Source organism: Argopecten irradians, chromosome 13, assembly GCF_041381155.1.
Source record: "Argopecten irradians isolate NY chromosome 13, Ai_NY, whole genome shotgun sequence".
Classification (NCBI taxonomy): domain Eukaryota; kingdom Metazoa; phylum Mollusca; class Bivalvia; order Pectinida; family Pectinidae; genus Argopecten; species Argopecten irradians.
Window position 1 is genome coordinate 25,119,419 of NC_091146.1, and position 121,896 is coordinate 25,241,314.

General features: G+C 33.5%; 2 protein-coding genes and 1 long non-coding RNA gene across 9 annotated transcripts; all 3 read right to left on the minus strand.

The window, feature by feature from the left end:
• Window positions 1-5,501: 5,501 nt before the first annotated feature.
• On the minus strand, window positions 5,502-22,299 carry LOC138306740 (uncharacterized). The gene is made up of 5 exons (XR_011205903.1): window positions 22,092-22,299; window positions 21,191-21,277; window positions 19,453-19,536; window positions 11,860-11,943; window positions 5,502-5,828 (listed from the first exon to the last, which is right to left on the minus strand). It is a non-coding gene; the product is annotated as an uncharacterized lncRNA (long non-coding RNA).
• Window positions 22,300-32,883: 10,584 nt separating this feature from the next.
• On the minus strand, window positions 32,884-40,471 carry LOC138305747 (ankyrin repeat and SOCS box protein 3-like). The gene is made up of 7 exons (XM_069246023.1): window positions 40,466-40,471; window positions 39,757-39,840; window positions 38,958-39,041; window positions 36,861-36,935; window positions 35,055-35,141; window positions 33,545-33,628; window positions 32,884-32,904 (listed from the first exon to the last, which is right to left on the minus strand). The coding sequence occupies exons 1-7, from the start codon at window positions 40,469-40,471 to the stop codon at window positions 32,884-32,886; spliced, it is 441 nt and encodes a 146-aa protein (XP_069102124.1).
• LOC138306722 (ankyrin repeat and SAM domain-containing protein 6-like) lies at window positions 35,099-115,796 on the minus strand. 7 transcript variants are annotated; one of them, XM_069247185.1, is made up of 12 exons: window positions 101,478-101,643; window positions 90,933-91,019; window positions 76,696-76,779; window positions 69,100-69,183; window positions 58,652-58,735; window positions 57,340-57,423; window positions 56,136-56,219; window positions 55,474-55,557; window positions 53,608-53,691; window positions 52,322-52,404; window positions 38,958-39,041; window positions 35,099-35,141 (listed from the first exon to the last, which is right to left on the minus strand). In XM_069247185.1, exons 1-10 carry the CDS (start codon window positions 101,478-101,480, stop codon window positions 52,357-52,359), a joined length of 726 nt encoding a protein of 241 aa, XP_069103286.1. In that variant the 5' UTR covers window positions 101,481-101,643; the 3' UTR covers window positions 35,099-35,141; window positions 38,958-39,041; window positions 52,322-52,356. The 7 variants fall into 7 exon arrangements, with proteins under 7 accessions (XP_069103286.1, XP_069103285.1, XP_069103284.1 ...); XM_069247184.1 differs by lacking the exons at window positions 35,099-35,141; window positions 38,958-39,041; window positions 101,478-101,643 and adding exons at window positions 39,785-39,840; window positions 49,153-49,236; window positions 115,641-115,796; XM_069247183.1 differs by lacking the exons at window positions 35,099-35,141; window positions 38,958-39,041 and adding exons at window positions 39,785-39,840; window positions 49,153-49,236 and having other exon boundaries at window positions 101,478-101,641.
• Between the last annotated feature and the right edge of the window lie 6,100 nt (window positions 115,797-121,896).

The window sequence follows — 121,896 nt, forward strand, 5'->3', positions numbered from 1 at the left end:
ATACCATATCTCGGGTGTCATATACCATTCGGTTGATGGTGTGTTACACTATACCAATCTCGGTGTCACTATACACCATTCGGGGTTGATGGTGTTACTAGCTGTAGACTTAAATACCATATCTCGGTGTCACTATACCATTCGGGTTGATGGTGTTACTAGCTGTAGACTTAAATACCATATCTCGGTGTCACTATACCATTCGGGTTGATGGTGTTACTAGCTGTAGACTTAAATACCATATCTCGGTGTCACTATACCATTCGGGTTGATGGTGGTGTTACTAGCTGTAGACTTAAATACCATATCTCGTGTCACTATACCATTCGGGTTGATGGTGTTACTAGCTGTAGACTTAAATACCATATCTCGGTGTCACTATACCATTCGGGTTGATGGTGTTACTAGCTGTAGTAATACATAGCTGTAGACTTAACTGTACCATATCTCGGTGTCACTATACCTATTCGGGTTGATGGGGTTACTAGCTGTAGACTTAAATACCATATCTCGGTGTCACTATATGGTTCGGACTTTGATGGTGTGGTTACTAGCTGTAGACTTAAATACCATATCTCGGTGTCACTATACCATTCGGGTTGATGGTGTTACTAGCTGTAGACTTAAATACCATATCTCGGTGTCACTATACCATTCGGGTTGATGGTAGCTGTAGACTTAAATACCATAACTCGTGTCACTATACCCATTCGGGTTGATGGTGTTACTAGCTGTAGACTTAAATACCATATCTGTGTCACTATATCATTCGGTGTTACACTATAAATACCATTCGGGATGATGGTGATGTTACTAGCTGTAGACTTAAATTATCTCGGTGTCATACCATTCGGGTTGATGGTGTTACTAGCTGTAGACTTAAATACCATATCTCGGTGTCACTATAACCATTCGGGTCATGGTGATGGTATATATACTGCAGTATTACTTCTTAAATATATTAGTAATTTAGTCGTGTAGATTCATTTGATGTGTTAAAGCTGTTCTTTTGATATCCGATATCAAAATTTAAAACTCATCGAAGTGACTTTATACCTATATGTTCCATTGCATCCTCAACCAATATCTGGAGTTACTATCAAACACCGTTAGATTAAATCATTACCCATCATGCTTTGCTTTTCCAGCGCCTCTGTGACGGCGACTGACAGTGAATGGGGGGACACTTAAATACCCCTCCACGTGGCCTTGATGGGGAACAGAGATGGAGTACAGGATCCGGTATAATATTGTCATTTACCACAGGTTGAAAAAAAAACTATCAAAAGTCTCGGTGATTCTTAAATTCGGGTTGTATGGTTATTAATGGCGCGAAATACGTTCTTAGTATATAGTTCGTGTATTATCCTTATGGTCTAAAGACTTGTTTTTAGAATCATTAAAAAACATCAGTTTTGATGAATTAAGCCTGTGTATTATTCAAGTATGGAGTTACTAACCACAGACAAAACATGTGAAATGGCTTATCAATGATTTAACTGTCAAATTCTTGTTTATATGTCCAGATGATAGAACTTGTTTTATAGAATATGTATCTTTAAAAACCAAATAAAGCCGTGCATTCAATCATTTTCGGTGATCCATAAAGAGCCACGACATGAAGAATACTAACAACAGGACTGCCCTCCGTACTCTAAAGTCTTCAATCTCTCCGTAAGGAGTTCAAATTGTTCGATGTCTCCTTTTTTCACAATCTCAACAACGGACTCCGATATCTGAAAATGATGTTAAAAACATTATAAAAACAAACATGGTTATGAGGCAATCCGTAAAAATAGTATTGTACAATGACGTTTTCTGTATTTTATATAAACACACTTACCGCATTAAAGCAAATTTTTAATGTGTCATTACTCGCATAGTTCTATGTTTTATATTTATAGTTTTTTAATTTTTTATCCTTTTGCCTTCAAACAGAGAAGTCGAAGTGTAACCGTCATGTACCTGTACATATTGATTAATTCAGATTAAGTAATAGTCTGTCATCAGATAAAAAACAAACATAAAAAGGGGAATTTGCTCATTACAGTAAAACACGTTTCTACATGGTTTATAAAAGTAAATGTTCCTATTCGTCAATATTTATATAATATATCTGTTTTACGTGTATAACGAACTGTGCTTATAAAGAAGTACATAAATGCGATTCTCTCGATGTAAAGAGGTTCGTCATAGTCGTGTTGTACTACATACACATTTATCATGCCATATCCCTCATCCATGTGATAGCATACTGTATTTTGAAACCATAACAGATAATCTGTGATGTCGGTCCCCAGAGGTGAGTGACAGTCGCCTTATGCATATGTTAAAATGTACCATGCTTATCCTTATGATGTTTGAGTGTTTTTACACCGTTATCTGCTTGAGTCCCACAAGGAAGAGTGTTAGGGCCTCTTTTGTTTTTAATATATATTAATGATATAGTTGACAATTTAGATAGTGTATCACGTCTATTTGCGTGATGACACTTATTTGATGTATTCTTCATCCTCTGTTCACGATATTGAATTAAATCTTAATATATATTTAGATAAATTAAACAGATTGTCTCTAGATTGGCTCACTAAATTTAATCTTCAAAAAACGGACGTTTTACTAGTATCCAACTCTGAAAACCTGCATCCCTTGCAACTTTCTTTTGGTGATGAAATTTTAAGATGCGTTGACAGTCATAGGCACTTAGGTGTGACATTTAGTGCAGATGCTAAATGGTCGTTTACACATTTCAGAAATTCAAAAATCGTGTATGAAAAAACTTTCGGCATTACGTTAGTTAAATTTTTTACTCAATAGGAAAACTTTATTAAGGATATATAAAGCATTTGTGTTGCCTGTGTTAGAATATGCGTGTGAAGTATGGGATGGCTGCTCTCTGGGAGATGTTAACAAACTCGAACAAGTGCAGCTTGAGGCGGCAAGAATCATAACGGGTATGCCATCCTTCTCAAGTAAAGACTCACTCTATTTCGAAACAAATCGTGTACCTCTAGTAAAAAGAAGAAAAAAAAACTTATTCTAATGTATAAACTCCATAATAACCTAACCCCATCTTATCTGACCAATATCCTTCCTCCTAAAGTTGAAGCGATCCGCCTACAACATGAGAAATAGAGAAAACTATGTTATTCCGAAAGTTCGTTTGTCATGTTCAATTGAATCTTTCTCGACATCTTCTATTAGATTATGGAATGATTTGCCTAGCAATGTCAGAGAGCAGCCATCCGTTCGTACCTTCAAAACTTTGATACAATCTGATGTAAATTCTTTACCCGTTTATTATTTTACTTGGAAAAGGAAGATTAATATTTTACATACAAGATTGCGACATTCGTGTAGCAGTCTGAACTATGATTTGTACAGAGTAAATATAATTAACGACCCATCATGCGCATGTGGTAATCAATGTGAAAATGCAACTCATTATTTTTTTATTGTAGTCTTTATACTAGGCAAAGGGATGTTTTATTCCGTAATGTTTCACAATATGGTAATATTTCAATTAATATTTTGCTTTATGGTGCTCCACACTTGTCCAACATGGAAAACCAAATTATATTTCAATGGGTACAAACCTTTATTAAAGATAGTGCTAGATTTTAGGTCAAGTCTGTAACAACAAACTCATTTTGATTTTTTTTTCTATTTCTTCTTCAATATTTTCTGTATATATACATAATTATATGATTGTATGCTGTCAAAGTATTGTATATACATGTATTATGGAGAAGGCATTATTAAGTTGTGATAGCTTGTGCCTAATCCATTATTGTATTTTTGACAATAAAATATGTTTGAATCGAAAAAACAGATTATCTGTGATATTGTTTTATATGGATGGTTAGTAAATTACGTGACATAATGTTGGATTCTGATTGGCTACACATATAGGTACTATTTGCAATAGTGCCCGGTCAAGCGGACAGTATTGAAGTGGCGCGAAATTGAAAGTGAATGTATTGTGACGTCACCATTACATGGCGTCATTATAACGTTACGCTTCGACCAAGACGTCAAGATGGTTGTGTGCGGGGATGGAAGCAAATGTTGCTTTTCCACATAAGACAGTTTACTCATGCTCTATATCATTTTACTTTTAATCTCCATATAGAAAGACATATTTCTGCAACAATTCATATATTGTTTTTTTAATCTAACAACGTGGTGTGGAAATGAAGATCGCGTTGCGATGTGTCGCTTGACGTGCTTCTGTTACGATGACGTGAAAACGGGTCTCATGTGAGGGTGATGTACTAATCCCATTATGGCCTATTTTAGAGGGCACTATTGCCTCATAGTATTGTTTCGTGATAGGATAGGGCTTCGTCTCGGGCACTATTCCGTCCCTCGACAATACTATTATGCAATAGTACCCTCTCAACCAGGCCATGATAGATCGATATTACCCTCTCACAGCATTTAACACGACGCTAATCAGTAGACAACGCTATTGTTTCCTATAAATATATCAAGTAGGCGTACTATAACTCGTCGTAGAGTCTAACATCATATTGTTTATCACTATTTAACCAATCATCACTAGTTATGTAATATTCTGACTGACTTTTTGTTAACCGAATATCGGCCCGATACATACAATGACACCGAATGACCAAATACAAACGATTTATATCTACCTTTAACGTTCGTGTATAGCGATGCTGCTTGACTGATGTGTTACCATAAACGGCAAGGTCTTAAATCTCTACACAAATATTATACTATTGATGATTGATAAATTGATCCAGGGTGTACAAACTCTTAGAATTTGTCTGTGTAATATAATTGTTGCATGTCTTGTTCTTAAACGATTCTATTACGTCACTGGATATATACTCTATTTATTTTTTATTAAGATGTCATCTTATGATATTCTCGTCACACAGTTTGAAAAGATAAATACATTTTAAATGGGCACCAATGACTTGCATTGTTAAAAATGAAGTAGGAATAACAAGAAAAGTAGTATTACCTGTGTTGATATCAAGTTGTCCAGAATTGGCAGACTGACTATGGACCGGTGTCTGTGTTTCATCTTGTTTTATTGGCAATGTAGTCTGAGCTGGTTTATCCTAAAATAAAACCAGGTGTTAGATACACAATCCGATAGCTAAGTAGGTTATCATAATATAATTAGATAATTATAATTTGGATAACATCATAGAGTCAGAGAAAGTATGATAAATCCACTAGGCAAATTTTAGGAGTCTCATGAAAAAAAAAACGATGTTCCTTAGCCCATGTTACCCATAAAACCTTGAATGGAGGTCAGGGTCACTCATTTCAACTAATTTGGTAGCGTGACATCACATTTTTCATGCCAAACAATTTTGTGTTTATACCTCCTAGTTATTGGCAAAAAAATACATATCGGGCCCGGTGACTCTGATTGAATGTCAAGATAATGACTGACCAACTTGGTAGCCCATTATCCGATAATGTTTATATGCCCAATATCAGAGTCGTATATGCCTCTGAATAGTTGACAAGCAAGTGTTGAAAGTTTTTGGTTGATTTGACGTCTCTGACCTTGAATGGAAGTTCAGTTAACTGTAGCTAGCGCCCAAAATGCCGCGTATGTTTATATCCGCCTGACGCCGAAGCTAATTAGCCAATTAAAACTCTAACAAAATTTAGCTCCAGAGATTCCAAAATAGATATCGATCAAAACAATGAATAAATGGTAAATATATGTATATGTAGGAAAGTGTTTGGATACTAGCCTCATTTTGTTCTGCCATTTTGTCACGAAGTAGCTTTACTAGTGTTGTGTGTCCTCCTATTTCTGCTGCCTTCACGGGATTTCCCTAGAACGAACAAGATATGATGGTAGACATGACTTGATATACCCCATGAAAATAAAATTGCAAAAAATATGACTGCTATATTTATTTTAAGTTATAATAAAATCTCAAAATGAACACGTATTATAAAACTAAAAAAAAAACATTCATTAAACAATATTTTACTATTTTCATGGTAAGCGGACTACAATTAATATTAATTTTTCCTTCAAAAAAAACACACTCTGTAAGTTAACATTCGTTGGGGATATGATGACTATACGTTGATGAAATTTTACTAAAATTAGAGGTATTCTAGCTTTTATGCCATATGTATGTTAAGAGAGAAATACACATTCAGAAATTACCTTACAATTACTGATCACACAGTGAAATAAAATAATAGAACACAACCTGGCTTGACGATCTTACTGTGTCTACTCATTTCACCGCATTGTAAATATGGATATAATGAGTTTGGGCAATACCGTCACACGACATTTTCAGCTCTTACTTATACTTATTGTTGTAAGTATTGTGATTCTCAAAATGTTGGTAATTTTGTAGGGCCAAACAAACTATTAAAAAAGCTTATCTTGACTCTTGAATATGAAATATTTGGCACACAGAACTTTAAAATCTCAAAATTCATTGAAATTGAAACTAACATATAAAGATCCAAGGAAAAAAATACATGCGCAATCATGACAACGAAATGGTAGTACTCATGGATATAAATAGCAACATGTCGAGACGCTAACCTTATTTAGGACTGAAGTAGTTTCACATATATATTGGTAAAATATGATTCTACCGAAATAACTTTAACTATATGCCGTGAGGTATAATATTCTACTACTCAGGCAATTTCACCTACAATTGATGTATTTTTTTCATTCTCAACTTCAGGTCAATTTCAGACCAAATACAGGGAAAAATCGTATGTGAATTCAGTTCAAAATCCTCATATAAAATTTTAAGGACAATTCCATCAGCATTATTTTTTCATGTGACATTCAGTTCAATTTCAGGTAAAACAAAAACCTTCAGGCAAATTTCACATGGAAAAATCAATATAAAAATGAGATAATATTTTAATCGTAAAACAATTACAAAATACCAATCTTAAGATAAAAATGACCTGCAAAAATAAAGTTTCATTAATGAGATTTATTAGCTGAACCGATTTTCAATACTATATTGAATTTAACAATATCTTAGAAACATTCCTCTATCAGTGAACACAATTTTTAATCAAATACATACCAATTTTGCTTTTACTAGATATCTGCATGGAACATGTAGACCTAAGATATGTATCTTACAAGCTTTAGTTGAAACTAAGATGAAGGAACAGGTAAAATAGAGACATGATGTAGTATAAAACTCAATATGTTAAACACATAGGGTATACTTTTTGTATTTGTCATTTGTTGTATAGAGTATTTTTATCCAAATAAGTCTGTCAGATTGATAAGAGAAGAATGGTCAGTGCATTAAGCAATGTCTCCAACATAGCCTTTACGATCTAGACTATAGATACTTGAATTCCAATAGATCTATAAGACATGATTATTTCTAATCACACACATGGATATTCATTACATGTACAGTATGTTTGAACATGTGTCTAGTTCATTATCTAATTATATACAATAATTATATGTGGCAATTTAATTACCAAGAAAATCATAAATACATATAAAAATGTACTTGCTTAGGCCTACACAACAACCCTGTGCTAGACGTCACCACTCGACTCGCTTACGGCATATACATTATGCCTATAGAACATAATATGTTTTTTTATTTCGGAAATATAACTCACTTTAAACTAATAATACGTAAAACGAGATAGCAAGGTTGGTCAAAATGTATCTCTTATTTAAGCTGCATTAAGATATATAAATCGCGCTATATTTGACTTTGAATTAAAAACTTATTCATATTGGCGTAATTCTTTTCCGTGATTTATTTGTTTTGGCAGTTACGCTCTGACCTGAAGTGCTCAGCGATCGTGCTTGACAGACGATGCATGCATTTGACGTTTATAACATCTGTAGGGAAGGTTGTACATGAAATAATTCTTTTAACATACATTATAGTTTATACATTTCATTTTGCAGTTATTCGAAACAATCCGGTAACCATACTGCAGTGTATATTCAGAAATGATGCCTAACGGATCAGCTTAGACATTCGTTATCACAATTTGGCCTAGTTGTAGATACATCACTAATATTCGCCGGTATCGTGACCGCTTTCAGTATTCGTAACAATTGGTTCGATCGATTGTGCAAGTAATTATTTGAAGTTGATAAAGACCTGTGGGGACTTTGTCAACGTTTGTCTGAAATATAAAATGAGTTGTTTTAAATAACAAGATCCGTTTTCTATTCATAAACAAACAACTTCAGACATAATACAGTACGCTGGTAATTATGTTTACTATGTATTCTTTGTTATTTAACATATTTAAAACCTTATTTCCATAAATCAATTGTCAACATAAAAAAAACTTCAAAGTTGAGAGTATAAAAGCTATTGTGGTTACCTAGCTAGTGCATATTCTGAAATAAGAAAATATTCTTACGATGCAATGTATCCGCGTTGTGAGCGATTATACCTAAACAACGTATGATAACGCTGCCATTTCTTCTTTGGCTACCATTTAAATAAAAAAAATATGTTTGCCAATACATATGGCACGGATATTTAAGATAATTTATATATGATACAAACATAATTCTTTGTCAGTAGATACGATCATGTTATGGTGGAATGCAAAATGACTTTAGGAATAGCAATTATTTTTTTTCTCTTACATACTGCATTATGGTCAAACCAGTCAAACCGACTGAAACTGTATAATCGAAAACGGCTAGTGTGCATATCAAAACAATATCTTGCTTGTCATCATATAATTGTGATGGCGATATTTGTATTTAATTATTCAACAAAAATAATTTAAAGTCTGTAATTAAATGTGTTTCATTGGCTTGAATGATGTTAAATTGTTGGCCCTGACAATATTTTAATATTTAGTTATGTTAGAATTATTTTATTGGTATATGATATTGGAATACGTTTGATATGTAATAAATAATAAATGTGACACTGATTTAATTTTTTTATATTTTAATCATTATGCAGACATCCTTTATTTTGTAAGACAGTGTATTTATTTCCTATGATGGATAATGTACAAAAAGTTCGATGCATATGCAAACGCTCTACAGGTAAAATTGACCTGAAATTGACCTGAACATATCTCCATGTGAATGTCAGATCAAAGTCCTCATATAAATTTAGGTCAATTCCCGGTCAATTTCATATGAATTTCAAGTTAATTTTAGGTCAATGTTTTGACATGAAATGTGTTTTTTGCTCTTAACTTTTTTTTGTAAATGAAAGTAGAATAGTTCCATACATAACTTATATAGAAAAAAGTAAATGAATATGATCTGATGTATGTATGCAAATCTCAGTTCCTTAATAATTGAATCCAAAATTGGTAATAGCTAAAGTTAATAAAATATTGTGTGATCAATTTGTAAAGTTTATGAAAATGTATCAAAGTTCTGTTGAAAAAAAAATAGTATATAATTTGTCCTCTTTTTACATTGTATTTGTTAAATGTTGTTAATAAATTTATAAACTGTACAGAGATATATGTACAGAGATATATGTACAGAGATATATGACTGAAAATGATGCATGCCGTTGCTCAACAAATTGGTACAGTATTTGCTGTTAATCATAACTGCTGAAATAGTTTCAAAGAAGACCACTCGAAAAATAAACCAAACATCTGATTGCAAAAAAAAAACAATATGTGAAACTTCAGAAATCAAATGGAGGGAACGTGTACCTAGACGGATAGATCTATCACGGCTACAGGAACTCCATCCGAGAATAACTCCACACAAATTATGGTTGTTGTGTCAAGAAATCCAAATTATTTGTTGAGAAGTTTAATTTCTGGTAAAGTTAGAAACCCTTCCTATCACCCGCTGTATTTGTGACTCTAAAAAAAAGGAATTTGGATGACATTCTGAAAACATCTATTTATAGATTGCCGTGTTTATTTCAATGAAAGAGACGATTTACAAACAACTATAGTTAATCTACTTCCGGTCATACAGAGTGTGATATTTCTTAATGACGATGATGATCTAGTGTTTCTGCTTGGAGGGAGACATAAATTCAATAGAAGTCAATTTGGACCATTGGAAATATATTATGGTTGAATCAGCAAAGATAGTATGTAAAATGAAGCCAACATCGTTGCATTGGTTGCAACGGCTGTATTTTTAGAACGATACAAAACACAATCTTTAAATTCGTTATTCCTCAATAATTGAGTTTTTATATTGTTAAATCTTTTAACTTAATAATTGTGCATATGTTTCAAGATCTCATTTTTTGAGTTGTACAAGAATTCAATCTTCAAGTGTTGGAGGAAATACAGATATCCATTCATTCGTCCATTCGTTCCCGATTCGGACATTATGGCTCCAATATATCGTGTATGTGGTCAAATAAACAAATTCCAATAAAATCAAGTATGCTGTCAATAAGGTAACTTTAAGTGATACTATCTCAAAAAACGAGCACACAGACATATATTGTTTTCTTCTATTTTCTTCTATGGTATCAACTCATATCCCCAAATATTTTTATGAGAAAAGTTTCATGCAAGAAAATTTTGACTTCTTTAGGTATACATCGTTAAGTGAGTAAAACATACACATCGATGCAACAAATTTTATGATTGTCCTATACATGTTGACGACATTGTGCTGTAGCAGAAATCACGCTAAATTGTGATTTCACTTGTAACTTACCAAAGAGGAAAACATGTTACATTCTATACAGCAGCAAATGGTAATCCCTATTATATAAAATAACAATGATTTATCACATAATCCGCCTGATATCCAGTGATTTCTCCCGTGTAATATTTTTTTGCGTATAGCACTAATGTAATATGACCTGAAGCGATTTCCATTGGCTAGAAATTCATTGTGACGTCAGACAGAAACAATATAATGACGTCAGGAAAATGACGTGACGTCAGGATTACGAGAACGACGTGACAAAATGGAGGCCTTTCTCGGATATTCGGAATACATTTTTACGTGAAACTCTTTGTTATGTAGGTACATTGCATTTGTAGTTATGTGATTAAACTATCTTAAATCTGTGTTCAGTGCATATGATATTTCATGAAACTCGTCTCGAAGTTTTAACTTTTGCTCGCCAAGGCTCGCAAAAATAAAAACTTCTTAGACTCATTTCATAAAATATGATGTGAAATGAACACTCATATAAAATCCAATATATAATGAATGTAAAATATTAATTACTGTCTGTTACAGCAAATTCTATTGTATATAATATATTTTTTCCTGGAAACTGGATCTTCAGTATACTTCTGTATGACCACATACATCTAAAGTGGTAAAAATATACACAGTATCGCATTATATTTCCATTTGCTCGGGACTGACATTATATAACCTTACCAACCAAAACGGGAATTTATGAGATCATAATTCGCCTATAACTCCCGTTGGTGTAGTGATATGTTTAACATGTATTGTGACGTACGACATACTTGCATGCTATCTGAATGAAAAACCGCAACTGTTCTACGTAATTTGCAACAATATTTGTTGTAATGATTTTAAAATGTTTAATATCCTAAAGATGGAGAATATTGATAAAAACTTTGGAAAAGTTCCTGAAGATTTTATATTTATTTTAATGGTTTTTTTTTACCGCGAATGACGTCGAGAGTTCTTATGACGTCGGAGGTACTTATGACGTCACAAGAAGAGGCTCCAAAGACAGGGGCAGCGGGGAATTTGATTTGGTCATAGCGATAACAGTTTGCATTACAGATTGGCTTTAAAATAACAGAAAACGGAAATATTAGCATTAAATTGCATTTTGGGGGAACTTATGGTCCTATAATTAAAATGATAATGTCCGATGATAGCAATAAAGCAGTCATGCACATGTATATATACGAACGTGTTTAGATTCTAACCTTATTTACGTCCGCTCCATTATCAAGAAGAAGTCTCACTATGTCTGTATATCCTCCATTTGCAGCTACCTCCAGGGGATTCTCCTGAAAAAAATAAATATAACAAATGTAAAATAGTATTTACTCTCATTTATTTTTTTTATATAAACTGAAACTTTCTTATAATTTCTATTTATGTTAACTGCCAATAATATTGCAAACATTGTAACTAATTGACAAATTTAGAAACAGATATACCAATCACATATATAAAACACATAAAAAGTAAAAAATATATATATATATCGATAATATTACTGTTTCATGGATGTTGACGCACTTGTGCTTTAGTTTGTGGACAAATCATGCTAAAAATATAACACCAGAGAGCAGGAAATTGAAGTTATATTTCCTAGGGAAGCAGATTTTAATTTCTATCCATATAATTATTGCTTATATTTAAGCAAAATGTTATCTCCGTTAAAAACGTTTTTTCTTCACCAGATCAAAATTATTTTAAGGAATTAGAGTTGATATATTCATCTGATGTCGAGGTAAATGCTGACATTTTATAGCATGCTGTATTTAACGGGTATACAAGTGCACAAAATAAGACTCATTGACAAATGTATAATCAGATATATTAACCACATGTGTTTGACAAATTACATCCAAAGTGGCAAATATATACACATCTAATTATCGATATTACGATTGTTCTACAAATGTTAATGTAATCGTGGTCTACAATGTGGACATATCATAGTAAATTTGTTACTTCACGTATAGCACAAGGAATTGTTAAATGTAGCTTTTAATATACTACAGTAAGTTTAAAGCCCTATTAAATATCTATCAAAAGAGAAAATAATGTACGAGAAAATGTGCTGGATTCACTAACAACCATCCCCTGGATATTGTATTTTTTAGACTCGTGTTAATTTCAATGGTCAAATAGTGAACATTTTTGTTTTTATTCTAAATGTCCTATTTACTTAAAGTTGTATTTCTGGTAATTTTCATTGTAACGATATGTCGTTTTAATATTTGATATTTGAACATGGACATGTAACTTAATGATTAAGCTCCCCCAAAACCATATGTCAGCCTGTAAGAGAGCCGAAATCTAGGAATCATATATTCCTGGTTTTGAATAAAAACGCCTTCAATCACCGCCATGTTCAGTACCTTCGGGTTTTGTCGGAATTCCGAATCGTATCACGTGACTGACGTCCACACGTCCTGCACGTGGTGATCAAGGTAACTAGCGTAAGCGCACATGTGTTTGTTTACGTTTTCCTTCTGGCTAATATGAGCAAATCATGCTGGTACATGTATATATATGTCCACAAAGCGAGTATTTGAACCATCCAATTCATCCAATTCACGCATTGACGTATTTCAATATTGTGTGTATCAAATATTGTAATGAGCGAGAATTAATGTATTTGTAAATCCAGTTTGCTGAGGTCGACCACATGCTTTGTTTATGAAAAAATTGTTGACATTTTCTATTGGTTTTACAACTCTCGTGTTACTTCGAGATTGTCGCGACGACGTTCGGAAGAGTTCGGAATGATTCGGCATCTTTCGAGCCTATTTTTCACGTGTACACGTTAATTTTTTTTTTACATTTTTAATTAAAAATACTTCTATTGCTGTAACTTTATAAAAAGTGGTAAAATTAGAAAGTTTTAAACTCAGACAGACGGCGAAAAATATGTATAACACTTAAACAGTTTTCATGACGACATAAGAGCGAAAGTGATAGACCATACAACTTTAAGTATTAGAAATGAAATGATAATGTTTTGCAGTGTTTACCTGAGTAATTGGATATGCAATTTTTCAGTTAAAAAGCCCTAGATGTAATTTCAAAGATGTAGGCCAAAATAACCTAGTTGTGTTTAAGCAGTAGAATGTAACAGTGTCGGATGTTCTGAATAGTATCTTATATCAGTCTGACATAAATGTATCTACATGCAACAATAGCGTGAAGGCTTAGTATAAGTTGACCAAATTGTGGCCGATCCTACAATATATTGTATATATTTGTATACAAATCAATTATGTTAAAAAAACAATGCAAAATTATTTTACCTTTCACAGAATTGCTATAAAATCTTCCAATGTTATTCTTTCTTTAGTTATTTGTTTTTCTACCTTCATCAGGAAAATCAATTTTGCTTGTTACGAGCATTTTCATTGGCTTAAAATTCACTTTATAAGCCTATAAAGGGACAACAAATGCGTCGCCGTTTGTAAACTTACTTTTGGTTGGCTGAAATGACGGCGTAGTGATTCCATAGACAAAATGAATTTTCAATATTGAAGAGATTATATTTAGTTAAATTGAATTATAGGGATTAATTTGAAAATATTTTTATATTACGGAGATATAATACAAAATATGAGTGTACTCTCATCATAAACCGCTTCGCGGCTTATTTAGAGTAACTCAGATTTTCGTGTTATATCTCCACAACATAAAAAATCTATTCAAGTTAACCTTAAGTAATATTATTAAAGTAAACTTTCAGCGATTTCAATACAACTCTATGCGGTCCGGCGGTATTTGATAATTTAATGAACATCAACTTGTAGTTCTTTTTAAAAAAAATGATCATCATTAATCACTGAAATGAATAATAAACGAATAATGAATGTCAGCATGTAGAAGCAGGTTTAATTTCAATAGATTTGTAGTAAACGAAAAAAAAAAATAGCGAATTAATAAAGTACAGCACATAACCACCAGATAAACGTACAACTTCCCAATAGTTAGACGTTTCAGAACTGTTCTCTCATATTGTTATACATGTTATTGACCATAGTGTCAATATTTGGGAGAATATTACTAGCACTCCGGCCATCTTTACTGAGGAGGTGTTAATACTAAATGCATTAGCAACAGTAACTAATGAAAACAAAAATGAACCAAGAGAAAGTTATATTCTAATTCAAATTGAGTTATTTTCATGTAATACCTAGTATTGTTAAAATCAGTTTGGAATTAATCGGCTGAAAATGTATCCGTTCAGATCATTGTAAATATATATATAAAGAGAGTGTGTCAAGCAGTGCAAATCAACTGCGGATTCTGTATAATATCACGGCAACAGACGTCATCAGAATCTTCGAGTTCCCATAATGTATAGCATCGTACAACATTGTTTTAGACTCCACAGCAGTAGTTTTGAGGTCAAGCGGCGATCACAACATATCATGAAGTCCCTCGATTATTGATGACACTGAGAAGTGATGACGTGGCACTGAGAAATAAGTAGTTCATCATGTCAGCCAATCGGAATACATACACAGTTTATACAACGTGTGGTAAGAAACTTGCTAATCAATAGCTGTATTATTTAGTTGATATCATGAAAGCTGAATAACACCGGCCTATTGTGCTATTTAATCATTTCATGTTTAGATATTCATGTTTTGGATATGAAACGTTGCACCATACAACATTGAGATTAAATTGTGAAATTGCTTTAATTTGTAACGCTGCTGCAAGAGCTGTGTATGGTTGGAACTTAAACTTCTGTGACGTTTGTTTCGCTGGATTGGAGCGAGTGAATTTTCTATTTCACGGTGAAAGGCTAAACTATTTGAACATCTTTTTTTGCTGTGTTTCGGATATTGAACTGTAATTTATGATAGATTGTACATTTTTGTGTCCACTTATTTGTATTATGTCAGTTGGGGTACATTATTGGCTTCGCGCAGTTTTTGGAAGAGGTGCTTTTTCGCGCAGTGACTAGTACGTTTATTGTCCTTGTCTAAGTTTCCTTTCTTTGCCATGTTTTCATTAACAATCCAAGTTTTTTTGTCTCCAATTCTTTATTTAATAAAACATTTGTCAGTTTTAGTGTTACTCAGCGGAAGTGTCCCTGTGCCAATGTATAACGTTCATCGTTGTTGTTATTGTAATCCATGGGACGTTGCGCTGCATAAAGTTTATAAATACTGATGGGATCACAAGCAGATTAGTTCGTTGAAAACAATTTTGGCGATACTTGTCTGACGTCGCATTAATTTTCCCTGGTGTGAGTTTTCGTTTGTCGTTCATTTAACTCGAGGTATTCTGTACCATCTGAGGTAGTCTTTAATTCCATGTCCCCTGTTTCAAATCATAGTGTTCTTGTACTCCCCACAAACCGAAATGTAAGGAATTGTTTAACCAAACTGTGTTTATTGAGTGGATGGTCCAAGTAATTTTTTCCATAAACAATTTGTAATTATGTGTTTTGTTTTGTTTCCCTTTCCTTTTTAAATACCTTTTGTTTTGTCTTGAGGGTATCTCTTGTCATGGAAAACTTACTGTAACTATGGACGAGTTCGGCAATCCAAGTGTGGTAAGGAATGATACCAAGACTGTTATACAATATATATTATATATATTTTACAAATCATACATGAATATTTTGGTTTTTCCTTAAGCAAAACTAGATACACTTCTTATTACACTAATTACACATATGATACAATATCATACAGATGTACCTATAAAAGTAAATTGTATATTCTACTTATGATAAACCCATAGAGTCTAAGATACGATCACTGGAGTTGTCGTGGTCTGTAATCCACGGTCTGTCTGCCAGCTGCTACCTTGTGGTTCCATCGCTGTTACCTACATGCTGTAACACAGTTACAGATCAAAGTCAGCAGTCAAAGTTCATGACACGTCGTATCAGCATGTAATAATGCAAAAGTGTTCACATAGAACAAAGACCAACATCCGGCTCACGCAGAACATACTGACGTCGCCCACACAGGGCCGCCAATAAAAGCCTCGATGCAGCCCTTAATGAAAACTTTACAACCAAATACTCTTAGCTGAAGTGGTAGTAGTGCCATAATAAATCCACCATCTTCAGAGTTTTAAGATAAAATATACGTATGTCATATTTACTATTTATAACACTAAGTTTGATAATAAAATTAATAAATTATACTATTTTCCAATGAATGTTTATCTAAGTTCAAGTTACAAAATGACGGTGCATTCCGCCTTAATGGTTGGCGCATTCCGCACCGTCACGACCACACGATTATATAACGTGGCATTGTAAATGTCTAATAGTAGTATATAACTGACTAACTTACTTAATATAAACTAGTTACATTCATTAAATAGTTTAAATGTTCCCACGAACTAATATACTATATACTAGCATGTGCATTCGGGCGTATGTAAACAACACGCCCCATTGCAATACACTACACAGGTGAGTTATTTTTGGGATACTTGGCTTAATTAGTCATTTGTTAGACTCATAGATAGCAATACACATGCATGTGGTGTAATGGTTATCTAGCTGTCGCTACACAGTTATAGCTAATAACGAACCCGTGAGCGGATTACTAAATTCCGTATTTACAAAGCGTGAATCAATACAAACTGTAAAATGATTGATATATACAGTAAAACTCGAACCCGGATTCCTCGAATATCCCCTATTCGTCGAACTGGTCGTACGGTCCCGACCGTCTCTCTATTTAATCTATGTAACAAAACCTCAGATAGCTCGAACAGCTATTCGTCGAATAGCCTTTATTCTTCGAATAAAAACATGTCCCCGTTTTTTCAAATACAAAGTATATACCCATGAATTCGTCGAACAGGTGATCGGCCCTTGAGACTTTTTTTGTTACACCTGACTGCACTGACCGACATAGATAATTGCTCACGATCTTGTGTTTATACGTTTGGCGTGTCAAGCCTGTAGGTAATTAGGGGATTAACGGTGTCATTATTACCTACCTACTCGATCACAAGTCGCTGTTTGATGCTAACTTTATTTAAATATTTCAGAAAAGGCATTAAGTTATCGATGTTTCTCTCGTAATAATCTTCGTTGTAAATACGAAAATAGTGTAGTTGTTGATCCGTGTTAATAGAAAGTACGCATCGTGAAATGACAAAAGAGGCGGAAGATATTGCTGATGTCCGCCTAATTATAAAAGTTTTTTTTTTTATAGTTTCTTTGTTGGTTTCATTCGACAGGCTAGCACAATGTGATATCCCGAAAGATGTAAACGATATTAAACGATAGATTCAAAGTACATTTTATCAGTGCGTTCCGTACCTTTTCCCTTACATTGTACTTTGTAACTTTACTCGTAAACACTTATAATCTGACGTTACGCTTTACTAAATAGACATCTATATATATATCATTTCTTATGTCCGTAAATATGCTGGTTAATAACTTTATTGTGAGTATGTATTTTGTAAATGTTTGAAATGATTTGTGATAATTGAATAGCAGAAAATGTATGGATTGTACATTAACCTAGATGACGATCGCTTACTCAGATGTGAATGACATTTGATTTAGGGCTTTCTCGTTAGCTTTTTCAAACGCTAAATTTCTGTTATAATTTTTTCCAACTTGATATTTCTGTCAATAAAACACTTAAATAAAGAAATCCAAAATGCTGAAAGATAGGGTAATTAAAATGCCATTGCGTTGCATTGCTTGTCATAGTTAGAGACCGGACATTTTGACTGTCGATCGTGACAACCTCGGATGAGTCGAATACCCTGTATTTCCTCGAACTATTGACCAGGTCCCCTGCTGTTCGAGTTATAGGGATTTTACCGTATATATGACTGTAACAGTCACCATTCATTATTTTGTGACCATATTTCTGTCTTTTAAGTTTCCGATCTATACTAGAAATCACGGGGGTTTTGGACTGTAATGTTTCAGTGTTTTCATAATTTTCAGAAATCTCAACGTTTGCACAGGATGACAAAACATCATATAATATAAATCAATATTCAAATAAAATATTCCTGTATCATCCATATCTTCTGATGATGAAGATCGTTGGAACATTTTGAGAATGCTGTTTACACGCAGACGATGTTGGCAAACGTGAAGGTCGATGTTCATGCACATGATCAAGTTCAGGTCAACGTAAAAGTAGTTCCGTTATATCACGTGAATCGTACTGACGGATAAAGGATTTCGTATTGACGGATAAAGCACACGATTATTAGAAAGTGGTTATCGGTATGTGGGACAGTTACAGGATAAACTATTAAAGCCGTTTGCAACCATTAAATGAAAACGAATTTAATTTGCACAGAGATAACTTAGGTTCAGTTTGATTGTGTATGGCGTTCAAGGAATCCAACTTTTTCTTGGTTCATGGTAATTAGAGAGATTAGAGAGACCAATTAGTAAAACTGATGGAAAATAGAAAAAGAATATCACAGTGACCTAGCTAACACTTTGTTCTCATATGAATTTCAAAGTCAAAATACTTTATGTTTTGAATAGCATACCTATTCAGCTAACCCTTAGGTATATATATGCAAAACACAAATTTGCCGTTAAAGGACCGAAGGTGATATCCCCTAGTTATTTGATAAACCACAACAAAAGAAAATTTCCGTTTAAAAAGTTCTCTCTTCAACTAATCAATTTAAGTTAGGAGTCTGTATACTCATTTGATGTCGAGGTAAAACTCTGAAACCCTTTAACCTTCTGCTATTAACGTTTAAAAGATAATATCCTACAACAAAATAGTTGAATCAACATAGATATTGAGTCGTACACTTGATGATATACGAAAACGAGTTGGAACTCTAACCTTATTTACGTCTGCTCCATGATCAAGAAGTAGTTTCACCATGTCGGTTTTTCTTCTGGCTTCTTCTGCCTCCACGAAATTCCACTGGAAACAATCACGATACAATAAACGAAAATATGATTCATTATCAATCAAAAGTTATGCTTTGTCTTAGATACTGTGATTTTCATATATCTGTAACTTATGTCACTTAATAAAATCATTGTAAGCAATATGATTGATTGCCATTTAAACATATGAACAATGTTAACATAAATGTTTTCCAGCATGCTAAACATTACATTACGTACACCCAAGGAAAACGGACTCAAGTTCAAGTTCCACAGCGTTTTTTTATCCCAAACAATTGTTTATCAAAAACAACTCCAAATACACACGTAGAAATAGATAAAAAAACAACAAATAACATATACAGTAAATATTGGCGTACTTTGGCTTGTTGACATATCGCACTATAATTTTAATTTCACTCATAACATAAGAAATGAAATTCTTCGACAGAGCAAATACTTTCACCATAAGATAACTAATAATTTTAAAATGTACAACAGTCTACTTCATATTGCATATGGGAAATATTATACACATGCACTATATTACAAATAAGATTTGTGTTAAACAGGTGGGAAAAACAAAGAAGTTAGGACTAGGTGAGGTCAATTTCGCTAAAGGTTAACCATTTAAACCGTTTGTTTTTCTATTTGCACCCCTATGTCTCGAGTAATATATTGTTGTACCTTGTGATACTTTTATTGAATTAGTGTTGTTTCATTATGTAAACATCTGGTTTAACAAATATAACTGTTTAATAAACAATACCGTTATCAATAATGGTATCAATTTCTGTTTGACTTATAAAAGCAAGTATCGTTATTTAAGTAAAATGTATACTTGAACACATGTCTGGACATACATAGTTGTCTAATAAATTATTTATCCTGATTTGTTTCACATACACCAGATTTTGCATATTGCAAGGTTCCTAACTCCTCCGCCTCCTTCCCCTCCTCATTTATCTCCCATCCCCTAACTCACTGTATCTCCCTCTTTTTATCCTTCATTTACTTTTAAAATGTATATGTTTGTTATCTTCAGTAAGGACGATTGTATAAAAGATAACTAAGATAATAGAATTTAAAAAGATTTCGTTGTATGAATGTCTTTGTAATTGTTGATTTAATGTCTAAATATCATGTATGTTGAGAAAAAAAAGGTCTTAGTGCCATATATATGACTTTATTTTCTTTCTACGGTGAAATGTAAAACAAAATGTCAAATGCTCTGAATATCAGTTGATATCCATCTGACTCTAAGGTATCTACATGCAACGATGTTCTGATTATCACGAAATAGCAGTAAAATGATTCAAAGTGATACTCTCTTTAGTTATGTAATATGTCGCAGCAATACATAATTCCCATTTCTCTCCCTTCACCAGATCAAAATAATTTTTTGAATAAACACTTAGTGATTTCAAAACAACTATTTGTATTCCGGTAAGATCTAGTAAGCTTATGAACACTAACTGGTATCTTATTTTAAGATTAAACACCCTTAATTGGCTAAAGGTGTTTAATCATGCGTGATTATTTATGATTTTTTTCTCGATACCAACGATACATGTGCAACTAAAATAATTGGTAATGTTTAAAAAAAATTGTAGTTATACTAAAAATACCCGTTAATTCGAATATGTCTTACACTCGAGTATTTATTAGGAACGTGTTGAGACACTAACTGTATATTCATCTTCTCTTCGGAGTCTTTCCTTTCTGTACTCGTTGCTGCCCCAATCTCCTCTTACAGCTGCTACCAAGGTATTCCCCTAGAAACAAAAGTAATATCATAAATGGAAATTGTGATTTTTAGAAAAAATGAATTTTAGAACTTTGTGCTATTTCGTCCGCCATCATGTTTTGGTTTTGATGATGTATATATTGTAGAAAATTAAAAAAAAAATAGTTGAAACCTAGATAAATAAATTTGCTATTTAAATTTTTTATGAAACAACTATGAATGTTTTCAATATTCAGCAGCCATCTTGGAATAATATTGCAGCTATTGATGGCCATGTTTTTCGCCATCTTGAAATTAAAAACAAATAGTGCAACTGGATATTCTATATATACCTGTATCTAATAAAACAAAATTGTAAACATTTTGTATTTTCATTCGACGTCAATGTTAAAGAAACGATTACAACTTTGGCCATGACAATCTGAGACGTATTTCTGAATAACATAATTTGAAAATATCGACTCCGGGATGCGAGGTCCACACCCAAATGTATCTTTATATTTATATCTATGGACATGCCAATATATAATATTCATTAGAGTAAAATAAATCGAAGAATATTGAGCAGAAATAAAACTGGTATTGCAAAAAGTGTGATTGAATACCAAATGTGCAATCAGATAATAATGTATGCCGTATATGTCGCATAATTTCCTGTATCGGGAAAATTTGATCAGCCAAATATTAAGAAATGGTGGAAACATATATATTCTTAAGCCATATCGTGCAAAAAATAAAACCGCAAAAAAATGATTTTCTCGTTTTTAGATCATATCGCGAAAAGTTTGACCCGCGAAAATAACCGTGCTACACAGTATATATGAACGTGTTGAGATACTCACGTTATTTACATCTGCCCCTTTATCAAGAAGTAGACTCACTATGTCTGTATATCCACTGTTTGCAGCTACCTCCAAGATATCCCCCTAGAAAACACATGATATAATAAATGCAAAAGATTATTACTCCCATTTAAAACTATTTTTATTAGACACTGGAACTTCCATATTACGGATTGTTCTATAAATGTTGACGTAACTGTGCTCAAGTACGTTGATAAATCACGTAAAAATGTAAGTTTACTTATAACATCTTAAAGCATGATATTTTAATGCCTATTAAGTATTTATCAAATGATAGAATAATGGTGGTTAAATGTGTGACGTAGTCTTTTTTACAACAAAACAATAAATGTTTGATACAAATTATATATCAATAATTAACGTATAATCCCAAAATGCACATATAGAATAATATAGCGATACAATATAATGCTCTACAGTGAAAAAACAATTTAATCAAGATAATCAAGATTGAGACAGACACTTGGGCATATATAATAACAACTCTAACCTTATTTAAGTCTGCTCCATTGTCAAGAAGTAGTCTCATCATGGCTGTTTTGTTTCTTGCTTCTTCTGCCTCCCGTTCTTTATACTAGAAAAGATCACGACATGATAAAATGAAAGACGATTCACTGCGACTTAAATAATTGTCACTTGATAATAATATTACAAACTGTTTTTGTCTTGGTTTTTCTTCCTTCAAGATATTATAGTAGGAAATATCAGAATGAAAAATATGGAAATATGATTTACAATAACTTCCATATAACTGTCACTTCATAATAATGTTACAGACAGTGTGACTGATTGTCAAATGTGTAATAAGATATATGTATTTGGTGAAATAAATCGTAAGTGAATAAAATATGCACATGGATTATTAACAAAATGGTAAGAATTTAATTCATAGTTACATCGATAGAACAATTACACTCGATATAAATTAACTAACAATTATAACGTTCCGGGTGGGGTTTGTTACCAAGATATACTCGAGTCCTTGTTATGAATCACTAACTACACTACAGCAGCCAATATATACAAATATTAATGGTTACTACCAGTAACATTATCCAAAGCTCTACGTACAACACATGAAATGATGACAGAGTACCTCTCTGAACTACAATACACTATCTGAAGGGAGACAACCCCTATACACAATCGGAGCGCAACATCCGCAGTGCAGATGAATATGTACACAAAACAAACCACCAGACAGCAGCAGTTATACACTACAACAACTGCCTGTCGCCAAACGTATACTCCGACACACAACACTGTGTATTTTCTGATCACTGTGACTAAGGTTTAGAGCCTGCTGGTTACGATCGTGTCACCAACACTAACTTTCTACTGTAACCAGGCCTACTCACGACCTGCTTGTGTCGCGAGTGTTCATGACTACTAACTAGTGATCGTGAGACGATGTCGTGAGTAACGGATCAAACGTAACTACCGACTACCGTGGTACGACTATCTACCACTAAGCTAAAGCTCGGGCCTGCTGGTTGTTACACCAACTAGGTATCTCAAGACCTATATGTCATTTGTCGTGATACTATGTCGCGAGCACCTCGCGACCAATAGTCGACACCACAAACTAGCCACAGCTGAGAGATATGCTAGGAATGATCCACTGGGTATGACACTGACCAAGGTAAGGCTTCTGCAGCCACATCTCTCTCTAAGTGTCGATACCTTCTGGAGAGTGTGACTCGATGTTAACCGGTCGACGACAAGAACAAAGAGTGAGAATTTTCTCAGCTCGCTTCATTTTATAGTACACGAGGAAGGAGCGCCCTTAGCGGCAAACACAGAAACTAAATTTACAAAGAGTCATTGAAACGCTTACAAGATAAACTACACGATAAAGCGTCTGCCTGACATTTACAGTAATAAAACAGACAGGTTACACATGTGAAACAGCGGTAAGACCTATTTTCGCCACACAATCTGAAAATGCACATGCAGAAATGTTAAATAAAGGGAAAGAGCGATAACGGAGTTATCGTTTTTGAACGAAATGTTTACACGCCTAATTTTACCTACCAACACGCTTATAACTGCGATTTGGGTAAAAAAGAAACGGTAGGGACGAATTTGCTGATTTTTTTATGCTGATAAATCTTGATCGTGATCTATCTTTTGACAAACTCTTTATAATTACGAAAACTCATTCGAGGGGGAATTTTTTGGTGAAATATGCAAAAATCAACATTTCCATCGCTAGTTTATGTGTAATTCATCCTAGCGAACAAACGTTCCAAGTTGACAAACTGAAATTCTATGCATTAAAAGCTAACGTCATTCTCAACAAAACGCTATTTTTTGGTTTTTGAAAATAATATGATTAACGACCACAAGGCGGTCTTAGAAATTGGTGGTTTTCGCAGGTTCCTAGTAAGGACTGAAAAGATTTCGGGACTTGTGGGCCGCCTTTCTTCAAAGCTATTCTGACCGATTATATCGACGAGTGGGCCATTCACAAATGGATCGTATTTATGAAAATCTGTTCATTGTATAATATAATTACTTAAATTTATATAAAAAAAACAATTTTATAAGTCTTGCAATGGTATCCAAATATTTGTTGAGGAGTGTGTGTGTATTGTGGAAATGTATGCTGTTTTGGGCGTTCATTCGCAAAAAGGAATACTATACGAATAGCGCCACATGGTAGAAAGAATGACCACGGTAATGTTTTGTCACATGTGTGATGTTTTGTCACTTGTGTGTCCGGTTTGAACCGGTTCGGATTGATGTGTATTGAGTAGGTTGAATGTTGAGCTGCCTTCGCTATAAAATACATGCAGGCAGTATATAGTTGTTCATTTTACATTTCATAGACATAGTTTTTGTAAGCCTGCAGAGTCGGACTGTAAACACGCGACTCAGTGACTGTCAACAGAACCAATCGTTCTTAATTTTTACTTAAAACTGAAAGTTGTACTGACTCCGAGACAGATGCCGTTTGAATATACCTAACTGTCAATATATTGCTTGATTGTACGGTTATTAACATAAAGGCATGACACAACAATACTTGTTTTTGACAGGTCCTACAGAACTGTTTATATGTACAACTGCAGTCTACAAATAGCACCGAGCTTCACTTATGTCAACTTTTGCACTTGTAAAGTCGAGTCCAATACAAGGCGTAATGCATTAGACTAAGTGCAGAAGTTAACAATTTGAAGACTTTGGATTATATTACTGATTGGATCAAGACATTTTGATTTCTATGACCATACCATGTATTGATGGCATGATTTTAGAAGGGTCCTTATTATCATTATTGATAATAAACAATTATGTGTAAAACAGAACAGGCATGATTTTCAGAATTTTAAATAGGTAAACAGACCAGGTCTGGCTTCGAGTTATTCACACGATTTTAATCCAATGTGGGACAGTAAGTTGTTAGCTAATTCTGGTCCATGTGTTTTTTTCTCTGTGTACTCTGGTTTGCATTGAACATTTAAACTTAGCACTTCCAAATGTGTAAAATGGAAGATGTACAGTAACCGGCCGGATAAAAAGTTACAAACATTGACTAAACCTTTAACAAAGACAAGTCTTAGGTTCTACGTGTAATGTCGCATGTAGAGATATATATTGTTTTTACATGTATACCAATATATGTCAAATATAAAATGTACACATAATATATATATCCGTTTATACATAGCATACAGTTACGAAAGTTAAAAGGAAAATTTACATCTACATATCAGATCTGATAATATATCGGTACATGTGTAAAAGAAAAAAACCCACTCCCATTATGAGAAATGTCGATAACGAATATACACGGCTACTGAAGAAATTTTATTTTCTTCCTAAACATGAAAAATAAACACAGGTATTTTGAAGAGAAAAATTCATCAATATAAGATATCAACAAGAGGCCCAGACGGCCTGTATCGCTCACCTGGTTTGTAATGCCAAGTAATGTTCTGAATACAGGTTCATTGTTTCTTTTCTGAAGGAATTTTAATATTAACCTCTAAATCCCCTATTGGGCCCCACCCCTCCTGCCCCCAGGGGGTCAGAGCCAAAATTTATACAAGTTCTGTTCCCCTTCCCCGAAGGATGTTTATGGCCTTTGGTCACAATCCAAGCAAAATTCTAGGACAAGTAACGATTTATAGGATTTACCTCTATTTCCCCTATTGAGCCCCACCCGTTCAGCCCCCTGGGGGCCAGAGCCAAAATTTATACAAGTTCTGTTCCCCTTCTCCCAAGGACGTTTGTGGCCAAATTTGGTTACAATCCATGCAGAACTCTATGACAAGTAGCGATTTAAAGGATTTACCTCTATTTCCCCTATTGGGTGCCCCCCCCCTCTCCTGCCCCCCCGGAGGGTCAGAGCCAAAATTTATGCAAGTTCTGTTCTCCTACCCCCAAGGATGTTTATGGCCAAATTTGGTTACATTCCATGCAGAACTCTAGGACAAGTACCGATTTATAGGATTTACCTATAATTCCCCTATTGGGCCCCGCCCCTCCTGCCCCCCCGAGACCAGAGCCAAAATTTATACAAACTCAGTTCTTATTCTCCCAAGGTTATTTCTGGCCCAAATTTGGTTACATTCCATGCAGAACTATATGACTAGTAGCGATTTAAAGGATTTACCTCTATTTCCCCTATTAGGGCGCCCAACCCCTCCAGCCCCCGAGGGGCCAGAGCCAAAATTTATACAAGTTCTGTTCCCCTTCCGCCAAGGATGTTTGTGGCCAAATTTGGTTACATTCCATGTAGAACTCTATGACTAGTAGCGATTTAAAGGATTTACCTCTATTTCCCCTATTGGGCCCCGCCCCTCCTGCCTCCGGGGGACCAGAGCCAAAATTTATACAAGTTCTGTTCCCCTTCCCACAAGGATGTTTGTGGCCAAATTTTGTTACATTCCATTCAGAACTCTATGACTAGTAGCGATTTAAAGGATTTACCTCTATTTCCCCTATTGGGCCCCGCCCCTCCTGCCCCCGGGGGACCAGAGCCAAAATTTATACAAGTTCTGTTCCCCTTCCCCAAGGATGTTTGTGGCCAAATTTGGTTACATTCCATTCAGAACTCTATGACTAGTAGCGATTTAAAGGATTTATCTCTATTTCCCCTATTGGGCCCTGCCCCTCTTGCCCCTGGGGGATCAGAGCCAAAATTTATACCAGTTCTGTTTCCCTTCCCCCAAGGATGTTTGTGACTAATTTTGGTTACAATCCATGCAGAACTCTAGGACAAGTAGCGTTTTAAAGGATTTACCTCTATTTCCCCTATTTGGCCCCGCCCCTCCTGCCCCTTGGGGGTTAGAGCCAAAATTTATAATAGTTCTGTTTCCCCTCCCCCAAGGATGTTTGTGGCTAAATTTGGTTACAATCCATGCAGAACTCTATGACTAGTAGCGATTTAAAGGAAATGTTGACGGACGGACGGACGACGGACGACGGACGCCGCGCCATGACATAAGCTCACCGGCTCTTCTGATTCTAGAACCTGAACTAGCCTTTCATAAAATTATTGCACAAACTCACATAGTTAGCCATGTATAGCCTAAAAACAAATGATGAAACATAAATTATTTACATAGCAGTATCTATAAAGTCACAAGTAGATCACCGATACAATTTGGAGTTATCTCCCATCCTGACAAATTTTATAGAATGTCCATGTACTTGTATATCCCTTCACTGATTGAAAATGTTTTACAAGAATTATATGTAATTTGTTACATATATGAAATATAATACATATGAAACTCTTTGAAATCTGCAAGTTTGACATGAATGACATGATTTCATCATAACAGTATTTTACAGTTTTTACTGTAGTTTTACTGAATTTAAAAATAGGCTTAAAATGCTGTAGCATTACACAAGTCAAACATTCTTCAAAGACAAGTACTGCAAACGCAATTCTAACAAGGGGTGGAAAACAGCTTAATTGCTCAATTTCATGGTAAGTATGCAAGGTAAATGTTAAATATTTCAGCCGAAATTCAATTGTTTGTTTTATTCGAAAAATTCACTTTTGCGATAATAACTTATTTGGTATCCACTAGCATGAATTCTGTTTATTTCAACTTGATTCATTAATCAATTGCCTGATATACACGGAAACGTATAGCAATTACGTTATTTTGTGATGTTTTTCTGAAAAAAAACAACATTTTTTAACTTTCTTGTTTTCTCAACAGTATGTATTTGTAAGAGATTCGTTCAGGCCAAATTATGAATTATATATTGTTATCAGTTTCTTATCTATACAAATGATTCTTTTTGATGAAATGTTGCTACCGGTGACTTTAAAATGGCAATTTATGAAAACGCATATTTCCAGGGTAAGAATTTAAAACTTGTGATGTATTATGCATGATATTTCCACTTATTTGATATCATGTCATTATTAATATATCAGAATCATTTTATATTTTGACAGAACAACAGTGTAAGTACGTAGGATTTGTGCTGATAATTATAAGGAATGTCATTGAGTATTTATTGCATTATATATACTGCCGATACATACGCATACTGATGGTGTTCTCTGATAACTATATGTATATGATATACTAGGATCAAGGATCAAGGGCTACTAAGTTTGTTCAAATGAATAACCCTGACCTTTATTCAAGGCCACAGGATTCAAATCGGCTAAAATCTTTCAGCAACTTTTTATCAAAATCTTAGAAGCCTAGACATCTGATATTAATCGGGTCATACATAGATACATTGATTTTCTTGTATGTATTAGGTAGGCCAAAAACGTCTGTTTAGGGAAACCCAACCGACCCTAATATTTTACCCTCAACCTTATTTTTTTCCACTTTCCACAAAAAAACAATTAAAAGTCGGGCTTTCGATCTCAGACTCCGATAACAGCCATTAGAGTGAAAGACACACAAAAAAAAAAAAAAATAAAGAAATAAAATCCCGACCTACCGACCCTATATTTTTGCCAATACAACCCTTAAGCGATCTATTTTTGTTGGCCTTATAAGTATACACTATGCAAGGTATAGCAAGTCTAATCGCCTTTTTACGTCGTTATACGTCGTCTGTCATGTGTTCGTAAACAATTTACATTATGACTTTTTCTCCAAAACTTCAGAAGTAAATTCAATGAAATTTTGTACAAAACTTTAAGCAATAAGGCCTGTCAACATTGTGAATTAAATGACCCCCACTCCTCAGGGGGCTGCTGGAGGGGCCAAAAGGGATAAAAATGACTCAAATTTCAAAAATACTCTTCATAGATTGAAAGGTTCCAAGGCCTTCCACAACAGTTGTGAATTTCATGGCCCAGGGGTCTCAGATTTTCCCCTAGGGAGGGGGTCAAATTAACTATAGTTTATATAAAAACAAAATACATTTATGAGCTTTATTTGCTCATTTTTCATAGGAAATAAGTCAAACTTGGTTATAACTATTAGCCTGAGATAGCAGTTTAAAATCATAAACATGTTGGGCATGGCTGACCTCCTGGGGAGCAGAGAGGCGGGTCAAAAAGAGTCAAAATGGCTAAAATTTCAAAAATCTTGGTCTCAATTTGCAGATGTGGTAGAATCATATACTATTCACAATTTGAAACTTCCCAAGTACAAAAATTGTAAATTTCATGGCCCGAGATCTCAGATTTTCCCCTGGGGAGGCTGTCAAATTTACTATATATTTTAGATAGCTACAAAACGCTTTTATAAGCCTTAGTTGCTCAATTTCCATAGAAAATGAGTCACACTTGGTTAGAATTATTACCAGTTTAACATTATATCCATATATGTCCTAGTTGATAACCAGGGGCCAAAGGGGCGGGGCCAAAAAACCTCAAAATGGTTGAAATTTCAAAAGTAATCTTCTGAACTTGCATATGTAGTAGAATCAAATACTCTTCATATATTGGAAGGTCTCAAGGCCCTCTACAACAAGTGTTAATTTCAAGACCCTTGGGAGGGGGTCAAATTTACTATAGTTTTAAATATTAGGGATAATACATTTATTTGCTTAATTGTCAGAAATGAGTCAATCTTGGCTAAAATTATTTGCCTGAGATAGTATTTTAACATCACATCCATATGATTATACAAGTCCCTGGCTGACTCCTTGAGGCCAGGGGGTGGAACCAAAAAGGATCAAAATGGCTAAAATTTAAAAACAAATAATCTTCTGAATTGAAAGATATGATGGAACCAAATACTCTTCATATATTTGTGGCCCTGGGGTCTCAGATGTTTCCCTGTGGAGGGGGTCAAATTTACTTTAGTTTATATAGGGAAAATATATTTATGAATATCGTTTGCTCAGTTTTCAAAGGAAATTTTACAGATGTAATAAAAAAGGTTAAAAGGTCAAATTGATATAATCATTGAATGATTTCCTGAGCCTGATGAGCATTTGTATAGTGTGTATATGTCTTAAGTTAAAGCCCAGGGGCCTCTTGTCTTCATTCAGATCTACTTCAATTCACTTCAAACTCTGATATGGTTTCTTAACAAAATGATATAGCTCAAAGAGTTATCTCCCTTTCGCAAGTCTCTTCATTTAATCTGCGACACTCCTTCAGGCGTCGCCCCAGTAGTAAAATCAAACAATTAACAAGCTGGACACTGTATACTATTCTCGATATCCAACTTTTTCGCTGCTCATTATTATTTCAGAAGTTAAATGGTGAACACGTATATCTCTATTATTTAAGTCCTAATGACTTAAATTTGGGATAAGAAATGACATGTTTGCATTTTTTGTCTAAATAAATGTGTGTGTGAAACTTAAGAAAACATAAATATCGAGAAAGTAGATCAGAGTAACGTAGCTGTGTTTTGGCTATTTTAGCAATATCATGTGAAAGTTATCTACATGCATCAATATTTTGCCTTTCACACAGCGACTGTATAATGATCCAAAGTGATATTCTCTTTAGTTATTTGTGATGACGCAGAAATGTATAATCTCCATTTATCTTTTTTTCTCCCTTAACCAGTTCAATATGTTCAAAATAAACCATCAAAGATTTCGATACAATTTTTTGCATTCCGCCGATATTTAGTAAGCTTATGCGCATAAACTTACAGTTTAATTTAAGATTCGAAAATATACTTGTAGTTTCAAATAGTATAGTTATACAGCAAATGTCCTTGAATTTAACTAGACCGATGTTTACATATAGAAAATAAAAAGTAATAGTGTTCGATCAACACAATGGATATTTCATACACATGTATATATATATGAACGTGTTGAGATACTAACGCTTTCTACATGAAATCTTGTTCCTAAATGTAGTTCCTCTATTTCTCTACGTCTTCTTGGAACTGCCTCCAATGGATTCCCCTGGAACCGAACACGGTTTCACAAATGAAATATATGATTTACGCATGGTAGGTAATGCTGTACTGCAAAAAAAAAAAAAAAAAAAAAAAAAAAAAAAAACATTTTCCCCATTGACAATGATTCAATACACTAAACATTTACTTTTTAATTGCTCGGAAGGTCTGGACCAGCCTGCAAATGTCTAACACGATAATCTTTGTTAAGTGTAGCCAAATGAACAAATATACAAATGAATGGGTTGCATTGATATTGTTTGGAAAAATTATCTTGTTGCACCATTTTCTCATGCATTACACTTCAAAAAATAGTATGGTTATGTTTGTCATAACAAATAATGGATGTCTGCATGTGGGAGCAGTTTTCAATCCCAAAATATATAAAATAAATACGGAAATTGTCCAATGGATTACCGAACTACTGCACATAGCCACCAGATAGATATATGTTTCCCAACATTGAGACGTTTTATAACTACTCTTACAAGTTGGTATGCATGTTATTGACCACGGAGTCTTTCTCTCTATTGATTTGATCCCATGTATTATCTTACTGGGAGGAAGTTAATACTGTTCATATTTTTTGAACACTCCTGTGTTCTACGATACCCGACAACAACGGTAACTTATGGAAGCGAAAGTGAAACTAGAAAACGTTATATTCAGAAGTGAAGTTTATTGATTGTTTGTTATACCTGTTACTGTTGATTTTTTTACATTAATCGGCGGAGAAATTGTATCTATCCATGTAGTCAAAATGTTCCGGAATTAAGATTTTCGTTTGTTTCCATTTTTTCACACATGAGTCCATACAGTAGAGGAAAACGGAAGAAAAAGCATAGGTCCATGTGCTTGTTTTTTACGAAATTGTCAATCAAAATTCCCCATATAACAATTTATTGGATTTTATGTGAATTGTGCCCTTTTGACAATACACGCCATAACTAAAAGCCTTCTTTTCCTAATGGATTGTGTCATACAACGTTATGTATACGTTTTTTGCAGTATTCATTTCCCTCCGAATAGCAAAAATCCACGGTTTTTGGTCATTTGTTTCCCATATTTAATCCTTTTATAGAAAAATCCTGGTATTGAATTTTTGAAAATAGTTTGCATATCAATGAGGAAAAGGTTACTCTTTCAAAAGTAGTCAGAAACAAATGAGGGGTTATCTGCTTAATACATTTGCCCCTTTCTAATATTTGTTAATAATTGATAGTGAGACACAAAGGTGCTCAAATCAACCAAAAATGTTAAACAATGTGATAAATGTGTATCATTTACAACATCAAATGCTTCATATTTTAATTGCAATAAACGTAGTAATATTTAAGCAAACGATATTGTATATGCTATTCTAGACATCTAAATGTTTCTGTGCTCGTGATTATTTCAGATGTAAAATGATAAAAAAATATGTTTTTTACATTAAAGTCCTAAATAACCAAATATTAAAGGTGAAACTATTGTTTCGCAGGGTTTGCCTGTTAAGAAAAAAGTTATAAATTTCAGTTCCGTAAACATAGGTCATAGTGACAGTGGTCAAGTATGCTTTTGTTCTATTTTGATATTAGAATGTAAAAGAAATCGGAAATAATGAATAACATATGATATCCAGCTGACTCTATGATTCATAGCTAATTGCTCAACTCATGTCAAGGTTTTGACCGAATGTAATAGCCTATTGATGCTTTTGGAAAAAATAAAACACTACAATCCCTTAATGAAAAAAAATTATACTGTAAAACGAGTGACATTTCCATCTTTGCACTACGTCCTGAATTTTGAAACAAACACGTAATGATTTTAATACGGCTGTTGTTTGTCTTTTGATATTTAGTTAGCTAATGAACTAAGCTGGGGTTTCTTAAGATTTATCATCATAAACTGGTAAAACGGTATTATTATGATTATGTTTTTTATGCCAACGATACAAGTGTAACAAATGCAATTTTAATAAATTTCTAATGTTTGTACTTCTTTTTAATTTTCAAATGTATAATGTTTATGTCCCTAAAATAGACCTAATTGAAGGCTTACCTATATATTTTACTTAATAAACCGTTTAAGACAACGAATAAGTCTTAAATATTTCCGTCTAAACAAACGTATTTACACACTCACTTTATTTACGTCTGCTCCTTTTTCAAGAAGTAGTGTCACGATCTCTTTGCATCCTCGTTCTGCTGCTGCCTCTAGGGGATTTCCCTAGAAATAGCATGATATAAAACAATGAAAAATATGATTTTCTGTCAGTTAAATGTTTGTTTTTTCTTTGAAAATGGAACTCCAACTCGGTTATTACTAAAGCCTGAGGATCCTTCATTTCGTTTCGTATTATGCGGGTTTCGCACAATAAACGCAGAAATTAAATAAAGTGAGACTTTAGACATGGATATAATATAATAGCGTTCATTCATTGAATGCGGATTATAATGTATACATATAATTAGAGTACATGTGTCGACACATGGTAGTTATCGATTATCAAAACTTACCTTGGTCATTATTCGCCGTTTCTGGTTTTGGCACTTCGTATATATAGAACAAAAAAAGTACCCAGTGGACCCAGAAAATGTTACGTATTACCCGGGTTTAGTATTAACCAATTCTGACTTTATTTGTAATAAATTCAAGGATATTGAGTTAACTTTCCAAGTTCATTCGTATAAAACGAGGTTTTGTACTATCCGAGTTTGTATTAAAGGAGTATGATACACCCATCTAATATAGTTATAATATACACATCGATGTATCGACATTCTGATTTTTTCTACTCTAACATATGTTGACGTAATCGTGTTCTAGCAAGTGAACATATAATACTTATTTTGTTTCTTCATGTATAGCATATGAACGAGTTACAGTAGATTTTCGTCATACAACACAGAGCTTTAATCCCTATCATTTTTATCAAAAGACAACATTATGTTTTGGGAAATATCAAGCCATGTTTATAAGCAAAAAGAGAGAGAAATCAATAACGAATACAGAGTGGATAGGCTCACTAGAAGTTGCAATCTCACAATAAAAAACAAGAAAATAAAAGTGTACAATAAATCTGCTGGATATTGTATGTGCTGTTCTGGACATCTGACTTTCTCTGATATTTTTACTGAGTCTGACTGTCAGAAATAGCAGTGTGAATTTCGGTTTAGAAGCACATGAAATATAAAAAGTAGGTCACCGTGACCTATGTATGCTTAAGTTCTGTTTGAAAATTAAAATGTAAAAAAAATGTCGAATGTTCTGAATTGTAAAATGTATCCAGCTGATCCTAAGTTATTTACATTCAGAACTTTGTTTATCTAAGAGTTATTGTACAATTATTCAAGATACATCGACGTATTAATATATATTTGTTAAGATTCAAAGGTATTTTCTCTTGTTATATCGAATTAAAGACTGAATATTATAGTCTATTGATAAACATATAATAAACCGGTTAAATACCAACAATAGAGATGTAACTTATATAATTGTAAAAGCTTTATAACAGTTGTAAAGTAATTCTGCTAATGTCATTGAATTCGACCTGATTTGCAATTGACCCATAGAGATTAAAACGATATTAATAAAAATAATCAATAAGTCGTATACGTGTGCATATATAGAAACGTGTTTAGACACTAACTTTATTTACGTCTGCTCCTTTCTCAAGAAGTAGTGCCACGATATCTTTGTGTCCTCCCCATATTACGGCCTCCTCCACGAGATTTCCCTGAAAACGAACATGATGAGAAATGGAAATTATGATTCACTTTTAATAAGTAGATTATTTTTACTCAGAAACAGGAAGTCCAATAAGATTGTTAGTTATGTTGCTTAATTATAATATTGCAAACAATCAACACCAATCTACTGGATACCGTATACGCTATTCTGGATTACACACTATTTCAGATATTTCTGACTAAAATTTACACTGTGTCTATTTAAGTTCAGAAATCATTTGAATAATTACAAATAGGTCACAGTAACAAATGTATTCTTCTGTTTTATTTAATTGAGATAAAAACATGACGAGTGTTCTGAATAACATAAGATATTCAGCTATTCATATATCTATATGCAAAATGTTTTGCAGATGGGTGTCATCCAAATTGATAATCTCTTCAGTTAGTTGTTATGCTGCATCACGTTAAAATTCTCGATTGCATTTTTCTCTCTTCACTAGATAAATATTTTTTAAGGTTCATCTTATGTCGAGGATTTGGTTAAAAGGTACAGCCCTTTAAAACACACTATACAAATTTACTGAATAGAATTAAAAAATGCTGTATACAGTTACATGCTTAGTACTGAAAAAAGTGAAACAATGATACAATGGGTGGCATTTCCACCTTTGCACTACCTTTAAACAAACGCTTAGTGATTCAATACAACTCAATTTAATTTTGCGATATCTTGTAAGCTCATGAACATAACCTGGCAGTTAACAGTTAAAAAATAAAATTATCTGCTTTCGATACCAACGATACAGATATAACTAACATATTTTATAATGTTGGTAATTTTGTAGTTTCAAAAAGCATTGCGCTAATGTCTCTGAATTCGACCAGATCCAAATGTACCTAAAGAAATTCCAAGATAATCAATTAAATGATAAAAATGTATTATTCTGCAACTATCCCAGATACTGACCGTTAACTATTGCCGGATAAAATTGTGCTTTGTCCGTCAATACGATATGTTTTATCCGTCAATACGATGACGTAAATTTGTTCCGCGTACTGTTTCTAACTTGACCCAAAACTTTAACCTTCTGGTGAATGAAACGTCATTCAGTCCCGCTAAAATGCGAGGTCACATTCACGGGAATGACGTCATTTTTACTATATTGAAAAGTTCGTATGGTGGCGTCGTCTTTTTCTTGGCTCATGGCAAAGTTTTGTATTGTAAAGTAATTTTTGTGATGAGTAATTATTGTTTTTCGAGTATTTTCATATATTTTGTTTTAGTGATATTACACATTGAATAGAATCACTGTTACTGTTTGCGAATCCGCTTATATATTTCTCACGAAAGTGAAAAGGAGTACACACCCATTAGGTTTAGTGAATGAATCAACGAAGCGTCTCGCATCAAGCGAAACCAAGTAAATAACTGTAAATTTGCTATCGTTTTGAATGTTATAAGGGTTGCAGGATAAACAGAATACACGCTTAGTATCTTACAACACAAGTATTATTTTGGTGTTCGACTCGGAAAGTATCGCACCAAATTAAACATTGTATTGTAATATGCTTACCGTGTACTATTTATTTATTTGTTTTCGATACCAACGATAGAGATATAACTAACACACTTTTAACAAATTGAAATGTACTATAGAGATTCCAAAACAATAAATTAATTAATGGCAAAAGAAGACAACGAATAAGTCTTGCAAATTCCATGTACATCTATAGAAATGTGCATAGACACTAATTGTATTTACGTCTGCTCCTTTTTCAAGAAGTATTGTCACGATGTCTTTGCGTCTTCTTATTGCTGCTTCCCTCACGGCATTTCCCTAGAAACGAATATGATGCATTAAACTGAAATAGGATCTACAATTATTTAAATAATTTTCATTTTATTAAAATCTGGAGTCCCCATATAAGTGTGATGTATATCACTAAAACAATTAAAGAAAACAATGTGACATACATCCACTATATGAACCACATGTGTTTGATACAATCATCTGCAACGGTTAAAATTAACACATCGATTGTTAAATAATGTTGACGTTTTCGTTTAATACAAGAAGCGGGTAAATCTAGTTCATCGTTATACCTCAGGAAATCTCGAAATGGCAAATGTAGAATTCAAAAACATACAATCAATGCCAATCTACTTCCTATTGTATATGTTATTCTTCACATGCATTTTTTTGCAATGTCTGACTGTACGAAATGGAATTGTGAACTTTAGTTAAGAAAGCGATTAAATATAAAAACTAGGTCACCGTGACCTAACTGAGCATTTGTTCTATTTCAACATTAAAATGTAAAAAAAAAAAATGCCGAATATCCTAAATAACATAAGATACCCAGCTGATACTAATGTATCTACTTGCTATCTAAATTACGTTTTTCTTTCTTCGTCATATAATTGTGTCTAATTAGGACTCAATCTATTGTCTCATCTTATGTCAAGGTAAAGACTGAATACAATAGTCTGTTGATGTTTTGATAGAAATAAATACTTTACACGTGGTTTACTTAAAAACAAAATGTGAAAATATATAAAAACAATTTCGACAATTCTACTTTTGCACTATTTTATGACTTATTAAGAAAACAATTAGCGATTTCAATGCAACTTGTTTTTGCTCGGCAATATATAGTAAGCATATAAGCTTGAAATGGTGCTTTTAAAGGTTAATTATAATAAACGAGTTAAATGATAGAGCTGTAACTAACATGCTTTCACTATCTTGATAACTTTGCACTATTTCGTTTTAAGGAATTTTAAGTATTTCTGCTAATGTCACTGAATTCGGCCAGATTTTAAAACTATCAGCTGAGAGTAATAAAACAACTTATTTATTTCCGATCAACATAATGAATAAGTTGAGTAATATGTTTAGACACTAACTTTATTTACGTCAGCTCCTTTCTCAAGAGTGGCTAGCACTATTAATTATCCAAATGGATAGACTCTTAATCTAAGATAGGATTAACAGCTTTTTGCTCATCTGATGTCGAAGTTTTGACTGAATGATATAGTCTTTGGATTTTGTTGCTAAAAGTAAAAACACCCTATGCATGGTTTACTGAAAGAAGGATTGTGAAAGAAGTATACGAAAAAGACAATTTCATCTATGCACGTAGTCTATCAGCTGAATTCTTAAACAAACATGTACTAATTTCAATAAATCTCTCTTTTGTCCGACGATATATCGAAGACACATTAACATAAACTTGTACTTTAAAAAAAAACATAATAAACGGTTGAAGGTGTTTCAACATAATTCATGATTTGTTTCGATGCCGGTGATACAGGTGTAACTAACACAATTATAATACCTTTATAGTGTTGGTACTTGTCTTATTTGAAGTAGTTTAAAAAGGTATTGAGCTAATGTCTCGACCAGATTAAAATGTACCTTTAGAAATATAACAAAAATAATAAATGGCATATCAAGACATTTTATTAAATAAACGTTTTTTAGACACTAACTTTATAAAAACATATAAAAACAATTTCGACAATTCTACTTTTGCACTATTTTATGACTTGTTAAGAAAACAATTAGCGATTTCAATGCAACTTGTTTTTGCTCGGCGATATATAGTAAGCATATAAGCTTGAAATGGTGCTTTTAAAGGTTAATTATAATAAACGAGTTAAAACGATAGAGCTGTAACTAACATGCTTTCAATATCTTGATAACTTTGCACTATTTCGTTTTAAGGAATTTTAAGTAATTCTGCTAATGTCACTGAATTCGGCCAGATTTTAAAACTATCAGCTGAGAGTAATAAAACAAATTATTTATTTCCGATCAACATAATGAATAAGTTGAGTATTATGTTTAGACACTAACTTTATTTACGTCAGCTCCTTTCTCAAGTACCAGTGTCAAGATGTCTTTGTCTCCTCTCCGAGCCGCTGCCTCCACGACATGTCCCTAGAAACGGACATGATAAATATTATTCACTGTCATGTAGATATATTTTTTAGAAACTAAAGCTCGTTGTGATATATGTTTCTAAAAATAATATTGCAAACAATGTGACTGGCTAAAAATAGACACATTAAAGTATCTACGTTACGCTTGTTCAGTGATTTATGTCTCTATATAATATTAATCAGCAAAATGTCCATTTAACATCCAAGTATACCACATTTACTATATGTAAAATGTTATACCACGAGACGTTTGAGGTGAGTTTGTCGGATTATTACCAAAAGTTGAAACTTCAATTAATATCCACATCGACAGAGCAGACAAGCTCATTAAAACGTACCCTACAACCTCAAAATGCAAATGTAGAAATAAAAACATTGAGTAAATGTCAAACTGCTGGATATTGTAATACTATATGTTATTCTGGACATCCGCCATTAATATTTTCGCAGTGTTTGACTGTAAAAAATGAAAATGTGAATTTCAGTTCAGAACAGTCGTGAAGTAGCTATGTTTTTGTTCTTTCTAGCATTAACTTAAAAAAAATATATACAAAATATTTTGCTTATCACAGAGCTTATCTTATTTGAAGTAGTTTAAAAAGGTATTGAGCTAATGTCTCGACCAGATTAAAATGTATTTTTAGAAATATAACAAAAAATAATAAATGGCATATCAAGACATTGTATTAAATAAACGTATTTTAGACACTAACTTTATCTAGGTTTGCTCCTTTCTCAAGAAGTAGTGTTACCATGTCCTTGTGTCCATACAGTGCTGCTTTTTCCACGGCATTTCCCTAGAAACGGACATGACATAACAAATGAAACATATGATTCACTGTCATCTTAATATTTTGTTCTTAGAAATTAAAACTAGCATATAATTGTGATATATGTATCTAAATAATAGTATTGCAAACTGGCTAAAATAGACACATCGAAGTATCGCCGTTACGATTATTCTACAGATGTTGATGTAATCGTTATCTAACATGTGTTCAATTTACTTTAAAATTGTTACTTCTGATATTACATACGCTAATTCTGGAGAACTTTTAACTTGTATAAAATCTAGATTTTCCCACTTAGGTTGGGGGCCTTTAACCGCTGGAAACTATTTTTCATGCTGGAATTAGTTTCTTATCCCTCACTTTTTATTGTTGTTTTTTAGGTTTTATTTTAACTGTTTAGCATTATAATAAGTATATAATACTATTTTAAGTAGCTGTAGTGAAGTCAAAAGAAAACGAAAGAGTATAAATGAGGTGAATACAATCCAAATGCAAATATAATACGAAAAAAAAATGTGCGATGATGAATTGGTTCTGTGCCAGAGGAACAACATATGAATTGAAGAGAAGTAAGTTACGATAACTTGTTATCGTTCCTTCGGAACGAAATGTTAACATAACTTTTACCTACCAACATGCTTATAACCTCGATTTGGTTAATAAGGAAACTCTTCTATAACTTTTGCTGAAAGTTTGAATGTAAGTAAATCTTGAAATACAAATCACATCCTTTGTATGATTAATCCTAGTGATTTAACTATTAAATGTGCAAAGCCGAGACTCAACATATAAACAGTTCGTGTAATTATGAACAAACGGTATTTCTGTTTTTTGCAAATGTTGTACAGAACGAACATAAGACGGTCTTGGGAAATGGTGGTTTTCCGCAGGTTCACAGTAAATTTCCACAACAGACGAGTTAGTCCGGGGCCTCGGGCGCCTTCCTTCAGAGCTATTCTGACGGATTGGATCGACGAATGGATCATTCACAAATAAATCATGAAATAAAAACATTTTCATTTTATTTTATAATTACTAGTAGGGCAACACCTTTAAGGGTGTTGCAAATGAAGTGAGAGACGTAAAGGACCATAACTCTGGGTAATTCTTCAAAAAAGTGTGAGTATACACATATGCGTACGTGTATACATACATGTTTGGAAATTGAATTAGGAACAAGAGACCCAAGGGCCTTAAGGTCATATTGAACATTAATTAGATATGGTGTCATGGTAGCCATCTTCAATTTGCGATCTATCAGAGATGTAACAACACCTTGTCAAGATCATATCAGGATCACTTAAGGCAAGTTTCAGCCAAATCGTACCAGTAGAACTTGAGAGGTCCAAAAAGTGTTTTCAAGATGGCTATTTCGGTGGCCATCTTTGATATCAGTTCGACCCAATACGTAACAACACTTGGTCGGGACAATATCAGGATCATTTAAGGCAAGTTTTAGCCAAATCACACTGGTAGAACTTGAGAAAAAATTCAAAATGTTTTCCATGATGGCAGCTTTGACGGCCATCTTTGATTTCGGATTGACCGGAAAATAATAATTTGTTGGGACCATGTCAGGATCAGTTCATGTAAGTTTCAACCAAATCGCACAGATGGAACTTGAGAAGAAGATCAAAATGTATTTCCAAGCTGGATCGACCCGAAAAATAACAACACTTGGTCAGGACCATTTCATGCAAGTATCAGCTAAATTGCACTGATAGAACTGGAGAAGAAACTCAACATGTGAAAATTTTGCGGACGGCCACTGAAGAAAAGTACCTTTTGTAAATATTGCAACAGAGCAAGAGCACTCAAGCTCTAACCCGCGTCCCCGCACTTGCTGGTATGTCACTCTACCGAGTGTGCTAAAAGGAAATTCGCCTTGGCGCGGTGATAGAAGGCCACTGTATCACTATGTACAATTAAAACCTGCTACTAATGATGAATATCCTTGTGATGGAATTTAAATAGAAAAAGCAAAACTAAAACAAATATGCCATCGATCTCTAACGTTTTCCCGCTGTTTTTCAGGAGATAAATATGTTCATAATATGTGAGGTGAATTGAAAGTAAATAGTAGTATTTACCGTATTCGACCCAATTAGCAAACATGTCCTTATTAGCGCCCCTCACTCTTTTTAAGGCCCCAATTTCAATTGCCCAGCCGTAAATAAGGACCTAAACTACACAAGATTGTATAGATTTGCAATGATTTTGTCTTACCAACATCTTTTCATTATGTTTTTTATCTAATTTTTAAACGGCCTGGGCGCTTATTTGGTCTAATACAGTATGTAAGTCACATGCCCAAGGTCAGTTTTCTAGGCCTCTTCATTATTTTATTATATATATTTTTTTTTCAATACAATTAAGCCAAAGACACAATGATTGCATAGCATTTGTCTCTGCACAATGACTTCATAATCATTTAAATTTCAACTTGGATGCACTGGTTTAGATTATGTAGAAGGTGGAAAAGATGAAGTAGCTTGGGGCTGTGTTTGCCGAGTGGTTAAGATGTCTCAACATATCTATTTATCACAACACTCTACCTTTGAATTACGAGTTTGAATCCCTTGTGGGACAGATTCCCTCTGGGTATTCCAACTCTCCCCTATCATCTCATTAAATACCCTGCAAATAAATACTGATTCTGATATTTAATTTAAAAAATCCCATGACATCAACGAATTTGAAATGTCTTGTACATAATTATCATGTAAAAGTCGGGGACGCGGTGGCCAAGTGGTTAAATGTCCTAACATATAACCACAAGCTTAGCTCCACCTCTCGGGTCGCCAGTTTGAATCCCATTTTTGGCAGTTGCCAAGTACTGACCGCGGGTCGGTGGTTTTTCTCCGAGTATTCTGCTTTCCTTCACCAACAAATCTGGGCGTTAATAGGACGTTAAACTAATACTCATGTTAAAGTCTCTGATATCCCTATTTTCTCAAAAAGAAGTACGTGTTTTCCATTATATAAATAAGAAATTGGTAATTATAGACAATATCGGTCTGGCTAAGGAAGAAATTAGTTACAATTACATACATTTCTTTATCTTGGTTATTATTTTAATTGTATTAAGCATTATGCTAGAAAATATACCTAGAAAATGAACAAATAGGTAAATTACTTCCCTTTATTCAATCCCAGTGAAAACATTTTAGAAGAACACGTAAAGTATTTACTTGAAAGCAACTCCTTAGCTGTCATTTTTCAACCCTTAAATGTATCAAGATACACAATACATTGTACCCTAACCGAAATGGCTTATTTTTTAAAATGTAACTGTATAATGCCTAATGAGAGAGATATATGATTTTTTCAGATTTATTCCCAAAACTTATTAAGTTTCATAAATTATTGTTTGTTCCGGAATCGACCGTGCGACCAAAAAATTTGGTATATACGTACACAGAATGTAAGCCGTTTGCAATTTTTTTAAACAAATTATACTTTTATATGACAAAATTATAACTTTATATGACAAAAATGTAAAAAAAAATCCATTAGAAATTAAGTTGATTTCTGAAATGCTCGAAACTGAAGAGGGTGTCGAGTGTTTGATATTCAGTAGGCCTACATTTAATCTTTAAAACCTTTTTTTTGTTACTATAACACCTCCACCCAGCCCCAGTAACCTAGGCTTATTCAAGGGTAATGTACATTGTGTACGTTAGCCTAGACCTAGGTGTCATGTAAAACTGCAGTGCATATTTAAAAATGTTGATCATATCAATTGCCAAGCTACCAGATTGTTCAGGTTTGTCTTCTTTAGTTTTCACTTATATTTAGTTAACGGCTTTCCCTTGCCAGACATTGTCGCATGGACGTGTCATGTTTAGTGCTATTTGTAGACTGCAGCTGATCAACAAAACATGTAACGGGTATGGTTTAATTACACTACTGTAGGTAGCAATTTAATCATGCGATTAAGCAATATGTTAGAAGAACATATTAAAATGGCATCTGTTTCGGAGTCTGTACAATATACTGTCAGTTAACAAGTTGTTTTTAAGCCATGCAGTGTAGCCTATAGTAGCCTTACGCTTGATTTAGTCGCTGTTATGATCAGACTTGGTACTGCAGTAGGCATACGGAAAACAATTATCATAAACAAAAGCAACCTCAAATATTTGATAGCAAATAATACTACCACCCGCCGTTAGTGATAGGTTTAATTGTAACATTAAAAGCGAAGCGGCTTTCAACATTAATTCGAACCGGATACACAAGTGACACAACGTACGTTACTATGCACATTCATTCTACGAGGTGGCGCTTGTCGTATGACATTCCTTTGTGTGGTTGAACGTCCCAATAAACACCCATTTTTTACAATTTACTTGGAACCTAAGAAATACCACCAATTTTCAAGACTGTCTAGTTCTTGTGGTCGTTCTGTAAAATATTACCAAAAACCAACAATATTGTATTGTTCAGAATTACTCATACTAAAATTGTGTAGAATTTCAGTTCATCAACTTTTTCGCTAGGACGAATTAAACAGAAACTAGAGATGAAAATGTCGATTTTTGCCTGTTTGACCCTAAATTTCTCCCTAAAATGAATTTTCGCAGAATTCAAAAGTAAATCATTCGATTGATCACGCCTGGATTTTGTCAACAGTAAAATATTATTAAAAATATTCTGTCAATTTCCTTATTACTCAACTTGCGGTTATAAGCATGTTGGTAGGTAAAGGTTAACGCACCTTACGTCTCTCATTTCATATAAAATGTTTTGGAGCTTATACAATGATAGCCAACCTTTTGTAACGGATTGCGTGTAGATGAAATACATCTGTTTGTATTGTTTTGATCGTATAAACTGTACGACAAGTGCGACCTGGTAGGAGAAATGTGCATGTGTCACTTGAGTATCCGATCTGAACGTTGAAGGCCGCTTCGCCATTCAAGTTACAATCGGCAATATCAGGTATGTAGGTCTAGTTGTGTATTTGACTTGTTATATCACTATCGGTGAATGTTAGTATTATTCGTTAGGCCTATGTAATATTTGAGGTAGTTGTCTATTATGTTTGGTTTTCACAGAACAACTGCTGTACCGAGTTGATTATGACAGCGACTGAATTAAAAGACAACTCGTAAACTGACAGTCTATTGTACAGCTCTAAAACTGTTTGAATATGTTTCTCCATATATACTGGTTGATTGTATGATTAAATTGCTACTTACTGTTATAGTAAAACCATGCGCGTTATCAGATAACACATGTTTTCGCCTGCAATCTAAAATAAGCACCGAGCATACCGTGAAGAGATCAAAGGGAAAGTGACACATCCATGCGACAATGTCAGACAAGAGAAAAGTGTAAGTGATAATTAGAGAAGACAAACATGATAAATATTATAGTTTAATATTCATACTTCTGTAGTGTGTGATACATAAATAATTTGATTCATATCTTAATTCCAAATGACCGCCATTTTGAAATCCAAGATGGTCTTTTAATTCAAAGTTGTCTCCATATTTCACTCTGTAAGTGATCGAGCAAAAATCACTCTTAAAATATTGATATATATATAAGATGCTTTGAATGATATTGAAATAAATCCCTGAATTGCAACTCTACATGCGTCGTCAGAAGATCCTCTTTATGGGCTTCATCGACTCCTCAACTGGAACATCTTCAAGTCAACAGTGATTGACCAATCTGCGGATAAAACCGAGCTCATACCTAGTCGCAGATACTTTGATCAACCGGGCGCTTTCTCTCTCATATGTAGACAGTACGTATAAAGCTGATTTCTTGTCACTGCCCATTACTTCCAATGTTGGAAAAAGTCTTGAACTTGAACATGCAAGAAAGAGGAACACCTATTTCTACATTTTAGGGTTTTTGATATCTTCTACCAACCCTTTGAATTTCGTCTTCCTCCTTTCAAATTTTCCCTCACAGTGTAACTCCGATGGAACTGTCTAGTCATCAATAACCACTTGAGAACATCTAAACAAACATTTCACCTGATGGTGTCTGAGAATTTACACATACATCTTATGTATGAATTACTTCTTCAGATTATACAGAAGTCTGCCATCCATCTTTACCTTTAACAAAGTTGACGAAAGTATTTTCTTTAAGTGGCTAAGGCTTGTATGGCTTCTTTTTCTCTTTTCAAGATGTCTGCCAATTTACTTAACACCCCATCAGGGCGACCGCTACACTTTCTTTAGGGAACAGTTGTTGTTTAATTTCTATTTTTGGTTATCTTAGCTACTCCCATGCCAACTTTCATACTTTTATCAAAAGGTACAGCTTGTTATTTCATTAGCTTTCTTAGTTGTATCACGAAAATGGCGGCCATCTTGAAAAATACCGGAAGTAGGCACTTTTTGTAATGGCTCCCGGTTTAAATATTGTTTTGGTAGTCTAGGCTACCAAGTTGATGATATGGAGTTGGTGTGGATTTTAAACCACGATATAGAAGATTATGTTCATTTTGATTAAGCTATCGACTAGAAATTCAAAACCCGCATATCATTGTAAAATATGTCTCTAAATAATAATACTGCAAACAATAGGACTGGCTAAAATAGACACATCGAAGTATCGACGTTTCGATTGTTCTACAAATGTTGACGTAGTTGTGCTAAAACATGTGCTGATTTTACAATTGTTACTTCTAGTATATATTTGAAGTGGATAATAACATATCGGTAATTCTGAAGACTGTTTGTCCTGGTATAAATTCTATATTATCCACGTAGGTTTGGGGCCTCTAACCGCTGAAAAAAATTTTTTTTCTGGATGGAAAAAGTTTCTGATCCTTCATTTTTTATTGTTTGTTTATTTTTCCGTGTTTAATTATATTTAGTAATTATTTAACATTCACTGACTAACACCGTCTAACTGCAGAAAGACTAACAGAGGCAAAGTGAGCGATATTGGATGATAGGTTTAGCATTATTACAAGTATGTAATACTATTTTTATTAGCTCTAGTTAAGTGAAAAGAAAATCAAAGAGTATAGATGATGGGGATATATCACAATGCCCAAATGAAAATAAAAGAATGTTTATCAATGCAAGAAGAATATGAAAAAAAAGAACAAATGTATGATCATGCATTGGCTCCCTGCTAGGGACACAAAATATGACATAAAAAAATATATAAAAATAAACAACACAATTCAACAAATACTAATATAATACCACTACATTTATGATTTTACTGTTGATGCATTGTTTTCATATTTCTAAAACATTCTTTTTCAATGACTGTTCTTTATTCCTTGTGTGTGTTTTAGTATGGAATATATAAATGCATGACGAGCAGATACTGAGTAAGAAAAAGTGTGTAACTATAGTTCTTCGTTTGTGATTTCAATGCAACTGGTTTCTGTCCTTAGATATCTAGTAAGCTTATGAGCTTGAACTGGTGATTGTTTATTTAAGTATGATAAACCGATTAAAGATTATTAAAGAGTTTGCGACACAAAAAGTGATAAGTTGTCTATGGATTGGGCCCCCTTTAAGTTCACTGAAATACTCCACTCCGTTGGGATGACAAAATACACATACCAAGATACCAGGCTAAACATAGGGCCATCTTGGCAGCTGACCGATATGCAAAAGTGTATTGCGATAATGAGGCTGTCAGCCAGCACACGTCACTGGTTCACCGACTGGCTCACCGCAGCTGATGAGACATACACGAATAGAGCTGAGCACCTAAACTTACAGTTATCTTGTCCTGTGTTTCACATGAAATAATTACATGCTCTCATTATAAATTTAGTATGGTGCAATGTGCTTCTTATGGCTGCTATAGCAATCACAGGAATAAAATAAGTTAAAATAAAATAAGTCTTGTTAAACAAGTTATTTCGTTTTTCCAAAGAAGAAAAGTATTCAAAATACATGGTTGCATTACATAAGTGTCAAGTTTGAGCTGACAGAAAATAATCATTTTGGTGAATGGAGTTTTATACTGAGACATTAAATTACTTCAGGGTCAATTTCATTCATGTTTTAAAATGTGACCTATTATCTATGACCTGATAATGGTATTTATTGTACATAGATTTATATTATAATTACTCTTGATTTTCTTGATCAGCATCCACGTTGAAAGTTGTATCTGTCGAACAGTAGCTTTGCAACTTCATAACGATGTTGCATACCTTTTTACAGCTTGTTAAGTGTCAATCTTTATGATTCGTCATAAGGACAAACACCTTTTTATTGTAAGAGATCGTAATCGAGAAAGTTCTAAAAGTGTCCGTTAATACAATTTAGAACGACCAGGCTTTCGTTGAAAATGACCCACTGCTATTTTCCTTGTTTACCGCGTTAACAACATGACATGCATGCTAACCGTCGGCTAATTCCATACTCGTGGTCTTGTATTTATTTTTTTAGTTACATATATATCAAAGACAAATATATAATTGCTTACACTTAGTTTTATATTTATAGGCATTGGGAAACCTAGAATGTTTCTTTTTCCTTTTCCAGTAAGTGAATTTCAGCGCAACATATGCGGGAATCCATCTCTAATCAAACACCATTTTAGTGATACCAATTCGTATTTGTCATTTGTCGTTTTTTTCTTAGAAACTGGAACTCCCATATCATTGTGATTTATATCACTTAATAATATTATTGCAAACAATGTGACTGATAATCAAGTAAACCATTAATTATGTGAACCGCATGTGTACGCTACAATCATCTAAAGTGGCTATAATTTACATATCTAAGCATGTGCAGCATGTTATACAGCAGCAAGTTATAATCATAGTTCACATTGTTTTTTTCTTGACCATATCAATGTTATTTCAAGGTATTTTTCTCATTTTACGTCGAGGAAAAGACTGAATATTTTAGTCTGCTTATACTTTTGATAAAAATGAAATACCCTACACGTGTTTTTCGAAAAAAAAATGTAAAACAAATATACAAGATATTGCAATATCCACCTTTGAAGTATTTGCTGAATTTATAAGCAAATATTTTCAGTCGCTTCAATAAAATTATGTTTTGTACGGCGATATCTAGTAAACTTATAATCTTTAACTGGTGTTTTTAAGATTGAATATAACAAACTGTTTAAATGTGTATTAACCAAAATATGTTTTATTTTTCGATACCTACGATAGACGTGTTACTGACATACTTTCAATAGCTTTTTCACTTTTTTCAGTTTCTGAAAAAGTGTAATCGTTCCGTTAATGTTCATAAATTCGACCAGATTTGAAATTTACCTGAGATTAAAAAAAACTATGTCCGATAAACATAATAAATAAGCCATTCACATGTGAAACTATGCCAGTGTGTTTTAGACACTAACTTGGTCTAGGTCAGCTCCTTTCTCAAGTACCAGTGTCAAGATGTCTATGTGTCCACTACGTGCTGCTGCCTCTACGACATTTCCCTAGAAACAGACATGACATAGCAAATGAAATGTATGATTTACTGTCATTTAATTTTTTTTTTCTTAGAAACTGGAACTCCCATACAGTTATGATTGTTAATGATAAAATAATTGAACGTGGAATATAGGCACATTTGAGTATCGACATTACCATTGTTCTACAATATATACTCGTGCATTAACCTTTGGCCATTTTATACTGAAAGCGTTACTTTATGAATAACATAAAGAAGCGGATTAATATTGTTCTTCGTTATACCACAAGAAGTTGTAATCCTTATCATTTTAGAACACGACATCATTATGTTTAAGGTGGGTTAATCTGATTCATAAACAAAAGGGGGAGACGTCAATTGATATCTGCATCAACAGAGCAGACAAGTTCCCTAAAACGTACCCTACAATCTCAAAATACAAATGTAGAAATAAAAAAAAAACATTGAGTAAATGTCAAACTGCTGGGTATTGTGTATACTATATGCTATTCTGTACATCCGACTTCGGTATTTACGCAGTGTCAGATTGTAAAAATGGAAATGTTGATTTTAGTTCAGAAAAAAATGAAATATAAAGAAGTAGGTCACCTTGAAGTAGCTATGCTTTTGTTCTTTCTAACACTAATTTGTAAAAAAATGGTGAATAGTCTGAATAGGAATATATCCAGCTGATTTTTTAGGTATCTATATTTAAAATATTTTGCTCATCACAGAGGGGCTAGCGCTATAAATTAGTCAGTGATAGTTTCTTAATAAAAAATATAGGATTACTAGCTATTAGCTCATCTGATGTCGATTTTTTTGACTGAATCCTGTTAGTCTTTGATGTTGTTGCTACAAGTAAAACACCCTATAAATGGTTTATTGAAACGAAAGATTGTTTAATGATAATTCCATCTTTGCACTTGCTGAATCGTAAACAAACACTTAGAAATTTCAATAAAACTCGTTTTTGTCCGGCGATATCTGGCACTTCAAAAATTAAATATAATGAACCGTTCAATGTGTTGAAACCGAGCATATTTTCAATACCAACGATACGTGGTACCGTTTCACAAAGAGTACGTAACTTTACGAGTATACATAGGATTTACGTGCATGTAAATTTTAAGGGCGTTCACGAAACCGTACGTAATTTTCCGTACTTACACGAAAGTTTACGTGCAGGTAACGTAGACCGGAAGTGGATAATGTCACAATAAATCAATCTTTGTTTTCTCAGATATGGCTATGATACAGTTTGGCAGTGTCAATCATTTGCTTATTGCTACCGTTAACCAAGATAATCAAAACCACACGACAAAAGTCTATTAAGAACACATCTTGACTAAAAGATATAGGCAAAATTGACTCTGTACAGAGAAGAGCCCAGAAAAGTCTGCCAGGCATGAAGGAACTAACATACCAAGAAAGACTACAGAAGCTGAAACTGCCTTCTTTAACATATCATGCATATATGAAACTTTGGAAATATGTTGGATGGAGACAGGGCGTTCGAGGTCACACCAAAATGATCTTCCCACAACACTACAAGACCAACAGAAGAGAAAACAGATTTACAATACGAACCTAAATGGTGGAATAGCTTAACAGAAGACATTGCATCTGCTCCAATACAGAAACACATTTAGAAACAGACTTGATGAATTCTTGTGTAAATATGATGTTATATATAACTATAGGGCAACAATACCATAATCGGAAAATGAACTAAAATGTAATTAACTTTCATTATATTGAGTCCAGTGTAGAGGAACATAATGCGTTCCTGTACTGAAAAACTACCATAATACTATTAAAGTTTAATTGTTAATGTTATACTATCGTATCCCTTTGGTCAATTTATACATCCAACATTTGTTGTACAATGTACAGTTTTGCACATTCCGATGACGCTGGAATGAACACTGGTCATATCCCTTAACGACGTTTGTATTTCAGTAAACAGTTGTAGCTCTTTTACTGCTTTATTTTTTTTACTCATTTTGGTCAAACCAAATGGTAACAAAAACAAAAACAAAAATGGTAACAGACTTGTGATGTTGTCTGCATGTGTGCGTAAATTCCGAATTTAACGATAGCAAGAAACATTGGAATGTTTTTGCTCCTGAAGATGAATTTATGGATTTGGTTCAGTTGTAATATTTTGTTTATGTGTCACATTATTTGTTGATATGCTGTCTGTAATATAGGAGAAGGTTGACGTCACGTTCGTGTAACGTTGTATTATCAGTACCTTGAGAAGCGTTGTATCCGATCCGTAAAATTTCATTATTTTTTTGAAAAAGTGATGCGACTCTACATGTATACATGCTAATAGAATCTGTAAAGCCTTACATTTACAATAGAGTATATGTGTTTGTAATCACCAACATCCATAAATAATGTCATGTTTTAATACGGAACGATAGCAACATTATATGCAGATCTACGTGAAATCAGCACCCATCGTTCTGATGTAAGCAAAAATATGTCAGTATCGGGATTTAACCCATGTGTCTTTCTCAGAGCGCAAAAAAAGAAAACATCCCTAAAAAATTAAGATGGTGTTGAAATTTCCACATTGACCATCTTAGTTAAGAACATTTTTAAAGTAATGTAATTTGTTTGGCTAAAAGTTGTTTTTAGACATATTCATAAGTAACACAAATCAAGAATTGTTCAGATACTTTACATATACCAAACGGCAACGATTTTGTGGCTTCATCATACTTACATGGAGTTCACCGGTGGTATTTTTGTGGGAAAGTTACGTACGGTTTTTGACGTTATTTACGTGTGCCCGCAAGCCATTTACGGTTACCCGTAACTTACGAATGCTTCGTGAAACGGTCAAAATAACATACGTACAGGTTACGTGTACCCGTAAAGTTGTGAAACGGTACCCAGGTAGAACTAACACATTTATAATAACTTTATAATGTTGGTACTGTTATTATTTAAATATTTTTTTCAGCTAATGTCTCTGAATTCGACAAGATTGAAAAGCACCTTTAGATATATCCAGAATTAATTAATGACAGATCAAGACAACGAATAAGTCTTAAACATTTCATTTGCATCTAAAGAAACGTGATTTAAACACCAACTTTATTTACGTCAGCTCCTTTCTCAAGTACCAGTGTCAGATATCTATGTGTCCACTACGTGCTGCTGCCTCCACTACATGTCCCTACAAATGGAATATGATTCACTGTCATTAAAACATTTTTTCTTAGAAATTAAAAAACCTGCATATCATTGTAAAACATGTCTCTAAATAATAATACTGCAAACAATAGGACTAGCTAAAATAGACACATCGAAGTATCGACGTTTCGATTGGTCTACAAATGTTGACGTAATCCTGTTCTAAAATGTGCTGATTTTACATTAAAATTGTTACTTCTAGTATATCATTTGAAGCAGAAAACATATAGGTAATTCTTGAGACTGTTTTACTTGTATTAATTCTAGATTATTCACGTAATTTTGGGGCCTCTAACAGCCGAAACATATTTTTTCTAGCTGGAAATAGTTTCTGATCCTTCATTTTTTAGTTTTTATATTTCGGTTTTTAATTATATTTGGTAATTATTTAACATTCACTGACTAACACCGTCTCCCTACAGTAAGACTAACAGAGGCAGAGTGAACAATATTGGATGACAGGTTTTGTATTTTTACAAGTATATAATACTATTTTTATTAGCTCTAGTTAAAAGAAAAGAACATTAAAGAGTATAAATGAGGGGAATACAATTAAATGCCAAAATAAAAAAAAATGTTAATCAATGCAAAAAGAATATGAAAAAATAACAAGTCTAAGATGATTAATTGGTTCCCTCCCAGGGGCACTAAATATGACATTAACAAATATAATAAAATAAACAGTACAAATCAACAAATACTATTTCCACTACATTTCAGATTTAACCACTTTTGGTGTATTGTTTTCATATTTCTAAAACATTCTTTTTTCAATGACTATTCTTTATGTGTTTTTTATTATGGAATATATAAATGCATGACTAGCCGATACTGAGTAAGAAAAAAGCGGGTAACTATAGTTCTTCGTTTGTGATTTCATCTTTGCGGAATGCTGTGAAACGTGTGTCAGCCAACATTGATGGGGTCAAACTATCAGAAAATCTATAAAAAGGTGTTTGTGTCACAAACCCTTCAAGCAATTTTCTTTTTTCGCAATCAACTATAATTTTAATGGCTTTAAAGTCTGCAATTTTTTTAGTCTTGACAAATAGATTTGTTCTGCTAATGTCCCTGAGTTCGACCAGAATTGAAATTTTCCTACTTAGAGTAACCAAAATAATATCCGATCAACATAATTGATACATCGTACACATGAACATCTATAGTAACGTGTTTAGACACTAACTTTATCTGCGTCTGCTCCTTTCTCAAGAAGTAGTGTCAAGATGTCTTTGTGTCCTCTCAATGCCGCTGCCTCCACGAGATTTCCCTAGAAAAGAATATGACATAACAAATACAAAATATGATTCACTGTCATTTAAATAATTTATTTTATAGGAACTAAAACTGCCGTACAATTGTGATTTATGTCAATTAATGATTATATTGCAAACATTGTGACCGTCCATTAAACAATTAGGTATATGAACCACATATGTATGATAAAATAATATAATCTGGCTTATATAGATAGATAGTAGTATCGACATTGTCCTACAAGCATGTTCACGAACTCGTGGCCATTTTACAATAAAATAGTCACTTTGTTTGTAAAAAAGGAACGGGTAAATGCTGTTCTTCCTTATGCCAGCAGAAGTTAAAACCCTCTCATTCTTTAGCAAAACACAGAAATATGTTTGGGGTGGGTTTGTCGGATTCATTACAGTAAAGGAGGGGGGGGGGGTACTTAATTAATATTCGCATCGACAGAGTATCCAAGCTCACTAAACTTTAACCTACAATCTCAAATATCAAATGTAGAAATGAAAATATACAGTTCATGTCGATTCACTGGATAATGTGCATGCTATTCTGTACATGTATATAATGTATATACAACTGGTGATGTAATAAATATAAGTCAGTAATAGTAACCTCTAAACTATCGATTATGCTTCTAATAGGGATACTGCCAGCTATTGATGAAATTTTGAAGAAGTCAATTTGGCAGCACATGTCGGACCATATATACAAAGCACTTATGTATTTTGATATCATATAGCTTAATACATCGCGCGTCGTTTGGTACGTCTGGGTATTTTTTGAGTATATAAACTATAAATCACAAAATATGTTCAATGTATTCATTGAATACTATTTTACTTTTATTGTACATGTTTCTCGTTTGTTTCACCTGTATAGATAAATCTTAAATAACAATCCCCCAATTATATTTATCAATACAGATGCTGATTATATTTTTTCTATAAAGATAATGTATCTATATTTTAGCTGCGATCTACATTATAATATATGTACCAGATAACAAGAAAATAACGATATTATTTCTTTTATTTTATTGTATAGCGTATCCCTTCTGTGACTCCACGTGGAAAGTTGTATCTATCGAACAGTAGCTTTTCAACTTCATAACGATGTTGCATACTTTTCTACAGCTTGTTAATTGGCCATCTTTACAATTCGTCATTAGGACAAACATCTTTTCTTGATTGTAACAGATCGGAATCGAGACAGTTTTAATTTCTAACTTTGTCAGTTAATCATCTAGAACGTCCAGGCTTTCGTTGAAAATGACCCACTGCTGCTTTGTTTATACATGTGTTCTTGTATTTATTATTGGGTTACATATATACCAAAGACAATTAAATAAATTTAAATTACTTATACTTAGTATATTTGTAGGCATTGGGGAAAACTAGAATGTTTCTTTTTCCTTTTCCAATAAGTGAATTTCATCGCAACATATGCGGGAATCTATCTCTAATCAGACACGATTAATTGGAATCCAATTCGTTTTTGTCAGGCCATATCTATTTAACTCATGAACATAGACTGTCATTTATAAAGGTTAAACCTAATAAATGATTAAAGGTGTTTATATAAAATTCTTCGATACTAATGATACAATGGTGTAACTAACATAGTTTAATAGCCTTATAATGTTCGTACTTTTGAAGTTTCAAAAAGCATTGAGATAATGTCTCTGAATTCGACCAGATTGCAATGTACATATGGAGATTACAAAACAAGTCAAGAGTAAGAATAAGTCTTACGCAGGTCATTTTGCATTTAATTTGCATTATACACTAACTTTATCTATGTTTGCTCCCTTTTCAAGAAATAGTGTCACGATGTCTCTGTGTCCATGTTCTACTGCTGCCTTCACTGGATTTCCCTAGAAAAAAACATGACATGAAAAATGAAAACAAGAATAACTGTTATTTAAATACTGGTTTTTTTTCCTAGAAACTCCCATATAATTGTGATTTATGTTTCTTAATAATATGATTACGTACAATGTGACTGATAATCAAATAAACAATCAACTATATGAACCGCATGTATATGCTACAATCATCTAAAGTGGCTATAATTTACATATCGAAGCTTGTGCAGCATGTTATGCAGTAGCAAGATTTGAGATTTAATAATAATTCTGTTTTGTCGGGCGATATCTATTAAACTTGTAAGATTGAACTGGTGTTTTTTTAAGATTGTATACAATAAACCGATTAAAGGTGTATTAACAAAAATGATTTTTTTTTCGATTCCAACTATGGACGTGTTACTAACATACTTTCAATAGCTTTTTCACTTGTTCAGTTGCTAAAAGAGTGTAATCGTTCTGTTGATGTTCATAAATTCGACCAGATTTGAAATTTCCCTACTTAGAGTAACCAAAATAATGTCTGATCAACATAATAATTAAGCCATTCACATTTGCATCTATGCCAGCGTGTTTTAGACACTAACTTTATCTTGGTCGGCTCCTCTCTCAAGTAACAGTGTCAAGATGTCTTTTTTTCCCCTACGTGCTGCTGCCTCCACGACATTTCCCTAGAAACAGACATGACATAACAAATGAAAATATATGATTCACTGTCATTTAAATTTGTTTTTTTAGAAACTCCCATACAGTCGTGATTGTTAATGATAAACTAATTAAACGTGGAATATAGTCACATCAGAGTATCGACATTATCATTGTTCTACAAAATATACTCATGCATTAACATGTGGTCATTTTATACTAAAAGCGTTATTTTATGAAGGGGGGACGTCAATTGATATCTGCATCAACAGAGCAGCCAAGCTCACTAAAACGTACCCAAAAATCTCAAATTGCAAATGTAGAAAAAAAAACATTCAGTAAATCTCATTCTGTTGGATATTGTTATACTATATGCTATTCTGTACATCCGACTTCGATATTTACGCAGTGTCAGACTGTAAAAAATGGACACTTGGATTTTAGTTAAGAAAAAAATGAAATATAAAAAGAAGGTCACCTTGAAGTAGCTATGCTTTTGTTATATCTAACATTATTAACATTATAATGGCGAATATATACATCTTATGTATATATATGTAAAATATTTTGCTCATCACAGAGGACCTAGCGCTATAGACTAATCAGTGATAGTTTCTTAATAAAATTTAGGATTACTAGCTATTTGCTCATCTGATGTCGATGTTTTGGCTGAATACTGCTAGTCTCTTGATGTTGTTACTACAAGTAAAAAATCCTATTAATGATTCACTGAAACAAAAGATTGTGAAACAAATATGTAATGATAATTCCATCTCTGCACTTAGTTTACCTGCTAAATCTTAAATAAACACTAAGTGATTTCAATAAAACTCGTTATTGTTCGGCGCGATCTAACATACACTAACGCTTAAAAATAAACATAATAAACGGTTAAAGGTGTTTAAACAGAGCCTATTTTTATAAACCAGTGATACAGGTAGAACTAAACACATTTATCATAATTTTATAATGTGTGTACGTTTATTATTTAAATTCGTTTAAGAAATGTTCAGCTAATGTCTCTGAATTCGACCAGATTTGAAAGCACCTTAAGAGATATTACAGAAATAATTAATGACAGATCAAAACGACGAATGGGTCTTATACATTTTTTTTGCATCTGTGGAAACGTGTTTAAACACTAACTTTATTTACGTCAGCTCCCTTCTCAAGTACCAGTGTCAAGATATCTATGTGTCCACTACGTGCTGCTGTCTCCACAACATTTCCCTAGAAACGGACATGACATAAAAATGAAAAATATGATTCCCTGTCATTAAGATAGAAACAAAAACTCGCATATTATTGTAAAATATGTCTCTAAATAATAATACTGCAAACAATATGACTGACTTAAATAGACACATCGAAGTATCGACGTTACGATTGTTCTACAAATGATGACGTGATCGTGCTTAAACGCATGTTCATTCAACATTAAACTGTTACTTTTGGTATAACATTCGAAGCGGATAACATATGGTAACTCCGGAGACTGTTTTTACTTGTAATAAATCAAGATTATCCACATAGGTTGACAGCCATCTGACCGCTGGGAACTAGTTCCTTGCTAAAAATAGTTTCTTATTTTTCATTTTTTAATATTTAATTTTTAAGTTTTTATTTATATTTGGTAGTTATTCAACATCCACTAACTAACACCGGTTTTTTTAACTCTCCACAGAAAGACTAACAGAGGCAGAGTAAAGGTTATTGGATGACAGGTTTAGCATTATAACAAGTATATAATACTATTTTCATTAACTCTAGTTAAGTGAAAACGAAAGAGTATAAATGAAAAGAATACAATCCAATGCCAACATTAACATAAAAGAGTGTTTAACCGTGCAAATGTAATACGAAAAAGGGACCAAATGCACGATGATGAAATGGTTCTGTGCTAGAGACACAAAATATGACATAAAGATATGTATACAGATAAACAATACAATTCAACAAATATTAACTTCACTACATTTAAGTTTAAACAACTTTTTGTTTATTGTTTTCATATTTATGAAACGTTCTTTTTTCAATGACTATTCATAATTATTTATATTTGTTTTGATTATTGGAATATATAGATGCATGACGAGCCAATACAGAGTAAGAAAAAAATGGGTGAATATAGTTCTTCGTTTCTTTGTGATTTAATACAACTTGTTTTTGCCCGGCGATATCAAATAAGCTTATAAGCTTAAAATGGTGATTTCAAGATTGAATATAATAAACCGATTAGAGATGTTTAAGTAAATTGATGTTTTTTTCGACACCATGATATTTTAATGACTTAAACTCTGCACTTTTTTAGTTAAGAAAAATATATGTGTTCTGCTAATGTCCCTGAAATCGGCCAGATTTGACATTTCCCTACTTAGAGTAACCAAAATAATGTTCGATCAACATAATTAATTAGTCGTACACATGACGATATATAGAAACGTGTTTAGACAATAACTTTATCTAGGTCTGCTCCTTTCTCAAGAAGTACCGTTACGATGTCTTTGTGTCCTCTTTCTGCTGCTGCCTCAATGGGATTTCCCTAGAAACGGATATGACATAACTAATTGAAGATATGATTCACTGTCATTTATTTTTTTTTCTTAGAAACTCAACTCCCATACAGTTATGAATGTGTATGGTAAACTAATCTAACGTGGAAAACGACACATCGGAGTATCGACATTAACATTATTCTACACAATATACTCGTGCTCTAACATGTGGCCATGTTATACTGAAATACCACAAGCAGTTTTAAACCCTGTGATTTTTAGCAAAAATAATTTCATGTTTGAGGTGAGTTTTTCTGAATCTTTACCAAAAGGGGAAGACGTCAATAAATGTCTCCATCAACAGAACAGACAAGCTTACTGAAACTTACCCTACAATCTCAAAATGCACATAGAGAAATAAAAACAAACAATAAACACCAATCTGCTGGATATTGTGACGTGTATGCTATTCTGTTTGCAACATAACTGGACAAAACAGAAAATTGACCCTCCTTTTTAACCCAAAAATAAAGCACAAGTTTAGCTGGCAGTAGTTACCCGTCAGTATGTGGGGCAGTTGCAGGATAAAATTTCATATTTGCATTACATAATTTTATGTTGGATTATTAAACAATTAATAAGTGATTCAATTATAACTCTTTTTTGTCAAGTAATATCTACTTAATTCGTTGACATAGACTGACAATTTTTTTAATTAAACACGCTAAAGGTGTTGATGGTGTCAAACAAAATTCATGATTTGTTTTTGATGCTAAAGATATAAGTTTAACTAGCATAATCTAAATAGCTTTACAATGTCGGTACCTTGGTTTTTAAAGTATTAAGCTAATGTCTCTGGATTCGACCAGATTGAATTGTACTATTGGCAGATCAAGAGAGACAAAATTAAGTCTTACAAACTTCATTTGCATCAATAGAACCGTGTTTAGCCACTAACATTATCTATGTATGCCCCTTCTCAAGCAGTAGTGTCAATATGTCTCTATGTCCATTTCTTCCTGCTGTCATTTGAATAATTTCTCTTTCTTAGAAACTGAACTCTCGTATACTTATGATTTATGTTACTTAATAATAATGTTGCACAAACGTGGCTGATTATCTAGTAAACAATCAGGTATATGTATCACACGTGTATTATAAAATCTTCTGAAGTGGCAAAACATTTACGTATCGATGTATCGGCACTAAAATTGTTCCACAAATCTTGACGTAATCGTGCTTAGGTATGTGGCTATATCACACAAAAGGTGTTACTTCAAATATTGCATACGACCATACTGCTTGATTGTCAAATTTACAATCATAAATGTGAACAACACATATATGATCAAATAATGAAAAGTGACTAAAACATGCACATTGATGTATTGATTTCTTGATTTTCTATTTATATTGAACTAATTGAGCTCAAACACAAATTATATCAAAAAATGATCCCTGTCAAAAACCGTTCAAATGGGAAATTACTCTGATAAAATTGGATCGAAGTAATGAAAAACACAGAAAGAATTTAATACATATCCGCATTGATAGAGCAAAGTCGCTAACCGTATATTAACTACCAGTCTCAAATTGCACACATGAACACATTTTATATCCCTCAACGACGCTCATGGTGTAATAGCGGCATATTAATATTAATCATACTTGAGGAATTACGAATAACCCTATACATTTAGAAGCGTTTGAGAAATAAAGACATTTTATATCATATCGGAATTTAAGTAAAAATGCGAGCTTTCACTTTTGTCCATATAACGGGCTGTCAGTGATAACCTGATTCGTTTGCTATTCAGGACATCAACTTGTTCTAAGCTCATGGTATTTTCTGAGGTCAAAGAGTGAACATTTCGTTTTCAATTTTCAAGTGCTAATTAATTCAACATTATATTAGAAATGATAATTTTGAATTTTGTTTTTTGCGAGTAAATCATGGTAGTGATATCTTTAAAATCGAAGTAGGTATCTTAAGTTATGGGCTATGAGGGTCCCACATGCACCCCCAAATCTTCGAACTAATATGTTTCTGAACCCTTTTGATCCACTGTTTACAAATCAAAATGTTAGCTTTGCATAAGTTGGAATGAACTTCAGGTTATGACGTCATCAAAATGACCGTTATCTCGAATTTCACAAAAAGTGAAAATAGTCATTACATTGACTGAATTGGACAAATGCGATATCAATATGACTACAATAGAACAACAAATACATAACAAGACTATATCATCAAATATATGCAGTGATTTGTACGCAGGTCATGCAAATAGTAGGATTTAATTTATTTATTTTTTTCTCCAAATTCTGATATCTGACTTGACGCAGCAATTTTTTTTTCCAAAGAGCAAACTGTTAGTCCTAATCGATTTCTTTTATAAATCAGGAAAACAACAACAACAATAAAACAAAGTTCAAAAAGAAAGAACAATTATAATATAATATAATTAGAGATGCAAAAGAGAAGCATAGTTATATCATCATTAGGATTACAAAACATTATCGGGTGCGTATACTGGGCACATGATTGGTATTTTTTTCCAAACCGATGACACTACAGTTGCAAGGTGTATTAATTATTTCTTTAATATAACATTGGCTATTGACGAGTCATGTCGCAACAATTCCGAATTGAAATTGTCTGAATATCTATGTGGGACTTGAACTTTTCTAACATAATACATTCTTATGTTCGACATTTTGTAGACGGCTAGCGTCTCAAAATGATTTTTTACAGCACAACGCCAACTAATAGGATATCAAATTAAAATTCCAGTAAGCCTTGGTTTCCATTAATATCTTGACAGTTTTCGAAACGTTTTGTGTTGTTTAGAATGAGCACATATATTGTTTAATTACTGTGTATAACGTAAGGAAATGTCAGATGGTTACTACATTGTCGCATATGTCTTTCACTGGTGCTCAATGATAATCATTTTGCGTGTTTTCTCGCATATTCGCATATGTGTTTGTAATCTAGTAATCATAATCCAATTCGTCGAAAGTCAGAGTGTAGTCTTCGATGTCAATGAGCTGATGCGGCAGAACTTCCGCGGTTTACCACCATAGTTCCAGCTTGTCATCTTTCATCGTCCGTCTATGGCCAGAGTTCACACCAAACACATCGGATTCAGGGATGTGGGAGCTCTTTCAGCTTCCAACCTAATGATTCACATATCGTATATGCTGTTCCAGACTTCACCGGCATAACGAAAAAGACACCAGATCAACATTCTTTGAAGGGTTGGATTGGTTCTCTTTTATTAATATGAAGCACAATTCCTCATTCTTATGGACCCCCGGCGACCATAAATGGCAGAAATGAATCCGTCGAGGTCATAAATGAAGTATTCAGTTATGTTCCACTCTTTGCAAAGTCTGGAGAGCACGTTAGAGAACTTTATTTCTGAAGGGTCTTTAACGGTATGTACATCTGGCGCTGGTTGTGTCACATATGGTGTACGCGTGGAGACACATAAGTGCTGTGCAGTGGTTCTGAGTGTAGCCTGCCTTTGCTTATTTGCTCGGCTGGTATCAAAGATAATGACTATACCTTTCAAAAGGTCAACAGGTCGAAGAAGACTGTTCGGCCTTTAGATTCAGATGTAACATCGATACTCTTGTCTCTCCCATACATGCAGCATATAACATCTTCGGAATCTGCATCCCTCGCCCCCCGCCCCGCCTTTGATGGGACGCTGAGTTTCAATATCATTCTTTGCAGATAGGGATAACAATGCTGCTCCTGGAGTTTTTTGGCATTCGTTGGACAACTCCAGATATTACAAAGGAGAATACAAGGTGTAAAGCACTAATGCACCTCCGCGCATACACCTGATGTGACATATCCAGCACATTCAAGGGAGGTGAAATCAGACAATTAAAGACGAACCAGAACAGTCTATAGTTCGCTGCAAGTGATTTGTATGAGGAGAATAAAACATTTAATATTTATGACCTCGAGAAAGTCATCCGTGCCATCTAGGGTCGCACGAGGGTCCATAAGGTTAATGGATGATACCTCATACGGATTATGGAGTTATGTGCCAAGAAGGACCAATTACACAATTTACAGAATGTGGATCAGCTATGATTTATTAGCTCGTCGACATCAAAGACGCTCTGGCTTTCGACGAAATGGATACTGATATCTCGATTGCTCGGTCTGCCTGTACCAGCTACTAGATATACCGAGTCACTTCGTTGGATAGAGCAGTAAGGGAGAAAGCACGAACAATGGTAATGGTTATTATTGAGAACCAGTGAAAGAAAAATGTGAACGGTTATAATTTAGAAGCAGTGAAAGAAATATGTGACACTGTAGTAACATCTGACTCTATGCTTGTGTTATACATAGGTAATACACAATTAATGTGCTCATTTTCAACGACAAACGTTTTGGAAACTGTTAAGAATATTAACGGAAACACAAGCTTATCTTATGTTACATTTATTACACCATCAGTAAGTGTTGTGCTGTAATCATATTTTAGACGCTACTAGTCTACAAAATTTTGTACATGAACATGGATTATGTTAGGAACTGTGAAGTCCTACCAAGATATTCAGATGTCTTTAAATTCATTATTTTCTACTTATAAATCGGCAATAGTCAAAGTTCTATTTAAATTATAAAACTCCTTGTTTGGAGTTTGAAAAATAACAATCATATGCCCAGTATACGCGACCCGGTGATGTTTTGTAATCCTTAAATGATATAACAATAATTATATTTTGTATATATATATATAAAATTTATTGGTTTTTGTTTGGGGGGGGTGTTCTATTTGTGTCCTTGTGTTTACTATTTGATAAGAGGTCAAAAAACTGATTAGGAATAATAGTTTGCTAAAAAATTACAATATTTGAGCTTAAAACCGATTTATATCATGTCATGCATACATATCACCACATATATTGGATTATTTATTCCTGCTTGGTAATTGGTGTTCTATTATGTGGTCATTTTCATACCTTATTTGTCCAATTCGGCATAATAGGTGACGGCATAATAGGAGATTTATTCCAACTAATGTAATGTTAACATATTGATGTGTAATCGGTGGGTCATAAAGGGTAAGGGGTTTGGAGGTGCATGTAGGACCCTCCTAGCACATGGACTGTCTGTTTTTATTCTATTTTAAGATAAAATGTGAAAGTGCCTCATATTTGGAATAAAATGAAATATCCAGCTAACCGTATGTCACAGAATGGCCATAAAACGACCCAACCTGAGTTATACGTTATAAAACAGCAAGTTATATTTCGTTAAAATTGTTTTCCCTTGACCAGATTTTTTTAACAACAATATTTCATTTAGTCATTTTATGTGTAAAAACTGAAACGCAATAACATATTGATATCCTCGATGGAAATCTAATATACTGTATAATATTATGTTATATTAAATTAAAACGGATAATAAGACGTTTCTTAATGTATATTATATGTTACACTGCGGACCATGTTTTATCAAAATAAATGATTATTTTATTCATATCAGCGATAAAGGTGCAACGTCTTTTTCATATTTTACAACGTTTGTACTTTAATAGCTCGAACATTATAGTAAAAACATTAATGTCCATGATATCCCCGAGATTAAAAAAAATAAATATCCTATCCAGACAATTATTGTCATACACATGTCTTACATACGGAATCCCCCTGCAAACAAACATGATATAATCATTGGTTGATACGATTAACTATGATTTTATTAGATTTATTTTTTTTAAACAGGATCCTTCTTATAAATATAATGTTTGCCACTTAAAAATACAGAATGACTAATTGCCAAATTTACAAAAAGAAATATGAACCACATGACATATAATGTGTGTAAAACATATACATAGAGGTATGGATTTTATGATTTTATCATTTATAATCTACATTTTTTATAAGTTGCATTATGAAATGGATAGTGTATACCAAATTTACACTTATTATTGAAATTATTTAAGAAACTTCCACTGATTTGAAGATAAGTCAATGTCACACTTGTAACTGTTTTAGCGTGAGATGTCGCGTCAAAGCCGGGCGCTCGTTTTTCAAACTCGGGGTTGTACGCAAGAATGGCAGCGAAAGCAACGGTCAGTCAAAGTAATGTCTTATGTCATGCATAATGCATACACTTGCTGAAGTCGGGAATGCTTTTACAGAGTGCCCGATGTGTCAATACATATCTTCGTATCCATAGATCTTTTGTATGTGCCCAAACAAAACAATATAATCGGAAAATAATAGCACAAACCGTCTATGAGGCTGGGAAATCATCGATTGTTTTCTTCCATGAGACTCTACTAAACATGTTAGTAATTCGGGTCGAGTTTGCAAATAACAATACGTATTTACGTCAGTAAACACATGAAATACATGTACGTATACCACGTGTGAAAGGTTTGTATTTCTTTATACTTCTGTGTGTCTTTTAAAGTCGGTGCTGCCTGTATTATTGACGGTGAAGTGTAGAGTCAAATGCAACATTGTATTTCCATCATGTTTAATGTGTTATGCCGTAGAGGCCCAACACTCGATGTCTGGTTGTTTTGGTGATTTGGCTCAGCATGGCGTCTTTGTTGTTGTTCAATGACGATGGAGACCAATATTGTGTCGACGTTTTTTTTTTTTTTTTTCGTGTGGTACATTTTCCAATTATATACAGTACAGAATCATGCCGTGCATGACATCATTGATCCCATGCTAAGTGGGATCGTACTCCCAAGGGAGCGGAGACCTTGTATATCTGAATATCACTCATATCCCCATATATATTAGATACCAGAAAGCAGGAATGGCGAAAGATCACGATTCCCAAAATGATGTCAGTCAATGATTAAATAACAACTTCCTATATATGAAATAACTTCCTATTTGGACGTAATTCTTAGCCGATGTTCCTGAATCAAACTGCCTGAAGATATATTCACATTGGTCAATCATATCATCAAGCTTTATGTTGTATATTTCTTACTTTAACTTTAATCTTTAAATTACATTTTCATACCAATGCATCGTTATAGTACACACGTGGTAAAGTTTTCGCGTTCTTAATAATGCTTCAAACACAGAGGCTCTTGCTTTTCCCCAAACTACGGGCGCTCGTGATCGTGAACACTGCAAAATGTGTTAGGCGTGAAAAATGAAGCTGATGACAAATAATGATTTGGGATACTTTAGTAATAATGTACATGTATATGGCATTAAACACTATACGTTGTTTTCGTAATTGAACTGTTCTTTATTCAATCACACTCAGCATGGCTCGATCAGCGAGGCTGATTATGACCGGAAGCGTGCACGTGTTTCTTCAGGAATCATTAGAACGAAAGTGTTTTCTAAGGCTTGTATAGAATATTGATAGTGCAAAATAATTCAACCAACCTACAATGGTAAATGTTTAACTAGTCGTTGCATATGTACCAGTATCTTAGTCATGCAATGTATTTCTTCGTTGGTATAAGAAAACTACTTTCGTTTCATTTACCGTAAACTATATTAACCAGTATAAGTGAACATAAATGTGAGAGCCGGAAACGGGGTTTGTAGTCTGCTTACGATAGGTGAAAACTATTGATGATTTTGTTATGTTCTTATTTTGAAATACCATTCAATTCCGATATAAGAAAGATGTTTTTTTTATATTTTTTTCAGCTACTTTATTCCGTATAAGTTTGTTGTGTGAACCATTGAAGTCAGTATACCACCTACGGGATATCAGGGTGCATGCCCATTATCTTCACAATCATGTTATCGTAATTCAGGTTTACTTATTTATCAAAAAAAATGAAAATATATAATTAAAATGATTTAATACAAATCTTATCAGTTGGAACATAACGATAATATGTTGATCAAGGTAATGGACATGTGTCCGGTCGTAATAGTCATAAGATAAGGACAGTTAAAAACCACGTTCTGACCAAACCTAATGACAATATGTTTGAGTCGAATTCCGGATGAGTCGAATTATTTTCGTTGGTCCGTTGAATTTCGAGATAACGAGTTTCGACTGTATATTGATATGTATTTGACAGTGCATCATCTACATTTTTTTCGTTACCATATTGACATGACTAGTTAATAAAAAGAAGTTCTTCCATTGGCTGTATCTACCAATAAAGACAATATATAAACCGCCAAAGTCAAGGTAACAACAGAAATATAATTACATGTATAATATGCATTTTTTTTTTACCTAAAGTTAAAAATAATAAACTACACATGTACTTAATATATATGTTGAATCTTACCCAGGCTTTAAGTTTAGCATGACCGTACTTTTAGGACAAAAACAGGTATATAAGTGTATTTTGTTTCTTGTATTTTGGTTAAATGAACGTCCTTTTAACAGGCATGTCCATGTAAGGACGGCCTCCCATGTATGCGGTGTGTTGCGTGTATAAAGTGTGGATGTGTGTTTTGGAAGGTTGTGGTATATTCGTGTTGTGTCTTCTTGTATAGTGGAACTATTGCTCTTTTTATTGTGTCATACCACCGAAGCACGCCGCCGAAGACACCAAGCAACACACACCCCACCCCATCCGGTCACATTATACTGACAACGGGCGAACCAGTCGTCTTATTCCTTTAATGCTTAGCGCTAAGCAGGAGTAGAAACTACCACTTTTATAGACTATGGTGTGTCTCGACCAGGAGACAGAACCCAGAGCCTTCCTCAAAGCGGCGAGCGATCAACAAAAGGCCCAACGTCAAGTGATGTCAAGGGAGACGTTTGGAAGAAGAAAGTAAAGCAGGAAGAAGGAAGTGATAAAATTATGCATTTAATATAATACTACATATGATTATTTGAAAAGGAAGTAATCCTGACCTTGTAGATTGTCTGCCACTTTATCAAGTCATACATACAACAAATGCGATTAGATGATATATAATTAGAAACTATAGAAAATATACAAAGATAAAGGAAAAAATATTATAATAAGTTTAACATAATAATCCCTTTGACGAGCAGAGGACAAAGACGGAATCTAGCAACATCTAGCCATGATGTTCAAAAGAACGATACAGTGGAATCAGCTGGAATGGTCGAGATGTTTGAAACGCTAAAAGTAACAAAAGGTCACCCTAGTTTTAAGTGTTTTCAATCTGAAAACAAATAGAATCAATGAGATTGACATTAGTAAATGGAAGAGAACATTTAAGTTGGTATTCTAATTTAATACATGGACATTGATAAATTACATCGTTTTAAATGTCGTTATTTATGTGAAGTAAGTATACAATCGGGGTTATGATTTTAAGTACATAATCATCGTGGGTAGAAAAACATAGCAAGGTTCATCTTGCTGTGGAATGTACACATGCACATATTTAGATTGTTCTGTCCTTTAGTAGGATAGTTTTTATATAATGCAAAATAATTTTAGGACCAGAATCAAAATCGAAAGACAAAATAGTATGCATAACATAGACTGGTTGGTCATTTCTTTAAATACCCTCATATATGCCTTGAGTCATGATTTCCAAACGCCTAACCAGCTGTTTTGTTATCCGAAACTAAAAAATATATTGAATATAGTGACGTAATCGAATAAACAGTGCCGTTTAACGGCGTATTGGATTTGACTTTTGACCCGAATGCGTGTGTAAAAGGATAAGCTTGTTCATCCTGTCCCGTCCGCAGCTTCATCGAAAGTGATTCGTATATTCATGGAATTTGTTTCGTAAAAAAATGTATGTTATGTCACAAACACAAGATATCTAAATTATAATGAGAAGCTAACAAAATATACTAAAAAATGTCAAAACTTGATATTGTGTTGGTTGATACGTTTTGTTGATGAAAAAATAGGGAAAAAAGAATGAAGCTAGTGGTTTGGGAAAAAGCGAGAGCCCCTGTGGTTGAAGCCTTAATATGCACGCGAAAACTTTAGCACGTGGTATACTTACATGTAATAGTATGCAATAAGTATTGTTTTTCTAAACCCGGACCGAATTATGAACATGCCTGGTAGACTCTCAAGGAAACAAAAATCGATGATTTCCCAGTCCCATAGCCGGTTTGTGCTATTGTTTTCTGGTTATAATTTTTTGTTTGGACACATACACAAGATCTATGGACACGAATATATGCATTCACACGTCGTTAAAGCATTCCCAACATAAGCAAATGTGTGCATCTCTTGACATAAGAGATTTTTTTTACTCACCGTTGCTTTCGCCATCCCTTTTGTGTACAGCCTTTTTCAATATAAACTAGCAGTGTTTTAAGGATAATGAATGTTATAGTTATCATAGATGATATCACCAAAATTAAATTTTGCCTGTATATAGATAGAGCATTCGATATAAAAAAAAATATGTCGAATTAACACAATGTATATAAGTCGACCACAGTTGATTATATAGAACGTGTTTAGCCACTAACCTTATTTACGTCTGCTCCTTTATCGAGAAGTAGTCTCACTATGTCTGCTCGTCCACATGTTGCAGCTGCCTCCACGGAATTCCCCTAGAAACGAACATGATATAATAAATGAAGAATACGATTTCATCTCATTTAAATAATTGATGTGTCTTATAGACTGAAACTTCCATACAATTGTGACTTATGTCACTTGATAATATATTGCAAAAAGTGTGACTAATTATTACGATTTGATATATGCACCACATGCGTACATTAACATAAAGTCTCAAAACGCACATCTAGAAATAAAAAAAAAAAACATAATTATACATTTTCCACGGTGAGTTAGTTGCCTATAACAGTTTACGTATATTTTAACAATCACGAACAACAAATACTAGTAGGATGACACAAAAAGGATGTCACAAAGTGAATGAAATGAAGTAAGAACAATAACACTTTACCAAAGGTGAGGTAGTGAAATCTGCCCACGCTCCGGTTTTTATTTCAAATTTTGCAGTGTTATAGGTCTAGGTACATTTCTACTTTTTTACTCTTTTATTAGTATGAAGCACAATTCCTCATTCTTATGGACCCCCGGCGACCATAAATGGCAGAAGTGAATCCGTCGAAGTCATAAATGAAGTATTCAGTTATGTTCCACTCTTTGCAAATTCTGGAGAGCACGTTAAAGAACTTTATTTCTGAAGAGTCTTTAACGGTATGTACATCTGGCGCTGGTTGTGTCACATATGGTGTACGCGTGGAGACACATAAGTGCTGTGCAGTGGTTCTGAGTGTAGCCTGCCTTTGCTTATTTGCTCGGCTGGTATCAAAGATAATGACTATACCTTTCAAAAGGTCAACAGGTCAAAGAAGACCGTTCGGCCTTTAGATTCAGATGTAACATCGATACTCTTGTCTCTCCCATACATGCAGCATATAACATCTTCGGAATCTGCATCCCTCGCCCCCCCCCCCCCCCCCCCGCCCCCGCCTTTGATGGGACGCTGAGTTTCAATATCATTCTTTGCAGATAGGGATAACAATGCTGCTCCTGGAGTTTTTTGGCATTCGTTGGACAACTCCAGATATTACAAAGGAGAATACAAGGTGTAAAGCACTAATGCACCTCCGCGCATACACCTGATGTGACATATCCAGCACATTCAAGGGAGGTGAAATCAGACAATTAAAGACGAACCAGAACAGTCTATAGTTCGCTGCAAGTGATTTGTATGAGGAGAATAAAACATTTAATATTTATGACCTCGAGAAAGTCATCCGTGCCATCTAGGGTCGCACGAGGGTCCATAAGGTTAATGGATGATACCTCATACGGATTATGGAGTTATGTGCCAAGAAGGACCAATTACACAATTTACATAATGTGGATCAGCTATGATTTATTAGCTCGTCGACATCAAAGACGCTCTGGCTTTCGACGAAATGGATACTGATATCTCGATTGCTCGGTCTGCCTGTACCAGCTACTAGATATACCGAGTCACTTCGTTGGATAGAGCAGTAAGGGAGAAAGCACGAACAATGGTAATGGTTATTATTGAGAACCAGTGAAAGAAAAATATGAATGGTTATAATTTAGAAGCAGTGAAAGAAATAATGTGACACTGTAGTAACATCTGACTCTATGCTTGTGTTATACATAGGTAATACACAATTAATGTGCTCATTTTCAACGACAAACGTTTTGGAAACTGTTAAGAATATTAACGGAAACATAAGCTTATCTTATGCTACATTTGTTACACCATCAGTAAGTGTTGTGCTGTAATCATATTTTAGACGCTACTAGTCTACAAAATTTTGAATTTATGGATTATGTTAGGAACTGTGAAGTCCTACCAAGATATTCAGATGTCTTTAAATTCATTATTTTCTACTTATAAATCGGCAATAGTCAAAGTTCTATTTAAATTATAAAACTCCTTGTTTGGAGTTTGAAAAATAACAATCATATGCCCAGTATACGCGACCCGGTGATGTTTTGTAATCCTTAAATGATATAACAATAATTATCTTTTGTATCTATATAAAGTTTATTGGTTTTTGTTTGGGGGGTGTTATATTTGTGTCCTTGAGTTTACTGATTGATAAGAGGTCAAAAAACTGATTAGGAATAATAGTTTGCTAAAAAATTACAATAATTGAGCTTAAAACCGACTTATTTCATGTCCTGCATACATATCACCACATATATTGGATTATTTATTCCTGCTTGGTAATTGGTGGTCTATTATGTGGTCATTTTCATACCTCATTTGTCCAATGCGGCATAATAGGTGACGGCATAATAAGAAATCTATTCCAACTAATGTAATGTTAACATATTTATGTGTAATCGGTGGGTCATAAAGGGTCAGGGGTTTGGAGGTGCATGTAGGACCTTCCTAGCACATGGCCTGTCTGTTTTTATTCTATTTTAAGATAAAATGTGAAAGTGCCTCATATTTGGAATAAAATGAAATATCCAGCTAACCGTATGTCACAGACTGGCCATAAAACGACCCAACCTGAGTTATATGTTATAAAACAGCAAGTTATATTTCGTTAAAATTGTTTTCCCTTGACCAGATTTTTTTAACAACAATATTTCAATTACTCATTTTATGTGTAAAAACTGAAACGCAATAACATATTGATATCCTCGATGGAAATCTAATATACTGTATAATATTATGTTATATTAAATTAAAACGGATAATAAAACGTTTCTTAATGTATATTATATGTTACACTGCGGACCATGTTTTATCAAAATAAATGATTATTTTATTCATATCAGCGATAAAGGTGCAACGTCTTTTCATATTTTACAACGTTTGTACTTTAATAGCTCGAACATTATAGTAAAATCATTAATGTCCATGATATCCCCGAGATTAAAAAAAATAAATATCCTATCCAGACAATTATTGTCATACACATGTCTTACATACGGAATCCCCCTGCAAACAAACATGATATTATCATTGGTTGATACGATTAACTATGATTTTATTAGATTTATTTTTTAAAACAGGATCCTTCTTATAAATCTAATGTTTGCCACTTAAAAATACAGAATGACTAATTGCCAAATTTACAAAAAGAAATATGAACCACATGACATATAATGTGTGTAAAACATATACATAGATGTATGGATTTTATGATTTTATCATTTATAATCTACATTTTTTATAAGTTGCATTATGAAATGGATAGTGTATACCAAATTTACACTTATTATTGAAATTATTTAAGAAACTTCCACTGATTTGAAGATAAGTCAATGTCACACTTGTAAATGTTTTAGCGTGAGATGTCGCGTCAAAGCCGGGCGCTCGTTTTTCAAACTCGGGGTTGTACGCAAGAATGGCAGCGAAAGCAACGGTCAGTCAAAGTAATGTCCTATGTCATGCATAATGCATACACTTGCTGAAGTCGGGAATGTTTTTACAGAGTGCCCGATGTGTCAATACATATCTTTGTATCCATAGATCTTTTGTATGTGCCCAAACAAAACAATATAATCGGAAAATAATAACACAAACCGTCTATGAGGCTGGGAAATCATCGATTGTTTTCTTCCGTGAGACTCTACTAAACATGTTAGTAATTCGGGTCGAGTTTGCAAATAACAATACGTATTTACGTCAGTAAACACATGAAATACATGTACGTATACCACGTGTGAAAGGTTTGTATTTCTTTATACTTCTGTGTGTCTTTTAAAGTCGGTGTTGCCTGTATTATTTACGGTGAAGTGTAGAGTCAAATGCAACATTGTAGTTCCATTATGTTTAATGTGTTATGCCGTAGAGGCCCAACACTCGATGTCTGGTTGTTTTGGTGATTTGGCTCAGCATGGCGTCTTTGTTGTTGTTCAATGACGATGGAGACCAATATTGTGTCGACGTTTTTTTTTTTTTCGTGTGGTACATTTTCCAATTATATACAGTACAGAATCATGCCGTGCATGACATCATTGATCCCATGCTAAGTGGGATCGTACTCCCAAGGGAGCGGAGACCTTGTATATCTGAATATCACTCATATCCCCATATATATTAGATACCAGGAAGCAGGAATGGCGAAAGATCACGATTCCCAAAATGATGTCAGTCAATGATTAAATAACAACTTCCTATATATGAAATAACTTCCTATTTGGACTTAATTCTTAGCCGATGTTCCTGAATCAACTGCCTGAAGATATATTCACATTGGTCAATCATATCATCAAGCTATATATTGTATATTTCTTACCTTAACTTTAATCTTTAAATTACATTTTCATACCAATGCATCGTTATAGTACACACGTGGTAAAGTTTTTGCGTTCTTAATAATGCTTACTAATGGGATACTTTAGTAATAATGTACATGTATATGGCATTAAACACTATACGTTGTTTTCGTAATTGAACTGTTCTTTATTCAATCACACTCAGCATGGCTCGATCAGCGAGGCTGATTATGACCGGAAGCGTGCACGTGTTTCTTCAGGAATCATTAGAACGAAAGTGTTTTCTAAGGCTTGTATAGAATATTGATAGTGCAAAATAATTCAACCAACCTACAATGGTAAATGTTTAACTAGTCGTTGCATATGTACCAGTATCTTAGTCATGCAATGTATTTCTTCGTTGGTATAAGAAAACTACTTTCGTTTCATTTACCGTAAACTATATTAACCAGTATAAGTGAACATAAATGTGAGAGCCGGAAACGGGGTTTGTAGTCTGCTTACGATAGGTGAAAACTATTGATGATTTTGTTATGTTCTTATTTTGAAATACCATTCAATTCCGATATAAGAAAGATGTTTTTTTTTTATATTTTTTCAGCTACTTTATTCCGTATAAGTTTGTTGTGTGAACCATTGAAGTCAGTATACCACCTACGGGATATCAGGGTGCATGCCCATTATCTTCACAATCATGTTATCGTAATTCAGGATTATTTATTTATTAAAAAAATATTTGGAAATATATAATTAAAATGATTTAATACAAATCTGATCAGTTGGAACATAACGATAATATGTTGATCAAGGTAATGGAAATGTGTCCGGTCGTAATAGTCATAAGATAAGGACAGTTAAAAACCACGTTCTGACCAAACCTAATGACAATATGTTTGAGTCGAATTCCGGATGAGTCGAATTATTTTCGTTGGTCCGTTGAATTTCGAGATAACGAGTTTCGACTGTATATTGATATGTATTTGACAGTGTATCATCTAGATTTTTTTTTCGTTACCATATTGACATGACTAGTTAATAAAAAGAAGTTCTTCCTTTGGCTGTATCTACCAATAAAGACAACATATAAACCGCCAAAGTCAAGGTAACAACAGAAATATAATTACATGTATAATATGCATTTTTTTTACCTAAAGTTAAGAATAATAAACTACACATGTACTTAATATATATGTTGAATCTTACCCAGCTTTAAGTTTAGCATGACCGTACTTTTAGGATAAAAAAACAGGTATATAAGTGTATTTTGTTTCTTGTATTTTGGTTAAATGAACGTCCTTTTAACAGGCATGTCCATGTAAGGACGGCCTCCCATGTATGCGGTGTGTTGCGTGTATAAAGTGTGGATGTGTGTTTTGGAAGGTTGTGGTATATTCGTGTTGTGTCTTCTTGTATAATGGAACTTTTGCTCTTCTTATTGTGCCATACCACCGAAGCACGCCGCCGAAGACACCAAGCAACACACCCCACCCCATCCGGTCACATTATACTGACAACGGGCGAACCAGTCGTCTTATTCCTTTAATGCTTAGCGCTAAGCAGGAGTAGAAACTACCACTTTTATAGACTATGGTGTGTCTCGACCAGGGGACAGAACCCAGAGCCTTCCTCAAAGCGGCGAGCGATCAACAAAAGGCCCAACGTCAAGTGATGTCACGGGAGACTTTTGGAAGAAGAAAGTAAAGCAGGAAGAAGGAAGTGATAAAATTATGCATTTAATATAATACTACATATGATTATTTCAAAAGGAAGTAATCCTGACCTTGTAGATTGTCTGGCACTTTATCAAGTCATACATACAACAAATGCGATTAGATGATATATAATAAGAAACTATAGAAGATATACAAAGATAAAGGAAAAAATATTATAATAAGTTTAACATAATAATCCCTTTGACGAGCAGAGGACAAAGACGGAATCTAGCGACATGTAGCCATGATGTTCAAAAGAACGATACAGTGGAATCAGCTGGAATGGTCGAGATGTTTGAAACGCTAAAAGTAACAAAACGTCACCCTAGTTTTAAGTGTATTCAATCTGAAAACAAATAGAATCAATGAGATTGACATTAGTAAATGGAAGAGAACATTTAAGTTGGTATTCTAATTTAATACATGGACATTGATAAATTACATCGTTTTAAATGTCGTTATTTATGTGAAGTAAGTATACAATCGGGGATATGATTTTAAGTACATAATCATCGTGGGTAGAAAAAAACATAGCAAGGTTCATCTTACTGTGGTATGTACACATGCACATATTTAGATTTTTCTGTTCTTTAGTAGGATAGTTTTTATATAATGCAAAATAATTTTTGGACCAGAATCAAAATCGAAAGATAAAATAGTATGCATAACATAGACTGGTTGATCATTTCTTTAAATACCCTCATATATGCCTTGAGTCATGATTTCCAAACGCCTAACCAGCTGTGTTGTTATCCGAAACTAAAAATATATTGAATATAGTGACGTAATCGAATAAACAGTGCCGTTTAACGGCGTATTGGATTTGACTTTTGACCCGAATGCGTGTGTAAAGGGATCAGTATTAAGCTTGTTCATCCTGTCCCGTCCGCAGCTACATCGAAAGTGATTCGTATATTCATGGAATTTGTTTCGTAAAAAAATGTATGTTTATGTCACAAACACAAGATATCTAAATGATAATGAGAAGCTAGCAAAATATACTAAAAAATGTCAAAACTTGATCTTGTGTTGGTTGATACGTTTTGTTGATGAAAAAATAGGGAAAAAAGAATGAAGCTAGTGGTTTGGGAAAAAGCGAGAGCCCCTGTGTTTGAAGCCTTAATATGCACGCGAAAACTTTAGCACGTGGTATACTTACATGTATTCTATATGTTTACTAACATGAATAAGTATTGTTTTTCTAAACCCGGACCGAATTATGAACATGCCTGGTAGACTCTCAAGGAAACAAAAATCGATGATTTCCCAGTCCCATAGCCGGTTTGTGCTATTGTTTTCTGGTTATAATTTTTTTGTTTGGACACATACACAAGATCTATGGACACGAATATATGCATTCACACGTCGTTAAAGCATTCCCAACATAAGCAAATGTGTGCATCTCTTGACATAAGAGATTTTTTTTTACTCACCGTTGCTTTCGCCATCCTTTTTGTGTACAGCCTTTTTCAATATAAACAAGCAGTGTTTTAAGGATAATGAATGTTATAGTTATCATAGATGATATCACCAAAATTAAATTTTGCCTGTATATAGATAGAGCATTCGATATAAAAAAAATATGTCGAATTAACACAATGTATATAAGTCGACCACAGTTGATTATATAGAACGTGTTTAGCCACTAACCTTATTTACGTCTGCTCCTTTATCGAGAAGTAGTCTCACTATGTCTGCTCGTCCACATGTTGCAGCTGCCTCCACGGAATTCCCCTAGAAACGAACATGATATAATAAATGAAGAATACGATTTCATCTCATTTAAATAATTGATGTGTCTTATAGACTGAAACTTCCATACAATTGTGACTTATGTCACTTGATAATATATTGCAAAAAGTGTGACTAATTATTACGATTTGATATATGCACCACATGCGTACATTAACATAAAGTCTCAAAACGCACATCTAGAAATAAAAAAAAAACATAATTATACATTTCCCACGGTGAGTTAGTTGCCTATAACAGTTTACGTATATTTTAACAATCACGAACAACAAATACTAGTAGGATGACACAAAAAGGATGTCACAAAGTGAATGAAATGAAGTAAGAACAATAACACTTTACCAATGGTGAGGTAGTGAAATCTGCCCACGCTCCGGTTTTTATTTCAAATTTTGCAGTGTTATAGGTCTAGGAACACTTCTACTTTGTTTGTACTTTTTATGTATTTCGCCTTTTTTAAAAAGGCATAAAGGGCCTAAAATGATGTTTTCTAACAATACTCCAGGTATACTTTTTAGTATAGTCGTAGATGTTCCATCGCCGACAAAGCATAAATGATATTCATCAGTTGAACAATAATTGATGTTTGATCATGTATATATATGTCTAATTAACACAAAAAAATAATGTAAAATAATTTAGTTCGCCTTTGGTGCATGCGCAATCAGTACTTCCTTCCATATAGGATATAGTGAGACGGATTTTTTTCGGGATGCCATTAATTATTTTTCATATTTTTAACTTGAAGTAAAATTAGAAGCTCAAACTTTTCAATGGTGGTAATGGTGTAAAGTAAGTAACTTTTGTAAATGAAGAAAAATACTAAATCGTCTGCTCCTGTTTTTGATAGTGAAAAAATACAATTTGTCAGCGGTGGAGCATCTTTAATGAAAGATACTTCATTATGAATTTTATACCCATTTATACTGACATTTACTAAGTATTTTGACTACAAATTGAGTTTCCAAGCAAAAAATGGCAAATGTTTGACAGAATAAAAGAATAAACATTAAAGGAATTGGGTTTGCACCAAATATGTGGCATGTTATCGATTTTGTCCACACATTTTTCAATCATTTAAAAAACATGCCATATGTACAATCTTATAGCAGATATTTTTTTAAAAAATATTGAAATCCGGGAAAATAGGATTTCAAAGGCTGAAATGTAGCGAGAGAGGATGTTCTAAAGAATCAAATTGTCCTAGGTGACTGTAAATTCAAGACCATAGTTACTATAATAAAACTACAAAAAGTGGTAGAATTACGTAAACGAACATATATTCTATACAATTAGTGCATTTTTATTATTGCATTTTCACTAACAGTACAAACAAACCTAACAACTAGATATGATCTTAGGTGAAACAAATGGTTTCTCTTTTTATATCATGATTCAAATAAAAATTGGAAAGAAATGTAAATTCGTTAGTATATCACACTCAAAAGATACAAATTTAGATTATCATTTCCTCTTACTATAGGTAGATAAAAACTATTTCAAACTGAATTAATGTAGACTAAAGAGCGAAACAGAATTACATTTGATTTTCAAATAAAATGTGTTCATTAAAAAGAATCTCACCACCACAAAGGCTACAATCTTAATTTTGACCCATCAAGGCACTTTTTGTTAACGTGACAACAAAGTATTTCCAAACTATTACTACCGTATTCGGCATACCCCATAACCTATATGTACAGTATTTTTCACTTTTATCTAAAAATATCTAAATTCCAACCAATCAAGTCGCTCAATTTTTACCATGGAAACCAACATTTTGAAAGTGTTCCTATGTTATTCAGCTTACTTGATAACCCCTATAGTCCAATGTTTACTTAAATCTGACAATATCTAAATTTCAATCAATCAGCGGCCTCCATTTTGTTATCATGGCAGCCATTTTTTTGAAAGCGATACCATGATATTCAGCATACCTCATAACCCATGCGTACTAATTTTTACTTCAATCTGATAATATCTAAATTTCGGCCAATCAGAGGCTTCCATTTTATTACATTGCAACCAATACTTTTGCAACTGTTACTATTTTATTTAGTATCCAACATTTTTACTAAACGCTAATTTTCACTTAAATTGGACTCTGGAATTTTTAACTGGAAATGTTTATGAGTTATGTGGCTACCTGACTCGCTATGTTTAAATCATCCAAACACTATTTTCTTGAATTTTAATTTTGATACTAATTTACACATAGACAGCGAATGTCCGGAGAGTATTTTTAATGTAGGGTAAAATTGTGGACACATCTTTTAATAGGGTGAAATGAGATGACGAAGACCAACATTACATTCTCCATATTTATGAAGGGAGTTTTGTTGAAAATGAAAATAATGACTTCAGGCCTTTTGGGCATTTTTGAAATGAGAAAAGAAAAAGAATATATCTTTTTTTAAAGGGGCAACTAGTAGTTCTTTCGATATGCAAAGTTAAATGAAAATCAGGCTGTGCGTAGTTTCTATAGAAGTTTTGGTGGATACTCAACCTCTTTGGATCGCATCTACTTTTTGTCCCAAAATTCCTGTGCACTCATTTGTACATGCTCGACAGAATTTAGTTATGAATTTTTTCTAAACTAAAACAATTACTGGGCGTGATATGTCAAAATACAAAGCAAGTATAAAATGGTTTTATGACGTGCCTTTGTACACATTAATTGTGATTGTGAAATTAATTGGTCAGACACATGTGTGGCGAGTATGGATACATTATATTACTATTGTTTCTAGGTTTATGGTACAACTTTGTGTTAGGGTTGAATTACGATTTCAGCTTTATACCGGGAATAAATGACAGATACTAAACAGTTAATATAATTTCAGGTATATTGTATATAAACATAATTGTATTTATGTGGAATATTAATTCCTAATCTGAATATATATTCCTATTCCGGATTTTGGGTCTCGTCCGTACCTTCTATTAGTCAATGCCGTCTAGACGGTAACGTGATCTCTCTCTTTGTTTATATTTAGATGATTTGTTAAAAAATCAATGGCGGGTTGAAAGCTTGTTCTACAAGTTTTATGATTGAAAATAGCTATCACAATAATTAAATTAACCTTAGAAACAAGGAATACACTTGTGTAGCGAGTATGAATACATTACGTTACCATAGTAAAGAGATAAAGAATGCTCTACACCAGCCTTAACCTTAATGTTGTTTGTTGTCTTGATAACTTGTAAGGTAAAATTACTAAGTTCTGTGATGCACATTTCTATTATCGATATAGGCAAAACGGGGAATGAAAATCCACGCCAATTTCACAATATGTGTATATGATATGCCTAAGGTAATATTTTTTCCAAATATCATATAAAAAAAACATGGGATACTCGATCAAATTTTCACAATTTTGTAAGCTTGAAGTTTGTAACCCACAACCTTACCACCCTTTCCAGGGCTAAGATTGGTCATATTCGACTATTTTTTTTGAAAATCATGCCACATGAACGCAATTCTACATCAGTTTATATGTTTTTGTCATATCATCTCTGGTTTATGTCTCTTTATTTTTATGAATTTCTCCAAATTTTATATTTTAAGAAAATCCGTTGGCGATTTTTTTTTTTGAATTCCGGAATATCAGTCAGGACGGGTCCCCTCTAATCATTTATTGCATCATTTTTTCACTTCATTTCTTTTATTTGATTTATCTAGTGATTTTAGATATTCAATATTTTATATGAACAATTTTCACCTATTGAAAATTCCAAGTTGAATGTCGTAGCGTATCGAAAATCATTCTGGAATTCAAAACAACCTCGGCAGCTTCCGGTTTTGCATCCTTTGAATTTGCGCGGTTTCCAAAAGTATGGACCTACCTTAAGTTGCTTGATACTAGCAACTTGTCAAATCAGTTGATGTTTATAGGGAAGGTAACCCTTTGTAATTAATGAAATATCATAACAGTGCATACAAGGTATTCCTACAATTACATACCAATATATGGGCAATAGACAAAAGTTTTAATATCTAACATAAAGGAGATTAAAAAAATGTACTGTTTTAAATGCCATCACAACCTAATATGCGAAAATGAGCTGATATTGATAGCTGTATTGAAAAGTGCATATATTTCGGAAATAAATCAGATCATCACTTGTCTTTAGATACGTTCTAAGGTACTTGCATATGGAAGGAGACCTTTGCATCAGAATCTGAAATAAACGGGTATTACTTATAACCATTGTTTCTAAGGTAGTATATCCTACCAATAATGTTACATGTAACCCGTACTAGATCAAAATTCTGATCGTAAAATTAGCACCGCTTTTTAAGTCCGGCTCACTAAGCTTCTGATCTATAGATCAATAATTATTATTGCAATCTGGCCGCGCTTTCATTTTGCTTTTCGTGTGCGGAGTGAACTTTTCATTTGGCATCTTTTGGATATAAGGTTTCAGAAAAAAATGGACGCTAAAAATCCTAATGGACGCCAAATTGGTGTTCAAGATGGCAGCAAAAACCACCTTATGCTACCCACATATTACGTTTTGTACCAGCTAGACTCAAGCTTAAAACGTCTACACCAATATAATTAATACTAAGGATTATTCTGGTAGTGTTAACTTCATGTAGAAGAACCGCCATTTTGTATATCAAGATGGTCACCAACTTTGGAAGCTTTATAATTATATAATACATCTTATTACTTAATCTGACTTTAAGCAATTAAACATCTGCAAATATAGTGAGAGTATATATGCTTTTGGAGTGTTTAATACATAAATAATTTGATTATGAAATTATTTCAAAAAAGCTCTATTTTGACATCCAAGATGGTCGTTTAAGTTGTTTCCGTATTTCATTCTCTAAGTAATCAAGCAAAAAACAATCAAGTGAACTCTCTTATACATCTACATCCAATTTAATAACTCTTAGTATTATTAAAGTTACTAAATCATTAGATTTACATATATTTCTTAGGGGTTTTGACTTCCTACAAACGTTCTTATACCTGAAATTAGAAAGTTTTCAAGATTACAACATCTTATTTGAAATATTGGAAATGATTATCAACGTTAAAATATCACTAAACACAACAAGAAACTGTATCTGTCGGCATTGGCTGTTTATAACGGAAAGAACCGAGTGCAGCTTTGAGTTCAAAATCGGGATCGCTGAAAATCTCATCCGGCTAATGGATACAAATGTAATAACACCACTTTAAGAGGCCACTTATATTTTATCGGTTATATTGGCCTGATTCAGTGAAACAGCCGATATATACATTGGCAAGTAAATCAGCATACGTTCTATGAAGCTGTAGAGTATGTGATTAAAATATGACAAGATGTGAGAGGTATTTCCACCCGTTAATTATGTATATAGCATACAGGTGTACATGTGCTTTTTAATGCAAATATATGCATTTTACATAGGTCTACAATGTATATGTAAGGTATATTTTTGCTTTGAATACATAAAAATACCCATACAATTTACATATATAGTTCGGTTGATTTTTTAAAAACGCTCCATCGCTTACAAATGGTATTCTTTCACTATCAAAAACAGGTACAGACGATTTAGTGTTTTTCTTCAGTTGCAAAAGTTACTTACTTTACACCATTACCACCATTGAAAAGTTTGAGCTTCTAATTTTACTTTAAGTTACAAATATGAAAAATAATTAATTGCATCCCGAAAAAAATCCGTGGCACTATATCTTATATGGAATTCAGTACTGATTGCGCATGCACCAAAGGCAAAAGAAATTATTTTATACTATTTTTTTGTGTTAATTAGACATATGTACACGATTAAACACCAATTATTGTTCAAATGATAAATATTGTTTATGCTCTGTCGGCGGTGGAGCATCTTAAGTAAATCAGACGGAAAAAGGTTATATAACTAGTGACATAGGGAAATGTCCATCAGATGGATATACATTATAACTAGAGATATATAGGGAATGTCCATTAGACGTATATATATTATAACTAGGGCTATATAAAGAATGTCCATTAGACGGATAGAAATTATAACTAGGGCTATATAAGGAATGTCCATTAGACGGATAGAAATTATAACTAGAGATATATAGGGATTGTCTATTAGACGTATATTGGCAGGTTTAGCGAACTAGTACCTACAATGTGATAGCATGACAAATGAAAATAAAATAATGGTAGAAGCAAGTATAGAACCATATAATATAATGAAAACTCTTCTTTAAAGCTGCAAAAACCTGTACAATATATGACTATTTACACTTAGAAACTCTTCACAAAACTTCTGCATACGTTTCAACGTTTATTAGATTTAACACAGTAATCAGGAACTTGTAGTCGATAAATTGGTGTTTTCAGTCGATAGCAGATATATGTCCATTTGACAGATGAGATTTCCTTCGGTAAATGTTCCCACATCGCGCATGCACACAGGGATTGTTTACCTCGCCGAAAGATAATAATAAGAAAGAGTGACTAGGTCGTTACTATTTATTTTTAGTTTTTTCTTTATTTTGAACAAAATGGTTATACAAACTTTTAATTTTTGTTATTCACACAATGTGCACAACTTTTACCATTATTTTCAGTTCTATAATTCGTTTTATCTTTTATTACATGATTTTTTGACGATTTAGTCCCTTTAATACTTAGGATAATTCTGGTAGCGGTGAACTTCATGTATAAAGACCGCCATTTGTATTCCAAATTTACTACATGTACCAATATAGTATGTATATAATGATAATATATTAATTTGGAATGATGATTTAAGCAAATAAAACATCTGCATATATAGTGAGTATTTGTTTTTGTAGCGTTTGATACACAATAATTTGATTATTCTGTGAATTTCAAAACTGCCATATAACTAATCAATATCTGTAGCAAGCTGTCAGTTGTAAATTTTGTCAAATATACGTTTCTATTGTAAGTAGATTTTTTTATACGGGGTTTCAAGAAATGGCCCATTTGGCAGTCATTTTGAAATTGTGTCTTTTAGTAGAGCCACAGTTTTACCATTTTTTACTGAAAACTGTTGTACTTAAATCATCACTGCGCCAGCCGTTTTAGCTGTATCGAGTAATTTTTTGCTGTAAATCTTTACTTGGTTCGTGGTTATTAAGATATTGAGCATTAATGTGTGAAATGATACGTTTTTGTCACCTTATTTTAACATTTAATGGTAATTTGAGCACTTCTGTATTTTACCATAAAATACTGAAAAATAACAATTATTCAAATGGGGCAAAATGGTAAGCACACAAACCCCACATTTCTCCGCTAGATTTAGAAAAACACAGACTTTTTGCAAAATATTAACAAATGTCTAATACCAGAACGTTGTCTATAAAGGGTTAACTTTGGCAAAAATGGCTGAAAAAGGTGCATTTTGTAGCTCAAAATTAAGGGGTAGGGGTAGCATATGCTGTTATTCTGAGAAAAAAATATTACTCTTATTAATCAAAACTGGTATTTTTTTTAAAGAAAACTACTGATAAATAAATTCTACAAACATCCATACATATCAAACACCTAATTCGGAAATTAGGAAACAAATCAACATGCTCAATGATAAGAAACCTGCAGGGCCAGATGCTATTATTCCAAAAGTAAAAAAAAAAACCACTTCTTTCCCCAACACTGATAACTCCATTGACTGTTATTTAATGAAATCATGACATCTGGTTCTATTCCTCTGTCTTGGAAAATGACTAATATTAATGCTAGTTACAAAGGTAAAGGTGATATAAATGATATTTCTAACTATCAACCAATATATATATTACTTCTTGTTTTAGAAAGATTTTAGAAAAGATTATATTCAAACATTTATAAAACCATTTGCTGGAATTTGAATTTTTATCAAAATACCAGTCTGAATTCATTCCTGATGACTTTACTGTTTATCAACTATGATCCATGTATAATATTATTATTCAAAACCTTGATAAAGGTCGTGAAATTAGATCAGTATTTTGTGATGTTAGCGCGTATGGCATCCTGGCTTATTATTTTAACTTTAAAAATATGAAACTATTTAAGTAATAGAGTTATGACTGAAGGCTTCTCCTCGTCACATAGACAGGTAAGTGCTGGTGTCCCTCGATGATCAGTCCTCGGTCCTTTTCTATTTCTGATATATATAAATAATATAATTGAATGTATAATAAATGAAAACCGACTTTTTGTTGATTATACATCTCTTTTTAAAGTAATAGTTTACTACTCCGCTAGAAGGACGGTCTGATGTCTATTTTTATGACGTTATAATACTTGTGATGCCATGATGTCTATGACATCATTATATTTATGACGTTATTGTTGCTACAGCATCATATCCAAACGTTCAAGATGAATTTCACCTAGCTTTTCTTGTGATTTTATGTACCTGAAGATGGCCAGGAGGCCAACAATTTGTGGAAGGGATATTTATACTAAAACGAAATATGTCTGTAACACAAACTTACACATTCAAATCTTGTATCTGATAATTATAATATGTTTATGTTGTAATGTATCATAAACAACACTGCGTATATTGATTTATATATATATTATGTACCTTGCTATGTACTACCGGTTGTTCAATCTCTTTTCAAATAGTATTTGAATTTTTTTTTTTGAAAACGAAAATTGAATTAGGAAATTATGGCTTTAATATTTTGTGTATATGGTCAAACCGGCAAAAATCCCAAAAAATCCAATATTTTGTTAACAACGTATCTTTGAGTGGCAATAGGTAAAAACGAGCACACAGACATAAGTGTTTTCTTCCATTTTCTTTTATGGTATGGACTCCAACAAATGTATGTGAGAAAAAAAAAGTTAATTCCCATAAAGCGAGTCGTTTAGCACCGTTCTTATAAACACACCGTTATTAGTAAACGTGTAACAATTTCATCCTTTCGGACATGTAGGGACCTTTAACTCTTTTAGTCTGCAACTGATAAGAAAGCATTTATCCCTTATCATTCATGATAATTATAGTTCTATAATCATAGTTAACAATAAAAATAGTTGTCATTCGGGAAAGAACACCCATACAAGAATGTGTAAATGATTTAACGTTAAACACAAAATGTATGTTCATGATAAATTAGAGAAAAATTACAAATGGTATACTTTACAAATGCAAGATGTGTCCAAACCTTATCAAAGATTCTGTGTAGACTCGAAAATGTCATTTGGAAGAAAGAAAGGATATCGGATAAACTGTAGAGAGCGGCGATATACTAATTCTTAACAGCAAAACCAAATCGAGGACATATCCTTTTTGACTATTGGATAGAGTATCATATTTGCCAGAATAATAAGAATCTTCATGACGGCTAACGAATATATGCGTTCGCTATTGCAAGAAGACATCAAAGGCTTCAACTTGATTATCATCACTGCAACTATTTAATGCATATGAATGATACCACAACACTATACTCCCATTCTACTTTCAGTTTCCCGTTTGATTTATGTTAAACCAGATGGGCAATATCACGCTATGAACTCCAACCTGGTCAAGCTTATGAATATTTAACTTTTCCGCCGCGTCACTGACAATGTATGCAGTGTATACTTACGTCTATACATAACGGTCAAATAATTTAAAAAGTGGTTTTAAAATTGTGCGGTTTATGAAATCTAATAGTATTATCGTGTTGACAAAATAGCATGTATTAAAAAAATATCATAATTTGCATTTGTTCGCTTGTTTGAAAAACGTTTTGTGTTGAACTATATTCAGAATCTGATGCTGTGGCTGTTCCGTTTATTAAACTTGGTGACGTCAACACTAGCGCAAGCGAGAAATTTAAAGGATATACGTGCATAGTTTTGAATTTGAATGATCGTAATGGAAACATAAGTAATAAACTGTTACCAGATTGTACATACAGTTGATATGAAGCCCATCCGTCTGAGAGAGAAATATTCATGGCGTCCTAATGGGCGCCATTCTATTTATTTCCTTCCGGATGGGCTTCATATCAAATGTATGTCCAATCTGGTAACAGTTTATTGCTTAAATGACTGACCACAACAAAGAAATTGTCAGAAAATATCTAAACAAAACCACTTTGGCAGGTATCCGAGAGATTAACCTAAAGAATTGTGTGACCGCATAATGTTCCAAAAACTGCGTGCGCACATCGTCCGCACATCATGCATACACCGTTTGCACATCGTGTGCACAACTGTGCGGTACGTATCGCACACCGCACAGCTGTGCGATCCGCACCGCCTAGCTGTGCGATCTGGACGATTGGTCAATAAAATTTTGCGAAACTGTTTCATAAACGGACAGTGTTTATGAGTCTGATTTGCTTGTACTGTTAATTTAGTGATATATAAATTTAATTTTTCTACACAATTAATATCTCATCATAATATTTGAAATATATTTTGATTGATTTATATTTGATTTTGGTTTATTCATTGCATTATATATTAGATATAAACATGAAATGTATATTAATCATATATAAAAGTTATATATAAGTCTTGTATATTTATTAGAAGATTAAATAAATTTATTAACTAAACGTGTTGACATGAACATAAACTAATGCGACGTGTCATAATTCATGTTGTCAAGGGACATTTCAATCATATAAAAAAGGTACATGTAGATCTGTTTTAGTGTTTACACATATACACAAACTCAATATTTTATTAAATTACATGTACGTAAATGAACATGTACATGTGTAGTATACCCAAAATTATTGGCACAGAAGACTGCCAAATACACTTATAATTAGTGCCGGTCGGTAATTCTGCGCACCTAAGACTTTCGGAGCTATTTTTGTCATTTTGTTTTCGCGCAAATCAATAGAAAGGCTGAGGTAAGTCTGCGCATGTGTAGAATACAGTCATTTCCGGAGAAATTTCGACCCATACATTGTAGATTGGTTTATCGTTGTCGTGTGCTGATTTCAATGTATTTTGTTTTGAATATAAATATAATAACTGTTGAACTAGGGATGAAAATCAAATATCTGTAGTGTAACAACACATTTCGTGATTTGATCTAACTGTTTATTAATGTATTTTAACACGAACTTTAATGAATTTATGACATTGTTTTGCCCTGATACTAATTTACCGAACGTCTGCTATTTTTGACAGCAGGAAATGGCGTCGTTTCCACATGCGCATAATTACCGGACGCCCAGAAAAAAACGGACGCAACTGTACATATGTACGTGGAGATACAGGTATACACTATACACAGGTAAGGTATACTTATTTTCTTTAACCCCAATTAATGGGTCCTTATAGCATTCAATTATATTGGTAGCATGTTGCGACCGCCTCTGTTTAAGCATTAAACTTTCTTCCCCTGACATCTATGTTAGATAGCGATGAAAATGTCGCTAGCGCGCATTATGAAGATTGTCTGCAAAGCTTTGGCATCTATATAGACCATAGATGCCATAAAAAGATAATTTAATACTTATATTTACATTATCAACCCATTGTAGGGTCTGTGCATTAACATTGTTTAAGCTAGACAAGGAAAACCGTTTATCAACGACGATTTCATCCACGAGATGGAACAGACATTTTGACGGTGATCAGTTGACGTCACCACGTCAACATTAGTGACGTCATAATAGTCACGTTTGGGGTGTCAGTTATACCGCCATATACTTCACTTTGCATTGGTTAGTTTATTTAGTAGAAGTGACAAGTAAATTGTAAATATATCTGTATAACATGATTAAATTAGTATACTTGACCCCATGTGTGGTTTTGTTTCAAATAAAAACAATAATAAACTTTTAGCTATTTTTTATCAAAGTGCGCTTATTTTTTAATTGAGAATAATTGTTATAATATTGATTTTTTTCTACTCCTGGGGGCATTACCATGCCAAAGTTCTATACCGATTTTTCCATATGAACAATAGAGTTCCATTAGAAGTTGGAATCATTCATAAGAAAACTTTCAGTTAGTGAAGTGCTGATAGAAAGATTTCTCTTTTTTCCGTTCACTAATATGGCATATAGTTTCCCATCAATGCTAAAAGAGTTTTTAACACAAGGGAGTTTGTAGGCATCAGTGAGTATACGTTGGTTGGCTCTTGTTAAGTCTTCGAAGATGGTCATTCCTGTTCTCTTCAGCTTCGAGCGCGATTTTATTACTTCGTTTCGCTTGAAACGCCGGACAAATTTCACTATGATATTTCTTGGTTTGTCAGTGCGAAATTTTCCTAGTCTGTGAGCTATGTCAATGTCTGAATTAGTAAGCTGCACACCAAGTTTCTCATTAACAAGCTTAACCACCATTTTAGCACATTCTACAGCCGTTTCCGAGTCTGAGGGATCTTCCAAGCCACTAATCCTGAGAGAATTCTTTCGGCCATGTTGTTCCAGGTCATTATTCCTGTCCTCCATGGTGTCATTGGAATTCTGAAGTTCGACTACCTTTTTCTCCAGATTACTGATTGTACAACGTAAATTTTCATTTTCAGTTTCAAGGTCAAAAGCTTTTCCCTTCAGTTCTTCAACCAATTGCTTGTTTTCAGTTCTAATAGTCTCCTTGAACTTAGAGTATCTGTCTTCCAAATACGTTTTAGTGACCACACTAGATAGCATATTTGTGATTTCCTCAAGTCTGTCTTCAATGGTCTTGTCCGATCCTGACTTTGTACTTTCACTCTTGTTTCGACCACTGGTTGGCATATTTACTGTTGTATTAGTAGCAGAGTAGAAATGGTGAATACAAAGTCAGTAGTCCAGGTAAGTCCAGGTAAGAATGTACACTATAGTGTAGTTAACAGTGTTCACCACTGGGTCTCAATCCATTGTTTAAAATTTACATGTCAAAAATCAAAATTTTAAGAGGAAAATTCCTCAAAATGAGTTTACAAAGACGACAACTGTATGTTCATACAACAGTGTGCCATTAATTTCCACAGTTAGCAACTTCCGAATCAATCAAAAATAAAGTTTTTGTTGGAGCTCCAAAATAGTGGTCTGCCTAGATCTGTGTGACCTTGACCTCCCCTATATAACAATTTTTAACGCGTTAGTGTTTAAAAAAACTAAGATAACCAATCAGAGACGTCGTTTCATGAGTTCCCTAGATCATCAATCAGCAGCAGACCACGATAATAAAAGTTGCTTTCTTGGTGGACATGTTATATGCTTCTCACAAAAACGTACGCTAAATTCAAATACATTCTATTGACTTAACGGCTTCATGAAAATATACATTGTTGAAATAACATATATCTTTGTATATGTAACTAATATCTCTTCCATAACAACAGAGTCTCGATAATGTCAGGAATGATACATACGTTATAACACACAGTATATACTTACGAATGTATCAAAGACAAATAGTTATCAAAACGATATCTAAGTGTATATACATCACATTAATTATACACAAAGCTTTCCTTGAACCAACTTGAGCAACGAAAATGTTCCTAGTTGGTCCAAGTTTACTGAAAAAAAAATGAAATGCGTTCCGCGGTATTTCGAAATAACTTATATTTAAACTTTATAAGCGTTTTTCACCATTATCAATCTCTATCAATCTCTATCTCATTTCACTATCCAATTATTATTTCAGAATCATTCGATTTTGGTTTTATCAGTATTGAAATAATTACAAGGCCAATAAATCATACAGAGACGATAAGCGAAACAAAAAAGCTCTAAACCACATTTTTTAACCACAGAACAAATTGCCAAAATCAATAAAAGTCACTTTAGTGTAGCCAATTTCTTCTCCGCTGAAAAAAGTAGTTTCACGGGTGCACGAAGAAAATAATGTGACAAAATGACGCATCGTCGGAAACCCATGAGCCATCGATATATTTGTTCTATTCACAAGCGGTTGTGGGCATTCGACCACGTGGGAATGCGAAAAAACAGTTTCTTGTGAGCTAACATAACGACGTTTCTGATTGCTTGTCAAGCTTAACGCGTTAAATGTTGACATGATAAAATATGTATTGACGTGATAAAAAAGCATTTAACGCGCGTTAGCAAGCTTTCAACATGCTGAAATGAGGTGCATGTAGGTGTTTACAAGTCTTCATAGATAGAGTTAGTTTGTAAGGGATATCTGCCATTTATCCAACATCAGTTTATTAAAGCGATTCTCAAAAAATATATTAATAGTATGCATGATATATCACTTACCATGTTCGGGTCTGCAACTGATGCCAACATTTTCTGAACTGTGTGCTTGTCATTACGCCAGATAGCGTCGGATAGTGTAAGGTAGGCCTGATAAAACACGTAATTGCCATTAGATATATATTTCATATTCATATTAAAAACATAATTGTATTTGTCTCTGTGTATGAAGAAAGTTTGTCGGATTCATTAACAAAATGGCAATAATTAAATCATTATAATTATTCATCCACAGGAAGTATTCGCTATTCATACATTAACTATCAGCCTCACAATAGAAACAAAAAAAAACTTTCCACGGTGAGTTAGTGGCACATAGCTAATAAATCACGAATAACCTGATATATCAGCATTTAATGACTGGTTAAAACAAACAGATTATGAAATGCCTAGATTCCACTACATGTTGTTAATATTTAAGCCTGAGATGACCGGTTTGGTCTTTATGAAAACCACTCGAGAAGAAAATATATAGTTAAATGAAAATATTTTTCCTTATGGTCTTTGCGCTCAACTGTTACAACTATAACTGATTTATCCAAATTCGTGTGCGCCATGGTTACTCTTCCGAACAAGTGAATAACAATTTCAAAACACAAAAAAAAAAAAAAAAAAAAAAAAAAATCAAAACATAATTCCACAACCTCGAAAAAACTTTAAAACCTCGAGAAATTGTTTTGCGATTGAGTAACGAATCCGGTGCAACCGGTCATCACAGCTTTAATGTGGGGCACTTCAGTAGAAGCCTGCTTGCAGATTTTTTATCAAGAGGTCGGCACAAGAAGCCGTCATGACCTACGCACTTATGTTGAGAAATCATGTACTTATGCTTTTAGATAGTTGTAAAGTGGATCTAGATCCTTTAACATTATTTTATGCCAACTTAGAAACGAAGCGAGTCAATTAAAAGATCATCTGATGGATATTGTATCTTGTATTTGTGGCAGCTCTGTTTGAGGATGTTTGTCACTTCTTTCTATTTTACCCTAGAATCATAACTGAAAGATGACTTTTAATTGACTCTCTGTCTCTCCTACAAGTAGATATCCAACTAAATCTTTAGTTGTATCTTAACCTAAATGTTTATATACATTAACGTGCTAACAAGGGGTAGTAATCACTATAGTTATGATCTTAAGTCTGCAGTGTGTGCATATATATCCAGTCATACATTTAAACAACAGGTAGACCTTAAAGCTTCTAGTAACTTTTAAGTAAAATTACTATATGTTTGAATTCAACTGTATAGTTACTATATATATTCCTACATTTCCCTTTGCTGTAACCTATATTATGATGGGGCGTGGCCTAGAGACTGGCGAAATCATGAATGTAAGTAGAAACCAATATTAATTTTTGTTCCTTTATCAATTGAAAGTAAAAATTAATATACATGTATATATTATATTGTACTATTTTTATGTATGTATTTGTAGGTTTATACCATTTTCGATTGATTTGTATTCTTCTTAATTATGTACATGTTGACCGTGGAAATTTAGTAGGGGTACACACTGGACCATTCCTTGATAAAGATTTAATTACCTTGATCTGTGGCTACTGCGTGTCTGTATGACAGTGTTTTAGGTTTATGGTCCCGTAGTCGAAAAAAAGGTATTAATTGCCTCTTAATTGATGCACGGGCACTCGGAGGGTTCGCCACTCTGGGGGTCCTTTATAGTGTCCCTGACTACCTTACCTACGGTCATCATAATCTCATTCATAATTACTTTCTAAATGTTTACTTGTATTGTGTATCCTCGTAATTAGGTCGGTTTGCTCGGGTATTGTGGCGGTTGTCCGGCGCTACCACAAAGGACACTTAGACCGGGGCCTACTAGCAGATAGGTACAGATATACACTGCAGTGGCTGTCCGCGCCAGTCCACGACCGAGCGGGAAAAAAAAAAAACGCTACAATATATATATATAGATAAGTATTTACTCCATTAGTGTTGCTCATGATCTGTATATTTGGGGCTGGGTAGGGCACTCAGTGGTAAAGCACCATGGACATTTTAGTGCTGCCTGGTTACCATGATTGTTGGTAGTGAGAGTGACATCGAGGGATTAAGTTAAGAGTCAAAATCCAGTGTAACTAAAATCCAATTAAGCGAATATTGAATACTGACCAATTAATACCGTCATCAGTTAATGTGTAATACAACAGGAAGCTATGCATGTTTATTCGTCGCTATATGTAATTTATTCTATAGTATATGTACATCATTATCTTAATAGTTGTCATTTTCAGGCAAACATGCACCGATTTGTTGTCAATTCTAAAAATACGGTTTAAATTGTTATTTCATGAATACAATCAAAGTGCAGAAGTGTTTCTTAAAATTACGCTTTTAAAAATATGCTTCTTAACCTACCCATGCATGCAATTCATTTGAGAGAGGGGCGTATATCAGGCTTTTGCCTGACTGCCTGAATTCCAAAGAGGAAATTCTTTTGATTCAATTAAAACTATTTTGAAAACATTGAAAAAGTCGTAAGATTATTTTCCTCCGTCTTCTACCTTGCAACGGGAGGAGTTATTACTATCTTCCTGGCCATCGCCGACCTTCTTTGGTTTTCATAATGCTGCCCTGCAGGTTGATCGTGAGGGTTCTGCACGTCCCATGGAAAGCATTTTTCAACGTTTTTCTCATGCTCCACCTGTGTGAGCAGAACACCCATCATGTCCTGAAACAATCCGAGTTCTGCCCTTCCCAGGACTTTGTCCTCGTGGGAAACCATTTAAACACGATTCAGACTACTGTCTTTCCACTGTTGGAGAAGTTCGAGAAGGCCAAAGATCTTGCTGGTCTTGTTGCTTATCGGCTGGTCCTACGTCCAGAGTCGTTAGTTTTCTCAGTTTTCTGGGTTACCTCAACGCTCTGGCAGATGTGGTCTCTCTGGGAGTCATTACATCAAACATCTCTAGATGTTCCCCCTCGTGGACTGGGTCCCTACCATCAGGAAATGACAGGCTTGCAACTGGCTTCCTCTCAACCAGTAGGTGAAGTGATTGCTCGGCGGTGGAATATGAAAGACAATGTTTCCCGGGGGTGGGTGGGGGGTGGGGGGGGGGGGGGGGGGGGGGGGTGGGTGGGTGGGGGGTGGATCTGACAGAAGTGAGCTGGTCCTTTTTCTTAATATTTTTTATGTACATCTACAGTACACATGTCAGCGTTCAGTCCTGGTTTTTCACTTCGTTTATCTATATTGATAACTGCTCTAGTTTTGGTTTGCTATTCATTAAATTGTAGAAAGTCTTGTTCAGGTCCTCGGTCATATTGCAGCTGGATATCTCCACAGCATAATTTTCTGTGTTATTTCCATTCACTCAACGCGTGTACGTAAACCCAACTGTGTTATGCAGTAGGTTCGGTATAGAAATCATTAATCAGCAAGTACATATTTTAACTTTGCTTTTTTTATTGATGATCCGGTGTACGATGAATTGCCACTTCAAGGCCCTCATCATTTAACACTTTAGCAATATTTTTCTATTTTACCATTTATTTTCCAGTATAGTATCATGTCATGTAATAACTAAAATGCCCCTATTTGTTTTAGCGTTACGCATTGGAATTGGCAGCACGTAATGGGCATGCAGACATCGTAAAACTGTTGTTGAGTAACTGGTCAGACCAGCAGACACTGAGTATACCATATATACCGGTCTCAAACATATATGTAATGAGTTGTATTTCCTTTTGTGTAATAGGGAGCAAAATAGTTATTTGTTAGTGTTTTATAACATGATAAACATGCCAACAAGTTAAGCTATGTTTGATATTAATTTTAAATGTCACAAATTGAATTTTTTTTTTTTTTTCATAGTTACAACCAAATATTGGTGCAAAGTTAGGACAAACAATTGCATATCCTTGAAAAAATAAACATTTTATAACTATTGCTGCCATTTTCCGTTCACCAAATATTCTATAAAAGCACACATATTGAAATTTAAAGAATACAGCGGAGATCGCACATTTTTTTTCTATATTGATTGTTTTTAGTTGGTACCATGTTTCGTTTTGCCATGCAATATATCGTTTGTTTCCTATATAATTCATCCGGACTCCGGATCAGCAAGTAAAAAGGTGGCTTATAACCAGTAATTCAGGAATATATAATAGGTGGGGGCGACACCTGAAGGAGCGTCGCAGAGATGTGAAATGAGGTTGACTTTGCGAAAAAGGGAGATAACTCTTGGAACTATTTCATTATGTTAGAAAATCAGATCACAGATTGAAGTAAATTGAAGTAGATATGATTAAAGAAAAGAGCCCATGAGACCTTTAACGTCATCTGAGTTCGGATTAAAGAATGAAACAAAGATTTATACAAACACTATACAAATGCTCATCAGGCTTTTGAAATTCAGTCAATGATTGTATCAATTTGACCTTTTAAATTTTTTTGGCTCATTATATGATGTGTGACATTTCCTATGAAATCTGAGCAAATAATACTCATGAAATGTGTTTTTCCTATATAAATCTATAGTACAATTTTTGACCCCTCCCAAGGGAGAAATTTAAGACACCCAGGGCCACTGATATATGAAGAGTATTTGGTTCCATCCATATCTTTGAATTCAGAAGATTATTTTTTTTTTTTAATTTTAGCCATTTTTGATCCCTTTTGGCCCCACCCTCTGGATCCTGGGATTCAGCCAGGGAAATACTATCTCAGGCTAATACCTCAATTGAGCAAAGACATGTATTATCCCTATATAAATTATAGTAAATTTGACCCCTTCTGTGTAAACATCTGAGACCCCAGGGAATTGAAATTCAAAATTTGTGTACAAGACCTTGAGACCTTTCAATCTATGAAGGGTATTTGATTATACCACATCAAGAAGATTTTTTTCTGGATATGATGTTAAACTGCTATATCATGCTAATAGTTCTAACCGAGTTTGACTCATTCCCTATGCAAATTGAGCAAATAATGCTCATAAATGTGTTTTTCCTATATAAACTATAGTAAATCTGACCCCCTCTCGAGGGTGAAGTCTGAGACCCCAGGGCTATGAAATTCACAATTTTTGTAGAAAGCCTTAGGATCTTTCAATCTACGAAGAGTATTTTATTCGACCACATCTACGAGTGGAGATGAAGAATTTTAGGTCATATGACCCGAATGGTCAGGATGACCTAATGTCATCGTAAGCCGTCCTAAGTCGTGCGCCGTCCGCCGTGCGCCGCGCATAATCTTTTAATTCAAACGACTTCTCTTCAATAACCGAAAGGCCCAGGGTGCTGATATTTGGCCTGTAGCATGCAGGGATGATTATTATCGATAATTATCGAACTGTGTCAATGTGTCATAACTGATAATGGTGCATTAGGTAGTATTGAAATAGGTGTATTCAATAATGCTTAGTTACACTACATACCGTTTCGTTTATAAGTTAATATCCCAGTTGATTTTGTCAAATTGCCCTCATCATCTTCACTCATATTTGATTGCAATAATAACAAGGGGATAGGGTACAAGTTAATTTTAACTTACAAACGCCCTCTCCATAACAATTTACAACACACATAAACATATACATCATAAGATGGATTCATATTATAAATGTTACATTTTAATGATATGCACTCTAGTAATATCAGGACGTCGTGAATGTAGCATGGAATTTGTTTAACCTTTGTTATATTTTATAAATATTTACTGCTTTATACAACACAATATTGTTTACATTCTTTGTTTTTAGAAAAGATAGCTCGACACGTATACAACAATATGACGGATACAATGCAATCTCAGATATCTAATTTCACTGCACTAGGTCATGTGATTTCAACTGTAAGCTTGACTGAACATATGGCCATAAATGTTATCAATTGTCAATCTATCCTTTTAAACATATAACTAAAGAAGAAATACATGTTATTATACACATCTGTAACCGGAAGGTATCTACTCTACCACAAAATGTTTATCGAGTTTTTTTTCAGTTCATGAGCTATATTATGCTGCACCTGGCTCGATGAAGGGACATATATGTACAAGTTGATGAAGACTGAGGGCACATACCAACAATATCATTGTGTATTGGACCCACCTTTAATGTTGTCAATGTCATAATTATTTCCATTCAGACTTGAATTACAGTCCCCTAAGGTCAACATTTGTTATCTTCTTTGACTGATGGTGAAGTAAAATGCAGACTCTCATATCATTTGTAGTGGATATATATATTGTAAGCGAATGGCTATACTGGAGCAAAATATCTTCCGATCTACACTCCGGATTTTACCCTCCCTCTTCCCTGTGTCGACTATAGTCGACGTGATTTTACTCTCTCTCTCTTCTACTTCTAGTTCACGTTTCGATAAGTTGTTGCGTCATAAGTTGACGGATTTCAAAATTACAATAAAGAGTTTTTATTAGATCCAATTAAATATGTATTTGACATCAAAACAAAAGATGTGTTCAAGCATTGTTACGGTAATAAACAACAAAATGAATCGTTGGTCGCGCGGCTGCAACCGGATGGCTTTCCTCAGGAATATTAAGGAAATCCCCTAGGCCTAGTTACGTCAGTTATAGATGTGTGCACGGACGCTCATCTCGCCTAAATATACAGAAAATCTTATTGTTGATGTTAAGCTATCAGGTCATGTACAGGTTTCCAAAAAAATATCAAAAAGAAAAAAACATTCCAGGTAGCCTATAAGAAACAGTATCATACGCTTTACTCCCGTCTTTGCATTCAAAATAAGCCTACACACACCATGCAAATACTTGTCTTTCCACCGTACAATAAAATACAAGTCGTGACAATGAAAAATTTAGTCTATATCGCGTTCGTACACCGATACATACGTGACATACATTCACAGCTCAACGGTCATACCATCAATAGGCTATATCACAGTAACATTCCTCCGTTGAAAATCAAATATGGCGGCTAGCTCCACTTCGGACCGCATCACTACCCTGACAACGATACACACCGGTAGTCGTTCCGCCTCGGTTACCTCAATTTTTATTTGAAATGGACATTATTGATATATGATCAAACCGTAGTTACACAGCATAGCAACAAATATCGTTTTAATTTTGATCACGGACATGTAAAAATATACTTATTTATGTAACACGCTACATTGAATATGGCTGTATCCAATCGCGTTCATATCACCTTTAAAGAAATCAAACCACTGTTCAATCTCTATATAATTTGCCTCTGAAAAGATACGTGTGACTTAAGGTTGTTATTAGTCTGACCATATTCAAAGATCCGACATCATTTTTTCAAGTTTGTCGAAGCTACAGTTACCGTGCAAACTTTGAGTTTAACCCGGTATGAAGCTTTCGGCAAACTGAACTTAGTACAATCTCGGCAAATACGCCGTTTACCGACCATTCTGTCCTGGTTTTAATATTAAAAGGTAAGATATCATTAGGCGAATAATATATAATTCGCTATGGGTTTAAATAAAAAATGTCATGTTTGAAATGAGTTTTAGATATTTTTAATGATAAACAGTATGGCAATAAACTTTATTTATTTTACATTGATTTAGAAACAAATTATATAACTTATACAGATCAGTGAATGACCGGATGTATGCGGGAGAGGGATCTAAGTGGGAAGAAATTAGATGTCCTAAGAAAAAAACAATATTGAGCAGATGACCCCCTGGCATTTCCATGTGCAATGGGAGTTAACATTAAACTCGGCCAGACTACTTTATTATATTTACAGCAAGGGTCATTTAAGGACGGATCAGATTAATTTGATGGATGGAAGCCAGAGTACTCGGGAACACACCACCGATTAGTGGTCAGAACCTGGCATAGCATTCGAACCCAGAGGTGGAAGGATTGTTGTAATATATCGGGACTACTTAAAAACGAAAATAATTAAACTATACATTAAAAACAAGAAGTGGTAAAATAAAAACATAAATTTGTTGAAATGTTGTCTTTATCAGATATATCAAGTGCTCACTGTATAAATATATAATCTCTTCAGTAGGCTTTATTAAAGGCAGCTATATCGGGTACCGAAATTATTATCATACCTGTATGCCGCATTTCTACCAGGAAGTTGTAAAACCGGTTTTGTAAAACCAATACTGTGTGGCCTTGTCCAAAGATATTTGATAATGAAATCATGTGATGTTTTCAATGATATAAAAGAGGACAGCCAATCTATATACGGTAGCGTTCTCCTAAATAAACTCAAATTGTAGTATATAGTCGATATGGATACAATTTGGGTGAACGATAAATATAATGTCTGTCACCCACATTGTATCCATATCGACTATATACTACAATTCGGTAACAGTTTATTACTTAAAAAAATCTCTATGTAGGGGTATCTACATAGACTCTATGTATTGATATCTACATAGACTCTCTGTATGAATATCGACATAGACTTCATATATGGATATCTACATCGACTCCGTGTAGGGGATGTCTATATAGACCCGACGTAGAGATGTCTATATACTCTATCTAGGTATATATACATAGAACCGATGTAAGCATATATACACAATAAATTACTAGTATGTTCAACATAATCAGGTTCAAGTTCATCGGTGACTAATTGATAATGAAAGTGGGGATTTTATTTAGAAACAAGTGTGGATTTAAAGAAAAAATTCTACCCTGAAACATTTTCCCATTTCATGGCTATTCGCTGAATCTGTAATAACGGCACTTAATAACAATGTTGATAGTATCAATAAAACATATAGGTTTTTGATGTGGAAACTTAATTACAGGTAGTGTTATTATATATCTAGTTACCATCATCATATATGTATCCTAATCGGGTTATGTGAAAGAGGGTGTTTACAACATGCTACATAGTATAAATAGACACCTTGTGAACGTTCGTCCAATCATCATCCCATTCTATCTAACACTACTATGTAATAATCGATATAATAGGTGCAGAAGGTGTGCTTGTTGGAAGGATAATATTTAAATAAATCATCTTACATATAACGGCTGATTTTATCATAGTATTTTTTTGTCTGAAATATATCGCTTCATCAGTGAACTGTCATCGCCCTAGGCTATTGCCAAACACCATGGTCTTATAAACAAATATACAAACTTGTCGACAAATTGGAGTGAAAATTTAAGAGAAATAAACCAATCAAACTGTATGAGAATCACAATCCATATTTTGTGCACAGTTTAAACAGACTATATTATAAGTAGTATTAAGATACGAACATTGAAACATGTCTTATAGTAATTTTCCAATTTTCTATACTCCATAAGATTTTTAAGAATTTGTTGTGCTAATCAAGTAGTATATGGAGTTGTGTAGATCTAAAAGTCGAACGACACACTGGTAACAAATTTAAACACATACTGTTAATAAATTAATGAACATATCCTGGGATCACATTGGCTGGGTCACGTGCATCAATTAGGTCACAGTTAATCAATGGTTTCATCTGTTTACTTAAGCATGCTTTGTTTTGCCATGTTGAAAGCAGTTTTTTTTAAATATCTAAGCTGGTTTTATGAGCTAATTTCAAGGAACACCTTCACTGAAGGTAGTATGTAGGAATTGCGTCTGCTGCCCCATTGCATGATAGTAGAGGAGGATTAAACTTTAAATCTTAATTTCATGGCTGCCTAGATCAAAATTCTTTATTTTTTAAACCCTTTCAAAACGTTAAGCTCTTTATTTGGATTTTGTCATGATCTTCTTAAGCTGAGTACATTCTGGGATCACATTTGCCGAGTCAGTTGCAGAAATTAGGTCATATTCATTAAATGACATCCTCTGCAAATTAAGCATCTCATGGATTTTCCATGTTAACAGTAAGTTTTTAAGCTACAGAAGCTTGTTTTTTTTATGGGAAAATCCTTAAGCACTGCCTACATTGAAGGTATGATGTTAGAATTGTGCCAGCTGCCAATTGCATGATCGTAAAAGGCGACTATATCCGATATCTCAATCTTCGTGGGTACCTATCTAGGTACCTAGATAAATACATGTATATTGGATTTCTGTATCTAATATCTTAGAGGAGTCTTTTTTCTCTCACTGGGACCTCCTGCCATTACAAACAAGTTATTTCAAAGGGAATTTTCGCTCACAGTCAACACTACATGTTACATACATTATGTTTTTCTAGAGCCACGATATTCCATAAAGATTCCATATTAAGTTACCTTACCTATACAACACCAGCATTGTGTTAAATCATTTTCGCCATTATTCAATTTTGATAATGACGTATTTCACTTACCAGCTGCATAATTTTATCAATGTCAATTTTGCACCGAACGCGTACCACTCAATTCCAATAAAGTGCACAATGAAATAAAGTGTCTTAATGTTACGTTAATAAATAAAATCAACAACATATCAATACACTAACAGAAATAGATAAACGGATATGGCAATCAATAGGTTAGTATCAATATCACATAAAACGGAATTTGTTAAATGTATACCTCAACCGAAGATTTTATTATGAATGCAGAGCAAGTGCAATCATTTAGTAGAGTCGAAAAAACACTAATTTTCTGATAATGATACACTTACCATCACAACTTGATCAAGGTCGGGATAGTTCACATGGATCACATAATTACATAGACAAGGAGACAATCAAATAATCCATTTTAAACCATACTTCATTCGAAGACGTTCAGTTTAAAAATGGCGTGTATAACTATATCGTCGTCTACATATACGTTCACACAAAGGACAAAGGTAGCTCTGAACATGTCTCTACGTGTATTTGTCAGTTTAAATATTGGTTTATAAAAACCGCGTTTAAAGTTAGTTTTATAATACGTTGTAAGATAGAGGCTGTGCTAATTTACATCAATTGTGAAACAAGTTATATATAACGTATACAGACCAGTTTGGATGGCCCGGATGTAAGAGCGTGAGGAATCTTAATGTGGGAACATCAAGAATGTCTAGTGACACCACACTTGATCTAGGATATGACCCATGACCTTTTCATGTCAAATGGAAGTTGCAAACTTAGTTTGGTCTGAGTGGTTACTATTTTATTGATCACTCTGAATATGAAGTTGGAAATAAAGTAGATCATTCTGGTCCATATAAGGTAAAATGATTTGTATGACGATATGTCAGGGTAAGCTGCACATTCTCTGTTATTCAAAACGTTTGTGGGGTCATTATAATCTTAAAGGTCAAATGTCACGCGGTATAAGTTATATTCGATTCTTTATGTTCCCACACTGTCATTATTTGCAGATTGTGTGTAATTTCTGTTTTTTAATAAATATACCTGTCATTTTGATCATTCAGAACTTTAAAAAAAAAAAAAAATGGAGCTAATGTCTAAAGGAAGGCTCCTGGTTTTTAGATTCAAAGACGCTGACTTAGAATTATTTCCTAGACAATCTCTGTTTTTGATTGTAATGGAAACAGGGGTTTTTTATTTCGGTTTGTCTTGATTTCAATATTTCCCCTCCGAAAAACTGTAAAGGTCATTGATAGGAGTTATAAAAATCGTTTGCAAACAGCGTTTCCATGACACGATGAAACAAAAAAAAATAGTACATCACATGATAATTACTAGGAATGCGATGGGATAAACAGTCCATGGTCTAATTTGCAACAGTTCCCTGTCCTTCTTTAACTACGGCGAACTCGTATACTAAAGCATAGTCCTACGGGAGATGAGCATTGCGGCAAAATATATTGACGTCATAAATGAATGTTCTTGTGACGTACTAAATCTACGATGGCCCTTTCCCTCGGAAACAGTTCTCTTATACTGTGTAGTTTAAACAATATTGTATTCAAAGATAAGACAATACATGTAGAATACAATTCAATGATGCACATTAGGATTTGGTAACAAGCTTTAAGCTTATGTAAAAAACCATCTTCCTTATTTGTGGTAGGCGTATATCTTATAAAGTAAGAGTAGTAAAAAAAAAGAAAGCTATATGATAAAAAAATGGATTAAACAACAGTGTTACTATCCGGGTACTGATCCAGATTTCCATAATAATTTTACAATTGTGGAACAGAAATAGCATATCCTATGTCTTGTAAATGGTATGGTTATAAACAGAGAATATATACATTGTATCACGAGCCAACTGTACGTACGTATGCATATGTAAAAAGGGGGAGTAAACCTGGTAAAGGAACAATAGGAATATTGTATTTGACTTTATAATACACAAATCCCATACAGGTTTATGTTAATTATACATCATTATAATTACACTTATCTACAAATGAAGATATAAACTGTAAAACTTTAAGCTTAGGGCCTTTATAGAGTACAGTTAAGCCTAGTTTATAATTATCTTTAAATTGGTCAAACAAACTACATATTAGTTTATGTACAGTAAATTACAGAGCATTGTTAATTTCATTTCGTATGTCAAACATGAAAATATGGAATATTGCATGTTAAGTACCTTGATAGAGCACAAAGTTATTGACCAAGGTAGTTTTTATTAATCTAAACATATATTTATTTGTGTCATAGAATTCATGGTGCAATTTACTATATATTGTGAAACGAGTTACAAACTGAGTTGCAATTCACATCTGTATCAGATAGAAATGAATAATTATGAAGTGACTTGAAATTGAATAACATAATATTGGGATCAAGGTATTACTTAATGCCAACTGTTTGGCATAGTTTACTTAGTTACATCATAAAAAATAATTAGAGTAAATTACATGATTAGCCAAAACGCTCACTCTTTATAAAAAATTATTGAACAGCCAAGATACTCTCTTCATTTTGTTGTACAGTACATCTTGATCAGGGTCTGGGCTTTTCACATGGATGACATTATCAAAATAACACTATCATAATCCAATAATCCATTTTAAATATACATGTTTAAAACAAGTTCAGTTTAAAAAATGGCGAGTATAGTTATATATTTTCATCTAGCAATGATTACATATACGCGCATGCGTATGGTGGACATTAGAAAGTTTGAACATGTCTGTCCGTGTATTTGACAGTTTTAATAACCCACATAAGTATATATTTATAAGTGCAAATATAGCATTGGTTATAAATAGAAGACATTTAAAATTGTTTACAATGTCTTGCTATATGAACGCAATGATAACAAAATCTATTTCTACCGCAATACGTCGAGGTTATTCTCAATATTGATATCATGGTGTGGTTGGATAAATAGATTGACATCCCATTAGGAATAATTTGATTGTTTGAAGTTTTAAAGGAGGAGTGTCAATGTGAACCATCTGGGCTTTAAAGCATTATGTTTTGTTTACAGATACCCGAGCTTAGGACATCATGAGAAATGGGGGGGTTAAACAGGGACATTATTGTTCTGGATTTTTTTTCAGTTTTGCTTGAACCAAACGATATATTTCGAAAGATTTTTTTTCAGGAATTTTAATGCATTGATGAACATAAAACAAATTGGAAAATATAACTTAGTATCAAAATAAAGGTAACCGTGTCCTAATTATGGAAAATGTCAGTTATGCAAGAATAAAGTGCATCTGGTGCCATAATGACCAATAAAATAATGTTATATGTCATGTTTTATTGCATTGAGCAATTTATTTGCATACTATACGCTCATGCAAATAAGATCATTGATGGAATGGCAGGGAGGATGGAAAATTATAGTTGTGGAAAGTTGTGACCTATCTACTTTAGAACGTGAAAGAAATTACATGGGTAAAGGTATGCTATTTTATCGGCCAGTTTGAATATCAATTTGGCGACCGCCGAGGGTCATAATTTTGGTTGGATCCATTTTTGTTCCAGTGTGGCTTTAAACATTATGTCCTAAAGAAATCATATACAAAGTTTCATGTTTTCATCAAACTTTGAACAATGTATGATTCTGTAAAGGCAGATACTTTAGTTCGTGCCGACACGTATTTCATATAAATTGTACATAATTTTGTATATTATTTCAATACCTATGCATACCCAAGACATACATATTAAAGCTCATATCTTAGCAGATCGCACATTTCTACTCAGGGAGGCCCAAACCACATAATTTTTAATTGTATTAAGATAGGTAGTATATGGCGCCTTGTCACACAATTAGTTGCGTAGAGGGTTTTCAAGTAAAACAAGATAGAGTGTATAACGAGAATGTATACAATTGGACCCCCAAACCAAAATTTGAGTGTATGGTGAACACAATTAAATTGAACTTAAATTATAATGTACAGTTCAATACACACACAAACAACTTACTGATTTTAAACCTGTTGTGTATCGAGCTGAAACTTACACCAATGAATTGATTCTCAGTAATTTTATTTTAAGACTTTAGACTATGTGAATATTGTGCAAATTAAAATCAATGCTTATTATGTTAATTACGCCCTAATGATATGTATGACCAGCCGATGGGTTTAAATATCTAAATTTTTTAAGTATGGTTGTTATTTTCTATACACAGCACTAACTAGTATCTTTTCTCGTCCCTTTCTTTATTTGAAATAGCATGTTGAGTTAACGAATGTATAACTGTCAATGTTCTTCTAAATATACACACTTTTACCTCAGAAACGATATATCGTCGCATTATTTCAATTGCATCAGGCGGAGACAAATTAATGTTATTTAGAATTCCAACATCAAAACTTTAATAATAATGGATATAATCATATTGATAACAAAAACCACCATTAGTTCTAAAAATAAGCAATACAAGCACAGTTCACAGTTATCATGTATTTCCATAGACTTTAAATATCTACATAGAGTTCATGTTAAAGATATCTGTATAGTATCCATGTATTCATATATCTATGTAGGGGAACTATACATACATTTCCTATATCGACAACTTTATAGACTTATGTGTGAATCACGCAGATTTATTTAATATATACACCAAATGTGATATATCTAAAAAACTCCATGTAACGATATCTATATACACTCAATGAGGGGATATTTACAAAGATTTCACGTAGGGATATGTACATAGACTTCATGTAGCGATATTTACAAAGACTTTATGTAGGGATATCTACATAGACTTCATGTAGCGATATTTACAAATATTTCATGTAGGGATATCTACATAGACTTCATGTAGCGATATTTACAAAGACTCCATGTATGGATATCTACATAAACTTCATGTAGCGATATTAACAAAGACTTCATGTAGGGATATCTACATAAACTTCATGCAGCGACATTTTCAAAGACTCAATGTAGGGATATCTCCATAGACTCCATGTAGGGACATCTCATTACACTCTCGGTAAGGGTCTTTACGTATACACAAATACTGTGTAAATATAATAAAATAAACAATTCAAAAGCAAGCACACATTCTACACAATCACAGTTTATATTTAATCAGTTACTAATTGATAACGAAACAAAAGATTAAAAGCTCTAAAAATATACTCCAAAATATGTATCAGGCTATTCACTTAATCCAAATTAAACCCATTTTGTTCTGAATACCCCCTGAAATGTAATATCCTCCTAGTGACAGCGTTAGCTTCTTTGTCTCATAGTCTCCTTCCTACGTTCCACAATATATGTTAACTTAGACTTTACCGATAAGATGCCATACAGAAGGTGATTGTATTGTTTAAATCAATTTTGCTTACGAAAGATATTTACAAAGATTCCATGTAGGGATATCTACATAGACTTCATGTAACGATATTTACAAAGACTCCATGTAGGGATATTTACAAAGACACCACGTAGGGATATCTACATAAACTTAATGTAGCGATATTTACAAAGACTCCATGTAGGGATATCTACAAGTACTCCATGTAGGGATATCTACATAGACTCCATGTAGCGATATTTACAAAGACTCCATGTATGTATATCTACATAAACTTCATGTAGCGATATTTACAAAGACTCAATGTAGGGATATCTACATAGACTTCATGTAGCGATACTTACAATGACTTCATGTAGGGATATATACGTATAATTCATGTAGCGATATTTACAAAGATTCCATGTAGGGATATCTACATAGACTTCATGTAACGATATTTACAAAGACTCCATGTAGGGATATTTACAAAGACACCATGTAGGGATATCTACATAAACTTAATGTAGCGATATTTACAAAGACTCCATGTAGGGATATCTACAAGTACTCCATGTAGGGATATCTACATAGACTCCATGTAGCGATATTTACAAAGACTTCATGTAGGGATATCTACATAGACTTCATGTAGCGATATTTACAAAGACTCCATGTAGGGATATCTACATAAATTTCATGTAGCGATATTTACAAAGACTTCATGTAGGGATATTTACATAGACTTCATGTAGCGATATTTATAAATATTTCATGTAGGGATATCTACATAGACTTCATGTTGCGATATTTACAAAGACTTCATGTAGGGATATCTACATAAACTTCATGTAGCGATATTAAGAAAGACTTCATGTAGGGATATCTACATAAACTTCATGCAGCGACATTTACAAAGACTCAATGTAGGGATATCTCCATAGACTCCATGTAGGGACATCTCATTACACTCTCGGTAAGGGTCCTTACGTATACACAAATACTGTGTAAATATACATACATAAACAATTAAAAAGCAAGCACATTCTACACGACCACAGTTTATATTTAATCAGTTACTAATTGATAACGAAACAAAAGATTAAAAGCTCTAAAAATATACTCCAAAATAATTATCAGGCTATTCACGTAATCCAAATTAAACCCATTTTGTTATGAATACCTCCTGAAATGTAATATCATCTTAGTGACAACTTTAGCTTTTTTATTGCATAGTCTCCTACCTACTAAACGTTCCCTCTATGTAGAAATTCCTACATAGAGGGATATCTACATAAACTCCATGTAGGGATATCTACATAAACGCCATATATGGATATCAACATAGACTCCATGTAGGGATATCTACATAAACTCCATGAAGGGATATCTACATAGACTATATGTAGGGATATCTACGTAAACTCCATATACAATGTAGGGATATCTACATAGACTCCATGTAGGAATATCTGCATAGACTCCATGTAGCGATATTTATAAAGACTCCATGTAGGGATATCTACATAGACTTCATGTACGGATATATACATAGACTTCATGTAGCGATATTTACAAGGACTCCATGTAGGGATATCTACATAGACTCCATGTAGCGATATTTAAAAGACTCCATGTAGGGATATCTACGTAGAATTCATGTAGCGATATTTACAAAGACTCCATGTAGGGATATCTACATAGACTTCATGTAGCGATATTTACAAAGACTTCATGTGGGGATATCTACATAGACTCCATGTAGCGATATTTACAAAGACTCCATGTAGGGATATCTACATAGACTTCATGTACGGATATATACATAGACTTCATGTAGCGATATTTACAAGGACTTCATGTAGGGATATCTACGTAGAGTTTATGTAGCGATATTTACAAAGACTCCATGTAGGGATATCTACATAGACTTCATGTAACGATATTTACAAAGACTCCATGTAGGGATATTTACAAAGGCACCATGTAGGGATATCTACATAAACTTCATGTAGCGATATTTACAAAGACTCCATGTAGGGATATATATATATAGACTCAATGAGGGGATATCTACATAGACGTCTCATGTAGCGATATTTACAAAGACTCCATGTAGGGATATCTACCTAGACTTCATGTAGCGATATTTACAAAGACTTCATGTAGGGATATCTACATAGACTTCATGTAACGATATTTACAAAGACTCCATGTAGGGATATCTTCATAGACTTCATGTAGGGATATCTACATAGACTTCATGTAGAGATATTTACAAAGACTCCATGTAGGGATATCTACATAGACTTCATGTAGCGATATTTACAAAGACTCCATGTAGGGATATCTACATATACTTCATGTAGCGATATTTACAAAGACTCCATGTATGTATATCTACATAAACTTCATGTAGCGATATTTACAAAGACTCAATGTAGGGATATCTACATAGACTTCATGTAGCGATACTTACAATGACTTCATGTAGGGATGTCTATGTATAATTCATGTAGCGATATTTACAAAGATTCCATGTAGGGATATCTACATAGACTTCATGTAACGATATTTACAAAGACTCCATGTAGGGATATCTACATATACTTCATGTAGCGATATTTACAAAGACTTCATGTAGGGATATCTACATAGACTTCATGTAGCGATATTTACAAAGACTCCATGTAGGGATATCTACATAAATTTCATGTAGCGATATTTACAAAGACTTCATGTAGGGGTATCTACATAGACTTCATGTAGCGATATTTATAAATATTTCATGTAGGGATATCTACATAGACTTCATGTAGCGATATTTACAAAGACTTCATGTAGGGATATCTACATAAACTTCATGTAGCGATATTAAGAAAGACTTCATGTAGGGATATCTACATAAACTTCATGCAGCGACATTTACAAAGACTCAATGTAGGGATATCTCCATAGACTCCATGTAGGGACATCTCATTACACTCTCGGTAAGGGTCCTTACGTATACACAAATACTGTGTAAATATACATACATAAACAATTAAAAAGCAAGCACACATTCTACACGACCACAGTTTATATTTAATCAGTTACTAATTGATAACGAAACAAAAGATTAAAAGCTCTAAAAATATACTCCAAAATAATTATCAGGCTATTCACGTAATCCAAATTAAACCCATTTTGTTATGAATACCTCCTGAAATGTAATATCATCTTAGTGACAACTTTAGCTTTTTTATTGCATAGTCTCCTACCTACTAAACGTTCCAAAATGTACGTTAACTTAGACTTTACCGATAAGATGCCATACAGAAGGTAATTGTATTGTTTAAATCAATTTTGCTTACGAAAGATATACGTAATGTATTAGAGTTGACAGTAATACAAATCTAATGCAATGGACTTCAACACGCAATCAAAAGAACAAAACTCAATGTTATACTAATAGGTTTGCGTTTTGTAAATGTCGATGTAGCAAAGTGAGTTTTGAAAAAAAAAATCATTTATTGATAGGAAAAACAGGAACAATTCAGAGTTTTTTTCGAGTGAAGATTTGGGATAACATGGATTCATGTTTACAACATTTAAAAAACCAATTTAGAAATCAAAACTTATTTTGCTTCAGATGTTATATACCAATTCCATCGTATTTTGTGATTGATACACGGATCATATAAAATGTCTGTATGACAAACAAACTTTCGTATATTTCCCTCTTGAGGTCACCCGGGTGGAATACCGTAATGGTAGTTGAGTATATGTCGAGGTTTTTATGCATAATAACTGACAATTACATGATCCACTAAGCTACAAAGTGATATTGTCTAAATAAAATAATATTTTCATATCTTAGTTAGACGTTATTTTTTACTTTTCTTTCACGATTTACTAGCTTATTATTAGTTCGTATGTTAACATACGTCATATCCCTTGGGAATCAAACGGTTGACTTAATGTAATGGTAAGACCCATATCACTAAAAATCAATTATACATGGGACAAAAGACACTGTTATATATATACTGTTTTGAAAGGGACATTGCAAACATTATAATACCATGCTATTAACTAATTTAAAAGGTTACTTTGCAACACTTCTGTTTACATTTGAGAAAGAAATCGGTAACAAATATATTGCATCATAAATAAATTCCAATGTACAATGTATTGATGTACGTCACGTAAAATAAGCCTTGTATCTATATATACAATGATATGCGATTGCGACATCCGAGCTTTTCAATAATACCATAGAGGCAGTCAAACTATACAATGGTCTCCAAAACAAACCCGCGTTACACAATAACAAGATATGTTAAGAAGTAATAACACGGCAATCAATACAACGATTTTACAGACTTAAAAAAACTGCATTCCCGGGTCTATTATACCTTCACCCCACGTAGGGGTATCTGCATTGACTCCATGAAGGGATATCTCCTATGACTCCATGTAGGTATATCTACTTAAACTCAATGTAGGAAAATCTACTAGGACTCCATGTAGGGATATCTACATATACTCAATACAGGGATATCTACATAAACTCCATGTAGGGATATATGCATAGACTACATGTAGGGATATCAACATAGACTCCATGTAGGGATATATACATAGACTACATGTAGGAATATCTACTAAGACTTCATATAGGGATATCTACATATACTCCATGTAGGGATATCTACTAAGACTTCATGTACGAATATCTACATATACTCCATGTAGGGATATCTACATAGACGGCATGTAGGGATATCGACGACATAAACTCAATAAAGGGATATTTACATAGACTCCATGTAGGGATATCTACATAAACTCCATATAGCAATATCTACATAGACTCCATGTAGGGGTATTCACATTGACTCCATGTATCGATATCTACATAGACTCCATGAAGGGATATCTACTAAAACTCCATTTAGGGATATCTACATAGACTCAATGCAAGGATATCTATATACGCTCCATATAGGGATATCTACATATACTCCATGTAGGGATATCTACATAAACTCCATGTAGGGATATCTACATAAACTCCATATAGGGATATCTATATAAACTACATGTAGGAATATCTATATAAGCTTCATATAGGGATATCTACATAGACTCCATGTAGGGATATCTATATAAACTACATGTAGGAATATCTATATAAGCTCCATATAGGGATATCTACATAGACTCCATATAGGGATATCTATATAAACTACATGTAGGAATATCTATATAAGCTCCATATAGGGATATCTACATAGACTCCAAATAGGGATATATAAATAGACTCCATGTAAAATATATATATATAAACTCCGTGTAGGGATATCTATATAAACTACATGTAGGGATATATACATATACTCCATGTAGGGATATCAACTAAAACTCCATGTAGGGATATCTACATATACTCATGTAGGGATATTTACATATTCTCCATGTAGTGATATCTACATAAACTCCATATAGGGATATCTGCATAGACTACATGTAAGGAATATATACATAAACTCCATATAGGGATATATCGTTTTTGACAGAAATGCATGCATACAGTTTTTGATTTGTATTAATTTTATTCATATTATTCATTTTATCATTATTTGCATATTTCCATTATCGGATCATTTCGCGGACTGTGCTTACGTAATGTTTCAAAAATGTAGTGTCGTCTCATACCTCTAACACTGTGATAGGAGGTGTTTCTACACGTTCTAATAAAATCATTCTTAGCATCAGCTGAATAGTATCATTTTTGACTGCACAAATACTTTATGTATGATGATCGAAAACGGACTGACATCATTGTATTACTAGTAACACGTTTTCGTCAGCAAAATATGTACGTCCTGATTTAGTTGACGAAAATATGTTGTTATGAAAGTAGTTGATTTGGCTGTACACGAAATGTGTACATGACAAAAAACATGTAGTATGGAAACATAATGGATCCATATATAATTTAACATTCCTTTGTTTCTCTGATTTATTCTTATCTATGTATGTATATAATTTTGTTCATAAACAGCATAATATCACATTGATTGCTTTTCTACCAGGACGTTTAAAAACCGGTTTTGTAAAAAACAGTAATGTGTGATTTTGTCCAAAGATATTCGATAGCGACATCTGAGCTTTTCAATAATATCATAGAGGCAATCAAACTATACAATGGTCTCCAAAACAAACTCGCGTTACACAATAACAAAATACGTTAAGTGGTAATAACAAGGCAATTAACACAACGATTTTACAGACTTTAAAAACTGCATTCCCGAGTCTATTATACCTTTACCCCACGTTGGGGTATCTACATTGACTCTATGTAGGAATTTCTACAAAGACTTCATGTAGGGGTATCTACATTGACTCCATGTAGGAATATCTACTAAGACTCCATGTCGGGATATCTACATATACTCAATGCAGGGATATCTACATAAACTCCATGTAGGGATATCTACATATAGTCCATGTAGGGATATCTACATTTACTCAATGCAGGGATATCTACATAAACTCCATGTAGGGATATCTACATAGACTCCATCAAGGGATATCTACATAGACTCCATAAAGGGATATCTACATAGACTCCATGTGTGGATATCTACTTAAAATCCATGTAGGGATATCTACGGATACTCAATTTAGGGATATCTACATAAACTCCATGTAGGGATATCTACATAAACGCCATATATGGATATCAACATAGACTCCATGTAGGAATATCTACTAAGACTCCATGTATGGATATCTACATAAACTCAATGTAGGGATATTTACATAGACTTCATGTAGGGATATCTACATAAACTCCATGAAGGGATATCTACATAGACTATATGTAGGGATATCTACGTAAACTCCATATACAATGTAGGGATATCTACATAGACTCCATGTAGGAATATCTACATAAACTCCATATAGGGATATCTACATATACGCCAGGTATGGATATCTACATAGACTCCATGTGGGATTATCTACATACAGTCCATGTAGGAATATCTATATTAACTACATGTAGGAATATCTACATAGACTTCATCTTTGGATATCTACAGAGATTATATGTAAGAATATTTACATAGATTATTTGAAGGCATCAACACTTTCTACATAATCACATTTTCCAGTTCATCGGTAACTAATTGAGTTAAAATTAAGAAGCAGGTCGCGGTTATAAGAAAAAAAAGACTCTCGAAATATTTCTCAATTCCCTGGTTACACTTAATCTTAAAGTATACTAACGTTATCTATTGATACAGGTATCATAAAAATATGTTAATAAGTTATTATCATAATATCATAGTCGGGTTTCTTGAAAGAGGTTTTTACAGCATGCTATAAATAGACACTTTTGGAAAACATGTCCAATTATCGTCCTCTGTTCTCTAAACGTACTCTGCAATAATCGATAATAGGTGTTTATAAAATAATAAATAAAAAAATTTTTACTGCTAATATAGTTGTATATGGCACCTGAAACCATTCATTGTGATGGCTTCCTTTTCATGTCTGTAGTATAGCACTACATCGGAAAATCTTCCAAAGCCCAAGATGATTGCCAAAAAAAACATGGTCTGATTTCAACATTGAAGTCTCTCAGTTTGTATTCATAGCGCTTCATGTTGAATTTGCATCTGTCCACTTGGTATTCATTTTTGATAAAAATACCAACTGAAAGAAGTTCAATGCTTATTTTTTACATTTAGATAATAATTTTGTTACAAAATCACAACATTTTGTGCAATTATGATGAGTAAAGGATATCTTATCATCAAAGACGGGACAGCCATTTGAAAAGCCATCCTCTATGATAACTGGCAAGACAATTGTGACGTCAAAATTATAATGCCTTCATAATAAGCGGATGGCAGTTCATAGAATGATGAATGCAAACTGCGCTTGGCAAGGTTACACAGTTGGGCTGCAGCGAAAATGTAACTATAACCAAATATATAAATTTGTCGACAAATTGAAGTGATCCTTTTTAGAGAAAAAAAACAAGCCAATCTAAATTATGAGAATCAAAAATCGGTGATGAGTATTTAAGAAAAATTCACATTGGAACAAACTACATTATCAGTAGTGATACGATACATACATGTTTTACATCAATTTACCAAATATCAATATACTCCGTAGATTTAATGACCGTTTGTGTTAGTGTACTAGTACATGGAATTGTGTAGGTCTAAAACGCGAACGACACTCTGTCAACAAACTTACGAATACTTTTAATAAAGATTTTTTGAGTGACTCTTTTAGAACTCGTTTACAGCTAGTATCAGATACAAACTGATACGTTTTCGTTCTTCCGCGTGTTTTTTATCATTCTAAAAATCCTATTAAACATTGAGAAAGCAATCAGTTACAAAGATGCACTCTATCTCCTATGGAACTGTAACACTATGTTGAACCATTTCACCTCACGATTGGTATTTTATGAAAACACGTTGCTTATTCAAAGTAAATTATCCTGTCAAAGTAAATTTGCTGTGTGAATTAGTGAATGACGTCTTTGCAGTTAACAGTTTACAACACTTGTTTTTCTATGTCAGCTGTGTGCTGAGCGTGGACACTGTTTTCGAATGTATGTGTTTCGGTACATCATTCTATAGCAATATTCAAAGGATTAAACTATCTTCCGGTGGAATATTTGGTCTATATACTGCTAGATGCCAGATCTTTACAATCTGCATGACGCGCCTTAGCAACGTTCTGGATTGATATACATGCTAGATTCTATAGAAAGATAGTTGAATGCTTATATTTACAGTATGAACTAATTTGGGTGTCTCTGCATTAACGTGTTAAAGTTAGACCAAGCAAACCATTCATCAAAGGCGATATACTCCACAAGTGTAGTATTTGATCTATTAGGGAATTATGAATCTTATTGTCATATCCATTGATAAAAATCAACAGCAAATCAGTAAACAAAACAATAAACGGAATTGACATTAAACGAGTTAACATTTATACAACACAATATGTCAATTGATAAATATTCTATACATATTGGAGTTGTATTCTTCTACGGAGACTGCCTTAAATGATTAAAATTTGAACACAACACGAGTTCAATAATTAATAGTCCCAACCGTGGATAACGTTCCGTTAATAATACACTTACCATCACATCTTGTTCAGTGGTTGTTCATATGGAAGACATTATCATGTAGAAAATCCAATAATCCATTTTCACTATACTAAATTGAACAGGGTCAGTAAAACATGGTGTATATCTATTGTTGTCTAGCAATGACGAAATATACGCGCATGTGCATTGATGAAATAGGTAGGTTTGAACATGTCTGTAACTGTGTTTAATAGTTTAAATGCCCCAAGCCAGTATGTTTTAAGTGCATGTATAACAATGGTTATAAATAGAAAATATATGTTTATATAAAGATAAACACGATGATAATAAACCTGATAATTTATTTTACATCGATTTCGAAACAAATAAAATACCTTATACAAATAACTTTGAATGACCCGAATGTAAGCGGGCCATGGCTTTTAAAGTGGAAGAAATTAAGAATATCCAAGAAAAAAAAATACGTGGTTGAGCAGATGATTCCCTGGCATTTCCATTAACAATGGAAGTTAACATTAAACTTGGTTAGGATAGTAGTCTATTTTTATAGAATGGTCCATTTGAGGACGGATCAGGTTAAAGATGGTCCACCGTTGACAAATGGTATTTTCTCACTTTCAATAACAGCAGCAGACGATTAAGTATTTTTCTTCAATTACAAACGTTACTTACTGTACACCATTACCGCCATTGAAAAGTTTCTAATTTTACATCAAGTTAGAAATATAAAAAATGATTAATTGCACCCCGATAAAAAAGTCCGCGGCACTATATCCTATATGGAACGAAGTACTGATTGCGCATGCACCAAAGGCAAACTAAATTATTTTATATTATTTGTTTGTGTTAATTAGACATATATATACACGATTAAACACCAATTATTGTTCAACTGATGAATATCATTTATGCTCTGTCGGCGATGGAGCATATTTAATATCATGAATGGAAGTCAGATTACTCGGAGACACACCACCCGTCAGTGGTCAGTACTGGGCAACTAACCCACCTGGGATTCGAACAAAGAGATGGAACGAGTGTTCTAGTATATCGAGACATCTTTAGCATGGCGATAAAAAGGTAGATTAGAAATGAAGAAGTCGAAAAAGAAATACATCAGAAAGTAGAGGTATCACTTTGGGTCATTTTACGGCCACTCAGTTATAAGCCAAACATATTGCATGTAGATACCTTAGGATCAGCTGCATGTTGTATACTATTTAGAATATCCGATTTTTTTGCTGGGCTCATGGTAATTCCCGAAGTCAAATGTCAAAGGGTAGAAATTCACATGTTCATTATTTAAGTCATAATTAATGAAATATAATATACAAATTCTATTCCTAGCAGTTTTTGTCAGCAAATCTTGGGGTTCTGAAGTTCAATTCAGAAAATATGGAATAAGTAGGTCACAGTGACCTAGTTTAGCATTATATTTCGGAAATAAAAACTTTGATAATTTTACGAAAATGAAAACTTGATATTGATCTTGACATGACCTAGTTCAGATGATTACATCCTAGTATCACATTGGCTGGGTCACGTGCATCAATTAGCTAGGTCATAGTTAATGAATGATACCATTTGTTTACGAAATTTTATTTGTTTTACCATATTTAAAACATTTATTTAAATATCTAAATTTTAAATCTTAATCCTATGGCTATCTAGATCAAAAATCTCTTTTCAAATATTTAGGGTGATGTTAAGCATTATATCGCGATATATTTCAGATGAGTACATTCTTGTGTCACATTTGCCGAGTCAGTTGCAGAAATTAGGTCATATTCATTGAATGGTATCGCCTGAAAATTAAATATTTTCCATGTTTACAGCAAGTGTTCAAGTTATAAAAGTTCGTTTTATAATAAAATCATTAACACCACCTAAATTGAATGTATGATGTTAGAAATATGCCTGCTGTCCCATTGCATGACCGTAAAAGGCGCCTACATATGTATATCCGAGATCTCAATTCTAGATAAAAATATTTTGAATTTCTGTCTCAAATATCATAGAGTAGTCATTTTTGCTCTCCTTAGGACTTTCCTGTTATAACAAACTAGCTATTTCAAAGGGAATTGTTTCTTACAGTCAACAGTCTTTTTTTGCCATTATCTAATTTTTGATAATTTTTCGCCGAATGTGCAACACTAAATACAAATAAAGCGTTATTTGATTCATGCGGAAATACTGTGTCTTAATAATATTAATATGTGCAGGAATAAAATAAAAAACAAACCAATGAACCAACACAAATAGACAATATGATGTGACAATAAATGGGTTAGTATTTATATCACAAAAAAAGGAGTTTGTTAACTATTAGATTTAAGCGCGTGAGAGATCATGATGTTGGAAAAGCTGGAGACATCCAATGTGATCGAGGATATGACCCATGACCTTTTTATGTCAAAAGGAAGTTGTAACTTAATTTGGTCTGAGTGGTTACTATTTTATTGATCCGAGTATGAAGATGGGGATAAATAGATCATTCTGGGATACGCACAGCGGCCGTTTATAAAGTAAATGGTTTGCATGACGATATGGTTATAAACTGCACATTATTTGTATGGTTATATGCATGATACTATAAAATAATTTATTCTTATCACAATGGCTACTGCAAAGATAGGGAATGTGAAAATCAAAGCTGATCAAAAATTATTATCTTGGGTTCAAATACCATATATAGTAAGTAAGATTTTCATGTTATTCTAGCTTTGCAACAGGTGGATTACACAAGCACACACGTGATTGTTTGTTCCGATTTCAGAATCCAGTTTATTGTATCAGAGCAATGAAGGGACGAGGAGGTGTAATGATGAACAAATATCATCATTTAAACAGCTAGGTGCTGATCACCATTGAAGTATTAACGTAGACCTTAACTTCTGTGACGCCATACGTTTGTAACGTCGCTATCCGGATCCCGGCAAGGGTCTTTTAATTATTCGTACCCATTATAACTCGTTTTGGATATCCGCAAATATTTCGTATGCAAGCTATTCGAATGTTTACTTGACGTGTACCAATCGTAATGTGTGAACCGTGTGGTAATCAGTAAATTTTATAGTATAATCCTTACTCCAAGTTAAGAGAAAAAGCCGTGAAGACAGGATAATACCTCTCATCACAACACACAACCCGCGGAACGTCAATATTTTCCCCATAGTTAAAAACCGTAATGAAATTTTGAGTAACGACCAAAAAATGAAAAGGGTAATGGAAAAGTCAAAAATCATCAACAGCAAACGGCAACCAAAAAATCTAAAAAAATTTTTTTAAAAAGAATATTGTGTCGAGGTGTTCGCATTATCTGAGCTAGTTTGACCATATTTAATAGCTTTATATAATCTCTAACAATACACTGTCTTTGACGCACGATAGGTTTAGAAGATGCATTGCTTTTATGTCATAATTTCAGCCGATTTTTATCTTGAAACGGGCGTTTTTTCATTGTTTTTGTGTGTCCCCGATATCACTTCCGGTGACGTAGGTTGTCCCCATTGTAGCCAATATTATGCAATATGCAGAATAAAATGATCAATCTGGAATGTTACTTACGATAGTTTTTTTTAAATGTTCAATGTTTTAATTTAGGAAAAGATTTGTATAGGCTTCGCCTGTTGTCCAATCCAATTGTTAATACTTTATTATTTTATGATTTATTTTATAGTTATGTTTATATTTCTTGTATTACCAATGCAATATGAGATGAAAAAAAACGAGTTTTTGAAAAACTGGCTCGGCTCGACTGGTTTATTAATCGATTAAAAATTATACGTAATAATACGTGTATATTTTCATAGTTATTATGGCTGTATAGCTGCTATTATTCAGGATTTAATTCTCGAACAATATTTATCTAATGTGTACATAAATGCATATATTTTATTTTGAGTAAATTTTACAATGTACATGTATTGTATAGAAAAAATTCATGTAATTCCAAAGATTCAAATCACTCTTGTATTAAATTACTTGTAAGCAAATGATAACAAAGATCAAATACCCCACCAATCTGCTAGTGTCACGTGATATACAGCCATCGCCCCTCCCATAATTAGTTACACATGACTCCGGTAGGAAACCATGTCATTTAAGGGAGATTGGAAATAACGGGGGTAGAAACATCGCGACATTGGAACTGATTAGTTCCAGATACATATGTTCGCGTGTCTGATGTCGCCACAGTAGTTCATGTTATCTAACCTGTAACCCAAACTGACTACTTGGTAATATAACACACGTTACCTGTCGTTTCCGACTCCACATGATGGTTATATACTAAACCTACCAAAGTAAAGGGACGGATTGGTGTAGTGATAAACAATCGACGCCATTTAAAGTTCCATGTACTTCACTGAGGTGTTAAAGCTATCAATCTACCTGTAATCTAGCCTGGCCACTCTATCGCACACGACATCGTTTGTTATATCACACAAGTCTTATTAAAGGGACGGGGGAATGTAACGATAGACACTCGCGTACATTTAAACTGCTGCCACTTAATCATAAGTAAAATGTTTCAACGAATAGAGACGGTATCTCAGTGTCAATTTCGATTGTTAGTACGTTTTAGTTCAACTATGTAGTTTTGTGACTTTATATGCTGATTATTATATACTGAGTAATTTATACTGTTTACTACATACTGATTACTTTATACTGATTACTATATACTGATTACTATATACTGATTACTATATACTGTTTACTTTATACTGATTACTTTATACTGATTACTTTATACTGTTTACTTTATACTGATTACTTTATACTGATTACTTTATACTGATTACTATATACTGATTACTATATACTGTTTACTTTATACTGATTACTTTATACTGATTAATTTATACTGATTACTTTATACTGATTACTATATACTGACAAAGATGTACATATAGCTATTTTATCCTGCAACTGTCCCACATACTGACCGATAACTACTGCCGGATAAACTTGTGCTTTATCCGTCAATACGAAATGCTTTATCCGTCAATACGATCACGTGGATTTGTTCCATATCTGACGGAACTTTTTCTAACTTGACCCAGAACTTGAACCTTCCGGTGAATGAAACGTCATTCAGTCCCGCTAAAACGTGACGTCACATTCACCGAAATGACGTCATTTTTACGATATGGAAAATCTCGTATGGCGTTGTCGTCTTTTTCTTGGCTCATGGCAAAGGTATGTACTGTAAAGTAATTTTTTAATGGATATTTATTGTTATTTGAGTATTTCCATTTCCTTTCAGTGATATATCACACTGAATAGAATTACGGTGACTGTTTGTGAATGCGCTTATTTATTTCCCACGGCAGTAAAAAGGAGTACACTTTCATTCGGTTAAGTGAATGAATCTTTACCTCCGCATCAAAGACGCGACTCGCTTCGAGCGAAACAAAGTAAATAACTGTCAATTTGCTTTCTTTTTGAATGACATAATGGTTGCAGGATAAACAGAATACACGGTTAGTATCTTACAATACAAGTTTTATTTTGGTGCTCGACACGGAAAGCCGAGATGACTCGGCGAAGCCTCGTCATCTCGGCTTTCCTAAGTCTCGCACCAAAATAAACCTTGTATTGTAAGATACTAACCATGTATTCTCTATATACTGATTACTTTATTCTGTTTACTATATGCTGATTACTATATACTGTTTACTTTATACTGATCACTTTATACTGATTACTTTATGAAAAGTACCAAATAGATTATCTAGCAAAAATAATGCTGCATTTCTGTTTTATTTGCAGCTTAGAGTTTAGGCAACCACGTTTGCAATTTTATTCCGTGTAGCCTTTGTTGTTTACCATTCTTTATTGAAGGACCTAAGGAAGCTCGTTGCTAAGGAGTTCAAATCAGACTCCAGTTTGTACAATACTTATAGTTGATATACGTAGTAATAAGCATCAAAACGGAAGTTTCTAATTGACCTAATCTACCAACAGTAAGGGGAAGGTAAAGGTCAAACGGAATCTGTTTATACCACCTTGATGAGAAGAGGAGTTGTCAGCTAATCAACTCTTAATTTAGATTTGTATGTTGCGTTTAAATTGTTAGAGAGACGCTTTATTTATTTATAAATGTTTCACATTATAATGCATGGGGGTGTACATAGCAACATACTCATACCTGATCCCTGACCAAATAAAATTCCAATGAATCTATAGAATCGACGGTTACATTTGCCCCAGCATGGCAATTTGTCTGCCTCTAAACTCACACGGCCAATTTTGTCGACCTGCCGTTTTTCCTGGGGATTTTTTC

Coding starts and splice junctions, on each gene's coding strand:
- LOC138305747 (XM_069246023.1), bottom strand. Junction 39,042..39,756: donor AAGGAGCAAACCTAGATAAA/GTTAGTGTCTAA, acceptor GTCCGTTTCTAG/GGACATGTCGTGGAGGCAGC. Junction 33,629..35,054: donor AAGGAGCAGACGTAAATAAA/GTTAGTGTCTAA, acceptor TGCTATTTCTAG/GGAAATCCCCTAGAGGCAGC.
- LOC138306722 (XM_069247185.1), bottom strand. Junction 53,692..55,473: donor AGGGAGCAAACATAGATAAA/GTTAGTGTATAA, acceptor ATTCTTTTCTAG/GGAAATCTCGTGGAGGCAGC. Junction 52,405..53,607: donor AAGGAGCAGACGCAGATAAA/GTTAGTGTCTAA, acceptor TTCCATTTGTAG/GGACATGTAGTGGAGGCAGC.